This window comes from Typopeltis vanoorti, chromosome 4 (assembly GCF_054136105.1).
Source record: "Typopeltis vanoorti isolate ZY-2024b chromosome 4, IOZ_Tvanoo_1.0, whole genome shotgun sequence".
Classification (NCBI taxonomy): domain Eukaryota; kingdom Metazoa; phylum Arthropoda; class Arachnida; order Uropygi; family Thelyphonidae; genus Typopeltis; species Typopeltis vanoorti.
Window position 1 is genome coordinate 3756925 of NC_143552.1, and position 121896 is coordinate 3878820.

General features: G+C 37.7%; 1 protein-coding gene across 1 annotated transcript; it reads left to right on the plus strand.

Annotated features, from left to right (window-relative positions):
* The first annotated feature begins 50884 nt into the window (after window positions 1-50884).
* Window positions 50885-121367, plus strand: LOC150107079 (uncharacterized). The gene is made up of 4 exons (XM_090391611.1): window positions 50885-52625; window positions 98114-105504; window positions 117365-117493; window positions 120096-121367. Exons 1-4 carry the CDS (start codon window positions 50885-50887, stop codon window positions 120147-120149), a joined length of 9315 nt encoding a protein of 3104 aa, XP_090247737.1. The 3' UTR covers window positions 120150-121367.
* The last annotated feature ends 529 nt before the right edge of the window (window positions 121368-121896 follow it).

A 121896-nucleotide genomic window follows, 5' to 3' on the forward strand; every position in this document is an offset into this window, starting at 1 on the left:
CCTGATCTTACCCCTTGTGACTTCCTCTGGGGATTTCTCGGAGACAGAGTGGAATCAATGAAACACAGCATGTGTGCAACACCAGTCTGACAACTTTAGTTCTGTCTTTGAGCATACTGTGCAAAGGATTCTGTTTGTGACATCCCCGAAAGGGCAGTACATTGAACAGTACAGCCCTTGAATGTTATGGAAGTGGATAAAAATGTGTTATTTATGCTTATGTCACTTTACCTCTTACAATCATCCCTTCATGGTGATTATGGGAACCACTTTTTATATCTCTTGCGCATAACGCACAATGTAGTCCAGCAATTTCGCAACATTTGACTCATAGGATGACGCTCCACAAGCCCTTAACACGTTCATTGCCGATCACGCGTTATCGCGTGGACGTCGCTAACTGAATTAAAACAAAAAAAAATTGGCCATCACACGAAATTCCAATTTTCAGCTTGGCAATGAACGATATCGCGCGATCATGCGATGCGAGTTCTCACCAAACGGCCGATCACGCGCTAGCGCGTGGACGTCGCTAACTAAATAAAAAAATTAAAAAAAAAGATTTGGCCACCACACGAAATTCCAATTTTCAGCTTGGCAATGAAAGTGTTAAACAGGGATACTTTAATTTTGATCACCTTGTATATAAAGTAGTCTAAAAATCGTTTGACATAATCGTCTCATGAGAAGAATTTCTTCAGAAATGAGAGTTCCTTGCATAACCCAGTCTCGTTATTAGTAAGACTGTGAGCTCGCTCTCTTGGTGTTGAGATAATACATAATTTCTGAGATTTAGAATGGTGTGAAGAGACAAGGAGGTTCCTTTTTGTGTGAGCTGGTTTCGTGTAGGTAGATGGGGAGTATGTTTAGTTATTCAGTCGATTTGATCAGTTTTAAATCTCCGAAAGGGAGTGATCCGTTATTCGACTCTAGTTAAACTCGAAACCATATATTAGAGTATTCGTTGTGCAGATGGATGGTTTAAAATTCGAAAAGCGTTGTCGGTAGGGGCGCTAAACTTAAATAAAAAGAATCACGTCGTGAGTTTATTTTCTCGATTTAGACTTAAGTGAATATTCTACCAAACATTTTCCTTGTTTCCATGTAGATGTTCGCAAGAAATGGGGAAAACAGCTATAAAACTTCGCCATGTGTTTATGCCAGTAAGGTTTACATATTCTAATAACACACATTTTTTGCCATCTCTGCCTACTAAAATTTTAAAATGTTATTGCGCATTGATACCGTCTGTAAGGTGGTGGTTAAATAATTTGCAGTTAGCAGAGCGGAAACTCGGCACTCCCTGGTAAACAAATTTTGAATCTGCGAGTTTAGTTTTCAAGTGCCATATCTTATTAAGTAATTATCCAAGAAAACGGCATTGCTGTTTTCTTGGATAATTACTGTTTGATAAATGCCAGTTAACAATTCTCCGAGTTGCATTACAACGACTAATGGCGGTGCTAATCAAGACTTTGAACTATTTCAAAGCGAGTTCGAGCGAGAATAGTGAAATGAGAAACTGAGCTCTGAAATGTAATTGTTGGATATTGAAAAGAAATTGTTTGGTCAGCAGAAATTGTTAACGGAAATGCATTTCAAGATCAGAAAGCAATTTTGTTTTGATATTCTCGATTCAAGAGGCGCCAACAGAGCGAAACAAAGAAGATCAACAGGAGGACTGTGTACGCCTAAGTTGTTCAACCTGTTGAACAGTCACGTGTTAGAAGTCTCCAAAAATCCATTTCAGCGTTACTTACTCTTGGAATGCCTGAATTTATCGATGAATATGCAGCCAACTATTTTTGTTGATGCCGCTGCTGTTAAGTGGAAAGTTTTTGTTGAAAGCGTTGCATAAGCTGCTGGAAACAAACTTTACGTCTTCAAATTTCAGTTGAAACGTGGAATTAAACAGCTACGTTTATGTAGAGAGTTCTCTTTGGAAAGCTCACCTTCGTTAAAATCGTACTCTGATTGGAAAGTGTTCAAAAACTGGAACCGTGTCGCAAGCACGAATTGAAAGTAGCGATGTGGTTTTTGCGGACGAGAATTGATTCGGTTTGGCGTATGCGATTATTAGAAATAATTAATGAGTGGAGGTTCTTTTCTTAATTCCCGTTGGGAGTGTTCTATCCTCCAGCAAATATTTTTTTTCTAATTCATTGACATTACCTCTCTCACAGGTCATGAAGTCGCCTTTTATTCTGGAAGTTTCGACGATAATCTGCTTGCTAACAGGTCATACTCTGAACCGTTTTTTTTTTTTAATATATTCTAATCGCCTGTTCGTTCTCTGTATCTTCGCCGATATTCTCACTTTCCTTTCCGAAGTCTTGATTTTCATCATGATGCTCTTTAAAAGAAATAAAGGGCATGACGAAAATCAAGACTTCTCATGAATGCATGAAATGAAATCCCAGTATTAGGGCATGAAAACCCTCCACTGGCCACCTGCTAACTCCTCCCACCACTACAATGAAAAACTCTTTATAAACACCGGCGTCCTGGTGGGATTCGAACCCAGGATTGTCCATCCAAAGGACAACCATTTAGACTCCGTAATTACGAAAGGAACGCGGTGAATGAGGATGGTAAGCGCGCGGTAATGAAGGTCATCTCGAGCATAATTACGTTTTTATTTTTTTTGTGTACATCATTATAAAACTGCTCTTGAACAATCATTTTAATACTTCTTAAATTTGAATATTTTAACTGGAGATTTGAAAGTATTTTGCATGTACGTAATATACATTTAACCTTATCGTTTCGTACCTGTGTTATTCAGATTTTTTTCCCCAATAAACATCTCCTTTTCAGACAATGAGCAACAATGTATTTGTTGTTCTTTATTCTTATCAGTGATTATGATCGCGCTTGTCGCAAGAAAACAAGGTTTAAGACGGGGGAGGGGGGGGGAATAAGTCTTGCAGCAATATCCGACAACGTGCTCACAGCAACTTACTTTTATATAAACGTTTTATTTGAAACAATAATTGTAAAAATGTAGATAAAGAATCGTATCCAGATACAATAACTCGGTTTGAGGTTTTTATCAATGGTCAAAAGTCATAATGAGTCATTACAAACCTTACAGCAGTCCAAAGGGTGATATTGCGGTAGTGTTTGCACATGAGCAATACTTTTCATTAAGTCGAAGCAATTAATCCCAAGTGCATCCCGGTTCACTTGAATTTTTGTCATCGCACTTTATTGATTGAGTAGTAGTAGTCGCCGGGTGAACAGCGAATGACCACGTTCCACGCATTAGTCACGCATCAGTTAGTTCCAAGGAAATTCTTGGTATCGATACGACTTCGCTCTTTCCACTCAAATTGCAGTTATGTTGGGGGGGGGGAGTTGCTTCATGCATGTTTTGTTCCACTCGCAATCTCGATTCGTCTAATATAATAAAAACTAGCAGGTGGTTTTGCAATAAAACTGATATTTTAATAGCAAGGAAAAGAAAACTAAACGCACGCAACAAACGCGCAAGAGAAGTGAAGCAAATAACATCCGAGATTTTCGATAATGTAAAGAGTATTTCTGTGTGATGAATTCGGGTCTTTTCAGCAAGAGGTAGCCAGCACACAACGCAATACAGAAAGAAAGTGTTTGCGTTTATTTGAGAAAATCTTCCTCAGTTGAAATCCATTTGGGAACACTCATAATACATGGACGGACATGTTGACAATAATTTCGGCAATTAAACACTTTTGAAATCAGCACAAAAACCTCTTTAAATCCCATGTTAAAAAATGTTTTTAGAAAAAGGAGAAAAAGAAATTCGGCTAAGGAAGAAGCAATGCGGATTAAAAATCATAAGTTGTAGCTTTAAGCTTTACTTGAACTACGCATACCAGTCACTGAATTAGAAATTTTTATTTACTATCGTGTTAGAACCTCCTTTCGCCTGAATTACAGCACATACATCAGCATCGATTCCACAAGTTGTTGGATTGCATCTACATCTGTAATATACCAGGAGTTCACCAGACAGTCCTTTAACTGGCTCACATTTGACAAAGAGGACTTTGCTCCCTGACATATTTTGTAACATGTCCCACACATTCTCAATGAGGTTGAGATGCGGGTTTTGTGGTGACCAGGGGAAGAAGGTGGAAGTCGCTGTCATGCTCACTAAACCACTGCTGAAAAATTCTTGCGCGATGGACAGTAGCATTGTCGTCCAGGAAACAACCGTCACCTGCTGGATAAAAAAGTCAACATTCCAAGATGGACTTGATCGGCAACAACTTTCAAATACTTCTTAGAGGGCCCCGACCTTATAGCAGTAGTAAGGATCCGTTCCACACCAAGAGAACATATTCCACACCACAGCAACCTCCAGAACCTTTAGAATCGTGCTACAGTCAAACTCTCTGCCTACCGTAGGTATAGAACAAGATGTACCGTCACTTGTTGGACCACACAACTTCTTTCCACTGTCCAGTCACGGTGTTCCTGACACCACTGTAGACGAATTTTCCGGTTCTTTGCAGAAATCAGTGGTTTCCGTACAGGGATGCGACTGCAAATACCACTTATCATATCAGCCTTCATTAAATGCTTCAGTCAACTGCTGCACACAGGAAGTTCTATTTGTCTGTACAACTCTTTTCATACGACGACGATTTCATTCCTAACAGACTATCCTAACACCACAGTTACGCCTTTTTGACAAGCAGTGTGGGTTATTTTTTCACTGATTAAACACCCGGTATATCTTATCTTTTGAGAAACCAGTCAGCTCTGCTGTTTTCAAAATCGTGGTTTCAGCCAGAAATGGTACCCACAATGAAGTCCTTTATCGAACCCCGAAAGATCCTTTCGTTTTGCCATTGAGATCAACACTATTGGACTACTGACCAGCAGCATTTTTAAATATTGCCTAGAACACATGGTGACGCACGTGACCAAGTATTTTGCATATGCGCTGCATAATTGACGTTTACGCGTACCATCCACTGAAGGTTTCTACTTCAGTGGCTGGCGCGTATCTATCAGAGGACGACCAAACAAGTTCGTCGGATTTAGCTTTTACTACCAAGAACGAACAACCACTAAGAAATATATGGAAGAAGAGCTATTTAAATATGAGCTTTTTTACATGAAATAAATTATTCCATTTGTGTCATTACTGAATTAGAACTTATTCCATATAAAACCAGTATGAGAAATAGCATTCTCAGTAACAGAGATATTACTGGATGCAATTATATTTGAAATAAATTTTACTGCGTGCGCAGAAACGTTGCGCAGCATTTCGAAAGGAGTTATCCCAGAAAAACATTCAGAATTTGCTCCATACTTTAGAAGCATTCCGGAAGAGAGCAGCCGCTGAAGTAGATTGTCGAACAATCGCGAAGAAGGTTCGCCAAACATTCCTACAGCGCACTCATCAGCTGAAAGTGCGTTTCTGGCGCGCACGTGCAGGCACGAAAGCATAACTTGCACATTTTTCAAATGCACGTCAGGCTGATCTGCGTTACAACACGAGAATTGTTGTTGCCGGGAAACGTTTTCTAAAGTAACGCGCTGCAAGTTTTTACCACCACAATACTCAGCAGTGTTCGTTGAGTTTCACGGCATTCCAAAATATCTTCAAAAGGAAGTATTCTTAATAAACATTCAAGGATATATTCAAGTTAATAATCTCGTCTTTTTCCTGTTACTGAGATATTTATGAAAGAGGTTTACCTGCAATCATTCTCATGGGTTTGCTTTATTTTTTCTAAACTTTCCTCCTTGAAAGCATCCATAAATTTTCCATATTTTGCATTAACTGGCTATAAATACTCATTTTGTTCCTCTCTCATACGTCAACTTAGTGTTGGCGTTATTTTACAGTTTAATGGGGCTACTAGAAAGGCCAAGATTTTTCGGCCAAAATGTTTGTATTTCAAAACAGAAATAATGCTATTCAAAATTCCCTCATTCCGACGTTTATCGGATCACTCTTGCAAATAGGGCTCTCGACAGTTTGAGGCCGCACTTCATTCAACTCGAACAGTTGGCCATTGAATGTGCCAGCCACAGTGTGCGACACAGCTGAATGCTGTGTCGGTGATTCTCAGAGGCAGCAAAGGAAAGACTGTAGAGGCCTCCACAAGTATTGCTGCGTGCAAATAAAGTGCAGCTTCATAGCCATGGCAAGGGACGACGCAGTTGTTTCTACAAGTTTCTCACTCGCTGAAAAGTCATTTTTCTTTGTTTGTATCGAACTGTTTTCTCGGGTGAGCTCACGCAAGGAAGTAGGAAGACTGCCTTTTACTGTTGTTCGGCGGTTTCATCGATGGCCAGAATGGAACTACTTGGATCGATATCTCAAGCCATGCACTCGAACTGAATCTGTTGGACATTCAGAAAACACTCACAAACTGAGTGTTTGTTCTGTATTAGTTCGTGACGACCACTGCAGAGCAGAGAGCCGCGGTGTAGCAATTCCCAACGACCGATTTTAAAGAAGAAAAAGATCGAATGATTGCTGCACGCTATAAATCGACAATAAAGGAAGTGTAACAGGGACGTTCTAAACTCGAGGGGGAAGAAATCGAGACGTATAGAGGATGTTCGCATTTAAGGAATGAAAAAGAAAACTTTGCATTGGAGTTTGAACTTCAAAATAATTCAGGAAAGAAGACCTTTTTCGGAATTACTTGGCAGTGGAAGAAACAAAATGTGTATTAGGTGTCTGCAATATGCTGCTACGAAGTACTTCGTTGAGATGGATGACGACGCGAACTGTTTTTGTTAATGGACGCAGACAAAAGGAATTCCCCCACCATTTATTTATAAAATGCGGTTTGGAAGCACTTTAAAATGGCTAGCGTTTGTAAAGTGCATTCACGAGAAGCAACTGACGAACTCTTGAAACATTTTGGTTTACTTCCTGTTTTCATCGGCAGAAGCTTCACTTTCACGGGAATATCCCTTATGCTGCTCCCCATATACGGATTAGAGAAAGTGAGTTTAACCACTGCTGGAACGAAGTCTAGAAGCAATATCTTAGCAAATCCAACCAGGATCACACACACATACGCACTTCCAGACTACGAATGGACAAAACACTTTTCATTATACGTTATAAATTAGTAAGCCGAATGCGAGAAGTGAAACACGTTTCCTCAACATTCGACCCCTGATTGTGCCTTGCAAGGGAACCGTGCTGTCAATGCGATATTTTATTACGGTTTCCATACCTTTCAAAATATGCCTGCGAAAACTCCTAAGATAGAACCGGCCAAGCCAATAAGCAGTCGGAATCGAAGTTTGGCACATGGAACACATAACAGGAAAAAAATAATAATAATAAATGAAATAATAAATAAAATGAAATAATTTTTTTTCAGTTAAAGTAAACAATTGTAGTACAATACAATTTGAGCTCGAACAGAGCTTGTGGAAAGTAGTATAGCTAGTTGTCATACACCTGCTTAAAGCACGACCCGTTGTCATCATTAAAAAAACTCATCTCCTGGACCAAATCGGTGAGTTCTATTCCATTGTGTTCGACGACATCCCGCGTATTTCACATTGAGTACGTCCCATTTTTGTGAATAAACTATAAACTCAGTCGTCAAATCTGTCGTTTTGCAGGAAAACGGGTTGCTTCATTTTGTAAATTAAGAACAAAAAACACTCCGAAGCAAAACTTTTTCTCCTGCGAGGGTCTGTCTTTCCCTTATTGTGTATTTTAGGGTAGGATTTACCTGAAATTTCATTTCTTGTGTTTGATAAGTTGGACGATAAGTCAATTTGGACTAAGCGAATATCCTCATTCGAACGTCATGAAGAGCGAGAGCTTTCGAAATCCATAACGCAACCATGCTGCGTGTAAGCAAGTGAGTTGCGCGCGCAAGAGAGAGAGAGAGAGAGAGGTAATCTGTTAGTATTCCTTAAGGACTTTTCCAAAGAAGAGAGGTGGATGGAGCGGAATAAGAGGATGAGAATGAGAATTCGTGCGATGTTTGCACCTGACAGGCGTATGTTGACCAGCATCTACTCGTGTTTGCCATTTTAAAGGAAAGCGAAGAAAGGACGACAGCACTTTCTTCTAAAAATGTTAAACAAGTGTGTTCTGCGGGTATTTTCAGGGGCAGTGAAGAGTCCATGAAAATTCTTACAGAAAATACTTAATGCCAAAGACTGCGTCCATGATGAGAAAACCATTGGAGGGAGTTTATATGTGTGAGGGAGACTGTCTGTTAAACAGTCTGCCCACTTCGGAATTCCTAGCGAGGTTTCGTATCTCAGAACAGTATTTGGATTTCTAAAGTGTTCGCAGATGTGGAGGCGACAGTTAGTGCTTTCGTACAAAAGAGAACACCAATTTTTTTGAAATATGAAGATGTGGCGTGTATGCCCCAGGAACGACTGGATTCGACCAAGAGAGGTTGATCTTGACTGGAAATAAGAATAGTATTAAAAATATGGGGAAGTGATGTATTATCACTGCCAAAATACGAGGCATTACATTCTTCTCACGCTATTTAAGAATGATGAGGAGATCTGTGATCAGGATATTGGTTTTAGAAACTTGAATCATTTGAGCACTGCAACTTTTCTCGAATGAAGGAGAGGAATGCAGTGTACTCTCGTGAGCAAAACTATAGATATGGTTTGAGGTTAATGAGAAAATATCATTAAAACTATAATTATACGATAAAACAAGTAGCAAAAATAAATAAAACTTGTAGGTATTTAGTCTACTATCACTAAGATTCCAGTTACCAAGCAAACGCGTTTCTTGCTAGAGGTAGGTGAGCGTCATTAAGCGAGATAATATGGTTAACCGTTCTCAGTGTGAAGGATTATCGCACCTTCTAATGGACATGACGGCCAAATTGCACTTCTTATTGATGCTCTTTCGACAAGAGATATGAATCGTATTCAGGTTTTGATGGACATATACTGTATATGCGCTATGCGTCCTGGCCAGTAGGGAGGTAATGAATTTCAGAAAGCGTGTAGACCAAACACGGAGTACTCCTGCATTGAAAGAAAAAAATGAAATGAGCGAATCCATCCACGATGACATGCAAAGAATCACCAGACAGGAACATCCATCTAGCAGCAATCCTGCGTCCAGAAGCAGCAAGTTCATCTGACAAGTAGTCTACAGATATCGCAAAAACTATTGCAAGACGCAGTTTTTCATATGTCGACTCCATTCAGCAGCGTTCTGATCTGGAACCTGCTGGAATGCTCAGTGACTCAGATGTCTGCTGTGTGGAGGGAGGAAGTGGGTTTGGCAGCAGATAATCCTATTGGTGGCAACAAGCAGTTACAGATATAGAAGCCTACCGATTACCCACCAGTCGAAAGTTTTTGCTTGGCTCCGAAGAAATTTGTTTCCAGTGGGTTCATTTTAATGGAAAGATATAAAACACGAAGAAAATGCCGTAAAAATCAAAGACACTGATCGATTGGTTTTCCCCCAAACTTAACCACTAATTTATTCCTGTATACTCACGTACCCAGCTCGATACCTGACACAGCTGTCATTCAGCCGTATAACGGCAGAACGGTTGCTTAACAGCCACTCTGTACTTGTGTAGTTTTAGTTGCCACATTTCCCGTTGGCAACACAATTACTTTGAGCGCTAGCATTTTTGTTGTGCCATCAGCCAGTGCACGGCCATCTACTGCGAAACACGATCGTACGGAACTACTAGAGCAGTCGCTTAATTCACCTCAGGATGTGGGAGGAATAAATCGCGCAACAACAAACCGCTTTTCAAAAGGAAGGTTTAACATTCTGTTCAGCCGCATGTTTATTCAAACTACTTTTCTGCGAAAACAGTGCGTCGTCGGGTCTGCAGTACTGGTGGATGGCCGAGTTATCATTGATGGCAGGTAGGAGTAGACGGTCGCTTACACTCCCCGCTGGATGGGGAGCGGGCAAACACGAACTGGAAATCAGTGGAACGTTGAGTCAACATTATCACGTAGGCGACTGCAATGAGACCATTCTGCAAAAAGGGCAAACGCAGAAAATACGAGAGCGATTTTTAGTTGTATCCCGAAATAAGAGCGGCTCGTCCGCATAGATTTAGCGGCAAACATGCCGCTAAATTAACGATGAGTTATTGTTACGCTGTGTCAGGTTATTGAAAAATTATTCATCCGATTTTACTCCAGGGTGCGTTCATTTTTAACATAAAAATGAACGAAGTCATCTATTTGTTTCCAAGTTATGTTTGTGGCTTCGTTTTCTACCAAAATAATTCTGTGCGATGGCGCAATCATTCCGCGAAACTCTAAGACCGAAGAAAGCTTTCTGCAGATGCGGCACAAACTCGGCAATGATTGCGTTTGCTGCTTCTTATTTGTAGTTGGGTGAACAACCGCAGTAAAGGATTTCAAGTGAAACAATTGTCGCCAAGAGAGATATGAACGCCTTGTTTTGAGAGTCTTCGGAACCAACACGTGTAAAAGCGGTGGCATCGAAGTACTGCTCTGATGACAACGTTTGCATGTCGATTTTAATAAAATAATACCATCCGATCATAACAAATCCGTCCCTTCTGCTTTCATCGTGGCACAGTTTTCAAATATTATCTTTAAATATTTCACAGCTCTCGATAAACACAGTTCGGATGAGTTCGTAATTCCGACACCTTTGAGCCTTATCGTAAGCTAAGTCGGCATAGCTCCAAATCACTTTTTGATCACGGAATTGAACCCACAGCGATTTGGCAAAAACTAGCTCGATCGACACCCACTTTGCAGTTTTCATTGATTTTATACGAATATTAAAACTTACGACATCTTGCTAATGGAGAAAAAAAATCAAACACTGCTCATCACTTCCCTCATTTCTTCTTCTCTTATCCAATGACAAACAAATAACGCTCTTCCTCCAGCTCTTCATTTAATGCAGACACTTAAACTGCCTGCATTAGCAGTAACGACATATACCAGTAAAGCGAAGTCTGGTCGCTAACTGAACTCAAACACTCACGAGCAGGAATTCATGCGAAGGTTAAAAATAAGCATTTAAGATTCAGATGAGCAAATAGCGTTAGTTTGTATTTCAATCTGTCAACAGTCTACAGAAATATGCGATGCCATTTTGTTAGAAAGACTCGCTTTCCATTCCATCTACGTGAATGGAACCTCCGTGAAGAGCATTTCAGCCGACGCAGCCAGCTTCATATGGAGTCGTAGTTTTTTTTTTTTTTTTTTTTTTTTTTTTTTTGCATTCCGCGGAAAAACAGGCATAACACGAGGACAAAATAATGAAAAAACTTTAGTCCATGAGAGAAAGAGACTAATTTCTCTCTTATAGAATATGGGGAAGCGTCTCTGAATGAATGGACGTTGTCACTTTTGCAGCGCGGCGTATTATTCATTCATAGGACGTCACAGCGGGAACATCAGAGAACTATTTCCTTATTATCATTAAGAACTCATGAGAATCCTGGTGTCACAATTTGGTGTCAAGAATTGTGTTTTTCTCTCTCTCTCTCTCTCTCTCTCTCTCTCTCTCCTTACATGTTGCCTTTACAGACACTTTCCTGATGGGTCGGCGTATAACTCCGCTGTACCATCTATTGTATCACCACACCTTGTTCGGAAGTAGTCCTAGCAGCGTGGTATGCGTTTCAGAGGTGAAACCCCGGACAAGACTATGACCTGGGTGCTCACTACACGAACAGCATTTTTCTCACTGCATCACCCCCTTTTTAATTATCTCTTCTCTGCTACCAACCATGAAGAGTAAACAGTCTTAATCCTGTCTTTAAATCATCTCGCAAACACCTAATCAAAAAACATCTCCCACATCCACTCACGTTATACAGACATAAACGATGCACTCCAACAGATGCTTCCTATTTTTAACGAATCCCGACTCGCAGGTACCACAACCATCTTGACTATCTGAGCTACACTCTGCACGATTCGTTCTGCGGAAGTATGCTTTGGCATGAGTACTAAATGTATTCTTCTTATTTGTGTATGTCTTAAGATCTAGAAATAATTCTCTCCGCTTCAACTTTTTTTTTTCTTTTTATCTCTTCATCTCGAATATCTGAACTCCAACTACCCCACAAAATGAGCTTTATTATCTTTGGTAATTTCAATGTGTGCATCGCTGAAGGTGGCTTCCGTTATTCTTCCACTTTGATCTAAGCCTAAAAGGGCTTCCATGATGGCCTACGAACAAACCCGCTTGAATCTGCTTATCCGCCTCCTCCTTCATCCCGAAGCTATGCGTTCCACATTAGCATCAGCAGTCGTTGATTGTAAGAATAACCTCATCCAGAAATTCCCCTCTGACCTCCTGAACGGTTCCGCTAGGCAGTGGTCAAATTATCAGGAAGCGTGTCCGCATCCCTGACGTATACGCGGTTTCTGTTTCAAGAGTGAAATACTAGTAGTTTTCTTTATTTTCTCGGATGCAATGTCCGCCCCCAAGGTCTTTTTTTTAGGGGGGGGGGGGGGTCCGTATTATTTGAAATCTGTTCCCAACTCGGGCCATCACTGCAGCGTCGAAATATCGTTCGCATTCACCGAATTACTGTTTTCGTAGCATTGGTACGCGTGAAGTGCTCGAACTCGCTCATTTCAAGATCCCCTTTTACAGATTATTAAGGGGATTCAATGCCCTAACATTGCTTGAATGTCACTGTGTGGTAGCAAAATGAATAAAGGGATTGGGATGAACCTGTTGAAAGGACGAAAGTTATACGAAAAAACAAATCGACGTCCTTACCGCTACTTGCATTGCAGCCGCAGAAACAAACAAATAAACAAAAACAGAAAATAATGATTAGAAGCGGCTGCATATTTGATTCGACACCCCGCAGAGTCTTAGCGTTGTCGCTGAAGCTTCAACAGGTGCCGCGATAAAAGTAAACGTTCCTTCAACCTTCACAGCAAGACTGTTAAATACTCCGTCACAAGATCACATGACCAGTGCACTCGACGAAGTGCTTGCGATGTCCCCACGCACATCGGAGACGTTCGCGCTAGACCGATTTTTCGCCATTGCCTTGCACGCTCGTCTGCATCGTAACCACTCACACGTTTCGCTGGGTGATTGGTTGGCCGACCGTGACGTCATTATACTTAAACAAACTGTTTCGTCGCCATGCGGATACTCGCAGCGTGCATGTCCACGTGGGAGTACTTTCCAGTCGGGAACTAACACGTTCGGTATCTCTCGCGACCTCGTTCAACGTTTCTATGAGTCGATGATCGATTTCGGCGAAAGGTAGGTGTTGCATCTTTGCCACTTCACTTTTGAGCTGATGTTGAGCACGCACGGAATTCAATATCGCTAAAATCTTTCGGATCTTGTTGCGACTAACTACTCCGCGAGTAATATTTATCTCTTACTGGCACGATAATGCTGATAATTTCTGTTTGTAGACATCGTCGTGCTTCACTGTAATTTCTAAAAATCGAGGTTAATGTGTCTTTCAAGATTCACAACGGCTTGCTCTGATCACATTTCGGCTTCCCTTTACGTCTGCGTATTTCTGCACTAATCACACCAGTTTATCACAAACAAATTTCCGGATCCTGTTTAAAGCACGACGGTAACAGTGTCTGTTGCACAATTTGGTTACTGCTCGTGGCAACAGAAATCGTGACGCAAAATCTGTTTCGCGGCGAAGCAAGGCAGTCTGTTATTTTATTTATTTTTCAGACGGTAGTCATAGCGACAGTAACACAACTTAAGCAGACAACCTCTTTCTTGCACGAGTAAAAGGCACAGAACAGAAATTCGCAAACAAATCTCGAGAGAGTGAGCGTTTTTGATAAAGGTGAAAAAGAAGAAAAAAATTAGAGCATTGCATGTGTAAAGCTACATGACCATGAGTCAGCAAAACAGACGATCATAAAAACGAAAAGAATGAAATGCGCATGTGCGAATCTTAGATGAATTTCATGTGGCAGTTACATTGTGTTTGAGTGCAGTATTAAGGAAATCACTAAATCACTCGGTAATGATTTCCAAGCACTCGCACGCGACAAGATATTCAATAAAAACGAATTTATCTGTTTTTTTTAATATTTTTTTATTTGTATTTTATACTTTGCAATAATATTCGTTTTGGTATTCGTATTCTGCAACACCCACAAAAGTGTGCGTCAACAGTTGTCTAACAAGAGCGTCGATTTTGCTAATTTAACTGAAACTTCAACAGCAAATAAACAAAAATTTGTTTTCACTCATGCACTGGGTTTGTTTAGTATAGTGATAAACAGTGTGGATACCATCATTTCAAAAGCTGAAGAGAATAGAACTTTTAACTATATTATCATCAGCCAGTGTAATGATGACACACATCATTTGCATTACACTTTGTGTACTATTTCATATAATATTCTCTGTGTATTGCACAAGCGCTTCAGTAGCGCAGTTCGAAGAATGACGGGATATTGAGTCCTTTGATTGGACAAGAACTAAGTCCATTATCCTAGTAACGAGAAGAATCTTTATACGGGAATTACAATATTTTTGTAGCTGAAAGTGAGTGAGCCGATGTCATATGGAGGTAGCAGAGTTTTTCTTCCCTGAAACTAGTTTTTAATCCCACATACAGGGAAATCGGCTAGAGTACACACGCAATTTACTGACGAAAAATATTAGTGAACGGTGGGTGACGTTGTTTAGATGATAAACAGTGGAATGGGGTGCTTCCACGATGCGTCCTTTGAGGTGGGCACGTAATAACAGCGATATAATAGTCGACATTTTCCCTTAGGCTTAAGAGTACCAATGAGATAATTCGATGGCTTATGATTTGGCCACTGTCACTGGTGAAGGGCTGAAATAATAACAAGTCGCTTCTTTTTTATTTTTCTGGCATTGTTTTAATTTGTTGGCTAAAATAATAAATAGTATTGATTAACAAATCAACTCGGTTTTTGCTAACTGAACTGGGGGAAAAATGCAAAAATTCATCACGCAGTTAAAACAAAAAAGTAAATATTCATCATATTTAAGTTAAAACAGCAAACTATTCAATATTACTGAGCGTGTAAAATAATTTTCGTTTTAACCTGTGCACATTGATGAGCCTCCGTAATTCAGTAGGTATAGACGAAACCCTTTGGTCGGAAAGACCTGGGTTCGATTCCCGTCCGTGACGTGAGGAATCTTTATCTGCGACGAAAGGTGAGTTAGCCGGTCCATACGGACGTAGAGGGTTTTTCCACCCGGAAACTCGAGTTTTTCGCCCCCACAGAACAGGCAAACCGGCCCCGTGAACACAAACGGATTATAAGGAATACTTAAGAAAGGTCCTTCCCAGCCATAGGTCTGATTCGTCAGCTATGCCGGTCCCAAGCCCGGATAAAAATAGGAGGGCATTGAGTTTGTGCCGTACCTTCCCGTAAGAGAAGGTACGGCACAGACTTGTATCATCATCATACCAAATAAATAAATAAAACGTCGACGATTTCCCATTTTCTCGCATACTTCTCGAGAGGGAGGGATAAACACACTTCCGTTTTTGTGCCTTAAGATTTGCTTCTTAAGTCACTTTTGAATTTTAAGAAAATCGAAGCAGATACTGAATATATTTTTCGCCACCATAAGTGTAGCTACCGTACACATAAGCAGTGTACGGTAGCTACCCTACCGAACTCCGCTACACACGCGAGCTTCTTTTTATTGAAAAAGAAGATGAGCGCAAACTTTGTTAAGCGAGTGCCCCCGACCCAGCCAAACTGTTCTTAATGCATAAACCACGCTGCGAGCTCACGCTCAGTTTTAGCTTGGTCATCATCTGAAGACATTTTATTTCCACGAACCAGCCAGCAACACCCATCATGTTACTGTATATACTTTACTGGCTTTTGTTTCATTGTCTTCTTTAACGTTGATTTTTTTTTTTTTTTTTCAAATCTTTGGTTCATGACTTTAAATTGCAAATCTATAGTCAACTCCAATCATCATCTTCCTTGTTTACTACTTTTATTCGTGTTTTAATTTTTGCTATTCAATGTGCATATTTAAATTCATATAACTGAGCTGCATTCTCAACACCTTTCTCATATTGTGCATTTCAAGTGCAGCTCCAAATATTTTGCCATCCCTACCTTCTAAATCTGCACCACCAGGTTATTTGGTAGAGCAAATTTGCCTTTGCATGGAAACATCATCATTTTACTATTTCCATCATTGTTATTTCAGGAGCAACATGAGACTAAGTTTCGGAGAATTTCTGTAGCGACACCGTATGTTTCGAAGAATGCTCAGTCCCAAAATGTCAAGTGTACAAATCCCCCCACCGCTCTTCCTGTGTGCACCTTGGAAACTCCGAAGACATTTTTAACAGTGACTCGAAGAAGTGTCTTTCGAAACAAAAGTGCAGTAAAGGAAGGGTTATTCAAATGTCGATTAGACATTAAGTCAGTTGACGAGGCCTATTTTGCCTTTCCAAGATGACATTTACGATCGCTACGTAATTTTGCTTTCTCTGGTCTCCCATCCACATCTAGCATTCATGTTGGATGTAGATGGTAGATTCAAGTTGAATTCTGGGCCATAGTGGGATGAAGGGAAAGAGTGAAGCGAAATCGTTTCACTCTTTCCCTTCATCCCAATTCCAATACAAGTCAACGCCTGGCTGACTTGGATTGGAATTGGTCATTCAAAACGGTACTAGCTCGTGCATTCCGTTTTGGCGAACAATATCTTGAATCCTCGTGTGTGGTCGGCACGAATAATCCTGCCAAATAAATTTAAAACCTGCAACCGTTCTTGCTGAAATGGTGTTTTTTCTTTTCATGTTGAAACACTTACGACGGAAATAAGTTTTCACCTGAATCTCTCTCTCTCTTACGAAATTTCAATGGTTATTGAAGTCGAATAATGAAATTATCTTCAAAAGATTTGACATTCTTTTAATCCCTTAAGGTGCTCAAGATTCTCAGTTGTGTTCTGCAAGATTTAAAGCTAAGAGAAACCAAATCTTCCAACCATATATAATTTTCCACCAGAAATTTGTGCGATGTTTTAATTTCGAGAGGAATTAATCTGAAACTGAATATTCCGTTAGAAAAGTGTCTCCGGGGTAAATGTCTAATCCATGAGAACGGATCTGTGCATGTTCTGCAAACGCTGAACGATCGGAGGAAGGAATCACCCCAGTTTTATTCAAATACTGCAGTTGGTTAAGACGAGGATAACTTTAGCCTTCTTCGCAAAGCGACAATTCAAAATATTACAACGTCAAAGGCCAGTGGGTGCAAACTGCAACTGAATGAATTTGCTTTCATACGGACGATGTCCTTTGATTAGAACTGGATTTAGCTTTGAATCCGTCCAGCATAAAAAAAAAAAAAAAAGATCCTTTATCAGGACTATTCGGTTGAAGATGGATTACCCAGCGTTATTCTGAGATTTTTTGCAATATGGCCTGAAGAACACACACACACTTCCACATTCATAACATTGAAAATGATTCTGCTTAGAGGATATGTGATGTGTGCGTGTGTTTTCAAAGACAGAACTTTTTCCGTATTCTTCTCGTAAATGCTCCAATTGCTCAAATATGCAGATTATATTTTGACGCTGATGATAACATACGAAACCCTCCCCTGGATCATCTGCATCTAAGATGCTAAAATGGTCAGGATGTGTTATTAATTCCTATTGATCATGAATAGAACGCTCTGATTGGTGGACGAATTTTATTGCGTAGTTTCAACAACGCATTGTATCAACTGGTTCTTATTCAGCCGTTAGATTAATTCTAAGTGATGGTTTTCAGCCTCTCTTCCACACCTTCATATGAAGTTTAGAAAAACCTACACAAAGCAATGTTCGTTTTAATATCTGATTGCCCCGAAATTTGATCATTATGTGAGATACGTCACGAGGTTGATTTTCTTTTTGCAGTATGCAGGAGCAAAAGGAAGACATTAGTCGTCGACGTCCACACTGTCACCAGAAGTACTGCTTGCTTATCATGCGCTGAACGAGTGACTCTACGAAAATGACCTTAATCTCGGTCTATCCACTTGGTTGAGAAGTTTTCCGTGGTGAAGGACCAAATATGCACTCTACGAAGTCCACTGGTCACAAAAGTAATGATTTTTCAGTTTTTGTAAAGATTGGAAAATATTGCATTTACTCTGAAAGTATATTTTATTTCCTCGTAGTCAATTACGAATTGCAGAATCGGGTATAAAATCGGGTTTTCCGAGCGGATTTGGGCTCAAATCCCACTGTGGATATCTTCATGGTAGATGAATTTCAATGTTCACACTGATGTTCAACACCACCCACCCAGCTTATGAAACTAAAAACAACGTATTTAAGAGGAGGGTTACTGAATTATTTAGCCTTTGACCCACGCTCACACCTGTCGGATTTTTATAGATTCTTTTTAGATTTATAGGTTTCCTTGCGTTGGTATGATTCGTATGTATTGCTCGTTATGTAACCAAGCGTGGGTGGGTGTGCGAGCGCGCGAGTGATGATTTTATTTTACTTTCTTTCCGATATAGAGGCATTTAAATGCTCTTTGTATCGATTTACTAGCAATTGGGACTCCTAGTTTTTAACAAGACTTCACTGCGGAATCGGAAAACAGAACATTCTCATCCGTCTATAAATTTTCGGTTGGTTTTAAGGGAAATCGGCGACTCCGTGCCAATCAGCACTGTACTTTCGAGAGGCTACAGGTTCGTTACGATGATGAACAAGCAACCGACGGTTTTGAGGCCGCTAAATCATGTCTTAATTGAATTTCGCAGCGACAACCTCCGAGTTTCCGATTGTCCTTCGTCCTCCCATTTAACTAAAATTCCCCCCTCTGAGTAAAATTCTACAAAAATGCTGGTGGCGTCCTTCTAATAGCAATAACATAAAAACTATTTACTTACGAATCGTAATAAAGTATTGCATTAATCTGCTGCTGTAGCAGTGCGCTTTATGGTTCTGTGTATTTAGTGGATTAAAGAGTGGAGACGGAGGGTTATAGTGTCTTCCCTCGATGAGTTCTTGGAGGTGTGACGTCATAATAGTAACAATCATAACATACAGCCATTTCTGCATAGAATCGTGTCATCTGCTTGCATAAAATTAATTGTCGCTGTGTTTTTCTGGAGTTTTCGATCCTTCTTTCTTTCGGCATTGGTATGATCTCTAAATTGCGTGTTATATATATTAACAAAAAATATTCTACATCTCTTCTTCGAGGTTTAGTTCGTAGAAACTGATCCAAGTAAGTAAAAAATATTCGAAAATCAATGAGATTATTTTATCCATCTATTACCAGTACTGATTCTCAGTAAGAGTGAACATTTTCATAATGACTGCAAAGTCCATTGTACTATAATTATATATATATTATAAATATGTGCATTGCCTTATAATAACTATATTACTGCAGGTCTCCTGTTTCAATTAGGAATGAAAATTTTTCAAAAAAAAAAAATTAAATAACTGCTCATAGCCTTCACTATAAACAAAATCCGAAAAATCTCATACAAGAAGACAGTGGACTTATATTCAAAACATTGGTGGAAATTAAAAAAAAAATCGGTTTGGCAAAATTAACTTCTTTTCGCTTGATTCTTTTTATGGTATAGAATTTATCTTATTATTTCACTCTTCATTTTGTATTCCAGTAACGCCTAACAAATGAAATGTCTAGTATTATGCCAGAGATCTAAATATTCATATTTCCAACCGGTTTCATATTATTATTATTACCAGTAACTTCCGGGGAGTCATTGAGGGAGGCTACACAAACCCGCAATAGCTGTCAAATCTTCTCTTAAACTCAAAGAAATTATTCCAAACTGGAATATATTTCTTTCGGATAAATCTTCCAATTTCATTCCCAACTTCCACGGACTCGCTCTCTTCCTTTCCTCACCCTTCCTAAAATGAAACGTTTCATCTACTTGTATCCTGTATGATCCCTTCAAAAGTTCGTTTGTTCCTATCATACCCCCTGCTTGTTCCTGTTTGCTAAAGTCCGCACTCCACACCCTCTCTTCATTCACTCTATCCCCATAATCTAAATTCACAATCCTCTTTTGTACCTTTGTACTGAATCTGCATCTCGCCGACAGCCAGTAGATCAACATAGTCCAGGTGAGGTCGTATGAAGAAGAAATATAACTTCCTTTTCCGTGCTAATATTGTAAATTTCCAAATACAAATATTGCAAATACAACCCTTGCTACTTGCACTCCTAGGACTTTAGAGTTTTTTCTGGAATGATCGCCCCCCTCCCCAATGTAATACACCACTGGAAATTGCATCACGCCAAAGTGCATATCTTTACACTTACTAACATTGAACTCTAATCCATTTTCACTTGCCCCAAAATACTGTCCAAATGGTTCTGTAGATGTTACATGTCACTTGTATACCTAATCACCTCGCCCATCTTTGTATCATCAGCAAACAATGTCATTAATTCACAGAATTAATAACGGTGGATCAAGAACTGATCCCTGATACAATACAGGTTACCTTAATTCTTGCAGACTTACATCGCCAATAAACCACTTTTTGATATCTGTCAATCAGCGATTCTGTTATCCAAACCAATATTTTATAAACCAATTCCATATTCTTCAAATGATGCAACAATCTTCCTTGTTGTATTCTGTTAAAAGCCTTAGCAAAATCTAAAATAATCATGGTGAATGCATTCTCCTTGTCTTATTGAGTGGTAGCATTATTATAAAATGTGTGCAAGTTACCCAAACATGACCTTCTCTTAGTAAACCCTTGCTGTTCATTGCAAAGTTTAAATGCTTTATCGGACCATTTCTACATGCGAGCGCTCGCAAGTTTTTCCAAATTTTTACCATAAATGCAAGAGATAGATAGATCGACAGTTATCCACATCAGCGTTTACACCACTCTTTTGCAGTGGGATCATCATACCTTCCTTCCTCTCCTATGGAATCTTGTCTACGATAAGATTCGGATTATACAGCCAGCTTAAAGGAACAGCCGGTTCAGCTGAATACTCTTTTAGCATCTGCACGGATAGCCCATCAGTTCCTATTGCCCAATTCTTATTTATTTATGCAACAATTCTAGTACCTCCTCCTCATATTCCTGAGTTTCTTCCTTCCATGTAAAGGGAGCATTCAGCTCTGGTCTGGACTATACACCAAGTTAAGCAAAGTGGGAATTCATTAATACTGCGGTCTGCACTCAACAGGATTAGGTTTTCGTATTCATTCTTTATTTTATTTGCAGTATAATGATCAAATTCCTTTTGAATGTCTTCAGCTTGCCAGTTTCTTTTCATACTCACACTTGGCTTTCCGTACAACAGTTGTAACTCTTCTGGCCTGCTCTTATAATTTTCAGAACAGATATCATTCTCATACGCATGGTATGCATAAAAGATGGAAGGAGAAACTCAATTCGTTTGTTACGATGTTTCGGGGTACTCTTGGCGTTTATGTTCAGGAATAAGTTACCCGTAGTATACTCACCTATGTAGACTACTTGGTTCAGTTGGAAAAATTTCAGATCTTTATTCGTAGCTAATGCCTCACTTATGCAGATATCCTTGTAGATACGTAATTAATCCGAAGCTCGTGAGCACATAACCATTCTTTCATCACACTTAATTCGTTGCTATGCACTTTCGTATCATTGTCACAGTTACATAGCACAGTTGCGCTTACGTATGGATATTCATCATTCCTCCGGTATAGCAATAATAATCTCTCTAGAGACTCCCGTTACCAAATGCAGGCCTTATATGCACGTAAATCCACTCTTTCACTCCACGCGTCCAAAAATTCGCAATTCTTTGCACACAGGTAATATACTTACGGTTTTTACTTGGCATGATGATTTTACATGACTTACGGCCAGGGCTGGCCCTACCACACAAGCGAACCAACCATCGCTTGGGACGACAAAATATTGGGGTGCGCAGATTGATTTGAAAATATTTGGAAAATTCTGTTGTGTTGGCAGCTATCTGCGTCCCAAAGGTTCCACGCTTGGGGGAAAAAAATACCTTGGCCCTGGCCTGCTTACGGCTACCCTAACTATTAAGGCTTTGATCCATAATGCTTTGCTTTAGATAGTAGTGACGCGGCTTTTGGAATCCTCAAATTAGTTCATGTGCAAGGATGAAAGCAATGATATACAGAGTTTAAATATGCTGTTTAACAGACTAAAAAATAGTTCAGCACTAAATCAACAAATCGTTAACGGCTTCCCAGTTATTCAGTTATTAGCACAGAACTTTTTTCCCCTTTGGCGTTATTTCCCGTGATATATATTAATGTCCTCATGTATTAATGAAATGCAAAGCTAGTTTCCATTAAAAATGGCTTCGCTGATTCTCTCATGAGACCAAATTGTGGATATTCATTTTCCTGCAGAGAATTATTTGCAAGATGTTTTACTTCCGGTTGAAATCTTTGTGATATGCTTATTTATTTCTTTAACCACCAAGTCGACGAAATGAATAAAATATACGACACTACTTTAGGACTTTCCAAGGATAAACCTACTGAAGGTTTTCTGTCTTTTCCCCTGCAAGTGGCTCACTTGGTTTTTAATCCTCCAATGGTAGTGCTGGTTGGTTGTTTCAAATTTACAACCGAAACATCATCTAATCCTAACGAGGTCAATGCATTATGTCCGCACATGCAATTTTTCATCGGAAACTGCCTCTCAATAATTTAACTTTTGCTTTACATTTTCTTTTGTTCGTTATCAAAAAGTATAAAAATGAATTTCGTTTTGGAAGCGTGAGGGAGGGAGGGGGGGTGAATTATATCTACTCTTAAAAAGTGACACATCAGATCATTTCTAGCAATACATTTATTCTTAGTGAAAATATCTGTACTCTTTTTTTTTATATAGTTTTTAAACCCACCGAAGCATTTTAGCAGTTTAGATGCATGGTTTGATTAGCTTTATATATTACGTTACTTAGCATGTTAATGAATTGGTATACTAATATATTAATATATCTGACATATAAATATTCGTATTTAATAAATGAATTCAGGTGGGTAAGCACATAATTAATTTGTTTTTCATTTAAATTACAATGAAGCCTTAGTGACACGGTCATACGAAAAATGATATAACAATCAATTTTACCGACTGACATCGGTCATAAATTGCAGTAAATAAAATACCCTCTGGATTTCTGAGCCTACATTATGTTGAAGTTAAAATAATATGTAAGTATGCTGTCATACGGCATGCAGAGCACAAAATGTGAATATTTCAAAATACAGTTTGTCGTATACGCCCAGTCGCCTTGTATGCTGCCATATAGTTTCGCCATCCAGTAAAGCGACTACGATTTTTTGCAACCAGCTTTGAATTCGCCTCTTTCGGAATTTTCATAAAACCCACTTGCTGCTTCGGCTGGGTCATCTAGCCCAGTGCTTCCCAAATTTATGAATGTAAAGGCGCCCTTTGGAAAAATTAAAATATTTCAGGGTCCCCATCCAAAAAAAATCGTAATACAGACATATTATTATAATATTTATTGTATTTATATTCAATACAAAACATACCCAGCAGATATTATAAAATCAAATGCAAATACATTTTTGCATCTTTTATACACATCTCACATGGCACACTTAGTCTTAAAACATTTTAAATTTGTTTTCATTATTTCACGGCCCCTCAACAAAACTAATGGCTCCCAAGAGGGCCTCGGTCACAGTTGAGAAGCGCTGATCTAGGCTTCCAGATTCCATATTGACAAAAGTTCAGTGTGGCCTGGTGGCTACGATGATGATCACCGACAGCATTGCAGGGCGAGGTACCCAAAGAATCAAGGAATGTAAAACACAGCGCACTTGTTTGAAGGGGTAAACTGCGCCCTACTCTTCTTACAACGAAAGACCACAGGGCAAAATCCTTTTCAACTGACCCAATTAACTCGAATGGGGAAGGGAGTCAATGACATAAAAAGATCCACGTGGATATGACACAATTGTTCTAATTGTATTCGAATGCTAGCGAATAAACTAAGGACTGAATGCAATTCCACACCTGTTGAACTCATCTCTAATCCTTACAGGTGGAGAAACATTAACACCCGCATTTCTTGCAGATGTAGTGTTTCCTAACTTGTAGTCCGTGAACCTGCTTTAGTCCTAAGAAATCCTGCAAACATATATATTTTTTACAAGTTTTCCTGTTTCTTTACTCTGATTTCCTACTCTTTTTTGAAAAAGGACATTTTCAACAAATTATACAATCACTTTCCCAACCCCAAAAAATAAACCCAGTTATATAAATATTTTAGGTCCAGCGGAGGTCCACTTCGCTTGAAGTACAGTGGTGGTGGTGGTGGGGGGGGGGGGACTTAATCTTCACTCTTAAACTGAATTAAGGCAACAGTCATTCGTGCTAGTTACATTTCGTCGTAATGAATTGATAGAATTATATCTCCTTCTGTTTACTCAATTCAATGCCTAGAGAAATATCAATGTTCGTTTTTGACCTGTCTTTTATATATATATATATATATATATATATATATATTAGGATAACCAAGCAATTTTATATGCTTGGTTATTTTAGCTCCTAATCCCAAGTGTGCAAACAATTAAGTTTGCGCCTGAAACAAAGTTCAAGTCTAAAGATGGTACAACACCAGGGCAGCTCATTGTAAAGGTGGTTAAAGCTTTGATCACTATTCTTAGTATTTTCCCATAATGTAAAGCACATCTCACTAGAAGATGTATACTGCAATGCATTATGGGTGGGGGTCACTACCCAGACCGGTTTCGACCTTTTTTGAGGTCTCCTCAGTGAGTAGCTAGACCCTAAATACCAAGGTTTTAGTAATACAAAGCCTTATCAACTTTAATTATATAAGTTGCAACAAGGTGTATTAAGTTTTAATAAAAATCTCTGGAGGAGATATTGATGGGAATAAATTTTTAACTTGGGTATATTGTATATTAGGATAACCAAGCAATTTTATATGCTTGGTTATTTTAGCTCCTAATCCCAAGTGTGCAAAATTAGGAGCTAAAATAACCAAGCATATAAAATTGCTTGGTTATCCTAATATACAATATACCCAAGTTAAAAATTTATTCCCATCAATATCTCCTCCAGAGATTTTTATTAAAACTTAATACACCTTGTTGCAACTTATATAATTAAAGTTGATAAGGCTTTGTATTACTAAAACCTTGGTATTTAGGGTCTAGCTACTCACTGAGGAGACCTCAAAAAAGGTCGAAACCGGTCTGGGTAGTGACCCCCACCCATAATGCATTGCAGTATACATCTTCTAGTGAGATGTGCTTTACATTATGGGAAAATACTAAGAATAGTGATCAAAGCTTTAACCACCTTTACAATGAGCTGCCCTGGTGTTGTACCATCTTTAGACTTGAACTTTGTTTCAGGCGCAAACTTAATTGTTTGCACACTTGGGATTAGGAGCTAAAATAACCAAGCATATAAAATTGCTTGGTTATCCTAATATACAATATACCCAAGTTAAAAATTTATTCCCATATATATATATATATATATATATATATATATATATATATATATATATATATATTTTTTTTTTTTTTTTTTTTTTTTCCCCGAGTCATTCCAGTTTTCGTTCGTGATACTGTTTCAGTGCTATCAAAGAAGGAAGTGTCGACATTACGTATTATTGCAATAACTGCGTTCTTACTCAGTGGAATTTAATAATCTTCAGGATTTACAAAATGCACAAGATGTACTTGCAAGTTAATTTTAGTCAAAGTCCGGATATTTCGATCGGAAAAACTCGGTAAAAAAGTTCAAAACTAGCCGCTCTGGTAGGGTTAGATGGAATTTACTGAATTTTGTAGTTATAATCTCTATTAAGATGTGCTGTTTTGGTTTCATTTGCAATTTTTATTGTACACAAATCACGCAAGATGTTTTGTTTTTGTGCAGATTGCATAAACGCAAAGACGAATCGATGCTTCACAGGAATCCCTAACTATGCTGTAAAGTATTGCGCATGCGTTTCAGAGCAATCTCTTAAAATGCAACAAAATAATTACAACCACAAATTTATGTTCACTTCATACTCAGGTAACAGTGAATTGTCGTTTCGAAGAATTGCCCTTCGATAAACTGTCTTTAGACCAACTCTTTTCGATGAATTTTAATGGAATCATCTTTACTTCGATACAAGTTTAAGTTTCTGCAAGTAGATGAAATCGTCAGTTGGCAAAACGGCTTTGCCAAAATAACCATAACATAGAGACCAGATAATATTAACTATGACGCATGCACGCGCACACACAGAAACGATTCCTGTTACACTTACGGCGACATTTATGCCTTTACACTTGTGGTTTCAACACATCTCATTAGAAGCTTTTGCCACGAAAGGAAATGCGATTGTCTGGCTTAATGTGACACGAAACAACTTTCACGAGGGAATGATGAAACGTGCATTTCCGTTACCTGCCCCGTTGCCATCGCAGCGTTAACATGCCAGTACAGAACGTGGATACTTTAAATAAAAACACAGCCGTGATTATTTTTATTATTTTTTTTTTTTCCCTATTCCGGCGCACACCTCATTTTAGCAACATTACTGAAATTATCGAAGAAAAATGCGTCGGTTTTGTTTTTGCATTCTGTTTCCTTGAAGCACCACCGATCAGCTTTCCCTTTTTTTCATGTCTCGTCGCTTGTTGTATTATTATTATTATTATTATTATTATTATTATTATTATTATTATTATTATTATTATTAGCGCATGGTGATATAACGGCGTGAGGCTCTTTTTACGGGGAAGTACGGCACCATTTCAATCCCCCCCTAATTTTACCCGGGCTCGGGACTTGCATATCTGACGAATTCGCGTGTATGTTCACGGGGCCGGTTTCCCTGCTTGCGAGAGGAAAAACCTCAAATAAACTGGGGAGAAAAACCCTGCTGTCCACCCAAGACCGGCTAACTTGGCTATGTCTGAGAAAGATTCTTAAGCTCCTCACGTCTATTCTTGTAGTTAATAAGCATTACGAATGAAACTGCAGCCCTGAAATATCGTCTGCCAACTGTATGTTCTGAAGCCAGTTTTGTTTTAATGAATGGAAAGCTTCAGTTTAAGAGAATAAAAAAGTCCCCGTCCGTGTAAGACCGGTTAACTCGCCTTGGTTTGAAAAGACCTAAATCATGCGGTGCACTCTACTAGAAAACCTCTTTCCAGCCATGGTGGGTGTCGTAAATGCAGTACGGAATGTTTCGCTGTGTCAATGTTCATAACACTTTAAGACATGTCCTTATCTTTTGATATTTTGTTGCATTTACGTCCACTGTATAATACGCCCACACTTGGTAGAGCTTCGCTTGGCTTTGTGCCAAGAATAGTCGATTCGTGCTGAAGGGGAGAAAGAAATGAAGAATGTACGAATTGGTCGCCAACACACGAAATCACGTGCTTCATAGGTAAAATTTTCCAACTGTTACCCAAGCAAAAGTTACACAAGCAAAACTACAATGATCATAAAAGCGAAGTTAATTTTCCGACGTGTAATAATAAACACTCATCCCACAATACTGATTGATTACCCTATTATCGGAATGGATCCTCCTCCTGTTGGCATGCGCAGAAGTGTCGAAGGGTCTCGTATCTGTGGGCGTACATTAACAGTGGACACAAATGCCCTATTATGGATATCAGCATGCATGTTTAGAAAGATTTTTCGCGCAACACTCTATATGTCAGAACAATACTCTAAGTCATTTTAAATTAACTCCACACAGTTCTATGAGAAGCTGTGCAAGAACAACTGTTCGAAACACGGAAGTAGAACTGAATGAAAGAGGAAGACAGACAACCGGTTGTGTATGTTTGGCGCTGAATACAAGTTATTCGTGTGTTATGAACTTGAGGGAAAGGCAGAAAACGGCAGCAGCTGATTCATTGGAACAGTGCCCATAAAAATATGTGGAGACGAAGCACGAGGCGGAAACAGAACATCTGCGAGTGTGACTGAAGGGAGTCACCAGTTGAGCGGATGGCCCTCTTTTGGATAGCATTATTCATGTTTAGAGAGTTTTTGGCGCAACACTCTACATCTATATAATCACACGTGCACTACAGTAAAAATTAAATTTATTATGCATTTCGTGTTCCATATAGTAAGACATCATCAGTACAAACAGCGAACAACAATAAGGAATTTGAAAAAATAAACAGTAGAGCGCATGCGTTAAATTGGAATCCCTCTACGTATACAGTGTTCGTAGATTAAACTATTTGCTGAAAATAAATGAAATTATATTAGTTTAAAATGTAAGCGATTACAAATTTATTTAATATAGCTGACGATAACAATTCTTCACATTTTTGGACTACAGAGGCAGTCATTACGATTGAAGTAAGGCTTCATCACTTTCTTTGTATAAACGTTCATATTTATATAAGGATCTACGCAGCATCTTGGGGTTTTCTCATTGGATTCTGTGATTGGTGTTTTCAATTCTATGTTGTGCCAGACCAGATTTGTGAGGTTTGATAAGCTGGATGTGGTCTTTTTGTTCAGAGATACATTTATTGACATGTCTTCCTGTTTGTTCATGGTAAGACAAATTGCACGAACATGGTACTTTGTATGTTTTTTTGCTACATTCTTTTAAGTTTCTAAAAAATGCCTTGCCCTTTCGAAGTCCAGATTTGCTGATGGACTTCATGCAGCTTATGGGAAAGCGAAATGCTAGAGTTTTGGTTTAGCCACTTCGTGATTTTTTTTTCCCTTGAATACCTTGGCATACGCCTTAGAGAGCCAAACGCGATTAGACGTAATTTGAACAGTGTCCTTGGGATTTTAGGGAAATGAGGAATGAAGGCCATTCCAGTAAGAATTGTTTCAGTTATTCAGTGGGAATAGATATTTGGATCAGAAGAGCTAAAAGAATTAGTCAGACCAAGAAAAGAAGTAGAAATCACGCCGACTATATTACCACATCACTATAGTACCAATGGGCCTAAGCCTTGTAAGAATGACTGGACGTCCTGCAGAAAAGGAAACTTGGACGAATTTATGGTGGAGATATAAAGACGGAGAGGTCAAGTATTTCTGGAGAGTCAAGAGGACTATTTAGTGTTCTAGTAGGTTGACGGGACATTTGACGAAGCCCTGTTTCAGAGACTCGAAAAATTTTTGGTATTTGAAAAAGACAACCAAGCTTCAAAAACAAATAATAAAAAAAGTCAGAGTTTTTGTCAGAATTTGAAGAGCGATGGAAACAGTAAATAAATGCAACTGAACACGAATAGCAAATCGTGAGGGCAAATCAAGATTTGTCATTCTCTGAAACTGCAGGTTTTTTTTTTTTTTAAAGAAAAGGCGTAGTCTTTTTTAAAGGAATCATGAAGAATATACTTTAGAAAGGTGAGGTGGACTCAGCTAAAAGTTAGTTATCTATTGAATATAATTTATTTGGAAACAATTTTAAAAAAAAATAGACGGGATGGTTAATTAAGTTTTAGAAGTGCACCGTTTTTATTGACTTTTTATAATGCTTCTGTTACACCTCTTGGACCATATGGAGATGAGCCGCTCAAAGAACCAATCGTTATCTAACTTTCGTTAAAGACCAAAGACAATCTGCGTGTCGTTAATGCTTAAATATTTATGTAAATATATCAAGGTGTACACGCATTTAAGTAATTATGGATTTATTGAACCCTGAATCTGTCGCCTAACGGTCTACCACTCAACCAGCATGAATTTTCTCTGAAATACTGAACCAGCGCAGAACCTTTTCTGCAGATCTTTGTTAATATGTTTTGCTCCCTCTTCAAACAAAGTAATGCTTCTACCACTACTGATGACTTTCAGTTTTGTTCCATATCACCGGCGTGAATGCGCATTATAAACTTGGCGCCGAGACTAAAATGTGATTCTAGCCTTAAGACGAAGTTTTTTGAGAGCAGCACATGTGATTCCTTATTAAAATTCCTGCTGCTAAGCTGAGCATGATAGTTCGTGTGGATGCATGCGTTGGTGACTGGCCGGATCACTTTGTTTCGAATGAACGTGACCATTCATCATAATGTACTGCTGTCCGCTGATGAAGAAATGCATTTGTATCCTTGGGCAAAAATTTCTTTTCTAGTATCGATTTTCTTTTTCATACACACTTGATCCGCAATGAATTCGAAATGCATATCTATATCTACAATCTGTCTATCTGTCTATCTATATATTATATATGATAGTGACGTCAACCACTATATCTATATGCATTGTGTGTGTACACACACATTATATTACATTCAGATAGTCTCTAAAGGCGCTTAATGGGGGGGGGGGATAAAGGCGCTTAAGGGGGATAAAAGTTTTGGGTGCTGACGATTGGTTTTTAAACGTGCGGATCATGTTCCTGATATTCCAGGTTATTTTTGTTCACAGGGAAGCCTGGAGTGGCTTGTAATACGTGTATAATGCGCAAAGTCAGTAGCAGTCAGTACTCAAGCAAAGTAACACACTCATATCAGTGTGCTTTGTCTTTGCACGCTCTTTTCTTATTGATCAACGAAGTTTCATCGCTTTTCTCAGTAATTCTCCAATGCAGCCATCCATATTTGGAAAATGCTCGGTTAAATCCAAAGATTTAACTTCAGATATTTGTAGTGTACAGAATGCATCCCAATGGCTGATGCGAGTTTGTAACTGATTCAGGGTCGCTCATACATTTCGAATGATATAACGACGAAAAGCGTAAGCGCCCCCGAGCTTAACTTTCAACAAGTATTATTAATAGTAATAAGAGTATTTTGTGATTATTGCATGAACTTCTGAACTAAACCTATACAACTATTAACTTTTGTATCAAATAGGTTATAAAGTGCTTTACCATAAAGTAATCGAGCATTAAGAATTTCTGTAAAACTCTCACGAGAATTTTTAAAACTCTCATCCGCAATAAACAAATAATTTTGTGAATTTCCTTCCTATCTTTACGAGAAAAAAATATCTTTTGGCAGCTATAGACTTCCGCAACTTTCGTGCAATCACATTTTGATGTGTTTATTCAGGCGCTTGGAAAGGCAGCGCTGACTAGTTTTAAGGTGATTCAAGGTTACACATTGTAAAGTGGTATAATCACCTGTTTTCTTGAGACAACAAAAGCACGGGATGGAGACCCAAGTATTCATGTGTAGGTGAAATAATAGATAATGTGGGGAAATCTTTGAGGGAAAATATTTGTTCCTTAGAGTACAGGTAGCTTCATTTGGTTACAAGTCCATATACGTGTAGCATACAGATGTCCACTATGATAACAGCACGGTCCAACATTGTCACCTCGCTTACCAATTTTCTGTGTTCTACTTTGCTTGATAACATCGGAAGTCAACTTGCAAAATTACGTATTTTAAACTGTAGCCAACATTAAGAATTCAGCACACGAAGGCGCGCTTCAATATATACCATTCATTAAATCGACTCAGCCCATCAGTCTTATGATCGAAATTTGGATATGACTCAGCAGGAGAAAATCATGGGAACTCATCTGACTTCCATGGAATTTAACATGGGAAGTAATCTGGTTCTTATAATGAACAGTAATCGATTTCTTTTTCTTTTCTTTTTTTTTTTTTAAACACTTATCTTCATCTGAAAGTTTCTCTCTGTTGAATCTACTGCTAGAAATATCATTTATTTCTGTCTTTATTTCTTATCCTTTCCTACACAGATGTTTATTTTCGGAATGCTTTTCGCTGTTTCTTTTCCCTTCCTAGCTCCCCAAATTTATGAATAAGCTTTTGTTCGTAACTTGCTCATGCTGTTTATAATCAATCTTTCCAGACAAAAACTCAATAACCGTTGATTTCAAAATGGAAGAAAATGAAAAAATATCTGACATTTCTTCGTATTTGGAGTATATCTCGCCCATTTCGCTCTTCTAATCAACATAATCTACCCTGGTTTTTCCTTTCAGTCTTTTCCGACCGTAGATGACTTTGTAGGCATTGCCCACAAAGTATTCCTGGTGAGATTTTTACAGGGTAGTTCACCGCTTGCTTTTCCCAACACCCCAGTTTTATCAGGGGCTCAGGACCGGCCTATGGCTGGGTCTTACGTATTCCTGACTGTAATCAGTGTGTTCACGGGGTCGGTTTGCCTGATCTGGGGGACGAAAAACTCGAATTTCCGGGTGAAAAAAACCAAAACATCCGCATGAGACCGGTTAACTCACCTTTAGTCGAAAGAGACCAGATAAATGTTTCTCACGTCACTAACGGGAATCGAACCCAGGTCTTTCCGACCTAAGGGCTTCGTCCATACCGACTGAGATACGGCATAATCTACATTTATATAATTTTGGCGAAGAAAAGACAAGAAATATCCACATTTTTTTAATACGCAACAGTAATGAGAGAGGGTTTTCCTTTCTTAAATATTTAAAGTTTCGAAAGTGATCGCAACCTCACGAGAATTATGTCCTCGTACAATACACCAACGATGAACCGGAGCACATTGCAGTATTCGACACTTTTATTAATAAATAAATAATAATCCAAGTTATTCGCTTTGTCACTACAGGTTCTTATAGCCCACGACCCACCAGATATTCTAGCCTTAGTAAACAAATCTTTTGGGGATAACGTGGTTACTCTTGTGCATAAATGCATATATTTTACATATTTCTTCTTCGTCAGGTTTGTTTGGTTACGGAATGAAAAAAAAAAACGTTTTTGGGGTATATACTGCTTTCTTCTGTCTGTTTGTCTTCATTATTTTTTAACTTATGAACTATCATTGTATACTACCATGTCCAAATTTCTGTAGTTTAATAATCGCACTGTCGGTTTTTTTTTTCTTTTTTTTTCTTTTTTCTCTTCACACTTCAGCATTTGGTCCGTTATTCGTTTCGTCATCGAAGAAAAGAAATCACATATCTCGATGTTTAATTGGTTACTTAGTAACCAATATATAACTTAAATCTATTTTTTGCCTGCCCATCCTTATGGTAATATTGCTCGATCCATAATGCTAGACGGCAGAATGATGGTTATAAGTTCGACTAGTCGTAAACTAGTGGAACTTCTGACTCTTTTGCCACTCCATTATGACGCAGGCGGGCAGGTTTCTCTCTCTTCCTCAATAATTCGATCTTTAACCCCACGTCTAAGAAAAATCGACTACAGAACTTTTACTGTTTCGGACAACAATGAGTTTCAGAAATACGAACCACGAAGGCGACAGCTGTCCACCGCACTCTTTCCGATGCTTTTAAAATCATCGATTGTTGTAGCAGGTTCTTTCACTTGTTAGAAAGTAAATTACATTTGACAAGTAATTATATTCTTGTTTTTATTCATTAGCCAAGAGTGAGGAAACGAAGGTTTACGTGTGATGTATCTTCGCAATCCTATAATGAAAAACACACTTCCTTTCGGACGTATATATTGCCATGCATTATGAGAGGGCCACTATCCAGACTAGTTTCGACCTTTATTGACGTCTCATCAGCGTGAGCAACAGACCTGTAGATACCAATAGGGAAATATATAGCAGAAGCTATCTTTCCATATGCAAGTACATACGAGTAAATGGTGACTAAGCAATAGAATGAGATGCTCTTTTCCTACTTTTATTTACTGACGTCGATACCGGTCTAGTGACACTTTCCATAAGGCATGGCAATATATGCGTGCGAAAAGAAGTGCGCTGAGTGTTATTGGATACTAGGAGAATCTGATGCGAAGTCATCTGCGTAGCTCCATGTACAAGTAGGCTATTCGTGCAGTTATTTCACATACAAACGTGTTTGCTCACGCTTAGGTAAAGGATGAAATATATATAACTTCTTTTGAAGAATAATTTAAAATGACTTTATAATCTTGAAATTATGTCTAATTTGAAATCACTGATAGCCATGCGATTGCGATGATGGATGATAAGAGTGGAGACTAGCTGCCTTCGGTAGAGAATAAAAGACGTTACAGGATTGAGTTACTTTATTTGTTTAGTCATTTTCTAAGTAAGGGGAAGTCTCGCTTCTTCCGTTATTAAAAAAATCATTTAGCTATAAATGAAGTTGTAATGTCTGTCTACATATTCATACTGTTTATAAATCGAAACCATACTTCGAGGATAATTGTTAACTTGAATTACATATGCGGCATCCGCTAGTAGATCTAATAAACTCATTACCAAAATTTCCACATGTTTCGCTTTTTGTCCACCAACAGCTTCATTAGGAAGGTAAGAATGCAAAATATTTTAAAGTAATAATGTAGATTATTATCGCGTGCGGCACTTTACAAACGAGCGTGATTGTTGAACAGGGTCTTTACATGATTATTGCTAAACGAATCTGATAGGTTGCATCAAGACGTGTGAAACATTTCCAAATGTGACGAATGCGGCGGCCTTAGATCATACGCAGATTTGTCATGATATTCTCACAGTTTAAGATACCATGCAAACGTAAAATCCTCTTCAAAGGTTTTCGCTTATCTTCCAGACTATCTGCAAGACAGAGAACCACCCCATTCCTCTGAAAATAAAATGAACGGAGTTTTTTTTTTTTTTCTTTCCAAGGAGTTAGTTTTCTATATCGTTTTTAAACAGCACAGACAGGTCAATTCAGGTTTCTCAAGAACCATATTAGTCCTCTCATATGCCACAAAACACTGAACTGTTGAGAGGTTAACGGACATACAAACAAACCGTCAGCTATTTTAGCTGTTTTGAATGTCCTTATTCCTTAACATTTCAGTTGATCAGTCTGCTTGTCAGCATTCATAGAAGATTTTATAGCACAAATCTTTCCGACACTGACTTATGGTTTAACTATTGGCTACCAGCTATCATCTCCTTTCGTCAATTTTTAAGTCGGAAAATTCGAAGAAGAGTTAAAACAGCACTTAGGATGGCGATACGTGGATGATGTTTTTATTGTCCCGAAACATACTTTAAAAGGCGTAAAGGAATTTTGCTGATTTACTCGACCAACTCTCATCCGGAACTTTACTCTAGATACTGAAAAGGATAAAAAACTTTTTAGATATTCTAAATAATAATAACGATAATGATAACTGATGACGAGGAGTACCGTAACAAGTCTATAGGGAAAAAAAACAACTAATACTGGACGATATTTCCACGCCATTCCTTTTCTCAAGAAAATTGAGAATAATTTCGACCTTGAAGAATCCTGCTATAAGAATAATGAAAGATGGAAAAAAAGAAAATCTTGAATTTAATCTTGTATTGCACCGATTCTTTCATAATGGATATTTAGAAAGGTTTACTGAATAAATTAGGCTTCTCTGAGTAATCAACTCGTCCCATTGTAAATGGAAATTATAAAAGCATCTTTTCCTTACCCTACATTAGCAGAGTCTCGAGATATGTATCGCACAGTTTCAAAAATAAGTCAATATTAAACTGCTTTTAATCGCTGATTACGCAAACCTTATAGAATTCTCTAAGTTCACTAAAAGATGGAAATTCTTTCGAAAAACATCCTCTACAAGATTTCAGGCCTGTAGTAAAACCTACAGGCCTACATCCCAATGTCCAAAACTCATACCGGAACGACTAGAAATTTTGAGATCCTTAAAAATAAAAAGAAAACTGGATGAAGTTGAGTATAAAATGAAGAATAAGAGGGGTCTGCTGCACACCTTTTTTCAGAATATCGCAAAATGGAGTGGTCTTCTGCCTTGATCACAGTCTAGAAGACAATCTCTGTTCAAGGACATTTAAGGAGTCCTTCGAAGATGATACAATCACAACACCACAAACAGGAACGAGGGCCGTATTTTATTCATGTCATTTGAAAGTCTCGTACGCTTATGCAACGTGTCAGGTCTCCGTTGCGCCAATAACCATCTAAAGACCTTGAGCAACGACGAACGTTTCACGCTTCATATGGCGCGTGTGACTAATCCACGTTATTATTAATGTTACACATTTCAAAACAACTACTTTTAGTGGCGTTCGGATTATTGTATTGCTGGAACGTTATTTCTAGTACAGTTCTCTTCCTGATGAAGCTGTTAGTTGGCAAACATGCTTCATGTAGAAGTTTCGTTTATTACCATAACAAGCGTACGAGTAAATGAAAATTGCGGTGATTCTGAAATATTGCATTCACATAAAACACTTTGGATTTTCAGGACGGTGTTCAAACACAGCGGAATAACAAAAGATTCACAGACCACTGACAATTGATCGCGAGCTATTTTTTATACACGCACGAAAGGTTGCAAATCGTGTAGCACATCCGTGCCTTGAGTGGTTGGAGATAATGAATAAAAAAAACTTGGGTGAAGTTGAGTATAAAAGGAAGAATAACAGTGAACTGTTATTCACTTTGTCTCAGAATATCGCAAAATGGAGTGGTCCTCTGCCTCGATGACAATCTAGAAGACAATCTATTCAGTTTACCAAAACCATGAGGATAAAACAAGTAAAGGAAAAGAGTGGAATTCGAAGGCTGCTTTATGCACACTCAAGTTGCAATTGTATGAAAGAAGTTAAAAGCACTACATCTGCATAAGAAAATGTAGTATCTATTTATTGCGGTAAACCAAACGCATAACCAGAATAGAAGTGGGCGACGTCAATATCAGTTGTTCCGATTCTCGCCCATCACACCGCTGAAAAGCGAGAAGGCAACTTGTTCATTTCTTGCGTCATGTTGCGGTATCACTTACACATGTTGTGCTTGTTAAAATTCAGTCAGTTAAGCGAATGAACTCGTGACGTGTCTTGTAGTTACAGCGCGTGTGGGACTGCGTTCGAAATGAACTTCGAGAGTAACTGTTGCAGAAATAAAATAAGACGATTGACAGACGGGATGGAACTTGACCTTTCAGTAACCATATAGCCCATCTTCACCCTTGCTAAATGGAGGAAATATTTCTATCCTGACCCGTGTATCCACACATGAAGCGTCTTTATTTAAAGCAGTTAACGAAAATTACGAAAGCACCGATTATTCAGCGATGTCACGGTAGATAACAAGCGGTGCCAAGCGACATTCCGATGGCTAAACAAAATGTGACACGTAACAGGGAGGCAAACGTGGCTTTGCTTTGCAGAAGGGAAGGACCCAAACGCCTTTGGACAGGGGCTTACTCAGGTTTTTCAATGGATATCCCCTTTGAGAAGCCGTCTTAATTTTCACGCGTCTTTAATGATTAAGAAAAATAGTAAAATTATATAATAAATCTAAAATATTAATGTGCAGTTTAAAATTATAAGACGATCCCAGCACCTTCCAGAAATTGCTCGGCAAGATTTTCTGAGAATTCATTCCATAAAACCTACGCCTTTTTTTAGAGCTTTTGGAGATGATCCTTTAGTTTGTTAGTCCTCAGCGTTCATTTATGACTTGTGCATCACCGATCGTGATTGATTGTAGGTTGACATTTTTCTTCATCACTCCACAGTTTCAGCTTTTTCTTTTCAATCTCTTTAAACCTTTTTTTTATCACTATTTACAATAAAATGCCCAAAATCGTAAATAATATTAACAATTTCCCAACAGAGGAGATTTAAAAACAGATTATATTACATACTTTCAGCGTTGATGAGGTTTTCTTTTGCAAACGTAATCGAAAGCCAAAGATAAACTGCGGTTTGGTTGGCCAAATTGACGGCATACCAGCTCTCCAAACACAGGTTGTGGTTTAGAAATCCACTGTAGGTATGGATGTTTGTAAAAGTCTGCTCGGTACGAGCTTGTATAGCTCCTTGAGTTTATAAGGCTTGTCTTAAATTTAAAAAAAAAAACGAAATGACTCCAGACGATCAGTTCCTTAGAGAGATACAATACCTACATGACAGCACTGGACCAACGTCATCCTTCAGCACCATCTCGAAACCAAACTGGGACATCGCCTCCACGAGATTAGGAATGTACCACATGTGAATCCCTTCTAGGAGAACACGAATCCTATACAAATCACTATGCGTTCAGAACCCTTCGTTAGGTGTGTTCCAGTGGCGACTAGTGAAAATTTTAAGGTGGGGGGGGGGGGGGGGGCTGCATATACAAAATAAGAAAAAAGAATTCATTTTTTCCAAATCAGTGACCAATTTATTAATAAGCAAATTTACATATTAGAAAACTGCTTTATTAAAAATATTTCACCCTCACTACGAACACACACTAATAATAAAAGTTTCGTACACATAAATAACGCGCGCAAGCATAAAATTTATCTGTAGCGACTCAGCTCAACGAGCAGTGTCGGTTTCGACATTCTGACACTGACAGTGCATTTCTTTCGTGTAACGATAATTGAGAAAATATAATTCTTTTCATATTTTCAACAGTGACACTCGTCATAATTCAGCCTTGTATTTATAATAAATAAATAATTACATGTTATTTTAACAGAATAAAATAAGATTTACCAAAAATATTTCAACCTCTCCACAAGCACACACCAATAATAAAAGTTTCGTATCTCACAGAAATAAAGCGCTCAAGCATACAATTTATTTGTAGTGAATCTGACACTGCTCAACGAGCAGTGTCAGATTCACTTGTTACGTACAGTGACAAGTGCAAACGAATATCGGCGAGTCTAGCCGGAACTGACCGAACGTGATAATTCCGACACTGCGTTAGATCGCAGTGCATTTGTTTCGTAATCTAAAGCGTTAATCGAACAATTCCAATTATTAACTATTCAATCAATGTCAAAACATAAGCTGTAACCTTTAACATGTATTGCATTTATATAATGTTGTAAGCATTGTTATTATTTATAAGCACAAACAAAATTTAATTTTTTCGTTTTTTCCTTGGGGGTGCTGCAGTGTCGCAGTGCTTATGTACAAGCCGCCACTGGTGTGTTCACTTTTGTATAGTCTGTTCCATTTAACAGGGAGCGGGCCACCACAATTGTGTAATGCCAAAAGTATTGAAAACCTCAAGCACATAAGGTTGAACGATTGCAGGATCTGTTCTATCCAACAGTTTATGGATAATTTCTGTCAAATAATATTACACTACACCTCAAGAAGTTCCAAGATTCGTGGGCGCTATAGTCCCCACCTTAATAATATTTCAAGCAATATGTACAGGGTGTCCCATAAGTTCCTAGATATTTCAATAATTCATAAAAATTAGAAAAATTGGTATGGTAAGTGCGGTTTGCACTAAAGTGAATCGCAAGGAAAGGGATTTTTTTTTATTTGTTATTTATTTATTTATTTTGCAGGGAGAAAAAATTGACTTCAAATTTTCACTGATAGAGGGCGCTATATCGCATGCATTATTTGCAAATAAGTGCAAGTGAGACTTCTATAAAACTCATTATAAATCTGTACTGCTGACAGCTCGTAATGAATACGTGCAAATTCCCAGTCATGAGGGGGGGGGGATGAACAGAATTGTTTTTTTTTTGTGAAAAGAAAAATTTTTTTCTGTGATGCTTACTTTGGTGGATTAGATATTGTTAGTGAAGTTGTCTTACATAAGTGGGGAATCGGTAGAGGGTGTTTTATGAAAGTTTCGAACGCAGAAAAGAATGAAGAAAGGTCAAAGTCCTATCACTCTTGCCAGAATACAATCTCTAATGCAAGGTTTCGAGAAAACTGGAAATTTGTCAGATCGCCCTCGAACATGCAGACCAGTGTTATCCAAAGGACGTACCAGCGTTGTCGTATCACAAAAGAATGCCCTAGCGGCACAATCAACAAGCGGTTTAAACAGTGCACGGGAAGCTGCAAGAATCACAGGCATAGCGAAATGTCACTATTCCGCATCCTTCATGGTGCGTAAGCATCACCACCAATGTAGGCATCGCAGCAAAAACAATTCTGTTCACCGGGAATTTGCACGGATTCATTCCGAACTGTCAGCAGTACGCTCGGCGTTTTACAGAACTCACATTTTCACGTATTTGCAAATGATGCGTGTGATATAGCGCCCTCTATCGGTGAAAATCTGAAGTAACTTTTTCTACCTGCAAAAAAAAAAAAAAAAAATCGCTTTCCTTGCAATTCACTTTAGTGCAAATCGCACTCTAATATACTGATTTTGCTACTAATTTTTATGAATTACTGAAATATTTTGGAACTTATAGAACATTCTGTATATGCACAAATTGCAGTTGATTTTTGAATTCTTCTGCTTATTTTAGAGTAAGACTGAAATATGCTTTCAGAAGAGTTTCGGATCTAGTTGTATGCTTGCAAGTTGTAATTTCTTGGAAATTCTGCTAGAGATATCGTGTTGCACAGGACGGAGAGGGCTACGGGAAAGAAAGGTAAAGGAAAGTGTGTGGTGAGTCAGAATTTTAGTCAGAAATAAAAATTTATTTTAAATGAGTTACTCAAGTTCACAGTTTGAAAAGAGGCAAGCTGGGGTGAACATTGAGCGTGGGATGTCTGTGAGACATTCAGTATTTCAATCGGAATTATTCGGGGCAGTGTTGTGTATGTCTGTAAATTTCATTTATTGTCTGCCCGGTTTGCTTATTTTATATATATATAAAATAAGCAAACCGGAATGAAATTTCTGATTCAGTTTACCGATTTTTCCCTTGTTTGGGATGATTTGGGAAAATTGTTTTGGACCATAGTCATAAAAGTGGAGTTGGGAAACGAAGTTGTAAATTGGTTGCGAGTTTGGGTTTGAAGGAATAAAAGAGCGTTCCGTGTGATTTCAATATCGAGGCAGATGTTTGTATGTCATCGGAAACCGAATCTTATCTTATTTAGTAGCGCAGATTACCTCAGATGTATGGTTTTCTCTGAGAGTGTCTCATCACTATTGTGTGTGTGTTCGCCAGCCGACTTGTATGTTTTATGGAATGAAACAATCCTCCACCTCCATATTTCTAACACCTTTGATTATTGATGTGTCAACATGGCTTTGTCAACAGCAGAGATCAGCAACTCATGAAGCTTTTTTATCTGTGTGAGGAAAGGCGGGGATACGATCGAGTATTTTTTTTTTTTTACTAACAGAATTTATTTCAAAATTTTAATTTTAACAGACTTCAAATGAAGTAATCGGTTTTGGTGTTTAATTGAAAATGCAGTTTTTTAGTAATTTCCCTAGAACGAATGGTGCCATCTCTTTTCAGAATCTGGAGCCAACATAACACAACTGAGCATTGTTTCTGGTGATCTTAAGACGAACATCTGCAATTCCCTTTTAGGTTGGTGTGGTAAATGCATACCACGCATTTGTCTTCCGTATGCATTTGATGCAGGTGAAGTGACAGTACTGGCTGCAGGGATTTTCATAAACTGCAGCATTGGCATCTTTACCAAAATCAGTTGAGTTCTTTGCGTTTAAAGCGTTAATAAGATGGTGCTTGGTTTTTTTTTTTTTTTCAGATCGGTTTTGTGCTTATTCCAATTAAAAATTGCAAAAGAATTCATGTTTTTGTAACTATCGGGGATAATTTTCTCTTCTGGAGTGAAGCAAATGCTTCTATTCTTCCAATTTATAGGCTAAGGGTTCGAATCAAAGTACTTGAAGAAAAGGATTCGCTCTCAGAGAATTGTTGGAACAAATTACTGTTCGAGAAACTTCTGTGGTCCACCTTTAATTCGGGTTACTTCAGGTACACACAATCTTGAATTTTACATTGCGTAAATTCATTATCACAGTGACGTCAAAACAACAGTCTCCTCCCTTCCACCCCCAAGCAATAGTGTGGAATATGCATACTAATATATTATAAAAAGAATGCCATTCAATTAAACAAGAAGGTAGCAAAAGTGGGTGCAACTCGAAAAATAAAGTGACATTATGTACACTCTAATATAAAATTGTTTCCAGTTATAACATCTATCAGGGTATCTGAAAATGAGTTTTTTTCTATGTTAACATAATAATTCCTGAAAGATAGAATGACACATGTGGCCTTACATTTGCTACACGCAATTTTTACAAATACTTACGTTTGCTGCTCTGCTTGCATTGTTCAGTGAAACATAATTATATTATCAATATCTCGTAGCTAATTCTAAACATAAGCATTTGAATAGATAGTGTGAACGTTTAAGATAATCCGTAATGCAGTCTCGCATTCGAAACTCTTTCGGGTGATGAGATAGTTTCAGACTGGAATTTCTTTGAGGGCTACTGAATTATTTGCAATTCGGTAACCCGCAATCTTTACATCGAGTATTGCAAAAGACATTTGCAGAAGAAGAAAATCTTAAAAGTAACAGAAAAAAAATTATTTAAAAATTGTTTATTAGTATAGAAACTGTTCCAGCAGATGGCGCTAATATTTTAACAAAAAGAAACCCTCATTACTTAAAGTTTGAATGCACCAGTTCTATTGAAGGATTTCAGGTCGCTTGCTGTAGTTTGCTCTAAATAACCGTCTCTCCGTAAATCAGCGACGTGGATATGATCGGATGTGAGTACGTGAAAATCATTTGCGCAAACTGACCAGCGGATTTTTCATTAAATCTCACCAAGCAAATGTGCTATTCTGAGGTACACAGGACTGCTCAATTTATTTGCGAAAATATAAACGCAATATTTAAAATACTCATTAGAGAGGTGACATTCATTTCTGAACGCTTAAGAAATATTTTCTTAAAGCATTAACCTTATGCCTTGATATCCTGGATATATATAGAAATATCAATCAATATCAGTAGTTTATTTAATTGTAATTTTTTTACTGATTTATTATAAGTATCAACATTTCTCCATATTCAAAGTGAATCTCTTCTTTCACTAGCGTTATTCCCGCTTCCTATGCAGGGTCCGCGTGTTACTTAGATGCCACTACTTGTTAGTACCACTCCCAACCGACTTGTCGCTTAGTCTGCCGCTGGGAGTTGGGGGAGGATATATTTGTTTGGCTGTAGAGGCGTATGTTCATGGGGCCGGTTTGCCTGCTTGCGGGATGAAAAACGCCAGATAAACTGGTGGAAAAAACCCTACTGCCCGCGCCCAAGATCGGCTAACTTAGCTATGCCTGATGAAGATCCTCAAGTTCCTCACGTCTTCGACGGGAGTCGAACCTGGGACACTCCTTCCCCATACATATTTTTGCGAAGCGCAAAGCCACTAGGCTAACTGCACGGACATCCATATTCAAAGTGAATGCTTTGAAATAAATTGATGTTAATATTTATAATTTGAAAAAAAAAAAAAGATTATTTTGATTAAATAATAAAAAATTAAATCATTGTTCTCCACTATCGTTGGAAATCGGAGGCAGTTGGCATTTTTTTTTTAAATTCTAATTCCATAATGGTTCTCTGTGGGAAAATGCTACTAATAAAAGTTCGGAGGCACTTCGTTCGCTGTTTTTGAAATGTGGCGAACTCTGACACTGCAATCAGTGTAGAGATCCTGTCTAAGCAGGAAAGGGTGGCATATACTAAAGAAAGTTAAATTAATAGCAATGAAATTTTTTTGCAAATTCAAAAAGAATCGTTTACCTTGATTTCGATTAGCTGGATAGGCAAAGCCGAAATTAACTGAAATGCAGAAATGTAAACAATTCTCAGAAATGTAAATGCGAAGGACTCTGCTACACATTTATTGTTTTTGTTACCAGCCTATGGAATCCCACTGTTAGTCAAAGGCCTCTCCCGATTTCCTCCACTCTTTCCTCTCACGGAACGTCCTCATTCAATTGCTTCTTGCTATTCCTCTGATGTCCTTCATCTCTGATCTGACCCTCATTCCCCGTCTTCCTTCGGATCTCCCCCTCTCTCTCTCTCTCTCTCTCTCTCTCTCTCTCTCTCTCTCTCTCTCTCTCAGGGAATCCAGACTGTGGTGAGAGCTGTCCATCTGCCATCTTTCATTCTTGTTAGTTTGCCAGTATTCCTCTCTTTGTTTGGCTTAGCGAATCACGTCACCAACTTTTCAGGTTTTAATTATTTTAGCCTTCATTTCTGTTCTCTTTTGATTATCAGAATAATTATTTTCTTTGCACTTTGACATGCTTCATTTGTATTAAGAACTGTTTGGACACCAACATGAATGTGTAAGGTATAATAGAATTCATGAGCTTCCTTATAAGCAAGAGAGAGATGAACGAGTACCTCCATTCACTTGTCCAATCTGCAGTGACTGTTTCATGCGTTGCTTATTCCTGATTGCGCAGTGATTAGTTTATAATCTCATTTGGTTTGATTTGGTTCATCGAGTCTTCCTTGCTTAATGTTTGAAACAAATTGAAAATAATTCGAAAAAATAAAAATTTTAGACAACAGATATTGACAGTAAAAAGGTAAAGTAAAACAAACAGTAAACCAGATGAACAGAAGAATTTATGCATCTAATTAATATTAAGTTTTACTTTAAATATGACTCATTTGAAAATGGCTTTCCAATTGCACGCATTGAGCGACACGCAATCTGTTTCCGTCTCGTCGTATTTTGCGATACGTACCAGTCTTCAGTGAAATAATTTCAGAAAATTCTCTGGGTGTTTATCTCCCTTTCTAGAAAGTAATATTAAAAAGCAACACATGCTTTTAATTCTCTCTGCATAAAATTTCCTATAGCACTCTAGTTTATTATCGTGTCTCTCGTTGGAGTCCAAAGTTTCATCATAGAAACTAACACTAAGCATTATCCACGCCTTTTTTTTAAATGGTTATCTTATCTACGAAAGTTTCGTGAGAGGATTTATATAGTTTATTAATATTACTATTGTGGATGGGCTAAGCGATTATATAGGAGGGTGGAAATATTGTTCTAGCGATTATATATGGAACTATCTTTAGTCACTCAGGCCTACAGTAAGAAGTTATAGCATCTCATCTAACGATAAAATTCCTTTCTCACCGCATCTTATGATACAATTTCATTTCTCTAAAGACATTCGGAAAAAACATCCATACCCAACGTGGAATTCGAACAGCGTTGGTTTGTTTATTCTGGGGAGCGGATACGCTAACTCGGCCGACCAGGTTGGCAGACCTATTATATCTCTCCTTAAACACACACAGTACCCATCCCACCTCTCCTTCAGCTCACACACTAGGAAAGCACTAAGAACCACTTCCTGCAATCCACTTCATTTGTTCACCATCCTCCAAGAAAAAAAATCAAGTTCTTACGACCTATAATATAAACCTCTATATATAAGTTTATATAATATTATAGTTTATATAATATTATATAAACCTTTTAGTAGCTTAAATATTTCTGCGGTGTCTCTTCTCTTCCGTCTAGTAACCCTTTTGCTACCAACAAACCTTCAATCCATCTCATACTTAGCAGTCTGTACAACTGGCACAATCTTAGACATATTCTCTGAATCCTTTCACAAAATCATCCCCAATTAAACTCAGATGACAAAATCTGTGCAGATGCGGTCGCACTTATTCCTAAAGCAGTGGACTAATTATCAGCCTATATTTTCCTAAATACAAATAGGAACTAATTATTATTAAATCGAATACATAAATTGACATAACCGAGAGTGCGATCGATGTGCCCGTTAACTGTATGTCGCTACGTAAAATTGAAAGCAATTAATAGCTGAATCTGTGGTGGGACAACATTAATAGCCAACATAACCACGTGTCTAATTAAATGCTAGCAAATGATGCGCACGTACTTCTGTACTATCAGATGCGAAGCTGAAGGTTGTGCATCCTCAGGGAATTGCATGCTGTAATAGTCATTTTCCTTCATTAAAGCTGGACGCTCATTAGGTATGCGTTTTATACATTTGGCAACAGCTTATATCTTTTTTTTGTAATTAACCAGTTAAAAATAGTTAAGATTCAGTGGGGTTTAATCTATCTCGAGATAGAAATTAATTGTCGTGTCTCGCCTTGTTTGTCAGCATTATATATGCGCGTACCTGCGCTCTCTAATTATTCGAAGCCTTGGCATTCGAGCAACGCTGGAGGATGTCCTTGTCAAGGTCACTGAATTCTTTTTTGTCCGTTCAATACAAATGACAGTCTTCCCTAATTGCCTAAACGCCGCTGCAGTTGGAATTTGCATGATCATTTATCCGATGCATTTCACATAACATGAAGGTACATCTCAGCTGTGCGTGTGTGCGTGCGTGCGCGTGCAAGCACGCACACCAGATTGAGTAAACCAGACTGAGGGATAAATTTTCCTCTATTTTTTTATCTTATTATTTTTTTTTTCAGATTGAAAATTGATTCGCATAATACAAGTGACAGTATGATGCGATATGGTATTTCAGTGAAACAAATAGCACAAATACAACACTAGTACTTGACAAGTGATAATAAAAAAATTAAAAAAAACCTCATTGGATAAAGAATAAAGAAGAAAAAATAATAATAAAACTCATGTTTATAATAATAATAATAATAATAATAAACTTTAATTTCAGTTACAGTCTGTGTAACCAAAGGCCACAGCATTTTTTGATTAATGTGCAGTAGCTACAATTGTGAACACCAGTGCGGTTTTATCATGCCATTTTATAGATAGATTGCGATCCCCTTAGCTGACATTACACATGCTTAGTCTTATGAGTTAATTTTAAAGTCATTACTGATGAACAATTTGTTCAGTTTCATCCAAATCAACCATGATGTGTTTTTAAAGCTCGAGTGTCAAATCTATCTATCTATATTGAAGTCTTATTGCCCTGAATTTCTCTTAGTGTGGCTTTTCAAATACTTGTTCAAGTGACCAATCATGAAAAAAAAATAAAAAATCAGCTAACGCCTATTTGTTCCCGTACAGGGAGTAGGCGGGGCCGTTTACTCTATCTAACGTGTGTTTACCCTACCAGTGGAAATTGAACTGCCCACTGAGTGGGCAGTTCAATCTCCACTGGTAGCCAATCAGAGAGATAGCTGGCCCAAGGCATTCATTGGTACGCAGTGAAGAAGGCGGCAAGCTAGTGCCGCCATCTCGTGGTCCCTAACCCTAACACAATATTTTTAATGTCTGAAAATAGTGTGGGTTCGATGGTCGATTTTCTTGAGTTTACGGGATCAAAAACCCGAGTTTCCGGAAGAAAAAACCCGCTAGCCCGTGCCAGAGATCGACTAACTCGGAAACCGGTCGAAAAAAGGCTTAGAAAAATTTCCTCTTAGTCGGCGCCTAGATTTGAACCACCAAAACCTTTCTTCGTGAGGTCAAGCGGCGTAGAGTATAAACGCCGCTATCATAAAGTAGGATATAATTTTATAACGCATTTTATTTGTTCACCATAAAAAACTACATAAATAATTAATACAATAAGTAGATTTATTAAATATGATATTATTAAGGGGGAAAATTAAAAATCTCAAAATTATGTTTCTTTCTTAATTTTGGTAAGAGTAAATGAATCGCATTTTTCTACTTCTTCTTCTGTAAAGATGAATTAAGATGAAAGTACTTTTTTATGTTCCACGTGAAACATCCACAGTCTTCACGGTAATCTGCATCTACGTTTCTGCCTTCTAATAATAAAAAAAGTTTTTCTCTCCTTTCCTGCCTTTCTGTAGGACTACAAATAACCACAGAAACCAATATAATAATAATGGTAAAGAGATATATATAAAAACCCAAACATAACTTTAAAAGGTCATTCCACAGAATAAGGGAAGTTTAATCACTGATGATGACGGAAAATGTGAGCAAGAAATCGAAAGAGAATGCAAATAGCCAAAACTGCCTTCTCAAAGCGAAACAAATTCTTACCAAGAGACAACTCAATATAAATGCAAGAATACGACTCTTTAATCGCTGTGTACATTTTTTATTGCTGTACATCTCAGAAACGTGGACTGTCGGAAAAGAAACCTAAAATAACATTGATGGTTCTGGACATGTGGCTACTAAGAAGAATGATGCGGATCAGCTGGATAGAAAAGGTTACAAACAACCAACTACTTGAAAACCCGAACCAAAATAATAAATACTCAATGAAATCATAAAGAGGGAAATGAAATTCTTAGGGCATGTGCTAAGAGGACACGACTGTCCAATGTGATCATTAAAGGAAAACTTTAAGGAAAAAGAGGAAGAGGCTGACAAAGACATCACTATATGAAGGACACTGGAGAGGCAAATGTAACGATCTTCAAAGGATGCACGAGATAAGAATAAGTGGAGGGCCATAGTTGCCAACCTACGTATCGGAGATAGCAGTTGAATGAACGAATGAGTGTGTGGGTCGGTTCATAAAAAATATCAATGAGATTAATTGCCACTTAAAATAATCTCTTAATTAAAAAGTAGTTAGTAGCTTACTATAGTACTTAACTCCAGCCAAGTAATAACTACTCTAATTACTACTAATAACTACGAACTACAAGTAAGCTACTAACTACTCTAATTATTACAAGAATTGATTGGCCAAAATTTGACTTGCTGTGACCTGTGACATAGTTGAATATTATCGCTACGTTAGCATTTTTCCCAACAGTCATCAATAATTTAAATCTCATTGATATTTTTTATGAACTAACTCACACACTCATTCTTTCATTCAACTGCTATCTCTGATACAGATGATGGCAACCATGGTCCTCCACTTATTCTTATCTCGTGCATCCTCTAAAGATCGTTATATTTGCCTCTCCAGTGTTCGGTGTCCTTCATATAGTGATGAAACATAGAAACTAAAATTGCAAAACATGTTTAAAAAATCATTGCCTTTCTTCCTCATCTCCATTTCTACTAATTGCAACTGATTTTAAAATCAGTTGCAATTAGTAGAAATTATCCAATCACAGATAGTTTGCCCAAGCATATCACTGATTTTAATCGGTATCAGAGAAGATCTGGCAAATATTCCGCTATCTCGTGGTCTCTAACGCCATATATTATTGTCTGAAAATATGTGGGTTTTACGGTCGACTTTCTTCAGTTTCCCAGAGAAAAAACTAATTTGCGCATGCCATAGCTCGACTAACTCGGGAATCAGCGGAACAAACGGATACAAAAAGATCCTCTAGTCAGTGACTAGAATTGAACTTAAAAAATCTTTCTTGGCTATCTAGCACTATCCGTGCAAACGCCACTTACACAAGGACACACAGATCTTAATTGTTTCTTTCTTTGTCTACAGCCCCAATCAAGCAAAAATTTGTGTGTGTGTGTGTGTGTGTGTGTGTGTGTGTGTGTGTGTGTGTGTGTGTGTGTGTGTGTGTGTGTGTGTGTGTGTGTGTGTGTGTGTGTGTTGGAAAATATCCTTTGCAGAAGCCTCTATGGATCTTCTACCAATTTGGAATACAGACTGTTCCTCACATTACTCAATCTGTAAAAAATTGGCTCAATCGCAGTCAGGTGCAGAATTACAATATTTTATCCTCTGCAGAAGCCTCTACATGTCAGATGCATCATATCATTCAACCATTATTCAATAATGGTTGAATCATGATTTTTCCTCGGCAATGTTGTGGAGGAAAAAGAAGAAAATAAAATGTTGGGTACATCCTAGAAGGTGCAGCGTTCAACCGATTTCGATAAGTTATTTCGTTTTGTTTTAAGCCCTTCATGTGAAAAATAATCGAAGTACTAAAACATTTTATGTCCAATGATGAGCTATGTACTGAGAAAGCTCGAGTACTTCAAATATGAAGAGTTACGTGGCTGACATTCCAGTCCGAAATTCCAGTAACCGCATAACATCTCTATTAATAAAAATAATCTTAGTAAATTCAGCGAACCCCCTGCAAAACCTCAACACCTAGGCTCAGTTTTTAACAGACTGATTTTTGTAATGAAATCGTAATTTACCACACAAACCTCTACTGAGAATCAGCATTGTCTTATGGATGTCAGCAACGAGAAGGCCTTGAGGAGATAGAATAATGAGATTCATCCTGGAATATAAAACAGAACACTTCTGTTTTTATTCAAATATGGTCGGATTTAATTTCCTGGATGTTGCTTAAAGACGAATGAGACTTTTTTCTATTAGCGTTAAGTCACGTGTGCTTCATACTAATCACAGCTTTTCAGCTGTGTCATTCGTCTTCTTTATTACTTCCTTATTTACCGCGTACTCGACTACACAGTAAAGGAAATTATCTTCTTCTATATAATAATTATCAAACTGCAACAGGATAAAGGATGAAGCAAGCAGTACTACCATCCTCTGCATTTACTCGTTTTTAAAGGCGAACCTCTCGCTGGAAAATATGAGTCGTAGATGGTGTGTTTAGTGTAATTGAAATACTCAAAGTGCAACTATATTTTTCTCTTGTATTTCCATCAGAAGTCTCTAATTTCCATCAAATTGAGCTCTGTTGAAAACAGCGATTCGCTGACAACAGAAACCAAGGCTGTTTTGAACAACTTCTCCACAACGAATGCTACTCGTGTTTGGGGTTCCAAATTTGGGTCCACTAATCTAGAGGGCTCTCTACTAAATGTATTTGTAGTTCTGAGTTTACGAACGCCAGTCTTGATTTCGTTCGCGGGTGGGGGGGGGAGGAATCGAGTTCTAGGACATATTACAGCTATGGGCGAAGAAATGGAAGTAATTTAATTGGCTACATGTTGATTGGCATAATTGAATTCTTTGTTTCTTATTACCATTCAGTGCACAGAAATTTTCCACAACATTTAGCAACAAAGTATTGCACTTACTTTCCTTGGATATATGCATATTTAGTTTTTATAAATAATGATTTTTAATAATTGAATGCATTTCTGTGCCAATATAATATACGCCTACGTTCTCTTTTGACAGGGCACGCGCCTGGTAACAGTGGGGCAACGAATCCTGTGATTGCTCTACCCAGAAGATAAAGTGAAAATGTTTGCTGCCATTCATTGTTTTTCTAATGGCTGTCACGGAGCTTTTGTTCTCATCTCATTTGGTGAGGCTGTTGCCAACTTCTTGCCTCAACTAAACCTTGTTATAAGTAAAGACGCCGTTCTCAATCCCAAGTGAACACCAAGAGGTTCGCTAAACGTGCTGTGAGGATAGGAATCGCTGGGATGTGGTTGAAATATATCGTGTTCGGAATGCATACTCTTAACTGAAATTATCGAGGGAGCATTGCATAGGCATGCCAGAGGAGCGTCAGCTGTCTCACACTGCCATAAATCATGGTGCTAGGAAATCCCAAACTGCCAAAAGACGCGCTTTATCTGTTGGTCATAAAAAGAAGTTGCTGCTCGAGTGTCACAAGAGGAAGCCAGTGGTGGTATTGGAAAGGATATCTCCACAAACCCTTTTTCCTTTAAGGCTGCAGTCCCCGACCACAGGAAGTCAGGAATCGTTACCACCTCCAAGAGATAATGCAAAATTCCTCCCCTCGAAAAGAATTGACCAAAAGTCTTGTCCGTCCAAAAAGTCTCATCAGAAGCATTGGCCGTCGGGGAAAGTGCACAGGAGGAATTCATCTTCGTCGTGCTTAAAAAGGACCAAAAATGGCGGAAATACAGAAAAAACGGAGGTCAAAATAATTTCTGAAGAACGCAAATCTGTAAATATCGACTCGTCGTCAGTAGAAGCTTTGGAGTACCGCGAGCATTGCCTGGAAGACATTACGGGAGAAGTGAGTAATGTTCTAGAGAGGATGAAGAGCTCTCTGGGTGAGCGAATGATGGAGAAGAAGGAGGAGAATCGGGAGAAGAACAGCATTGCCATCATGATTTCAGATGTTCGGGGTAATGCTCTCGATGAATTTCAAATTCCAGACATTCATTCAAAAGCGGAAGTCGTTCTCCTTCCAGAACCACTTTCGTTCTGCAAACAGTCAGCATCCAAGGATTATTTCCGTTCTCCCAAAGTAAAAGGTGTGGTATTTGAAGAAATGAGTCCACCTCCGCAACCAACGATTGTGGAATCAGTGACAACAGTGGATGTTTACAGGACAGACGGAATGATTTCAAAAGAAAGTCTAGCCGAGCTGGAGGCCGAGACCTTCAATAGATACGGCAAAAGTATGGCATCTCTAATTGCAGAAATAACTAAAAGTTCGTTTGACTCTGTAATTTTATCCGAAGTCACTATCGAAGAAGAAAGTCCCCCACAGAATGTTGCTGATTTTCAGCATTGTAAATGTTTTAGTCCCTATTTCTACCCGAAGCGAATAAATGCATTTAATGGTGCACTGAAATCAAAGAAAAAAACGTTTAAAAATTTAAATGTGAATTTTGATAGCAACAGTGAAAAACTTCGGAAAGGATCGGTATGTTACTCGGGAGAACCGAAGAACTTCGAATTGTTTCCTTTTTCTCCAGTTCGTTCAAAACACGCAGATGATAATTTTTTTCAACCGCCCATTTCCAGCGGTCACGTTACCTACCGCCCACAGAAGGATACTTCTAAGAAAAATACCTCGTGGAAGAAGAAGAAGCCAGCGAAATGGAGTAAGTTAGAGAGCCCCACTCAGAAACCAAAAAGTTATAAGAAAAGCAAATGTTCCTCAAAACCATCCATTCTTGGAAAACTAAAGAAGACTTATTCTCGTCAGCTACTTAGGTCTGGCTGCGTGTATTCAACACCGCGTGATTTAAATTCGCACTGCCATCGTCAATTCGACGATCCTCCAGTACTGAAACGCGAAATCGATGATCGATCTCCAGTATCAGAAAGCCCTTCTGATCTTCGCTCTAAGATCGGAGATGTTCTGCAGGACTTCAGACACTCTACAAAGCCACGTGTTTACCACAAAGAGACAGATGTGGGAGAGAACACACAGAGCACAGAGTTGGATTCGACATGCACTGAAGGAAAGGAAAAGCTGAAACCGAAGATTAATTACCTCCATTCTAGTAAACATCATTCCTCAAAGGGCAAAGGTAAGAATTTTACTCACTTTGGTTACATCTTACAGAAAGTCTATTTTATAAAAGTGCCTTTAGTTAGCAATTAGCTTAGCTACCAATATTAATGTGGAGAAAATAAAACAATATTGTGCGATACAAACTTCTCTAAATTAATTGTTTTAAGTTTAATTCTTGGTGCTGGTATAACTCTTGTGGTGACGTATTTCGTTGTATACGTTAGCCTACCAGATGAAACACCGTTATGAGTTCAATCCCAGTGGTCGACTACAGAACTTTTTCTAGGCTTTTTTTTCAGCCAACGATTTAGTCAATCATCGTCGCAAACAAGAAAAATTTCTCTCTTAAACTCGAGTTTATAACACCACATTCAGAAAAAAATTCTAATTATAACCTTTCACTACTTTAAACAATAATGTACGAGTTAGGGTTACGGATGAAGAACGCTAATCTTTTCCATTCTCTCTGGACAAAGTCACAAAATCATCGGTAAAAATGAACTCAACTATTGTTGATGAATAAAGATGGAGACCGGCTGCCCATTGATTTCCAGAAAGAGAGGATTCGATGAGTTCTGCGACTTCCTTCCGTGATACAAATGCATTAGAGGAACTATTTATAACTTCGATTCACAAAACTTCATAACTGCATAATTTTATATGATTGACTTAAATTAAAATTAACTTCAGAGCACTAAAAAGCTGCATTTGGTAAAATGCACCCATTAAATCTGTTTTAATGGGCACGATTAAATCAGAGATTAAGTACACCTGATATAATTCTGCTGTGATTGGGAGAATTCTTTCCCAATTTTGGACATATGGTCATTTTGTACAGTAATGTCAGTTTAGGCTTCATTTGGACAATTTTTGTGGCAAACAAATTTGAAATAACTCTTTTCTCTTTATGGAATTTAATGAAATTTGGTCTTGCCATTCATACGTATTCTACCAACATTCAATGCTGATCGGAATAGTTTTTGATGGCACAATAACTCAAAACGAACAAAAAATGACACGATGTGAATGACAATTGCAATGCATAATAATAAAATGGAATTCAAAGTCTTCCGTTTCACTTACTCCGAAAACGAATGCTTCCACCACCAACAAGAATGATACTGCAACGTGTATCTTGTAATGATTGGCCACAGTCGTTTCCATTCTTGTTTACAGACTCTGAACAAGCATCATACGGTGTATTACTTATTAACTAGCAGACAGAATTGTCGTTTGATTGAGTTCGAGTTTCATGATCTGTGATGACGGCGCATACTGGAAATGATTTGCAAATTCCTTCGGAGTGTTTACAGGAAAGAATATGCCTGGAAGCGAGTCTCTTAACATGTCTTATGTTCATTTACAGAAATAAAATTGTGTGTGTGTGGCGATATTGAACTCAACAAACACTGTCCTGTGGTTTTAATTTCATTTTATTTTTATTTTCCATATCAAAGAAAAATTCTGAAAATGAAGCATCGGAAGCTCCTCCAGAATTAATAATCGTTTTCAAGACAGTGTTCATAATGCAATAAAAATAGAAAATGTTTCTCTTATAGTCGTATATTGTGTAGAAATCGTGCAAAGGAAGTACTGACCTGCACAGACGTATTTCTCAAAGCTGACAATCCTACACGTCAATCTGCAGTTCGGTAATTGGTTGAGCTTTTTCGCACGAAATATTTACAACAACTACGCACTGGAAGGTGACAAACAATCCTGACACACTCACTCCACGGACACTGCTTTAAACCTAATCCTGAGGACAGATATAATCGAACAGCACAAACTACTAATTAACACGCTTCTACGTACTAGAAAAAAATCTGAATATACGCAAATTATTTATTGACAGAACTTGTATGCAAGCATTGCAAATTGGTGTCATATCAACACGTCGCACTCAAACTGAAGATGAATATGAAGTTAGATTAGTTCACTCGATATCGATGACTCTCTTTAGTTGGATAAACGTAGGTTCAAATTCCGTTTAGGGCTCGAAGAACATTTTAAAAGGCCTTTTTAACGAAAGGTGAGTTAGCTTATTTTACAGAGGCGGCAGGATTTCCCCCCCCCCCCTGCCGTCATTACAAGACAAATGCACGCGATGATAGACGAATACCTGATCTCACAGCCAGACTTGCTTCTTGTCAGGATTTCAGCGAAAATATCAGTGTACAGAATAGAAGATGGAAGAAAAACAAAATCAGAAATGAAGCCATTAGAAAATGACAACACCACGTTTTCACAGAAAATATCGATGAAAGTTGCAATGTTCAGAATGGCTGCAGAATTCCACATAATGATGACGGGTTTTATCCCGAAGGAACCTCGATATATCAGGAAATAAGCATTAAGATGGTATTCTGTAGTTCCATCAAATTTACTGGAAGTGGATCTTTGAAGGAACATCACGTTCTCTCACATTCCAAAAATGCCCAGTTAGATCGATGTCTGGTTGCTGTTAAAGGGAGTTCCCAATCCTATAAGGCCAAGTTCTTCTTACCGTTCCTGGATGACGACGCATACGTTGCGTGTTATCCCGCCGGAAGCATTCATCGTATACAGAATAAGTGGTCAACACAAATGGATGTACTTTGTCGTCCATGGTGGGCATGTAACGTTCGCTAATCTGCTATCAGGAATGCAAGTAAATTTCCCTTGCACAATAACTCGACTATCGTCACTACTTTGTACTCGAATGACCTAGCATGGCTGTGCATCTTCCTTCCACTCGAACCTGATTTCCTCATACCTTGTGATCATTCCCCGGTTCTCTATTTCATTATCCAATTCAAAAAGGTTGTTCCTTTTTCGCTGATTGATTAATTATGACGAAAAAACGTTTAAGGTCATTGTCTTAAATAATGACTAAGCGATCAGTCGGTTTGTCCAAAGTTGCTGACGCGGTTATATCCACTTGAACGTAAAGAAAAACACTGAGAAGTGAAGTCGAGACCTGCGTTTTCCGCCAAGATAAAATGGGAGCTTTTCGGTTTTACATTTGGGAAAGGGGCTCAGGGCCACGCAGTAAATTGCTTTTGAAATTTAGCAAAATGTGCGTATTTGAGATTTAATCCAAAATCCAGTAATCAGACGGAACGTTCCATCAGCGCCACTACTGGTTGCGCAGTTGTGAAAGGAACTGACCGAAAAATTAATCTCCGAGGAAAGATTGTCCGAGTGGATAGCATACTCCTGTCCAACCAACAGGGTCGTGGGTTCGAATTCCGTCGGGCAGGGATATTTGTGAAAGTCTGCTCTGGACGAGCTTGTATAGCTCTTTGAGTTTATAAGGTCCGTCTTGAGTAAAATAAAACAAACAAAACAAAAAAAAAAACTCAATGAAATGCGTGCTACTTGAAGTAGCACCCGAGAATTTTCTTATCGAATGATGAGAAATTTTCTATTTCTCATCATTCGCAGCAATGATGAATGCAATTTTCAAAGTCAGTGTTTTATTTATTTATTTTTTTCAACTAAAACGAAACGTGCAAACAAAACATGCTGTGATGACTTTCAGTTAGTCAGCAGATTCCGAAACTTGGCTGAAACTGTGTTGCGTGCGATGACGAGAGTTCGCTTGCATTTAACGCTGAATTTACCATACGACAGAAGTTGTATGGTAAACAACTTCTGTTAGTTGGCGAACAACAGGAAGAATTATTGTCCCTTTTGGCTTACGTGAGAGACAAATATTTCGTTTCGTCCAGTCTGCTGTGGATACAGAAGACGACCTGCTTGTTCTGCAGAGAAATGAGGTCGGTAAATCAACGTATTAATAACCGCGCTGACACTTTTCAACGCAGGATCACACGGAATGAGGTCTGGAACACCATCATGTGTGGAGCCTAACTATAGAAAAATCAGCGTACAACACATGATTAGAGTTTACAATCGTCTTTCTGTAGGAAGTTGGAAAACATTTTCAGATTCTGATGAACGTACTTCGTGAACTGTTAGCGTTTGTATGAACAGAGGTGAAATTTCGCACTTTTGAAAGCAACTACGAAATGTTCCTCTATGAAAATCTAATGATTTGTATTTCATTATTTATAGAAATGTATTAATAATTCTTTTTCGAAGTATTTCACTTAATCAAATCTGATCCACTCATATGAAAGAATGTTCATAATGCTGATGTAAACCAAATGCTGCAAAGCGTCAATGAATTAGTGTTTCTAAAGTTATCTTCATTTTTTTCATTGTAATTTATGAGTAAGCGATTTAAATGCTTTGCTAAAGAATATACATCTCTTATGAAATTTGTAATTTATAATTTAACGTCATTGTTTGCGAAATTATACAGTTCAAACGATTTCTGTTAACTCATTATATGGAATTCTTGAACTTACCGAAATCCCGAAAGTGGGATGGATTTATTATCGCTTCCTTAACGATAATTTTGTTGTTCACGTTAGTTAGACCCATGAAACTCATGAATAAAGAATCCCGCAAGCGCACTCTGAGTGAATCAGACGACTGCGAGTTGAATTACAAGAGAATAGCGCAAGATCTTCCCCATTTTAACTGGCTGGAAACGAAATTAAAACATTATCAAGAAGAACCGACAGCACGTGCTAATGGCCAAAGATTATCCGTGAGCGACTCCTTGCGACGAGCAGATGAAGGAAGGAAATACTACAGAAAAAATGTAAGAATTATTTTGAATTTCTTCGGAAACCAATTAGTAATTATGAAATCCACTGTGACAAAACAGACCACTAAATTAAGTAAAATGTTCGTTTGTGCTTTTTTTTTATTAAGTTTATTGTTCAGTGACAACACAGGTTGTATGATATTTTTTATGAATTTGATTTTAAAACCAGGGTATGAAACAGATGCACTTCCCTCTGAATGTTATGGATATTCATAAACAGTAATATAGCAATCTCTCGCTTTACACGATTAACGTATCCAATGCAAATCGATTATAATAACCGATGGAGAAAAAAAAAGCGTAACTCATCCATAGGCTTTCAAAATCTTCATTAATTTTTAAAAACATTCCTTTTTACTGTTTTTACTGCCAATAAACTATTAAAAGATATTAAAATATGTTCAAAAAAAATTATGAGAAATATTTGAACACGTACTTTGCACTGACTTCTGTTTCTTTTTCTATGTGTACATCTCGTGGAAAAGCCAACATCCCTAAAGTCATTCTTTTATCCATCTTCAATGATACTTTTAATATAAAAGTGTTTATAATAAGGCAACACACACACAATTTAATGGTGACTTGAACCATGTTTACTACGCTCATAGTACGCATGTACACTATGTATATACGTTAACGCTCGGTTATGAAATCGGGTGTCATTTGAAATTATAAAGCAACTCAGTAAACACCGTGAAAAAACAGCAATGTTAAAAGTGAAATGAATCCATTCAGCAATAATCCCTAATGATAAAAAAAAATGTAAATATAATTTGTGAATTAAAATGAACTGCAGATTGAAATATAAATGTAAATAACAAAATGCAGAAAAATTATCTATTTGTATAAAAATTATTCCACAACCAATATCGTTAAAAGGAAAATTATCTCTCTCTTAATACATTAAATGAATCATTGTAAATATGTGTGTGAAAAAAATTGTAAAATACAGTGTCAGTATTATTTATGTATTATAAATAAGATATTTACTTGAAAATAATTTTAATTATTGAATATTTGTAGCGAACAAAAACGTAATAGTAAAACTTCAATTATATATTTGCAAATGTCCTGTATATGTGAAGAGGATCATAAAATTTGTCAAAAAACTTCTTTGAATTATTATTATTATTAAATAACTCGAATGAGCCGCTGTAGCTCAGTCGTTACAGACGAAGTCCTTTGGTCGGAAAGCCCTGGTTTGATTCCCGTCCGCGACGTGAGGAATCTTTATCTCTATAGACCAAAGGTCAGTTAAACGGTCTCGTACGGAGGTAGGCGGTTTTTTCACCCGGAAACTCGTATTTTTCGTCCCCTAGACCAGGCAAACTGGTCCCGTGAACACGAGCCTCTACAGACATAGGACACACCTGGAGTCATACAGTAGGGCCAACCACCTTATCCTCGAGACGGTCGCGGTTGTAAGAATAAGAAACCTCGCAACCGTAAAAGGTAGAAGAGGATTAAGAAAGAAAGAAAGAAATAACATGAAATCAGATATTGCCTTTGAGATGTTCCATATCGTTAAGACAAGTGATCAATATTAATTCTGAAAATAAAATTTACCAAAAACATTTAAACTAGTCTGCCGTATATTGAAAACGTAAAAATGCACCTCCCAACATGAAAGGGACATAATATACTGCACTTTTTTATTTTTATTTTTTTATGAATCGGTAATATATATATATATATATATATATATATATATACATATATATATATATATATATATATATATATATATATTTACAGTTTATTTTGATTTACAATTTGCATTGTCAGTTGCTTTTGGATTTAGATAGGAGTCCTGAATGCATTCGTTTCACTTTTTCACAATGCTATTTTCAAATCGAAAATAATACTTGTTTGTTTGTTTGGGTGGCATTTCTGCTTTCTTCCTCGAAGCTTCAGCAGAGCTTATCTGAGGAAGATAATAGATGGCGGTGCTTTTGTGGTTTTTTCCATACCCGTCGCAATCCAGGTGTAGATTTAATTGTTTATATGTATGTGCTTGGTCACATAATATATATATGTATGTATCTACAGTATATGGTTTTTCCGGTTAAAGTATAGAGGCGAGTACACGCGCCCATGGACTACCACTATTTGCGCACGGTTTAACTTTTTGCAAGGGGGAGGTGGATTTAGATATGGCGTGTTTGTGTTCTTGTAATGGTGTTTGAGAGGGGGTTTGTTATTAGTTTGTGTGTGTGGGTGTGGGTGGGTAACAATTATATAGCGCTTGTTTCAGCTCTCTGTTGGTCCCTAAGTTTCTGTCATCGAATGTCAGTTTGTTTATCATGTCAGGTATGTAGAAGTTTCGGGTGGCTTTTCTGTAGTGGTTACTGTACTTACATGTTGTGTAGTTTGTTGACTGTGGTCTTGTTATGTGATATGTTGTTCAGCTTACTCTGTAGGTTGGACTGAAGTAGTGTATTATCAAGATTGTGTAGTGGCATAAGTGTTTACCTTAAATATTTTGTAATCAGTCCTTTCTGCCCATATAAGTGTGGTCTGTTCCCAGAATATTAGTTGTAACATTTTATTTTGCAACGATTGTAATCGATTAAGTTTGAGGTCTGGGCAGAATGCATATGATGTAATTGCATATATTGAAATGTTTGTCACATAGTGCTTTATAAATTAGTATTTATGTGCGTGTCAGAGCAATGTCTTTTAATCGATATAGTTTGCTTGCTATTGTCCTGTCCTCTGTCTGTTGTGTAGATAATTTGTATGGCTATTCTAACTTTGATCAGCATCGAAGTGAAGTCCGAGATAACGTGTTTTGTTTTCACCTATGTGATGGTTGTGATTTTTGGATCAGAGCTTTGTGTATAAGCTAATAGATGTCGGGGAGTAAGATATTTAGTTTTCATGGATAGGGTCTGGGAATTTTTTAATATCATTAGCTTTGTTTTTTTTTTCAGGATTTATATATATGCCATTTTCAGTTAGCCAGTTAGTGATTTGATTGATGTTGTGATGCATATTTGTGTAAGCGATATTTGTCTACAATAGTTTAATTTTGCAGTTCTAATCTGTGTTGTTATTAGAATGTCGTGTGTGTATATGTTAAACAGAATGGGAGATGGAATAGCTCCTTGTGGTACTCCACAAGGTACTGTGATGTGCTTTCTGTTTTTCATGTATGTTTTGAACCACTGAAGTAGATGACCTCCAATTCCGATATGTGTTGGCTTGTTCAACAAGGATTTGTGTGTTAGTGTGTCAAACGCTTTTTTTAGGTCAAATAAAAACGGCTAATACTATTCTGTTTTTATCTAATGTAGTGTTTATTAGATCTGTGAAATCTTGAAGGAGTGTTGATGTTCCTTTATTTTTTTGAAAGCCATATTGTGTTTTGTGGATTATTTGGAATTTTTCAATGTATGCGAGAGTTCGCAATACACAATGCTCTCATGATTTGATTGATTACAATGTGGCGATGGGTTTGTAATTACTTATAACGTTTCTTTTTCCATGTTTATGTATGGAAATGATTAATTACGTCTTTAGTGTTCATGTATGTATCTCGTTTTGAAGATTTTATTTAACAGTTTTAGTATAACTGGACATAGATTAGTTGAATGTTTTTTAATGTATTTTTGTGTGATTCCGTCTATTCTTGGTCCTTTATTAGAGGACCAGGAATAGACGGAACCACATGTGGAACCACATTGACTGGGTTGCTCGTGGTCCTAGTGGAGAATGTTTTTTGTGTGTGGAGAGTACTTTATGGAGAGTTCGCGAAGTGCTGATTAAAGTTGTTTGCCAACTGTTTGAGGGATTTGGGGTCGCAAGCAAAGCTGTTTATTGTTTCTGAGGCAGTGGTTTTGTGTGTATTGTGCAGCATTTCGTTAATCAGGTGCCAGGTTTCCTCTATGTCGTTCTGAGCTGTTGTTAATTTGTTTCTATAATAGTTTATCTTTGCCGTTCTAATCTGTGTTGTTATTAGATTCCGTTTTCTTTTATATTCAGCTTGTAAAGCGGTATTGCTAGGTGACTTCTTAAGTTGTTTCCGTAGGGCATCTTTTCTTTGTATGTCTATTAGTATGTTGTCTGTTATCCATGGGTTCTGTCTGGTTTGGGATCGTATTTTGATTTTTGTTAATGCTTTGTTGTATATTTTATTCATTGTAAGTTTAAGATTATTATATATAGCGTCAGTTATGTAATAATAATAATAATAATAATAATAATAATAATAATAATAGCAGCAGCAGTAGCAGCAGCAGCAGCTCGTGAAACTTTGGTTTCTATGCCTAATGACTGCATCTTACACAGGTGATACCACGTAATTTCTGCAACTGGAAATTTTAAAAAGTATGTTAGGACAAATTTATTTAGTTATATACTTTCTTTGGAGCTGCACTACTAAAAGTTTTGTTTTGCTTCTTGCGTGTATACGGTATAGTGTCTGTGGAAGGGAAGGTGTTTTTCATTCTAGTTGTCACCAATTACACTAACTGTCGCTAAATATAGCACATTCAGTATATTCTAATTGTCTCTACTGTATTTATTGATACTATAAAGCTACGTCTCATTCGCACCATCCTGAAACGGGCCGTGTTAAATGAATTTTGAGTCCATGTTAAATAAACTGCGATATCAATTATAACCGAAAAAGTGTGTTATTCGAAATGGTGTAAAGTGAGGATTCCTGTAGATGAAAATCACGACTTTTTCTTTGAATGTAAGACATAAAAATTATATATTAGCACTACATTTTGCGCTGCAAGTCTTAAACATTTGTAATAACAGTAGTTTGTTCCTATTTTGTTCTCTTATACCTAAGTATTAAAACTGTCAATCTGAAAAAGGTCCGTTATGCGAAGTGCTGCTGTTGATCATCAAACTCCTCCACGCATAAGTTAACAGGATGTCATGGTTGTGATCTAAAATGAAGGCGAGGCATCGGCGAACATAAATTAGATACATCTAATCCGAAGTTCTCTAAAAATTATCCTTATGAAGCAATTTCATTTTCTTTTGTACAGGGAAATGCAATTAGTAGTACGCTGTCTGCTATATTTGTCTTGCAGCTACACGAACAAGAAGAAACATAAGCAAAATACAAACAATGGAAATTAAAGTTTCGAAGAAAATGGAGGGAAAACAAGAAAAAAGTGGACAAGAAATATTCTCCCTTAGGACATTAGGAACTAGAAAACTGGACACATAATGAAACCGAATTCAAAAAGAATACAGGAGAACGTATGAAATTAAAACTGAGGGGAAAGGCCAAGAAAAAGGTGGAAAGACCACATAAGATTTAGCAGGGAAAAAAAAGGCAGAAATACACGTGAGCTGAAACAGTCTTTGTGAAGAAAGAATATGAGAAGATATTCATGGTGAGGTTTGATTAGTCTGACCTTACACAGCTGCTTAGGTATGCGAATTCTACTTTTACGAGAGTGTAACACTTCAAACCCGATATTGTAGTTGACTATTTGGAACGAGTTAACTTCTTTAATGCTTGAAACTAGCATTTCAGAACAACACATTCGAAGTGAAATCTGAACCAATATTTTCGCAACGAATTAACAACACTGCAGATACAGCGTCATTTTCTCAATGAAATGCAAACAGTCTTGTGCTTCAAAATATTGCTACAAGGCATAAAAAATGCATTATCATCTTTCCATTTTTAGAATAAGAATTCAGCAACATGCAATATTTCATCATTCTTTCCATAAGGTGAGGAGTGTGAGAAATTCTTTCTTTTGATTCATGAAGAATGCTTAAACCACACTGCATTTTCCTTTATCATTTTTGTCGTTTTTTTTTAATTATGGGTAGTAAAATATGGCAACAGGTGATCAAACTGAACTGACTTTGTTTTCATGTCCTGTGGCGATCAGTTGCATAAGAAAATGACATTACTTTGATTATCGACCAGATAACAAAATTCGCGTACACAAAATGTGTGTTCAACCTCCTACAGTAAATCTTTTGACTCCATGGAAGTCTGATAATAATAATAATAGTATTTTTTTTATTGATCTCTCAAATGTTTACATATATACAATTATAATCTTGAGTAACATTCAGTATATTATTTTACAAGGTTCAGCACTAAGTGGTACATATAATGAAATTTCAATAATAATGATGATAACGTAGTTTTTTTTTTGCTGTCTTTTAAAATAACAATCACAGTAATAATTTACAATTATATAGTTCAGAGTTACACAAGTTATATAATATTACATGCAGTTTACTATTTTTTTTTCAAAGTTTGAGAAAGAGTGATTATAACAGTATTTACACATATGCAATTAAAATATTATATTTCCTATTTCTCTAATAATAGAAAATATTATATTTCCTCTTATTAAAAAAAATACATGTATTTTTAATTATAAAGAATAGTTTATTACATTATTTTTTCATGTTATATAGTAATATTATATTAATGATATTATCACATAATGATCAGTATCTTCTTTATTGTTTTATATACTTTACTGACTGTTTTGTAACATTTCTGCATTTGATTATAAGGATTACTTGTAGATGAGTGAGGCGAGTTAATCCCGCCTACTTCGAAGCTTGGGTCAGCTTTTATGAAGAGAGTGGGATTAGCCTTCACTATTTGTGTTGTTGCTACTGTTTATGCATGGGATGTAAGCATTGGATGCTGGTGATTTGTGATGTGTATATTAGTGTTAATGGTGTATTAACTTTGTTGGTATATTTTCCATATTTCGTTTTTTAATGTTCTGTAGTTATCTATGTGTTTTAAATTTCTTGGTAGGTTGTTGAGTTGCGTGGGTATCTGATGTGATCTCACAAAAGAACCGTTTGAGTTGTTGAAGGGTGTAGGGATGTAGAGAGTTGTTGTAGGTCGTGTTATACGATATGCGTCTCGGTTGTTTCGATTGGTGATGTAGAAGTAATTCCTTGTTAATGTCATGTAGTGTTTCAGGTTTTTAATGCTCAGGATTCTGTGTGTCGCCATGTGCTGCTCGGATATTGATTGTTGCGTGTAAGGTGTCCAATTCACGGTTGACACAATTTTCCTGTGTAATGTTTCTAATTTTGTTAGGTGGTTGTTTGATGTGTTTGCATAGACTGTTATATCGTATCTGGGTAGGGATTCGCAGATACCGTGATATAGGAGTTTTTTTATGTTGGATGGAATAATGTCTTTTACTTGGAAGAGTTTTGCTGCGATGATCCGGAGTTTGGTATGTAGGTAGTCTATATGTTTTGTCCATTTAAGGTGACAATCTATATAGAGACCAAGGTATTTTGCATGTGTTATAGGTTTGATTTCGGGACATTGGCAGGCATTTTTGTTGGTAATGCAGCGGTATGGGTGACAGTGTGTATCGATAGTGGTGCGGGGCGCATGATTCTTGGGTTGTGTATTATCAGCATCTGTGTTTTGGTGCCGTTGATTAGAATTGCTTTTTGGTAGAAGTATGTTGTGATTTCATTTAGATCTTGTTGTGCTTTGCAGAGAGCCGTGTTGATGTCTGTGTGGATTGCTAGTAGTGCGGTGTCATCTGCGTACTGAAATATTTGACTTCTTATGGCCAGGTTATGAACATCGTTAATGTATATGTTGAAATGAGTGGGTGATAATATGGCATCTTGAGGAACACCGCGTTTTATTTGTATGTGACATGTACCTATTTTTGTTACTTGTGTTCTATTTGAGAGATAGTTCCTGAACCATGTATGCAGTGTTCCTCTTATACCTATTGAGTGTAGTTTGGTGAGTAGTATGTCATGTTCAAATGTATCAAATGCTTTGGTTAAGTCAAGCAGTATAAGAACGCGTACTTGTTTTTGTCGAGAGCTTTGTTTATTGAGTCGGCGATGTCTTCTAATAAAGTGATGGTGCTTTTTGTTTTCTGGAAGCCGTATTGGTTTTGTGAGATGATGTTGTACTTCTGTAAATAGTTCTGTAGTCTGGTGTGCGTTTTTTTTTCTAGAATTTTTGAGATGACTGGTATGGTAGCTATTGGTCTGTAGTTCTGAGTATCGTTTCTTTTACCGCGTTTATATACTGGTGTAAGTATTGCAGTTTTTAGTTGTTGTGGAATAATGCCTGTGTCGAATATTATGTTCACAAGTCTCAAAAGTATTGGATTTATTTGTTCAAAGTGTGTTATAAGGTCTGTGAGTATTATTTTGTCTATTCCTGCAGTGGTCTTCGTTTTTACTTGTAGGAGTGCTTCTTTCAGTTCCTGTTTTGTTACGGGTGGAAAATACATCGTTTGCTGTTGACTTTGTGTCGGTAGTTTTTTGTTCATCGTTGGTAGTTTGTCTTTTTTGAGTTGCGTGATATTGTTTGTGAAGGCATGGTTGAATGAGTCTGCTAGTTCCTCTTGGTTTGTGTTCTGACCGAAGCTTTTTGCAATAAAATCTTGTGCTGAACTTTTCTTTTTTCGAGTTACTAATTCGTTGAGTGTTTGCTTCATGTTGTCGTTATATTCCATGAATTTTTGGAAGTAGTAGTGTCTTTTTGCCAGAATTTGTGTTGTTAGTTGATTTCATGTATTTTTGTATAAGGTTTGTAAATATGTGTTACTGGGTGACTTTTTGAGTTTTTTCCATAGATTTTCTTTTACAGTAATACTGTTTAGTATGTTGTAATTTATCCATGGATTGTTGTCTGTTTGTCGCCTCGTTTGCGCAGGCTTTGTTGCTTTTTTTTTTTTTTTGTATATTTTTGTGAACTTTAGTTGAAAATTCTCGTATAATGTTACAGGATCATTTATTTTAAGTAGGCAATTCCAGTCTTTATTTTTTACTTGGTTATCGACAATGCTCTTTAGTATGATCGAGTTTTGCCGACTTTTGTGGTGGTATAAAGCGGGGGTAGGTAACGTAATAAAACAAAGTTGAGACAAAGTAATGATCGGCAATTTTGACATTAATTACTGATGATGTATATGTATGGATAGGAGCCCGTATGTTGATATGATCAATGGATGATTGTGTTAGTGAGTTATTGAGTATTTCTTCTCTTGTTGGGGAGTGAATGGTAGGGTTTATGTTGTACTGACTTAGTATATCAATATATGTGTTAGTGGTTGAAGAAGCGTGGTCAAGCGTATTTATGTTAATGTCTCCTATTAGGATGAGCCTGCGTGTTGTACGGGATTCGATGCCGCTTAGCCATGCTTCTAACTCATGAAGAAAGCTGAGTGGATTATTATCTGGGGATCTGTATATTATGTTTATTATGTATTTGATACTGTTGTGGCTATTTGTGATTTCCAAAATTAGTGTTTCCGTATGTTCAAAATGAGTTTTTGTTTCAGTCACATTGTATTTTCTTTGATAAGTGCCACGATGCCACCTCCTCTTTTGTTTGGCCTACATAAGTTGTAGGTTTGGTGATTATTTATGTTGTATGTGTAAATTTCTGTTGCAACTTCGGTCAGTATTAGCGCATCTATGTTTATCATGGTGTAGTTGAGCTGTGTTGTCAATGTAAGCCTTGTTTTTTTATACTTCTTATATTTGTGTGTACGATGGTGAAGTTGGTATTGGTGGAAATGTTGTCTGGCCATTTCTTCAAAGAGTCAAAGACCTTGAAGTTTATATTGGACTGGATATGTTCTCCTGTGTTTGAGATCTCCATTATATAGTTTTTAATTGATTTCTAATCTTGTTCTTAAGGATGTGAAGAGTTAGTGTATTATATTGGTAGTCTGTGTAAGTCGGATTTACTTGTAATTATATGAACTTGAGTGTTTTCATTCTTTCTCATAAATATCTGTGAATCCTTAGTCCACGGGAACTTGTTGTTTCTCTGTTTTTGTTTTTCTTGCTTGGTATAAAAGATTTTTGAAGTATGGAGTCCAGTGTTCCGTTATATAGATTGGTGTTGGGAGTTTCTTGTCAGTTAGGATCATTGTTGTCGGCCTTGTTTTCTTGCTTGCTGCAAGAATGGAGTCTCTCTGTGATAATAATAATAATTTACACTTAGAGGTCCAGTTTGCATTTCCTCCAATTAGAGAAGATATGCGTTTGTGGCTGCAATGCTTTCCACTACGGCAGAGTCCGTTTGTGGAAACAGGCTACATCGCGCGATGGTGAGGCTGACTTGACCGTGAGAGGCTGTAAATTGACAGCCCTTTAATAGCTCAATTTTTGGATAGGATATTTCTTCCAAAATCAGACCAAGTCTTTGCTAGTGGTAAGTTGTCCTACTTCGAGGTCTCATATTTTGTGATCAATTTACAAAACGTGTCGTAGTGAGTTTACAGTTTGAATGTGCCCAGTTGTACCTTATATTTCTCGTTTCTTCGAGTTTAGTACTAGCCCATTTCCTACCTATAAAGCCCCATGTACACTCAGTGGACAAAACGTTAGAGATAGTACTGATGGCAAGTTGACACTGGCATTCCCCGCGCAGAATGAAACGTACCCAAACCAAACGTAGACGGTAAATAGGCAGACATTGGGGATTCCCAACAGTTTATCGCAATTGACGAACATGGATAAATGTGATGATCTCAGCCACTTTGCTTGTAGACGTATTATCGGCGCAAGACAGATGGGTCATTTTATCGCCCAAGTGGTAAGAACCGTAGAGTTCTCTAGGGCAACCGTATCAAGGGTCTACAGGCGAACGGACGTACCAGCGCCCAGCGAACAAGTGGATGACTGGTATCGACATAGACCCGCGCTCCTATACACTAACCGGTGGGCAACGGCGGCATAATCCAGTTTCAAAGTCGGAAGTTCAAGCAGCGTCAGCGAGCAAACGTTACGGCGTAATTTGCATACCATGGTGTACTGCAGGGGTGTTCAACGCATGGCCCGCCGGCCATTATGAAAAAATAACTACTTAACATTAAAACGCGATTAAATAAAAAATAATTTCAATGAATCCCGTGGGGCACTAAGCTATATTGCGGTATTTAGAATTGTAAGATGCTTTCCAGATTCACAAGGAACGCTGTGCATTTGATACTTTACATAAAATCCTATAAAAATAAATAATGGATACACATGCGTCTTCAGCCATCTATCAGCGCCAAGAGGTACTTAAGTACTAGTACTAACGTCGCAGGTAGATGGCTGAAGCAGTAGTTCGTTAGAGTACGCTGTCTATTGCCTTCCAGATACATCTCGAAGATTCTCGATACTTCGTTATTTTCATATAAATACAAGAGGATCTCATCCACAGTCAGTCAGTCGTGAACAGTGTGAGATTCGTGCATAAGCGCACGCAGGTTTGTCTTCAGCCATAGCTCATTGTGGTTTTATATTGCCAGAGTTTTTTCATTAGTGTGAGACATATTCAGTGGATAATAACCGTTACACGGCCATTTTGGATCATTTTTTGGCTTCACCTTCCATCACTATGGCGTCTAGGAGTCTTCTTCTTCTTCTGCAGCTTCTCCCACTTAAGTGGGGTCACTGTTGATAATGAGTCTCCTCCACGCCTTTCTGTCTTGGGCTGTCACCACATCCAAGTTCTTCATCCTCAAGTCCTCTTCTACCAGCTCCTTCCATCCCTTCTTTGGCTGCCCACGCTTCCGCCTTCCTTGCACATTGATCTGCATGACCCTTCTTCCCACATATTCGTCCTCCCTCCTCATCACATGACCAAACCATCTCAACCTTGCCTCCTGTATTTTCGCTCTTAAATTCGTAACTTTCACTGTTCCCCTGACATAGTCTTTCTCAGACGATCCTTTCTGGTCACACCGCACATCCACCTAAGCATTCTCATCTCTGCTACTTCCATCCTGCTGATATTATTTTTCCTCAGGGCTACAGTTTCTATACCATATGTCATAGCTGGCCTCACTACTGTCCTATAGATTTTGCCTTTCAGATTGATCGGCACCCTCTTATCGCATAACACTCCAGCCATCTCCCTCTAGTTCCTCCCAACCCGCTTGTATCCTGCATCCCACTTCCTTCTCAGCTCCTCCATCTTCTTCCACCGTTGAACCTAAGTATCTAAAGTCTCTCACCTTTCTGATGACATTTCCTTCCAGCTCCAGATCTGTCTCCTGTCTGCCGCCCACTGTTCAACACATATACTCTGTCTTACTTCTGCTTAGTCTCATACCTCTCTCTTCCATTACTTTTCTCCACCTTTCCAGTTGAGTTCCCGCTTCTTCTCTTGAATCTGCACACAGCAAGATGTCATCTGCATACAACATTGTCCAAGGCGCATCTTCTCTCACCTCCTCTGTTACCACCTCCATCACAATAATAAACAGAAACGGACTTAATGCTGACCCTTGATGCAAGCCAACTGTTACTTGAAAACTTTCTGTCTGTCCCAGACAGGTCCGAACACTTGTCTTCACATTTCTGTACATTTCCCGCACCAACCTGACATATTTCTCCGGAACCTTCTACTCCCTCAGACACCTCCAGACTTCTTGCCTTGGCACTCTATCGTATGCTTTCTCCAGATCAATAAATGCCAGATGTAGCTCCCATTGTTTCTCTTGAAACTTTTCCATCATCTGCCATAACCCAAAGATAGCATCTGTTGTTGATCTACCAGGCATGAAGCCAAATTGTTCCTTTGCAATCTCCACCTCCTTCATCAATCTCCCATCAAGAACCCTTTCTAGGATTTTCATTGTGTGGGACATCAACTTTATTCCTCTGTAATTTTTACAGTCTTGTGCATCCCCTTTACCCTTGTAGATGGGGACAAGAGTACGCTCCCTCCATTCCTCGGGTATATTTTTCTGTTGGCAAACTTTCATGAACAGGTCCCACAGCAAGTCAATTCCCTCTTCTCCCAGTGCCTTCCATGCCTCCACTGGAATTCTGTCGAGCCCACCGATTTTCCATTCCTCATCCTCTTCATGGCCTCTATCACTTCCACTCTACTGATGTTCTGCACCATCCCCTCCGAAGGCTGCCCATTTCCTCTGTGAGTCCTTGCATTTTCCTCATTCAAAAGTCCCTCAAAGTATATTCTCCATCTGTTTCTTATGTCCACATCCCTCCATAATACTCTTCTTTCAGCGTCTTTGAACTGCCTCACATGTAAGATGTCCTTTGCTGCTTTATTTCTACATTTCGCTAGGTGGTAAATTTTTCTCTGTCCTTTCTTTGTTTTTAATTGACTATACAGATCTTGATATGCCATGGCCTTCGCCTGTGCCACAACTCTCTTGGCTTCTTGCTTTCTCTCTCTGTACACCTCTCTGTCCTCTTCCCCTCTTGACTCATCCCACTTCTGCTTTGCCTTCCTCTTAGCTGTCACTGCCACTTGTACATTATTATTCCACCACCAACCCTCCTTCTCTCTAAGCTTTCCAGATGTCTCACCAAGCACCTCGATTGCACAGCTCAGGATTACTTTTGAATTATGTTTCCACCAATCTTGTACACTTTCCAGTCCATCCGAAATCCTCTCTAACACCCTCTCCCTAAAACGATTCCTCACACTCTCCTCTTTTAAGCGAAACCACTTAATTGTCTTCATCCCATGGCATCCAGAGGTTCTTGTCTTCGATCTTATTTTAAAGTCTGCATACAGCAGTCGGTATTGCTGTGCTACTTGATCTGTTGGAATTACTTTACAATTTGTCACAACCTTAAGATGTTTTTTCTAGTCAAAATGTAGTCAATTTGTGAACTGTTGTTACCACTCCTAAATGTTATCAAATGTTCTTCCCTCTTGTAGAAAAACGAGTTCACAATTGCCAGATCAAACACTACTGCACAGTCCACAACCCTCTCTCCTTCCTGGTTCATCATTCCCACTCCGTGGCCACCATGCACCCTTTCACAGTCTCTATTCTGTCTTCCTATGTGTCCGTTCAAGTCTCCTCCGACAATCATCATCTCATTTTCTTCCAATTCCCTCATTTCTTCATCTAACACGTTCCAGAACTCATCTTTCTCCTCTGCTGTACAACCAACTTCCGGGGCATATACACATAATACGACCACCTGCTCTTCTCCAAGATCCAATTTCATTCACATGATCCTGTCGTTCCTTCTACCCACTTCCAGTACTTCACCCTTCATTCTGCCACACACCACAATTCCTACACCATTTCTTCCCTCGTTATTCGCTCCAGAGTAGAACAATTTATACCCATCTCCCAGTTCCTTTGCCTTTCTCCCCTTCCACCTTGTTTCCTGCACATATCAAATGTCCAACTTCCTCTTCCTCATCATGTCTTCCACCTCTCTTCCCCTTCCAGTCATGCTTCCAACATTCTGTGTTCCCACTCGCAACATCCTCTCCACCTGCTGGGCTCGCTTCTTTAACCGCACCCGCCCTTGATGCGGTAGTCCTCGTCCACTTCTCGCAGCTGTAGGGCGATGTGGCTGCGCGTCGCTTAAGGGATACGCCCTAGCCCTTATATCATTTTCTCTTTGACTCATATCATAGTTTGAGCTGGCATTGAAGTTTTCCGACCGGATGCCTTTCCTGACATCTACCCTCACATTTTCCGGGCTTGGGACCGGCACCTATTGAGGTTAGCTTGCCTCCTTCGGTGGCTGCATAAGACGAAATGATTTAGCAAGATAGGAAAGAAGTACTATGGCTTCTAGGAGTAAAAAGCGTAAATCAAGTGATACTGGTCGGGCATCGGTTCCCGGAACTCTACGGGAACCAACGCCCTTATAAATATACCACTGTTGACAGCTCTTCATCGGGCATTGCACCTCATCTTGGCTATGGCCTCATGCTATCGACACCACGCTTGGTACAACTGATTACGAACTTGATCAGACCATACGACTCTGGTTCATTCTGCAGAGGTCCAGTTTTGATGTCCTGCTGAAACAAATAATCAGCTGCAGGATGCAAGAAAGTCATGAAAGTGTGTAGTGCTGGCTGATCACTACACACTTTCATGACTTTCTTGCATCCTGCAGCCGATTATTTGTTTCAGCAGGACAATGCCCTGCACCACCGGGCCACAACTACCTAGGCATGGCTCGAGGAACATTCATCTGACCATCCAATGGCCCAAGGTACCTGGATTTAAATCCGATCGAAGCTCTCCGTAATGCATTTGAGTGAGACATCAGATCCATGTATCCGAGAACGACATATAAGGAACAGTTGCAGACATTGCTGTACCAGGCATGGCTGGAATTACCTCTGGCATTTGGTGGATCAATGCCTCGGAGAGTACAGGCTGTTATTCATGCTAGAGGAGGACTGACACGCTATTAGGTAGGTATTTCTAATGTTTTGTCCGCTGAGTGTACTACTGCTTCCTAAAACTCATAACACAACCGTTACAAGAATATTTGAAATTACACATTTAAACTGTTCTTTTTCGCTGTGGAATATTCTGTTCTCATTTCATTGTTTCTCCTACACAGCTGGATGATGAAAGTTACTCAACCATCGCCAATGATGGCAATCATTCCGAAAATCGTGCCTTGGAAAAAACGGTGAGCCGAAAACCGGAGAACAAATCGCGATTTACGGATCCTGTAAGCCTGGAGAACAAATTATTTCTTCTACGTAAAAAATCGTAAGTCTGAATATCAGTGTCCTCCGCCAATCAATTTCTTTTTTTTTCTACATTTCTCATCAACTGGCTTAAGAATTGCATTAAATAATAACGCCCTCTATAGTAATAAAATCATTAAGCAGTTTTTATTTAATATCAAATTGATTTTTCTTTTACATTTGGTATTATATAATAGTTTATCTCTATTTATGTACATTGATATTTTTCTATATAGGGATTGTTCATATTGCTACTTCTAATAACAATATGAACGAGGTCGCGCGGTTGTCGCCGCGCAGCCTCGCCATTAGTTGAGCTACTTCACCGCGAACAAAGAGACTGTGAAATGACGACGCGGACGGAGCGCGTTTTTCGTCCCTATTAATTAAATTACTTATCATTAGTCCCGATTAAACGCTATTTAATTGTATTTTATAGTTTCGTGAAAAAAGAAAACCAAAAAACGAAACACCGAGGTTTTCGAGAGTTTTTTTAGGAGATCCTGCATTTAGCTTTCGTCACTCACCATTTGGGAAACGCTGCCTTAGAACATCTATGGGATTACGACCATCGAAAGATTCGGCATTTGGATTCTTCAACCCGAAACCTTGTACATCGACGGAAAACAATCCTGACGATGTCCATATCTTGCAATATTAGATTACGATTTTCAGTTTAGTAGCGCAAGGGTTACTAAAATCATGTTGCGCCACTTCATGCCACAGCAATACGCAATAAGGTAATAAACACACAAAAAATACATAAAACGATAGCATAAACTGGAATGAAATTGTTACTTTTGTTAAAAGCCACAATTTCTTATATACACTATCTAAGTTTATATATATATATGTGTGTATTCAAGATACAATGTAATTTTATATGAACTTGGTTTTTAATCCTATTTCCCAAGAATTATATATATATATATATATACACACACACACACTTTGATTTTTTTTTTCAGTTCACAATGATTTGGGTTTTTGTTTGTTTAGTGTTTTGGTTTTAGTTCACTATTTTGGTTGAGTGCTGCATGTTTTAACTGCCTCTACAATGTTGATTAATAGTGGCGTGCATTTTTAATACAATAAACAAGTTGACAACAAGAAAGAGTTCAAAAATATGTACTTTTTCTCTGCACACACCCATGACTCAAGGACAAATTGGCAATAAGTGTGGTGTTCGTTTGAGTACTGTTAATGCGAGTTTAAAGAGGTTTAGGGCGACAGTACATTTTCTACTGGCAGAAAAGAAAAACTACACTAACTCAAGATCGTTTACTAGTTAGGAAAAACAAAAGAAATGAAATCCAAGATTGTCTGCTGTAGACTTAAATATAGACTTATCAGCTATTGGGATTAATGTTTCTAACATGACAGCCCGTCGGAGATTGCTGGAAGCAGGGAGGACTGTTCACAGACCAAAAAATAAACAACTGTTAACGAAGGCTATGCAGAAAACGAGGCTCCAGTGGGCATAATTGTACAAAGACTGGACTGTTGAGAAGTGAAAGAAGGTCATATTGGTAGCGGACTAATAACCGGGCTGTCATGTTAGAAACATTAATCCCAATAGCTGATAAGTCTATATTTAAGTCTACAGCAGACAATCTTGGATTTCATTTCTTTTGTTTTTCCTAACTAGTAAACGATCTTGAGTTAGTGTAGTTTTTCTTTTTTTTCCCTATGTTAGCAAATCAGGGGCCAGAGAAAACCTCTCCACCCAACTTCAACAAGCTCCTAAGCACCCAACTAAAAAGATGTCCTAGGGCTGCTTTACAGATGACGGTCCAGGATCACTTGTGCCTGTTGACGGTATGATGAAATGCGATAATACACGAAAATACTGGATCAAAGAACCCATTTTCCCACAGGATCTCGCTCCGTGCCACAATTCAAAAAAAGAAAAAAAAAAGTGAGAGTTCCTCAAAAGTCACAACATCCCATTGCTTCAGTGGTCAGGGTAACTTTTTAGGCATTAATCCAACAAAACATTTGTGTAAAAAAAGAGACTCGGAAAATTAAATTGTAATACAAAGGATAACAAAGGATACAGTCCATTATAAAATTATGGTTACGAGATGCAGAAATAAGAAAAATGTTTTCACACTGGTAGTATCCATGCCTAAGAGAATTATTATATTAGGAACAGAGGAGCATGTATAAATTATTAGGTAAAGTTGCAGTTTAAATTTTGTACTTATTTTTTTGCAAGATTAAAATTTTTCTTTAAAATGTGTGTTCGGATTAATTTGTTTACTACGGTATGTTATATCTTTTTATTCTAAAATGGCGACTGCCCTTATTTACCAAATGAGGACAGCTGATTAAAAAGTGAATGACGGTTATTAGTCCGCTACCACAGAATTCCCACATTGGAATATCATCATCCCTCAGTAGGAAGGAATGTGTAAGATGACTATGACCTATGCGTTGCTTAAAGAGAACAACTTCCTCTTTATTCCCTGTGCAGACTAGACTTCCATAATTTGATTTCAGGCTTGATTTGATAGAGCTTGTTGGCTTCGGTTCCATGATGACCGCCACTGGGATTATAGTTTCTGTCTCATGATCTACCTGTCATCGGTGTTTCGGACAAACATATGGTGAGAGCTTGAGAAATGAGCTGACCTGGTTGTAGGTATCTGCAGTATCGTTTCCTTTAATCCCAACGTGGCTTAGAATCCAATAGAAGCGCACGTCGAAATGAAGTTTCCATAACTGAGAGAGCATGCTATATTCGAGATAGGCCTGGGTGTTTCTACAGTTCTAGACTTCTTATTGCCTGCAGGAAACTCCTTAAATCTGTAGTTATATAACGCACCTTTGGTACTGATGCAATCATAGATTGTTTAGTGCAAGCCCGATTGCATACAGCTGAGCAGGAAAGGTGCTACATTCTAGAGCGATCTGAGCAGATATTGTTCTTTCTGGAAAGAAAACAGAAAATCCCATTAGAGTTTCTGATTTTGAAACTGTTAAGTGTAAACAGGCACAAAATCAGAGTACTCGCTTGAAAGAACGGCTTGTAGACAACAGAAAGACTGAAACTTTTCGATAGCATGTTGAAAAGAACGCTTCATTGTGGTATATATGAATACCATAGCGAAAGTATACTGGATGGAGTCCGTGCAGTAATGTTTACCCTAATATCTTGAGATTCTAAGAGTACTTTGCTTTTATTCGGAAACTAGAGGACCATATGGAAGTCTGATGAGTGTTGCACAGATCCTCGCACCGTGAGAAAAATTACTTGCCACATAGGATGCTCTGTAAGGATTTCACTTTGATAGCGTATAGTACCGACAGCTGTTGATGTCGGAGCTATCTGTGCTTGACCGTTGATAGGGTTCAACCATTGCAGAATACACACACACTCTCTCTCTCTCTCTCTCTCTCTCTCTCTCTCTCTCTCTCTCTCTCTCTCTCTCTCTCTCTCCTGCAGCAGCATAAACTTGGGATTCAATAAAATTTCAATCTAATCAGTGCATGAAGCAAATGACGTCTGTCATCATCCATCACACCCTCCCTCTTTACTGCATTTTAATATCGCATGGCACCTTAACTTCCACCTCTCACATCAGACTCTGTCAACATCATGCATACTGAATTTCACCATGATATGAGTGCCACCTGGAGTGCCGATTGGGGAATAACAGTGTGGTTATAATGTGGATGAAAACGACATTTCCACACGCTTGTGGAAATGTATTTTCATGCATAGCGCTAGACCACCAGAAGAGAGTTCTAATTTTCCTCTAGTCGCCGAATAGAGAAAAATTTTCTCTGCATTTCTCCGACCAGTTCCTAAGTTACTCGATCTCTGGCATTGGCACGCAGATTTTTTTTTTCTCTCGGAAAATCGGATTTTTCATTCCGTAAACTCAAGAAATCTACCGTAGATCACACACTATTTCAAGCAATAGTATACTGTAGTGTGGGTTACATGCCACCAGATAGCGACACTTGTCTACCTCTCTTCATCGGATACCATTTATACTTAATTATACTCTTCGGTCAGCTATCTTCGATTAGTTACTGGTGTAAATTGTACTTTCCTTCAGTCTCCAAATATTAGAGTTAAAACGGGCTCGCCTACTCCAGATAGGGATAAATGGCATTGGTGGATTTATTTTACTTATTTACCTCACTTATTTTAGACAACCCAACTGTAGGTTGGTAAGAACTTGAAATGCTCTTTATAGAATATTTTAATAGAATGATCGATAGAATCCCAAGCGGAGAGTTACTAAGAACAGCATTGACTACAGAGGTAATCACAACACACTCTTCTTTTGATGAAATTAAAATAAAAAAATAATAATAATAATAAAATTCAAAAAAAAAAACCTTTGTTTCTTTAAGCAATCTTTGTATTTGCTTGGCTAATGCGAAAAAAAAATCGTTCATTTTTATCCGTTCTTGACCAACTCGTCTGTTAATTGACAAATTCATCTGTTACCTAGGGGCTTTAAAAATATATCTTCTTGCTGTATGATTTTAACCCTCCGCTTCCGCCTAGTCTGAGACCGGACGCACTATCGAGTCTGCCAATTATGTCAGCAAATTGAGAAATGAAACAATTATTATACAATGAAACCTATGGAGAAGTCATGACTAAATAAACACACCTAATAACCACAGTAATAAGTTTTAATAAGTAAATATTTCATCCAAGTATCAAAGGACATCGTCAGTACAGTTAATTCAAACAATACTAAGAATAACATACAGTTATGGCGCATGATTACAATGGAATCCCAATATAGGTGCAGTAGCGTGTTATAGAATTAAATTAAAATATAACTGGAAAACAAATTACATCAAAATAAGATAACATATATAAAGAAATTATTTTACACAATTTTGTATGACAATTTCCGATACTTTAGGAATAGCAAGAACGTCATTACGGTTTAGATTTGGTCTGTGGAGCAGGGCTTCAGCACTTTCTTTATATAAACCTTCGTTTTGTATAAAGATCTATGTAAAAGTTTCGTATTTTCCCAATGGATCCTATGGTTTGGATTTTCAATACCGTGTTGAGCGAGGCCAGATTTCTGCGGTTTGATAAGACAGATATGTCTTGATGTTTCGATATACGTTTCTGAACGGATCTACCTGTCTGTCCATAGTAAGACGATTTACAGGAGCATGGAACCTTGTACACGCCAGGTAGCATCAGAGGTGACAGTTTGTCTTTAGGAGAAGGTACGAAGTTATAGATCTGGTTGATGGGTTTGTATTTCTTCGTAATTTTTGAAAGACGTTCGGTATGACATAAGGTAAGGGAATCCTATGGGCTTGTTCTTGTCTACGTTGATGTGTGGGGAAGTGACTGATGATTTTTTGAGTAGTTTTAAAATTTGGCTACGCTATTTCGATGACGTCTTTGCTGTCTGGGGTCATTCCGAACAAGAATTATACCTGTTTCTAGATAAAATAAACCTTCTTCACCCAAAAATCAAATTTACGCTAGAAAAATAATCTCCACAGGGCATCTCCTTTCTGGATTTACACATCCAAAGAATAGAAGATAGTTCCATCTTCACTTCTGTCTATCGCAAGTCAGCATTTTCAGGTCGCTACATTCGCAATTCTTCTGCTCATCATCCATCTCAAAAATTTGGCATCATTAAATCATTAGTAACCAGAGCACACACACATTCTGTTCCTCTGAAGAATCTCTGAACCAAGAATTGGAAATAATCAAAAATACAGCCATACTAATGGATACAATCTTAAAACAACTCAAAAATCATCATCACTTCCCCACACATCATCATAGACAAGAACGATTCCCATACCTTATGTGAAAAGCATCTCCGAACGTCTTTCAAAAATTATGAAGAAATACAAACTTGCTACTACCTACAAACCCATCAACCAAATCTCTTATGGTTAAGCTCTCACCTCTGATGCTACCTGGCGTGTACGAGGTTCCATGCTCCTGTAAATTGTCCTACTATGGGCAGACAGGTAAGTCTGTTCAGAAACGTATTTCGGAACATCAAGACCACATCTGTCTTATCAAACCACAGAAATCTGGCCTCGCCCAACACGGTGTTGAAAACCGAAACCATAGGATCCATTGAGAAAAGACCAAAATTTTACATAGATCTTTATATAAACATGAACGTTTATATAAAGAAAATGCTGAAGCCCTGCTCCACAGACGAAATCTAAACTGTAATGACGTTCTTACTATTCCTAAAGTCTGGGAAATTGTCATACAAAAATTTGATAAATAATTTCTTTATATATGTTATCTTATTTTAATGTAATTTTTTTCAGTTATATTTTAATTTAATTCTATAACACGCTACTTCACCCATATTGGGATTCCATTGTAATTATGCGCCCTAACTGTATGTTATTCCTAGTATTGTTTGAATTAACCGTACTGACGATGTCCTAAGATACTTAGGATGAAATATTTACTTATTACTGTGGTTATTACGTGAGTTTTTTTATTAGTGTCGGTATGAATTGCATCCTGGATCAGATACTCTTGGGTATTTTTGGACTCACTCTCTTCTTTTGTGAAGAAAGCGTTTCTGGGAAAACATATCGCTTTGATTTCTTTCTGAAAAATCGAAGACACGTGTCTTCCTCGAAAAAAGCCGCTTTTGCAAACCACTTCAGTTTTGGATCTAAAATATTCAAAATTGAAAGTCTTAATATCGTAGATATTAAGATAGGACAAAGTGTCGTTTTGCTTTCTGGTTAACGTTAATTTTTTTTTTCATTTTCCTAGAAATGAGCATTCAGATCTCTATGAAAACAAGTTCTATCAAGACAGTCAGAGTGAAGAAATCTGATCTTCAACCACTTAAAACCTTTCGGTCAGTTTGTTGCATTGTTATCTGTTGCGAACATGTATTGTATATTGCGAAATGCTCACAATAGATGAATTTCGTGCGCATTTGACAGATGAGATTTCTTAAGTTTACTTCAATGCAACTAATACTTTAATATTAATATACAAATGATACTTTATCGTAAGGCCATATAACAGCACCCCTTACTCTAGTTCCAGGAATCCTAAACTTCCTCAACCGAGGGATACGCTTTATTAGAGAACTCAGAAATAACACAAAAACATGGATGCAGTACTGGTTATAATAATCAGGAAAGCCTGTTCTAGGGATCTAGCATGGAACTTTCTTAAGCCATTTCAAACTTCCAGTAAGTGGTCAGGTGGTCTCACACTGGTAATAAAATTCATCTCCCACTTAAAAATAATCACAAATATCCATGATTATGGAATAATTTGAACCTGTTGCCTGATGGATGGAGAGAGTGGTTATTAACCACTCTGCCAAGCGGACTGGATTAGCCTTTAAAAAACAGATGTGCAGCGATGTATTGCAGATGCATGTAGCAGCGCACACGTCGATTCAGTTGGCTGTCTCTTCAAAAGCTACTAAACGGATCCATTCGAATATCCATTGCAGTTATATTCATTACTGGAGGAAACATAAATGTGATTTAACTAACTACGGTGAGAGAGAGATCAGCTGACAAAATATTATGGTTTCCTTCTTCTTTGATCAAAAAACTTGTTGCAGGTTTAAAGAACCATGAATATCTATAACGTCGTTGAATAAAATCTAGAAATTATGGCATGGTTACCAGGGGATTATAGATTGTGAAGATAGGATTATAAAGATGTTAGCGACATCCATTTGTGCAGTAGTTCACGACATCATGGCTTTAGACTAATACAATTCAAGAAGAGTGATTCAAATATTTCGATTATCCTCGTGGTGACATGCAACGCGCTAGAAGGGTAGAAGAAAGACCTCATAGGTTCAAAACCAATAAAACCTAGAAAACGTTCTCCTGGTCGATGACTTTCTAGAAAGTAGAGAAACTTTTTTCCAAGCGCTCAATCTTCTTTTTAACCCATTCAGAATTAACCCATGCCTGAATTAGCTAAACTTTCACCTAGGTTTATTTTTATTTAAGACGTCTCGAACACCGAGTTTTAATCCATTAATTGAGAAGAAAAGAACTATTATAGTTTTATACAACATTACTAGTTCGAATAATTTTCGTGTATGTACGAAGGCTAGAAATCTTTCAGAGATAAAGAAACTGCGTTAGAGACCGCAGTCTACTCCCATTGTAGAATAAAATGCATAGCTGATTTTATTTTATGGGTATTTATTACTTACCTTTCTTTATTTCTGTTATCCTCTCCTTCCCTAACGGGATGCACATTTTAGTGTGGTGAGGAAGCGAACTTAGGGCACAGCTAGCTATGCTGGAGAACTGCAAGTTTCTGTTGTTAACCCTTACCAATAGAAACTTGCAGTTCTCCAGTGTAGTCGGCTTTGCCTTAAGTTCGCCTCCACACCACACTAAAATCCTCCCTCGATAGACAGGAAGAAGTGATCCCGTCGGCATGTACGCTGCTTGAAAAGAAGTCAGTGGATTTCTTTTCAAGCAGTGTAAGGAACAAACAGCCAAGGCACCCACCTAAATAACACGTGGGACCTCTTTTCTTTGTTATGACTGTAGCACTCCTACAGGACATGCTTTCCAGAAGCGTACGATAGCGATAAATGGGAATTTGGGACTATTCTTCCTTCAGGCATGTAAGCTACCCCCACCCCCAAAGTCCTGCTATGCTGTCTCACCGTGGCGGGGGTGGCCCTGGGCGGGATGGGTGAAACACGTCGGGAGTATCATTACTCCTGGTAGGGCCTCCCAAGGCGTGAAGACCATCCCACTATGCCCAGCTAAATGCTAGCAGGCGAAGAGACAGAAGAGGAAATTGGCGCCATCTGTCTTAATTTACTGCCCATTAGACATTCATGGCGAAATATTTAACAGAGCATACCATGCCGGCTCGGACTTCGCCCGGTTCAACATGGTCTGCGTTGCCATTTCGTACCAGCTCCAGGGGTGGCAATGAGGAGTTAGCGACTGGCGCTACCACCACCACCACTATCGCTGACAAAAATAATGAAAAAACTGGATCCAGATTCAGAGTCCGCAACCATTTAATGACCGGAACTTGGAATATTAGGACTCCACTACAATCAGGTCAACTCAAATTACTACAGCACGAACTAAAAAGATATGAATGGACTGTTATGGGACTTTGTGAAATTCGATGGCCCAAAACAGGAGAGCTAACAGCAGATGAAGGACATTTACTTCTTTACTCTGGAAGTGATTGCAGCTGAAAAGAAGGTGTCGGGTTTTTGATACACAAATCATCACGAAATTCTGTCATGGATTTCAATCCTATCAATAGCAGAATTGCTTTAGTCCGCCTGAGAGGAAAACCACTCATTATCACCATCATACAGGTCTATGTCCCAACCACAGGCCACGAGGACTCCGAACTAGAGGAGTTTTATGGTCAGCTTAATGCAACAATCACTGGAGCGAATAGAAAAGATCTTTTGATTGTACACGGCGATTGGAATAACAAAATTGGAACAGTCATCGGTAAGAATTTTCTCCTGTTTGTCGGACCGTATGGCTGTGGGGGAGACAAACGGAACAGGTTTTTAATTGATCAGTTTTGCCTCACAAAATGAACTCACCATTACCAACACGCTATTTCCCCATAAGATGGAAGGTTTATGGGAAAAGGGTAGGTCCATGATGGTAAAACATACAACCAAATTGACTTTATCCTTGTAAGTACAAAATTTAAAAACTCCATCAACCTCGCAAGAACCAGATCATTTCCTGGAGCCGACATTGGCAGCGATCACAATATGGTCATCACAACTGTGAGTATGAAAATTAGGGAAATATTATCTACAAAATCAACTCGTCAAAGATATAATATAGAAAAATTAAAAGACCCCCATTTGGATTGGACGATGTGGTATTGGATGATCGGCGAGTCAAAGTGAGTGAAATTACCGAGACTATGGGCATTTCAAAAGAACATGTAGGATATATTTTCCATGAAGAATTGCAAATGAAAAAGCTTTGCGCCAGATGGGTGCTGTTTGCTCACAGCAGATCAAAAACGTACTCTCATGAAAATCTCTGAAGGGTGCTTGGAACGTTTTAACAACAATAAAACTGATTTTGTGCGTCGATTTATTACTATGAATGAGACTTGGATTCACCATTACACACCAGAATCCAAACAGCAGTCAAAAAAGTGGACAGAAGCCGGTTGTTCAGCGCCAAGGAAGAGAAAGTTGATTCCATCAGCAGGAAAAGTCATGGCATCGGTGTTTTAGGATGCTAAAAGCATTTCATTTATTAATTATCTTGAAAAGGGTAAAACAATAGCCGTGGAATATTATTCCGATCTTTTAACCGGACTAGACGAAAAAATTCATTGAAAAATATCCGGTTTGCAGAAGAAAAAAAATGATCTTTTATCAGGGCAATGCACCTGCCACAAAGGAATTTTAGCAATGGCAAAATTAAGGGGTCTGCACTATTAATTGTTGGAACATCCACCCTATTCCCCATATTTGGCTCCTTTTTACTTCTATCTCTTCCCAAAACTAAAACTCTTCCTCGCTGGTCAGCGTTTTTCTTCGAATCAAGAGGTGATTGCAGCTGGAGAGGAGTATTTTTCAGATCTTACTGAGAACCACTACAGTGACTGGATAATGGAGCAGGAGCATCGCTGGAATAAATGTATTAATTTTAAAGGAGATTATATTGAAAAATAAAAATAATTTTGAAATTATAAATTCGTTTTTCATTGTTAGGCCGAGAACCTTTCAGACCACCCTCGTAGTTACAGGGATTGAATGTGATTGATTTAGTATATTCAAGGAAGACAGACTAGAAATGATTGGTGGGGTATTGCTGCTGATAGCAGATGAAGTGCAGCCAACAAAAGTAGGAGTCATTTTTTTGGGGGGTAGATGGTTCTTTTAAGTCAATCGGTAATATTTTATTAATAAGTTGTCGTTTTTTAAATAGCAAAAAACAATAATAATCTTACTGGGCTTCGAGGATAGTTCCAATTTTTAACACCATAATACAAAAGTTTCATTGCTAAGTACTTTGTTTTTGTTACAGTAAGTAGAATCGATACATGTAATTATCACTAATAGTATTAATAATAGTTTTCTAAAAGTAAATAGTTATCTGATCTTCGTAATTCATACGTACTATTACAATTTATACGTTGCACACATGTGCAAGCAAATACTGTTATATTCATATGCTATTTTAAAACCATCATCCTTATCATCATCATCATCTTGGATACACTATGTTATATATACAACTAAGATCTAGTTACATTCTTTATTCCTGCGGCGGTTTCTGTGGTTAAGAAATTCAATACAATTATTCCGGTTTTGTGACCACACGCTTATTAAAGAAAACTGTTTTTAAAACTAAACAAGTACTAAAAACAACACCAGACAAGTTTCATTAGTCGTCAGACTTCAGGGGTAAAGAGAACTAAAAGTTTAAAGCACAAACTACTAGAAATTACGAAAATTAGTTCATTTGTTGGTATTGTGAACATCTAAACAGTTCGTTAAAAAACCGAATAACAGATCTATACAACCGTTAATGCGTGTTAGCTGGAGACAATGCTATTGTTGTCGCGTTCTGTGGTTCACGCTCACTCTGTCCGAGGTCTAAAATTGGTAAATTTTTGATAAACGATGACCAGACTTGATTTAAAATCAGACCTTGTTTTTTTTGCATTACGTAGTAATTTTAATCATATTTGAGGTCTTTGGATTTTCTTGTGAAACAATTCTTATCTATATAGAACATGTTTGTTCTATCCCAGAGTACATCATGGTTGTTGAAATGTGAGGTTGTGTGAAATGCCAATCCCGATTTTTATTCTCTCTTAGTTTGTACGTCCTTTTGATGTTTGCTCATGCGGATTTCTCCCTATCTCCCCGTCTGGCCCACATAGCAGATGCCACAGGAACAGTGAATATTATAAACCCCTGGTTGTTTCATTGGGTGACGTGAAAGTTTCGGAGGAATGAAGAGATCTGGATATTTTTTCAATTGGCAGGAAAGTCACTTTTATGTTGTATTTGTAGTGAAGTTTGACAAATTTATTTGTTACATTCTTGATATAAGGAAGGATGACTGCGTTCTTGAAATCTTGTTTATTTAAGTTTCTTTTCGGTGCTGCATTGAGAATTTTCTTAATTAACTTAGTAACAAAAGCAGACAAAGGCAATGCAACAGTGATTTTAAACTCAGAAGATTATAACAATAAAATGAAAAGCCTTCTTGAAGATTACTATACCTACACAGCAATAGACGGAAACCCCCACTTGGCGAACTCACAACAAAACCAATGAACTTATCAAGAATATACCAAATTTGTCTGAGAAACACGAAAGAAATCTACAATCCAAACACCACTAGTGCCTATAATATATGGAGTCCCTAAAATTCATTTTAAAAAAATACCACTAAGACCGATAGTCGACGGAAAGGACTCTTCTACCTCAAATCTGGCAAAACACCTTACAAACTTGATTTTACCTCATATAGGAAAAACACCATCGTTCATTAAGAACAGCACAAACTTCATAGAAAAGGTAAAAGATATACACTTAGATCCTTCAGACATATTAGCGAATTCAGTTGTAGTCAGCCTTTTCACAAAGATTCCAAGAAATGAAACAGTAAACATCCAAGAAAATCTCTTCCCACCGGACATTGTACAGCTCAACAAACGTTGCATAAAAAAAACACGTTCTTCCTTTACCAAGACAAACTCTGGGAATAAAAAGAAGGACTAGCAATGGGTTCATCCCTCTTACCAGGTCTAGGAAACCTCTACATAGAAAATTTTGAAAATAATGCTTTACAAAACTGGCACAAAAAACCAAAAATATGTCTCCGCTATGTGGACGATATCTTCATCATTTGGCCAGGAACACTAGAACTGACTATGTTTCAAGACTATCTTAATAACTTACATCCTAACATAAATTTCACTCTGGAACTAGAAGAAAATAAAAAAACTTCCTTTCCTAGACATCCTTATAGAAATAAATGAAAGAAAAACAACAAACACAAGAAGATTTCTGCACGGTACTTCACATCACCACCCTAAGCAAAAAATATGCCTAATAAAAACCTTAAGGGATAAAGCATACAACATCCCCAGTACAGAAGAAATACAATACTTAGCACAGATCCTACAACTGAATGGTTTCAATACTAAGCTAATTAAGAAAATTCTCAATATGGCATCTACAAGAAACTTACATTCCAACTTTTAATTTTACAAAATTCAGCACTAAGTGCTGCATATTTGTTCATTTTCTACATTGAATTTCAAGTAAATTTTAAATAATACTTTTTAGCGTCTATATTATGTATTTACAACACAAGTTCTTCTAATATTAACACTGAAAATAATACAGACTTTTTTGTATAATGTAATATAACAAATATATTACATTATATTATAATGTAATGTAACTAATATAATATTTTTACTGATCTCGAAAATATTTACATATATACAATAATCGTCCTAAGTGACATTCCAGCATGTTATTTTATGAAGTACAGCAGCTAAGTGCTGCCGATTATGGTTTATTTTCCACATTAGATTTCTATAAAAACATCAAAAAATTCAACAATTTTTATTAGTAAAATTATGATTATATATTATGCGTTTACAAAATTATATCGTTCTGTTTTTGTTTTTTTAACAATGAATTTCATAGAAATTTTCCTTTTTTTTGTATAATGTATTGATAATAGATACTATAGCTGGTAATTTATAGTTGAGGTTTAATAAGATTACATTTTTTTACAGTAACAATACAATTAATTTTACAGTAACAGTTGCAATAATAATAAATTATATATATTTACAATTTTTGCCATAGTGTATTTAAGCGCTGTACCTACAGCACTTAAATGTAATAAATGGATTTTTTTTTCTTTGTGTTGATCTCGGTCAAGATGTAATGTCTCGGCGTGCATCCTCGAAGCTTTTTAGTAAGCTTATCCGAGGATGGCACCGGTTAGTTATTGTTTATTGGTTTGATTGCTGTGTTGGCAGTGGCTGATGGTTGATAGGTCTGATATTCACTACAGCCATAGGATGAGAAATTCATTCGCACGCACGCACACGTCATGACGCGTCACTGAACTGGAAAGCCTGAACTAATATTGTGTTTCATTAAGTTTGTAAGGTGTGTAGGGTGGGTATTACTTGTTTATAGTATGCCCTTATGGCTCTTTTCAGGCTGTTGTAGTTTGTGAAGTCCGTGTATTCAAAAGGTAGTAGTATGCAAAGTAATGCAAAGCTGCATAGTGAAATAAGTGTTTTGCTGTTATTGCTATAATTATATAAAGTCGGTATTGTCTCTTCCCAAAAGATCAGTTTTATCATTTTGTACTGTAATGATATTAATCTATTTAGTTTGTAGTGTGCACAGAACGCATACGTTGTTGTTATAGCGTATCTTAGTATAGTTTGGCATAGTCTTTTTTGGCATCCTTTGCATGGTTCACAGATAATTCATCCGGTAAAATTCATCGAGAGGAAAATTCATCGCGCGAACTGGTGATCGCGGAAAAACTTCGCTGAAAATGTCATTCGCTAGAAAATATATTAAAAATATAGAAAAGTATATGAAAAGTAAATGCAGTGCAAGACAAATTTCACAAAATGTAATTTTATTATGTATCTGTGTATTAGTCCTCGCGGTTAGCTGAGTGGCTGGTTGCTTCGCAACCATATGCCCGAGAAAGGAGTGTCCTGGGTTCGATTCTCGTCGCTGACGTGAGGAGCTTAGAATCTTTCTCAGACATAGCCAAGTTAACCGGTCATGAGCGAGTACTGCAGACTTTTCTCCCAGTTTATCTGGGATGTTTCCTATCGCAAGCAGGCAAACCGGCCTTGAGAACATATCGCTTCTACAGACATAGGATGCACTGGGAGGCATACGGCTAGCCACCCTATCCTCGTATAACAGTTAGTTATAAGTCATAGAAATTCTCTACATCGTAAAGACAAAAGAGCGAAAGATCTATTTATTATTTATTTAGATTTTAATTAGATTTTCATAATATTATATATATATATATATATATATATATATATAATTATATTAAAGATTATATACTGAATAATTATATTAAAGAAAATGATAATAAAATTACGTAAATGCTATCATAATGATGTAAATCAGCATTATCTAAATTGTCATCTGCGGCTGCAATACTATCTTTACCTTTTCCTCCAATGCTAGTATTTTCAGACGAAGAAATTCATCTCTCACCTAATAACAATTACAAACCTCCATCCCTATTGCGAGTTTGAATCCACAGCTCATTGGTGGGAGAGGGTACGCTGTTTAGTCGGTTGTTCATCATAATGGTTTATTTACAATTTACAATTTGTATAGGGAAACGAAATAAATAAATAGGAATAAGAAAAAATTAATTATTATATGTAGTTTTCCAGGCATCTCTGTTTTGAGCCAGTTGAGTAATTCTCATAGAGAGAGAGAGAGAGAGAGAGAGAGAGAGAGAGAGAGAGAGAGAGAGAGAGAGAGAGAGAGAAAGAGAGTATCTGTGCTGATAAGGTAGTTAATAAAATGCCAGAATTGTTTAGTTCGTCTTCCTCTCCGTCTTTGTCCATTTGAGGGGGGAATAAAAATTCGTCCCCCCCTTCTAAAAAAATTACGAATATGATCCTTCCAAGAGTAACCGAGTAACAGGTTGTATTAAAGCTATTAATGCTTTATATTGCTTTTTCGGTGGAACCGTCCCATGTTTCTCCACGATACAAGAAGATAGTCTGAGAGGTTGATTTGCAAAGCCTAATTTTTGTTTCCAAAAGGTAATGACGGGCAATTTCGATATATTTCTTAGAGTCATGTGTTGACTGGAGTTTGTATTTTCTTAATAATGTCATTTACACTATATTTGAGCCTAAGTATTGCAGGTCTACTTTTTTCTAAAGGTGGGTTGTGTTCTGTAATGATGGAACCTTGTTCTATATTTGTATTTTAGTTTTATTTCATTTAATTGTCAGTCCAAATATTTTTGCAGCTTGGCATAGTTTGTCAAAGTGTTGTTGCGCCTTGGCTAAAGATGAGTCTATTAATAATACATCGTCTACATAGCTGAGATTGTTAGCCGGTCCGCTCCCACCGATAATATTGTCGGTGGGAGCAGAGATGTTTTTCATTATTAAAGGTCGTATTTTTTCCATTTGTTTCCACTTTATGCTATTTGTCGCTACATATAATACATAGACTCTAATTGTTTCAGTGCTGTATGTGCTTAGTGATACAATAAAGATTTTTTTTCTTGCATCTGTCGTCTGTTCAGGTTGTTTATCACTATACAAGGACATTTTCATTGCATTCTTCGAAAGAATAGGTGATGAGTAAAAATCTGTTTATTTCTGCAAATAAAAATGACTCCTGTGTTTTATGGAAAACACATCTATCGCGTTAAATGAAATATTTCCATATTTTATTATTACGAAATATTTTATTTATTTTTGTTTAAGTTATTCTTCCTATGTTGTATTGAAATGTTAATAAAATTATATTTGATATCAATTTTGTTAGATTTTTGTTTTTATTATACACACACACATACATACATACACATAATCTACCAATAATTGTCCGGACACCCCTGTTATTTGAAGTTATGGAGCATTTCAGGTTTGTTAATAACATGAAAACTGGTGTACAGATAGTAGGAAGCAGTACTTCCTCACTGCAGTTGAATACATGTAATATGGCAACATGACGTGACTTCGTGAGAGGTGTCATCGTGGGCTGTCACATTGGTAGCATGTCCATACGTATCATTGCCGCTCAACTAGAGCATCCGAATTCAACGTTGGCGATGTGATCAACAAATGGAGACGTTCTCGCACTAGTGTCGGAAAATACCCAGGGCGGCCGCCGAAAATTACTGACAAGAACAGGACGGCGGTAAAACCGGTGGCAATCAAAAACCGGCTCCAATCGACCATCTGGGATGAGCTAGCTCCAGAGAGCCAGTAACACTATGGTGAGCTCTAGTACTGTACGAAAAGAACTCCATTTACTGGGTTCCACGGAAGATCAGCGGCATATAAGCCAAATATCACAACAACAAACAAAGTGACTCGCCTGGCCTGGTACAAAGAGCGTGTGAAATTGGACAATTGACTAGTGGAAAACGGTATCCTGGAGAGATGAATCAAGGTTCACCTGTTTCCAGTCTGATGGAAGGGTGTGGGTGTGTAGGCAGCGAGGTGAACTCTCGTTACCACAGTGTATTGTACCCACAGTAAAGGGGTACAACACACTTTGGTGTGTGGAGGTGTAATGGTGTAGGGTGCATTCAGGTGCGTTTTGAGTGGGACTACTGGTCGTTGTCCGTGGTTCCATTAAGGCAGCTCATTACCTTGATATTCTGGATAATCAGGTGTTGCCTACACTGTGGAGTTTTTATGGATGACAATGCCCCATTCCACAAAGCTGCAGCTGTTATGAAATTTATGAAGCGATGGGTGTTAAACGATTTCACTGGCCTGAGCAGAGTCCTAACCTTAATCCCATCGAACACCTATGGGAAGAATTAGAGAGGCGATTGAGGTCCAGAGCAGTACGTTCTTTACCTGTCGCCGAACTCAGTGCTGCTTTGATGGAGGAATGGACATAAATTCCGCCTGATGTCTCCTGTACATTGGTGTAAAGCCTCCCTCAAAGGGTGATGAGGTGATCAAAGCCAAAGGTGGACATACGAATATTACATATTAGGGTTCGCCTACTGGTATCAACTTTAAATTACTAACGTGTCCGGACAATTATTGGTAGATAGTGTATATATAAATTTGTATACGTGTACCTCGTCGCAATGTGAAATGTATTTTTTATCGTAGGTTGAAGCTAGAAAATTTTGACAAACAATGGTATAGATGAAGCCCTCTGATTGGAAATACCCGAATTCGAATCCCATCAGTTACGCAGCGAAACTTTATCAAGGCTTTCAACTGAAGGTGATTTAGTCAGTTTCATACGAAGATGACATGTTTCTTCCTCCTGGAAACTCGGATTTATATTCGGCAAACAGGCAAACCTCCAGAAGCATAAAATATTAACCCACGATGGATGCTGTAGAAGAATATCAAGTCAGCTGTATTAATGGCTAAAACTCTTAATCAAGAGAATTGACTCGTCTCTGACGGACGAGAATTGCATGAATTGGATGGGAATTTATATAGGACTGAACAATGCATTGACTTTCTCTTTTTATATTATGAAATCAAAGTATTAAAGTAATATGCACGTCTAAAACATGTTTACAAAGAAAATTGCATATTTGTAATTTAAAAAAAAAAACTGTGTCTTTCACAAATGTAAATTTGTGAACGAATATATGTTTATATTTGTGAACGAATATAATAATCTGAAAACTCGAAAGCTTGAGATGAATCCGTACCTCAGCTGAAGAGATGAAAGAAGACGAATCCATTTCTGGCATTTTCGCTTAGTTTTTTTTTTCTAAAAGGGTCATCTTCACAAATTCATATGCAGGCACATGAAACGAATTAAATATTAATTTAATGTATTCCCTAATTAATTAAACTTTTAATTATTAATTTTATTCGTAATATTTTAATATGTCAATAATTTTAATTAAACTGGTTTACCTGTTGCAGGAAATATAAAGAACAAAAACATTTCTCATCGAAAAGCCTCAAGGAGAAACTGAAATCCCCTCATACAGACGGACATGCAAGTGAGTGTTGTTTAGTTAGAACCAGAAGAAATGCACTTATCATATAAAACCTTACTTTTTTCGAGTAAATAAAAGGTTATACTTGATTTTAGCGGGGAAGAAAGAAAGATTTTTCATATAAAGCGAGAAAACGGTAGCAGAATATTCTGTGCAAAGTTTAATGATGTTGGCATGTACAAAAATTATCGAATACTCACAAGCGCATCTGTATTTAATAACTAAGGTTATTTAATAACTTATTTAATAGTTATTTAATAACTAAGGTTATTAAATACAGATAAGTTTTATCATTACCAAAAATAGTTTTAAAAATCTTGCTTATAAAAAAAAAAGTGAGCCAGTTACTCAGCAAGCTGGACATTGGTTGCCCTTTTATGGTATTGCTTGAATTTCAGAATGTTTAGTAATACGGGTCGTCTTGGGCAAGAAAAGCATAAGAAACACAACCGCCCTGCTTAATGAAGACCGGAAGTTTGGTTCCATGTTTGGTTTATAAAGTTGGATTTCCAAATAGCCCTGACCCCATCCACGGAACTAATATTAGTGTTGTTGACTGTAGGTTTACAACTTTTCCTGGTGGATTTGCATTAAAAAAAATAATAATAATACGTCTGATAATTAGACCCTTTTATAGTGTAGCCAACTTCCTCACCATTTAATTAATAAACGATTTTTATTTTTTTAAAATCTAATAATGAAATTGATAGCGCATTCGATGATTGGTCGAAATCATTTGAACGATGCGACATGCAGGGAGCGTCTCCGACATTTTCTTTCTTCACTCTCCTTTAACTATCTTTTGCTAACCTTTCCTCTTCCATTCTTTTTAAATTACCACCTCCGATTACCTCTGTTCGCATATTCTTGAATGCTAAAATAAATTAGATTCATGCATAATATATTCATTCGTGATATGATGGCATTGAGGCAGTCTGTTCATCCCCTTCTTCTCAGAACTCCCATATCTTTGGTATCTATTCTTCGATCAACTTTTTATTTCTAACCTAGCTGTCAGATCCACAAGTTAAAATTAGTTTGAACATTGTCTTGTGTACCGATAATTTAGTGTTTTGACTAACCTCTCACTTATTGCACATAAATTTATTCAACTGGCCCACAATCATACCAACTCTCCTTATTCTGTTTTCGTATTTAATTTGCCATCATCACTAAACATTGTGATGAATAGCTAATATGTTTTACTTGTTTGTATTGTTCTATGGTTTTCTACCGAGAATTTGGGTTGAAGGTTTTCATGTTCCTGTCTATTTCATAGCTTTTTTCTTCTTATTTTGCCTATTTTAATGCCAACCTTTTTAGATCAGTTATTCGTTTAGTTAAGGAACCCTGCAGATTTGAACTCGATTTATTTAAGAGTATGCATAAAGTAATGAGCGGAGATTAACCTCCAATTTGATATCGGGTTAAATGCCACTTCCCTTTGTAACGTTATCCATACATATGATGAATGAGAGTGGACATAACCTTGTCTTATACCACATTTTGCATGAACACATGTTCTTGTACTTTCTTCAATTCTAAACTACAACTTAGATGTATCGTTTGAATCGCATAATTGCAGCGTTATGAAGCTCTTTTCACTTGGCACATTGTGATATTCCTTTTCCAGATCTTCATACCTCAAATTCCCATGATTTCTCAACGATTTGTCTTAAAGTAAAAATCTGATTCTGACAACCTTTATTTGGCCTGAGCTAATATTGTTCAAGTATCGTTTCCACGGTTTTTCTTTACGTACTCTGAAGTACTCTTGGGTAAATTCCTCTAATTCTCACGTTCGGTTTTATTTCCTTTTTATAGATGAGATCTATGACAGTTCTACGCCAGTCATCCGGAATTCGACCTTCTGAACGGAGTAATGTAGCCACTGTAGCTATCCTTATTATTCTAATATTACACCATTATCATTGGAATTTTTCATGAATATACTTATAGTTAATTGTATTTACAGTTTGTTATAATTCAGTTTTGATTTTTCTACATTTTCTCCAATCATTCCCGTTTCTGGATTTAATTTTGTCTCAGATTCTGCTTTCTCTTTTGTAACATTTCTTTGGCTTGCTACGGAACTAACGGAGATAAGCACTATTATCTCCACTATAAGCACTTCACTTTATTTTCTTATTGAATTTTATTTTCTCATTTTTTTTATATTCTCATCTTGTGATGATAACGAATTTATTACGAAAATTTAAACGTACACGATCCTCATCATCACACGATCCACACACACACACACACACACACACACACACACACACACACACACACACACACACACACACACACACACACACACACGTATTAAATAAGCCTTTGAGAAAGAACTACTGCTAAATAGAATAGTTCGCAAAGTGGTGCTCCGTTGGATTCCAATCTTGTTCCTTAAATAGCTTCTGTAAGTATTTTTACAAAATGCTTACAGAGCCTTTTATTATTATTTAAAATTCTATTAGAAAGAGATTTTTAAGCGTTAATAATTAGTATAACATGAGCCATATTGCAAAAATGAAACCAACCATGATAACACAGATAAATTCAAAGAATATGCTTCTTCTTCTTCCCTCATTAGATGTAATATCTGTTACAACCAAGACTTCATCTTCTTTAATGTATCTTTTAATCTTTTTCTAGGTCTTCCTGTTCTTCTCTTATTCTTTGGTTTCCAAATATAAACTTGTTTTATTATTCTGTCTTTACTTCTTCTTTCCACATGTTCCATCCATTTTATTCTTCGGGTTGATACCCAACTGTTTATTGCTTGTATTTCACGTTGTGTTCTTATATCTGTGTTTTTTATTTTATCTAGCCTAGTTTTATTTACTATTTTTCATAATATATTCACTTCATCTGCGTTTAACATTTGTCTTGTTTTCCTACTGTCTGGTCTCGTTTGTGCAATATCTTTGCACAAACGAGTTTACTGCTTGATAAATTCCGATTTTTGTAAGATGTTTATTTTTTCATATTGTTTCATTCAGACATCCTGATATTCTTGCAGCTTTTGCAACTTGTGCTCTGACTTCTAGATGTGGCCTTCCTTCCCAGTTCCATTGTATACTTAAAGAATTGTAATCTGTTATTTGTTCGATAATAGTACTTTCCAGTTCTAATTTGCATCTTTGTGGTTCTTGTGATATTGTCATACATTTTGTTTTAATTTTTGATATCTTCATATTATATAATTTTGCTGCATTATTAAATGTATGTAGTAATATTTGTAGCTGAGTTTCGTTTTCTGTAATTAATAGTATATCATCTGCATAATATATGATTCTTATTATTCTATTATTTATTTCCGCTCCTGTATTTTTTTTACTTTTTGTATTATTTCATCCATTATCATAATTGAATATTGTTGGACTTAAAGAGTCTCCTTTTCTGATGCCTGATATTACTAATTTGTATATCTTTACTTATTTTCCCTTGTGTTTTATTATACAGCTATTATTATCATATATTTCTATAATTGTTTGTATTTTTCTGATACTTTTCTTCTGTGCAATATTTCTATTACATCTTGAATTAATATTCTGCCAAATGCTTTTTCCAGATCTATGAAGCATAGAAATAATTTCTTATTGTTTTCTCTATCTAATTATGTTGCATCTTACTGATCTGTCGTCTTTGAAACCTTGTTGTTCATCTAGTGGATTAATTTTCTTTGTTGTTTTATTATTTAGGATTCTTGTACTACTTTTAATGAGGTATTTAATAAATTTATCCCTCTATAATTTTCTATTTTTTTTATTTCATTTTTTAAATATTGGTATTATTATACTTTTTTCCCATTCTATCGGAATCTATTTTGTATTTATTATTTGAGTGTATAGCATATTTCAACTCTGAATTATAATTTCTTTACCATTTTTAATAATTCATTATTGATATTATCTAAACCTGTGATTTCCTATTTTTCAATTTTTAATTGCATTTTCAAATTCTCTTATTTCAATTTTCGTTTCGGTTGTATTTATTATTTTCTTTTTCATTTGTTTGTTTACCTAGTTCTACATTTATTTCAACTGTTTGGTTATAAAGGTTTTTAAAATATTTTTTTCTAATTCCTCTGTTTCTACTGGGATATATTCTTCTTCTTCCTTCTTTTGTCTATTAATAAATCTCCATATTTGTTTCTGTATACTATCGAAATCATATTCAAGTTCTTTTGTATATGATTCCCGAAATTTATTTTTACTTTCTATTTTCTTTTGATTAACTTTATTTCTTGTTACTTTGTATTCGTTCCAATTACCCGTTGTTTTCATTTCTAGATATTTTTGATATTTTTCTTTCTTTTCTGTTGTTAATATTTTTATTTCTTCATTAAACCATGGACTCCATCTTCTTGATTTTGTTATTCTTTTTTTTTACCCCTAATACTTCTGTTTCTATTTCAGTTAGATTTGTTTTAAAAATCTTCCAATTATCTTTTACATGTTGTTCGCTGCTTTATGGGTTATCGTGGAACTTTTGTTTTAATCTATTGTAGTATAATGTTTTTATGCCTTCTTCTTTTAATAATTCCACTTTAAATTTTATTTCGGCATTGTGTTGATTTCCTTACATTTTAATTTCACCCATTTCTTGTAAAGTCTTAGTTTATATATTAACAAGTTATGATCACTTCCAATTTATGTTGATTTTAACACTCTAACATCTTCCATTTCTGATGGGTGTATTACTTTATTACATATAATATAGTCTATTATTGATTTCTGTCCTCTTGTGTTTCCAAAAGTTATTTTGTGTGAAAAATGTATTCATTATTTTTAACTTATTATTTGCACAGAATTGCATCAATGTTTCTCCATCATTGTTTATTGTTTCTTCATTAAATCTTTTCATAATTCCATTTATTGGTATATTCCCTATTCTTGTATTTAAGTCTCCCATTATAAATAAATTTTCATTTGGTTTTATTTATTGTACGATTTGTTGTAGGGCCTCATATGTTATTCTTCTGTTATTTTCTTTTCTTCCTTCTTCTGGGGCATATACTGTAATTATATTTATTTTATCTCTATCTGCTTTTATCCTAATTATTATTCTTTCCTTTATATATTTATATTCTTCTTTATTTTCATTTAACTCTTTATGTATTACTATTCCTACTCCGACTTCAACGCTATTTTTTTACTCCATTGTATAAAAATATATGGTCTTGTATATTCATTGTTCCATTTCCATTTTTTTTTTGTTTCTGTTGTGCTGCATATTTTAATGTTTCTTTTGGCTATTTCTTGTATAAGTTCTTCCTCTTTTCCATTAATCGCCCTTACATTCCATGTTGCTAGTTTTATTATTCCGTATCATTTTCTTTTCCTTTTCTGTTTCCGATCGATATCGAGTTTTTCCATCCGATTCATGTTTGTCTTGGTTAGAGAATATGCAAATGAGATTAACATTCTAACTTCTTATACGTTACAATGCTCGTATAAGAAGTTAGACTGCTTTAGCCTTGACCGATCGTACAAAATTCGATCAAGGCTAAAAGGAGGACATGGGTTCTGCTGGTGAATTACTGGATTAAATACGCATGTACAAATTATTCCCATTGTCGCATCTTCTGTAGAGCAGTCGATGTCTACGATCACCTTTGTTTGGAAAGACTTTGATTAGAATATTGTCTCTTACGGGGAATCTTTTGGAAACGGCTTTCAACTTAGTTAGTATCACACATCTCATGAGTGAGTGATGAATTTTTCATCCCTGCAAAAAAAAAAAAAAAAAAAAAAAAAAAAAAGATTGGTGTGAAGAGCACTCGCAGTTACCAGCTTTAATACACTGGCGCGGTAGCCATAATTGCTTCTGCCGTAATTCCAAAGAAACAACACAACTCAATATCACATTCAGTTGTAATTTGATTAACTTTTCCAGCAGAATATTATTCCTTTTGAGAAACTGTTGTCAAGTGTCGAATACCAACATGAGCGTTCTTTTAGACCAAACTAGCACATTGTTTACTTTTATGATTAGGGTTGTTAGTTGCATCTGAACATCGACGGAAACGTATTCGTTTAATATTCAGATCTCACCATGGATACAGGTAGAGGGAGGGAGCTTTCTGCATAGGTATAATGTTATTCACTCCTGCGCAATAAACAAATATTAGTACATGAAACTACAAAGAATTCTAAAGTCCGTATTACATAGAACTACAAGCTTTCTGCAGCATAACGTGCAATCTTGATGTCCTGGGACTGCAAACAGAGTCCAAGTTAGGAACGTATTTCATGCAATAATATTAGCGCCTCACTAGTTCATTCGGTATTGACGATACTGTTAAGGGGACGAACCGCCTCAACTTCTGTCTTGAACGCAAAGCACATTTTTCATAAGGCATTTGATCTGAAATGAATTAGCCGATCTCATAGAGAAATAGAATGATTCGCCCTACAGGATTTTTCACACACAAACCCAGCCCCAGAACAATATGCATTGTTCTTCCAAATATTATTGAAGTTTTATAAATCCTTTGCACTTTCTTGCACGAACATTCTGTTGGATTGGCGTGTACAGTATGAATAATTTAATCCGTTAAATGGATTTCACCAACGACACCTTCTTGGCTCGTCATCGGATAGTACAATAGTCCTTATTGCACTTATTGCTAACACTTGACACAAGGGAAAATTCTCTCACTCACTCACTCCTCTCTGTTTGAATTCTTTTCCAGGCCAACGTGGAGGAAGCAAACATTCACTGAAGAAAAATGATCTTACGAGTTTAAAGAAACCAAATCATTTCAAGGAGAAAGAAATTCCAGAATACCTGCCTGACTTAATTCCCATGATCAATACCAGTTCCTCCTCGATATCATCCTTTAGTTCTAGACCAGCTCTTAAATCCAGTAATAAGAAACATCGTAAACTTTCTGTGGATCACCAGAGTGATTTTCTATCCAACAACAAAAAAGAAATAAAAGCAAGTTCTCAGCCACCCAGTGAAAATCCGCTGAGCAGCCAAATCGATTCCAAAAATAACTTCCTTGATAAGTATGAGCCAGGGAAGTTAAAGCTTCGATTCTACACAAGAAACAACGACGGTGACGATATTTTCTACCATTGCGATGGCAGCGAGAAGAAGATGTTTCCCACCAAACCCCGACAGCGGGACACATTCGAGAAACCCCGGTACCCGAAGATCTCGCAGAATGCAGACAGTCCACCAGATGGCAACATCTCTAATTGCTCGAAACCGGAATCAAAAACTTCAACGACGGTGAATAAACTCAGAGAACGTTCTAGAAGCCAAAGCACGCCGTCATCCAGAACTGCATCAAGTGAACCTATTGTTCCTCCAGGCTTCTTAAATTTGCCAAGCAGCGGTGTCATCGATAAACGTGGCTCTCCTGGGGAAACGTTTTGTGACAGTGAAACCTCACATGTTCGTCCTTCAGTGAAAAGGCATATCAGCAGTGGGGCTAGAGTTAACCCGAATGTGCTTTCCTCTCCTAAATCAAACTGCAGCAGAAACGATTCTTCTTCTGTCTCTGTAGTAAACGACAGCACTGATGGGAAGTGTTCTGCGAAGTGCACCAACCTCAAGCAACCTCAAGAGCCAACGCTAAACGGCCGAGACACGAATTCTTTTAACTCTATTAAATCGTGCAGCGATCAAAATCTGATGTCTCTCGAGTCTACAAATAACAGTCATGCTGAAACTGATGCTCTTAATTCCGAAAAGAAAGATAGATCGCATGCCTTTCCTCGTACCTCTGTAAACAGCGATTTCAGTCCCAACGTAGATTCTACCTTTTCCTGGAGTGACAGTTGGCATCAAAGAAAATCTGGCTTTGGTAGGAACTCGAAAAAAACTCCGTCTGTTTCTCTGAATAATGGTAGCCATCCTGTATGTCCTCCTAATAGCACGCAAAATAATAATAATAATAATAATGAAAGTCAACCTTTGCTTAGCACTGAAACAAAAAGTAAGCAATTCCCGAATTCTGTCAGTACTTCGAAGAGTGGAGCAACTAGCAATAATCAAGAAGGAATTTCTGAAAACGTAACTAATGAACGTATGAATGGCCCCACCAAAGCGAAAAACAGCATTCACGCGACATATGCAGGTGATCTTGTGAACAACAGCAATCCCGATAACCATTCTCCAACACGTCTCCAGAAAAGCACCCGTCACAGTCCGAATTCTTCTCCAAGTACTGATATCGTTGACAAAAGTGCTCGTTTTCCTTCAACCGCCAACAAAAAGGATGCCTTTCATCCTCGACTAAACACCATTTCTGGCAGTCAAAGCTTTTGTTCAAATGTGATTAAATTTACTGGCAGTAAAAGTGATACTCCTCGCACCCCTAATCCCAGCAGCTGCACAAGTGAACGCTTATTTCTAAATAAATGCGGTAAGAGCCAAAGCGTCGTGCCTTCTGTTCATCCAAATAAGTATAAAGTGCAGTCAGCAGAAAGAATAACCGTTGAAAACAGAACGCTTCCTAAAATTCTTCCCCGCATCTCCCAAACACACTCTCCTCTTAGGGACATTGCAGACAACACCAAGAACTACGACACTAGCAGTCGGGAAACGACTTCACCAGTCAATGCCGAGAAAGTAGTCCCGTTTCCTTTAAGTGAAAGAAAATGCAGAATTATTCCTTTCCCGATGTTTGCAAAATGCCTTTCAAATGCAAGTGACGATCGATTTACAAAATGCATTCCGCTGACTGAAAGTGAAGGATCGTCTAAGAAACTAAATCTGCTAGCAGAGAGCATCGATGGCAAACGCAGTCCCTCTTCGAGGGTTGATAATATCAGCAGCGAAGTTATCTCGCTTTCTCGCGATGCACATTTGAATCTTCATCCTGTTCCTTCCCAGCGGGACCCAAATGTAAAATCTTCGCTTTTTCCAGCAGCACGCTTCGGAAGTACTGTTCGGCCATCCACGCCGCTAAACACCAAAGGAAATGTCGATCGTGTTTCTGCACTAGACAGCACTGCTGAAAAAAATATTTCTTCTCTGGAGGGTGAGAGGAGCAGTTACAGTGCGAACAATAACGAAAGCGTAACTGATCTTGTTTCACTTGAGAATAACGGCGAAAAACGAGATTCCTCACCTCTATCTCAAAATATTCCCGAATCAGATTCCACCCCAAATGAAGGTAGCAATCCCAAGTCTAAACGTGAATGCAGCGAAAACAATTCTCGTCAGATTATTTCTTCAAAACTGCAAGAGTGCTGTTTAAGCCCATCCTCGAGTGTTTCAGAAAAACAGCAGAGCGAATCTCTTGTGGCGAAAATAAAAGCACACAGAATCATCATTCCTGATGTATTATCGAAGACTACTACAAACATCAGTGTCACGCCTTTGGCAAAGATCAGTTCGGAGAAAAGTATGGAACTACCTACAGAAAAAGAACGTGTAAACGATCTTATTTCACCATCAAAGTCAGAGGCTACCACCAAGAAATCTCTGCCTTTGGTCACTCGACAAGAGAATACGTTTTCAATGAACGTGGGTGATCGCCAAGCTGAAAGTTGCTCCGCTCGAGGAATATCCACCATCCGTGCGACTTTGAGTTCTCCGAAAGAAGAAATCGGTATCCATATCGGGATGCCTTGTTTGTCTCCAAACATTGGAGAAAAATATGATCCTTTTGTAGTAGAAAATAATGTCACTAATGCAACATCTCTTACTGTTGAACAAAATAACGATCCCAAGCTTGACGGCAATCGTAGTAATTCCGCTGAAAAAGAAGACGAAAGCAAACCACACCGTAAAGAAAGCAAAATTTCTTCTAAAGATGACAACGATTCCTCAAAATCGTATTTTTCTCCGAGTGAATTCAACAGTAACAGTGATAATACTGCCCCTGACTTGATTTGCTTCTCACCTACCATAACGGAAGAACAGAACAAAAACATTGCACCTGCGGATCTATGCAACGGAGGGCAGAATGATGCATCCCCAGTAAAGAATAACCTTGATGATGCTCAAGAAAACTGCACGGTTTCCGTGACAAATTCTGGAGAACAAGAGGATGCCTGTAAAGATCTTTCAATTTTAATAAGGGAAACCTTTTCTTCCAGTCCACTTAGCGCAGTTGTTCACCTTGAAGACGAGGAAACCGTTAAAAGAACGGTGCTTACAGATTGGAACAAGGAAGCTGATGTAGTTTGCCCTCCTTCTTTATCTCAGGAGAATTTGAAGGTAAATTCTACTTCTGCTATCGCAAGCAACCATCACCGTTTCGATACATCTGGGAGTCACCTGAAAGAGGACAGTAATCTTCCGATAACAAACAGATGTTCAGAGAGTACCACTTGGAATTGTGAAGATGGTATCAATTCGCTTACACTCCCCTCAGTTCCATTCCCAGTGAACGAAAGTACGCCCACTATTACTCAAGATACCGAAGTGGTTAATGCATCTTACCTTGAAAACGAAGATGGCCGTTATGGCACTCGTTCGGCATTAGTTTTAGGAAACAGCCAAATTACTGGTTCGCCTGCAGCTGAGTGTAAAAACGTATCGGATACTCTCTGGAATCCGAAGATCTGCAGTTCCCTTGTTATGGAAGTTCATCCTCAGTCGAGATGCGATCGTAGTAACAATACCATGCCCGCTGTTGAGAGCACCAGTACTGTCGAAACAAAGCTTTGCAAACAGGCATCGTTGTTTACCGATGTGATTATTTCCGATAATGTTCCAAAGAGCCAACATTCAGCATCATCTTCTTCGAATGAAAGCCACTTTACGAGCTTTTCGCTGTCGGCACAGAGTAAAAACTGCGATCCATCTCCTGTGAACTGCGGCAAATGTAAACTCAAGATCTACTCCTCATCTCTGGTTGGGGACTGCGAAAGGAATGTTTATTCATCAGAGAAGAAACGTAGCGCACTTGTGATACCTCCTAATAAAGAAGATCACATTCCAGTACCTTCGGGGAATGTCAATACATGCGTAGTGTGTCCCTTAAACGTCATTCCGAGTATGAAGTCAAGCACGCCTTCCATTTCTGTCACTGACGAGAACACTATCTCGTCAGCCATGGTACTTGCGAGTGCGCCTAAAGTTAATGTGCCTTCTATTTTGGAGAGCAGTGATGACAAACGTATACTTTTGCCTGCATCTAATCAAGAGAAATTCAGCACATCTTCAACTTCTCCTACACAATCTGCAAGAGCTCCTAATTGCATTTCTCAATCTGATTCCACTCTGGTTCGAGATGTAAGTAATAAAACTTCTGCTAATTATGGCAGTGTTGATTCTGTTGTTGACACTGGTCCTGAAATAACGAAGGAAGAAATTACGTCTTTTCCCAATGGTGTCATAAAAGTGTGTTATTTTAATCAAAGTAGTTCTGTCATTTCTCGTGCTGTTTCAAACCAAATATCTGCAAGTGTGAAGTCTGCATGTGGCAACCTAATTTCCTTTCCTTATCCAATAGAAACTAGTAAAGATTTAAATCCCAATGTCGATAATAAAGTCTGCAATCTCTCAGAAAATGAAAATCTTAATGGACTAAATTCAGAAACAGAAGGAAACGCGCAGCTAGAAGCCGAAAGTGCCAAATCGGAATCTTTCATACAATCCGTGGATAGGAAAAAGCAAACACGTCTAGATGCAGAGTTCCATGTTAAAAAGAGCTCCGTTTATGCACCTCGCAATTGTTTTATTTCTGAAGCAGAATCTTCTCTAAGCATGGAATCGCAGACCAAAGCTGCAGACTCACTCTCCGATGTGAAGTCTTCCCAGCGAACAAACCACATGCAACAAGCTAATTCTAAAGGCTCTGACAATGAATCCGATAATGGAGAAGTTATTTGCATCACGCCCCGTTTGTCTTCTGCGAAGTGTACCGATAGTGCATCTCCTAGTCAGGTGCCCGCTCTAGAACCGTTGGGTTACACAGAGTGCCAAGTGAGCGGTTCCAAAAGCATTTCGTATTCCAAGTGTCCGAACCCAGAAGAGCTCATTGTTGAAGGAAAGCAGAACGGCAGTGACTACCAACAAGATGTGGTGCAGAAGAGCGATAAACAGGTCGTGGAATGCGCCACTGCTCTTGTGAGAGAGACACCAAACAAAGAGGAAACAGCTCAAACCAGCAATTTTACGGATTATTATCCAACGTCGACCCTTTCCGTATTATCGGATGCCATCCCTAATGTTGTCGATGACATTAACTCACCCGATGGAGATGATGGGGTGATAAGCAACGTCACTAAATGCACTTCAAATGATGCTGATATTATAGAGGTCGTAGAATGTACGAAGCGTAAGGAAAAAACAAGTGCCAAGAGTCATTTAAGCGTTCCAGAGCACATATTAAGGAGGCTCGCTATCAAAAACATTTTTAGCACTCAATCAGGTTCGCAGCTGAAGAAAATTGAAAGCAGTACGAACACTTCATATCGTGAAGCACATGTAACATATCCTACGACTAACACCACCCAAAAGGCGTACCAAACGCCTATGGAAACAACGGAAACAGTAGAAAATGTTAACTGTTGTGATGCAGGTGCACCCTGCTGTAAGAGTGTCGAACGGCAAGAAAATCTCGACAGCAGTTTCCCTCGAGGGGTAAGCCCCAATAAATCGAATACAAACTACTTCAACACAGCTGAGAGAAATCCAAACAGCAATTCGTCTGCGAGGTTCTACAACGTTCCTTCTGCCTATATTTCCGACATGGAAAATATCGCAAACCCGGTAGAGACAAGCGAGAGAATTCCTCCAGGATTCAGTCCCCAGAGGGTATGGAAGAAGGAAACTGTGTCGCCGTCTCATAACCAGGGTGCGGTGAACTATGCTCCCATGCAGTCATCGGGCAGTGAGCTGGAAACCGACGTCAAGTTTCCTCTTTTAAATAACGGAACCGAAGAGAAGACGGCATACGAGCGAAGGAAGAATGGTCTTCAGTACAATCAGGGATATGCGTATTCTCGCCTCTCGTCGCCTGGATGGAAAGATGAAATAGAGAAGCGGAAAAGAGAAATTCTCTACTTGGATCACTTGGCTCAAAAGAGAGAAATGGAGTTCCAGAATCTCATTAAACTCTGGAGATCTAAACTGAAGCTCTTGAAGATTTTGAAAATTCGCTACCCCCACCTGATAAAACCAGCCATCAGTAGCAAAAACGCCTTTAAATCGCCGCCCATTCCCGCCACTGAAGCAACGGAAGCGTACGCTGAAAACAAACTAGTCCCGAACACTAATCCAAAAACGGTCTTGTCTGCGAACAGCTCTGTGATATCGACGTTCGCTCCCGTCCACCCTCTCGCAACTCCTTCAAGTGCGAACGGAAGCTTTTGCTCATTCTTAGCAACAGAGGTCGCTTCATCCACATCGCAACCGTCCTCTGTTTCGGAAGATGTGTCAACTACGCAGTACAAAGCTTTCTTTTCCAGTCCGCCATCACAATATCAAACGGCTTCATCACACGCAACTCCGGTGAACGTGTTTGCTCAAAATCCTGTGATATATCCGACCATCACGACAACCACTACGACCTCTCGAAGTTACGCCAAGGCTTTCAACGCATCTCATTTCCGCAGTCAGGTTAGAAGTAGTGATTCTAGACGGATCCAGCCCGTTAATCCGATCCCAATTGCCCCACGACCAGCCCCCAACGAAACTCTGTACGGTGCTCAAGTTAGTAAGCCAGTAGTCTCGATCCCCGAATCTGAAAATTTCCCTTCGGTGTCGTTGAACCGATCTCTGGTCAATGTGTATCAAGGAATTGCCACCACCACCACCGCCTCCCCTGTTCAAGTGGCCTATCCTTTGTACATAACGTCTCTCCCTGCCGCTGCGTCTTCTCTTCCCGGAAATAATTCTCTGACGAGCGACAACTCCCAGCCTGCAGTGAGGACAACTGCCACTACCACGTGTAATCAAGATACGGCCATGACAGTTTTGATTGGAACTGAGACGAAACCCGCAGTCCTCTATCCTACCTACATTTCTAGTAATCCCATCCAAGTCGCCCTCGCCCCTCCCGTGGCAGGAATCATTTCCAAGTTTCCCACGCAAACTAATGTGCCCAACTATCCAGTACAGTGCAACCCGAAACAGCCGATTCCCGCCTTGCCGTCTGCCTCTTCAGACGCACAGGTAAGTGATTCCGCTTAAAATATTGCTTCTGATTTCTAAAAACTTCACTTGCTCTAACGAGAACCGATATTTATTTTTTGTTTTATAAAATAAATCTCCATGTAGACCTTAAAATAATTAAACGCCGTTCCAACTACTTGCATGCAAATATTTCACTGTAGGAATTCGTCTACATTAGTATCAAACAACCACACATCACAGAATGCATCGGGGCATATTTGTAGCGTTCGTTACGGTTAAGGAACCAATTTCAAATTCTGCCATGCGCGTTCCACTGGGATTCTGGGTTGTCTACGAAACTACTTTGTTCCCTGACACAGAATATGACATCACTCGAAAACTACGCGTTGATGCGAAGAAGCCGTGGCAATTTCACAGAGCAAAATTGAATTTCTCAGCTTTCAAAGAGGGAACGCCTAAACCCATTTTAAAAATCTTAAGAATGTATGAAGTCACTTCGATAAATTGCTCATTATAAATATCTAATTATTGATTTTTCTTATGATTTCAAAATACCGAAATATGCATACTCATCTTCTTTCAGGTACTACACCAAATTTTGTCATTACGACAAGATTACCCAAATTAAATTATTGGATTACCTAACGTTTTATAGAAATAGGACCAACTCCATATTGACAAACTGTCACTTGTGTCCGTTTTCCTGCTGCTGTTTTTTACTCCCCATAAGAGTAACTCACCCCTCGGTTCGGTAACCGTCATGAAAACAGTGACAATTTATTCCAGTCGAAGAACGTGAGTCGATTTTTCCTACTGAGCTACGGAGGTTCATTTCGAAATTTGATAACGCTTCGTGAGCTAATATCTGAGTGTACTCTTAATGCAGTGCATGTTATCAATGAGGGAGCAAGAGTGAATGGGCACCACTTTCCAGACAAGCTGTGGGTCCATGTTTTTCCAAATACATTCATTTGAAAACGACAGAAGAACGTGAATGTAGGCACATAATGCCTTGATGCGGAAGAGAATCGCGTGTTTTTAATTCCTATGGATTTCAGGTTACATTGATTTGTAAGCCAATTCAGAATCACCAGAAATATAAGTGTAAGTTCGCAAATTAAAGAGAAAAAGTAATCGTTTTAGAATGGAGCTGCAGCTAAAATGGAGAAAATGTTTTATGGCCACATTCTTTGCAATTTCAGCAATCTTTCAACCGAATAGAGTAGAATCTTAACGAATATTCCAAGAAATCAATTTAGCCAGCTTTGGTTCTCGGTTCTTGCGAGTAAATTCATGAGCAGTGAATCCACTCCATAAGAAGTACAAAATGGTCTCATCATGGATTGAAAAAGTAATGCATTCTTTACACGCACGATGGCAACTCTGAATTCGTATTCTCTTGCTCAAAATTAGCGATTCGAAATATTTTCACCTCTTTATTTACGTTTTCTCATTATTTTCCTGAGGATCGGTGAGGTCAACAATGAGAAAACGTAAATAAAGAGGTAAAATATGGCTAACGAATACAAGTAAAATGCTGAAGAATGTGAGCAAAGTAGGAGCCCACTGGTCTCTCTGAGTATCCTTTCAAAAGCATTTACATGTATTCAGATGCCTTTAATTGGTTCTGTTAATTCTAAATAGGCGAAGGCTACAAGGAAGAATAGACTTCCTTGTAGCCATGTACCCATTTTTCTTTTGGTGGTGTTGATCAGTTTTTAGTCTTTCTTTTTCGAACACTTGCATGAGTGACGAACTTGAACTTGGAAAACGAAAATTGTGGATGTCAGGAAGAATTTCATTTAACTGAAGGCAGTTTTATTTTAAAATAGGGGCTTCAGAATATGAAACGTTTAATGCAGAATATTCAATTACATTTATATAATTAAAAAAATACAGTGGCGGCTCGTAAGAATTCGTAGTGGCTGTAGCAATAAATAAAAGTAAAAAAAAATCAATATGGATTGAAAAAATTATACCATTAATAAAACTAAAATATAAGAACATTTAACAATATTTAACAGAATTCTTCTCTTCGTTCATTTCTACAAAGATATAAATTAAATGCCAGAATTAAATAGAAAAACTGCTATAATTGGATCCATGAACCCAAATCAGTAACTCCATTTTCACAATTGAAGGCTCACCGGTTGTGAAATCAGTGCCGCTCACAGCGAAGTTCTTTGGTCCATTATAACGAAAATGTTATTATTCAAAAATGTTCGTACGTAAGATATTTCAAATATTGAAGAAATGGCCTTCGTTTCTGCAGTCATATTGTGTATTTAGGAAACGTTTATTTTATTTTATTTTTTATTTGAACTGCTCCCTGAAAACATCTGCAAGTACTCGTCATTGTATTAGCTGCATCACAATGTTTTCAAAATCAGCATTTTGACCTGCACTCCCTTGTCGTCTTTTCATTTGCATCATATATTACTGACATCGCATTCAAGTATGGAAGCTTTTTCATCAGATTATCATCTTCTACGGAATTACGCAAAAAAAAAAAAAAACTACGCGAAAGGAGTGATTAATGTTCAAAACTATGGCGAATGCAGCCATTTGATTCACATTTCAGCTAAACTAGTTTGAGCTTTTTCTTTTTTCTTTTTCACGGTAATAAGTGAACCGCAGAATGCATGAAAAAAGTGGGAAATTTTTCTTTTTCTTTTTCCCACTTGGTCACAAGACTGCTAACTGGGAAAGTCACATGTGTATCTTCCACTATTAGTAATTTTCCCAAAGGAAAGAATGCCACGTGGGAAATTTAATTCCTGTTTTTGGATATAATAAGATCATAACGACAACACGTTATACAAGTTCTTCTTACAAAGTAATATAAAGTATTAACGTAACTGTTTGATTGCCGAGCTCTCTGAAATCACGCGATATTTATCCTTCAATGCCGCTTATTTTTCCACTACATCATTTTCAAGGTCGAATATTCCGTACCTGCTTTACCAGCTACGGAAGAATTCCTCCTTGTAGAGTTTGGTTTCGTCACAAATATCCAGTCATGTAGGTGCTGCGACTTAAAATCCAGCCTTTCCGTATTGAAATTTAAGCAAAGTTGAGGATTATTATTAGTAGTGGTAATGTTCTAAGAAAGTGCGATAACAGCCCATGCATTCTATAGTAGAAAATAGCAAAACTATTTTTCTGTGATTAAAGAAAGACGTTGTCCTGTCCTCTCCTCATTCAAAATGCAACATCAGAACACAAGATACGTGTAGAGAAACGCCTGTACCACTGCTGAGTGATGTGAAAACGTCGCTAACTGCAGAACAACTAGAATACATATCAAACCACATTCAAACTGGAAAACGCAAATACAGTGATCACTGTGACAAAGTCATCGCAATTTCTCTTATATTCCTAGCATAATAAATAAACTACTATTTGCTAACAGACGCTTCCCTTCCTGTGGAGAACTAAAATGAAAATTGCTGACATTACCACGAAAGAGAAGGTTGCATCTTGTACGTCTGATCAAATAGCTATCACAATACTCAGTCACCATTTTCCTAGCTATAAGTGAGCACATTTATAACTAGTGTGTGCGATTTTAATCTAGGGAACATGAGCAGTTAGATAAATATCAAGCGTATTGCGGATACATTATCAGAATTACAGAACCGTAATGATCATCCTCTGATAAGATAACAAAATCTTCGGAGAGACAAAAACATGAACCAGATAATGTATAATGTGAAACTTCCGAAAGCATTGTAAGCAGTAGTTGCTATCCCTTGTGTACGAGCTGCTATAGGAATCAGCTCTGCCGACAGCTGGCAAGCTGAGAGGCTACGGTTTTATAACGTAGTGTTTTAGTGTTTCTTTCTCCAAGTGAAATGGCTGATTTTAAGCAACGTAGAATCGGCATCAAATTTTGCTTTAACCTCAAAAAATGTGCTGCAGAATGTTCAAGGAAGTGCTTGGAAGTCGCCAAATTCATTGCGTCTGCAAGAAGAAAAAAAAAAACGTTTCAAGTTCGCAGTAATATCAAGTCACCGTTCGTTTTGTTTTGTGTTTTTTAATTTAATGTTGAAATTCGATATATCGTTCTTCAATCTTACTCTTTCCCTCCTCTTTTACCTTCGATGTCGAGGATTTTCTACATTTAATCGCTGCCTTACTGAGAATAAGGTGGTTAGCCCTATCCTCACGGTGTGTCTTATGTCTATAGATGCGTGTGTTCATGGGCCTGTTTGCCTATTCTGGTGGACGAAAAACCCTAGTTTCTGGGTGAAACCCACCACTACCCCATGTGAAACCAGCTAATTCATCTTTAGTCGAAAGAGACCAGATAAAGGTGCCTCACGTCTTGGACAGGAATCGAACCCAGGTCTCTCTGACCAAAGGGCTTCGTCTATATTGACTGAGCTACGGAGGCTTATCTTCCTTTATTATCTCTAAAAAATATATCTTCCTTTAATGTTACTTAAAACATTCATTGAACGTATAAAAAGGTACGATCGCATAAAATAATACTACAGTGTTATATTAAATATTATCATTAATCATGAAAAGAAAACTTCTGAAGTAGAACACGAAGACTTGATTCCTTACTATTTTATTTTTATATATTTTCGTGTTTTTATACAGTCCGGGAACTCTATTCTGGATTCCAAACGTTGAACTTTTGCAAGTCACTTTAGTCTTCCAATTGGTAAGGCAGTGATCCCACACGGGTAATGAAATTCATCTCCCACTAAAATACAGTCAGAAACATTCATGGCCACTGCGGGATTCGAACCCATAGCCTGTTAGTTGGAAAGACGATACACTAACTACTCGGCCCACAAGGCCAGCCAATGATTCTTTACGCTGTTATTAAACAGCGTAAAATAAAATAAATAATAAAATAATAAATTAAAAATAAAAGAGCGTAAAGAAGACCTCTTCGTAGACAGCCTTCCTGAAACTGCTTCAACTGAATATGTAAAGAGTCCAATTATTTTTAAACCAGCAACTGACACCCTCCTCAGGAGCAGAAGATATCTTAGACTGGTTATAAGATCCCAAAAGGGAAAGGCAAGGCTTGGCATGAACTACAAACAAATTCACAGAACACAAATTCATGAAGGACAGCACTTAAAAAAAAAGTAGGAGAAAAGGTTACCAAGAATCTTAGCTCATCCCACAGCAACATCCCAGTCTTTGATGGAAAGAGTGGGAGTATTTAATTAATACTATTGACCTGTTCTACTGAATAAACGTCATGTACTCTTAAAAATGACAGAAAAGTCAAAACTCGTTTCAAGAAGGGTAAACAGCTTGCCATCTTAAAATAAATATCAATCATATCGAAAAAAGAGTGAAATTGCATTAAACATATTTGAGCACACACACTATTGTATAAAGCAAATAAATAAGAACACGTAGAATATATGCGCATTGAAATAAATTCTACCGACTCCACCAAATTTAAATAAATCTTCTCGTGCAATTTGCGTCAGCAAAATGCTTCATAGCAACATATAACAAAAATATAATGGAAGCAACTGAATTGCGACACTGCTTAGTACTTAGACCTATTCGTAAATGACCTCACAGCGTATAACTTCATGCGGCATAATGGAAGAAATAGCAGGAAATACAATCGTTTATTCTTATTTTGATCACGTCAACCTGAAGTATTAACGATTCGCAACTCTGCATGGATGCAGAGTTGCGAATCGTTAGCACTTCAGCGCGTATTGAACGATATATCCTAAAACGCACTGAGTCTATTGAACAGTTTCACAAAATCATAAACGAAGGTAATAAAAGAATTTTTCTAAGAAAGAATTAGAAACATCTACTGAACCCAGATTTCAGGGGCAGTTCGTTAATATTCTGTAAACTGACCTGAAACTCGCACTTGATAAAATATATAAAAAAACCACAAAGAAAATTAAAATGCAAAATTGTTCGGAATCCAGGAATAGCCAAAGCATACTATGCCCTTGGACGATCGTCCAAGGGCACGTTTCTTCAACATTGCAATAAAAACGACCATTTGATAACTGTAGGTGACTTTAAACAGTATTAAGTGACGAAGACGGAAGAAAAACGAAACAACTTCAGATTACAAACTAACAACGAAAACTACGCATACAAACTCACTTCGACATTAATCTTAAAACTAGCTTGTTTATTGAAAACGCTATTAATCAAAATATTGATAGTTACTTGGCTTTTCATATTTGATGTCTCTTATTGGGCACTATCTGGTTACTCCCGTGCCTCATGGAGAGGGAAATCTCTGACAGAAGTAGTGGAGGGGGGGGGGGAATCGCAGATGTCCTTCCCACACAGAATTAATAAGACAATCACAAACATTCATGCCCGGGGGGGGGGGGGATTCAGACCCGCTGCCAGTTGGATGTAAACCAGGTTGTCCATAAGGTTAATGATATTCAAAACCTACCGACTTAACCAATCGAAATTGAGTATCATAAAATTTGCATTTGTCTCCAATGCACGCAAAACCATCTCTAGTAAAACAGCAACCACCAGGAAAAACAATAGAAGAAAAATAACAGAAACAAATACCCGGATAACAACAATCAAAGCTAGATTAAACGACTTGGATCCTGCGTATATGAAAATACTAATATGCATCGCCATACGTTACAGCATCTTAAGATATGATAGAATGTAGTGAAATAAGCTAAGTATATAAGCGAAGAGATAAACAGACAAAACCTGCGCAATTTTTATTAGTTTCAAAACTCTTCTTCTTCTTCTGGCATCTGTCTCTTCCAGATTCGCTGTACTTTCCATCTTTCAAGTACGCTTCCTCTTAATCTTTTCCTTTTTCGATATCTGTCCATCCTATATAAATACTCGTTCCATTTCTATCTACATTCCTTAATCTTTTCATTTAAACTATAAATGCTTAGCTCTCTTCTGGTGCCTTCATTTTTATATGGTTTAATTTTGTGCACCCTTTAATTGTTCTTTAAAATCTCACCTCTGCTACCTGCATTTCACTTAGATCTTTCTTTTCTACAGTTCTGAACTATACAATATTTTCAAAACTTTCGAGTATATATTATCAAGAAGAAAGGAAAACAGAACAAAGTGAAATATATTACAATGATTTATAAAAGCTGATGAGACATTGCAATAAAAGCGATTATTTGGTAACTGTAGATGACTTTAATGCTAGAGTGGGGAACCAAAGTGTACCACAGATTGCAGGAAAATACAGAAAACAATAAATGATGCGTCTAACTACCGACCTATCAGTATCTTTGGCGTGGTAGTGAAGATTTTAGAGAAGTTAGTAAGAACTCGCATACAGAAATGGGTAGACAAGCATTCTATACTCTGTAGGGAACAGAGTTTAGAAAATTCTGTTCCCTGCAGTTTGGGTTTACTAAAGGAAGGTCATGTTTTAGCAATTTGCTCATATTTTATAACAATGTTACTGCCGAGTTGGATAAAGGAAATGGATACACTATGATAATGTTGGATTTTTCTAAGGCATTTGATAGGATACCACACGAAAGGCTGTTGCATGAAATTGAGAAAATGGGATTGGAATATGAACTCTTGACTTGGATCAGGGGATGGTTGACAGACAGACAGATATCAAAAAGTGGTATACAGTGGATGTGAATCTGTCAGATTTAAGGTGCCAGTGGTGTACGAATTCAGTATTTGGGCCAGTATTGTTCAATCTATACATTAATGACATCAGGCAGGATCTAACATCAGATGTGCAATTGTTTGCCGAAGATGCGAAGATAGGCAGGGCAATCAGGGATGCTACTGATATTCAGCATTACAAAATGATTTGAATATCAGTTGTGTAAAGTTATGCACTTTGGCGTGATTAGAGTTCCAGCGGCATATGATATTAGCGGAGTTATGTTACAAGGCAAGTGATCTTGGCGTATTGGTGGATAGGAATTTAAAGTTCAAAGGTCACATAGCAAAAAGTTTCAAATACAACTCAGAGGATAATTACGATGCTGAATTGAACCTTGACATGTAAGGATAAGGAAGTCATTTTGCCTCTTTGATAAGAGGCAAACACCTGGATTATTGTGCGTTGATTTGGTCTCCCGGATTTCAAAGGGAATAAAGAAGCTGTGGAAAGGATGCAAAGAAGAGTTACAAAGATTATATCCGGATTATGGGATCTAGATTATGAGGACAGATTGCGAGTATGTGGATTACAGACTCTGGTTAACAGGAAAAATAGGGGGTAATGTATAGTTTGTCCTTAGGGGTAGTGAGTGTATCTAGTGTGAATGAACAATAATAATAATAATTAAATCAAAATGGCAATATACGTATAGACGAAGCCTTTGGTCGGAAAGACCTGGGTTCGATTCTAGTCAGTGACGTGAGGAACCTTTATCTAGTCTCTTTCGATTCAAGGCGAGTTAACCGGTCTCATACGGAGGTAAGGGGATGTTTGTTTACTCCGAAACTTGAGTTTTCGTCCCACAGAACAGGCAAACCAGCCCCGTGAACACACATGGATTACAGTCATGAATACGACCCAACCATATGTCTGTCCTGAGCCCGGAAAAAATTGGGCAATTGGGGAAAGCAACGGTGAACTACCCTCTAAAAATCTCACCAGGAATACTTTGTGGGCAATGCCTACAAAGTCACCTACGGTCGGAAACGACTGAAAGGGAAAATCAGATGGCAATAGACTGAATGATTTTTAATCATTTTATAAATTAAAAATCATGAACACCTTTTACCCAAAAAAAAGAAATATATATATATATTAATATACTTGGACTACGTAGAAGTAATAGACTACAAAAGATTATCTTTATAATATATAGAAAATGGTATATATATTGTTGCAATTAGGATTGACTCTGGATGTATACATTTATGAGATTAAAATTTAACTGACCGAGAAATTTAACCCGAGAAAGTATAACAAAAACCTTTAATAAATCACAACTAGTTTCATCGGTATTCCGACTTCTTCAGGTGAGTAAGAAATAACATAAGACTCATAAAAATAACAAGGTAAAAAACATGGACTTTCTATCTTAATAAAAAGAAACAGAATAGTAACAGTCATATTTGAATAGGTGACCGCGTGCTACTGTTGCCATGAGTAGAATGTCTGTGACAGCTAATTTTAGAGCGCCAGTATTTGATTACCGCGCTATGGGAATCAGGCAAATTGTAGCTTAGATTGTTGTTCAAATGTGAAGGGTCCAGAACTATTTCTTTTGATTCTATAATACGTCTTTCAAATTCATCCTTACACATATATAAATTGGTTGTGTGGTCCCAATCAACTTGGTGTTGCCGTTCGCTCTTACCCCCAAACTATCTAGGATTATGAAGAAATTCAACATAAAGACCGACTATACTACTCTGCCAAAACTTCGTTCTTTTCTGAGTCGACCAAAACACAACCAGCTGCATTTTCCTGGTGTTTATAAGTTATGTGCGACTGTGGTAAACCTTATTTTGACCAGACAGATAAATCTGTTTCACTTCGTCTTGAGGAACATAGACGTGACATCTCATACAGTAGAACACGAGCGAGCGCCCTTTCCAGTCATGTTCTCTTCTCCGCAAACTCCAACCTCGAAGAACGGCCACACCAAGTTGATTGGGACGGCACAACCAATTTATATATGTGTAAGGATGAATTTGAAAGACGAATTGTAGAATCAAAAGAAACAGTTCTGGACCCTTCACGCTTGAACAACAATCTGAGCTACAATTTGCCTGATTCCCATAGCGCAGTAATCCAATACTGGCGCTCTAAAATTAGCTGTCACACACATTCAACTCATGCCAACGGTAGCACGCGGTCACCTATTCAAATATGACTGTTACTATTCTGTTTCTTTTTATTAAGATAGAAAGTCCATGTTTTTTACCTTGTTATTTTTATGAGTCTTATGTTATTTCTTACTCACCTGAAGAAGTCGGAATACCGATGAAACTAGTTGTGATTTATTAAAGGTTTTTGTTATACTTTCTCAGGTTCCTGTCCGTTAAATTTTAATCTTATATATATATATATATACATACCATTTTCTGAAAATCGCAAAAACAGCAATACAGCAAGGTTGAAATCATGAAAGTCACGAGAATCTAATGGAAAGGAAAAAGGGTGAAAAGAAATACAATCTTGCCTACTCCAAGAGAAATCTACATCAAAACTGACTGCAAAATCACATTCCTGTGTCTTCTAACATAAATGATGAATGAATAAACGTGAGAAAAAAATGAATCAAACAGCAAAAGAAGTTCTGACAAAAACAAAAATAAAATGGGGGGAAATAATAATTTGGAATCATGAAATGATAGAGCTATGAGGGGAGGAGGGGGGGGAATTGCAAGTTATCCTTGCAAAAACAAACATCAGAAACACTAAAAGCTTACAGAACGAAAAGAAATATTGCAAAAAAAGCTGTAATACAGATCACCGAAATTCTTGGGATAGATCCATGCTGAAGATTATAAACATTGTCATCAAAACATCGCTAATCAATTAATTAAACATTTGAATAAATAGAAAAGATGTAGCATAAATTTCAGCAGTCTTAAAGGAAGAATTGATACATTGTTGCAAAAAGACTACGATACAATGCATTCCTTATTAAATAAAGATGAAATAGTAAATGTAAATAATATGCTAACAGACTTACTGGAGATGGTGGAACTTGAAGCTTTATCTGCTACAAAATCATAAAAAAATCGGCAGGAATAGATGTAATTTCACCACCGTTAATTAAGTATAGTGATATCTCTTACGAAGTACGATTTCCGAATCTGTTAAATATGAGTTGAATTATCTGCAATATACTTGAAGAATGCAAAAAGGCTAAAAAAAGACCGGTTTTATAAGAATCGATAAAAATCGAAAAAATCGAGAATCATAGAAAACATGAGAAACAGACTCACTTGCCATTTATAGATTAAGAAAATATATTGAAATATATAGATTTCTTAATCTATAAAGTTAACCGACAAAACGTTTACTGCTGAGAAAACAATTTTAATACATGACTTCCGCACGAGCCTTAGAGATAAAGGAGACGAAATTACCTTTAATGCTTTTAAAGGAAATTAGCTTTACATTTTTTTAAAGGTTACATTTTAAAGGTACTTTCGTAAAATCATTAAAACGTCCATCGCTTTTACTTTTCCCCTTAATAAGGAGGTATCTAGTAATCTATGTGGTTGCTAGATACCTCCTTAATCTAGCAACCTAAGCTATGTGGCTTGAATCTTGTTCACTGTTTTGTTCCCATATATGCAGTATAAGTGTTTTTATTTGGTTGAAATTCCCAGCCGAAATTTAAGAAGGAAATTGAGTTCAACGCAGTTATTGTCCTAATACTAACGGGGCTGCAGTACTGTATTTTAAAAAAAAAAAGTATTTATAAGCTTTTATTAAATTAAGGGGATATTAGGTCCCACATTGTTTTAAAACCGAATAAGAAACTCAAAGATTGGAATCAGAGAGTTTCATGCCGAATATAGTATAAAAAACTATAAAAGTATCGGCGAATACTAGCGTGAGCTGAATGCAAGTAGTCCTAGAACGTAGTACAAACACGGGCAACTAGTTGCAAAGATGGGGAAAGTTCTGAACGAATTGCCCGTGTTTGTACTACGTTCTAGGACTACTTGCATTCAGCTCACGCTAGTATTCGCCGATACTTTTATAGTTTTTTATACTATATTCGGCATGAAACGCTCTGATTCCAATCTTTGAGTTTCTTATTCGGTTTTAAAACAATGTGGGACCTAATATCCCCTTAATTTAATTGATGATTATATCGCCGAAATGAAGCCTGTTGGCTCTTTATATTTAAGTATTTATAAGCTGATTTTCGAGATAAATGTCCAATCTTTCATGTTGGTTCTTTATTTTATATATTTTTTTCTTCTTCTTCGGCAGATCCCCAAGCCAAGAATACAACAGAGAGACAACCCTACCATCATCCATTACTGCAGCGTCTGCACCAGGAATGCCATTTATGTTTGCTCAAACTGTAAAAGGGACTGGTATTGCAGTCGGGAGTGTCAGGTAACGAAATATCCTTAGTTTTCTTGTCAGTAAGATATTGTTGCGTCCCTTTATTGTAATCAGGGCTCGGAGCGCACCAACAGAACCTCGTTACGGTTCGTCACTTGCCTCAATAACGCTCAATAATGTTCTCACAAAAGCTGGTAAAAAGCATAACTACGCGATTATGTAGGACGAGATTATATGAAGGTCTGTCGAGGTCCGATTAGAAAAGAACCATTCAAAAATCTTTGGGTGTTTCTCTGTGTAAACCGATAATAGGGGGGGGGGGTCTGTATCAACAAGCTGATCACATGTGAAACAGTTCATTTCTCCCGATGTTGAAACAAAAGCATCTTAAAATATCAAAACAGCTTTCATTGTGTAAAGTACCGTGAGAAATACTATACCTTTTGAAATACGGTATTCGAAATTCTTACAGAGATTTGTCTTCTTTTGAATTTGGGTTTCCACGAACGATTTAACGAAATATAACGTGAAGTTATTTGTTCGTGGCAGTGCGTAGAAGAATGATTCGAAATATTCAATAATCTATTTAGGGTACAATTTGGTCGTCTTTTCAATCGGACCATCCAGTAAAATTAGGAGGGGGGGGGTTAAATATTTGCATACAAGTAAGGAGATGTTAAAGAAAATCATAAAAGAAAAGTTCGTGTTTTTAAAAATGCATTTTGGTATGATGACACCATGTTTTGGCAATATGCACTCTACATGATTTTGTTTTGCCTAATATTTTACAATTAAAATGGTCCAATGAGAGAACCGCAAAATTTATTAGCGATCCTCAATACTAAAGTTCTTAATCGCCATGAAGATTATGTAGATTATTATGAGATAAAGTTGTTATCGTAATGGATTAGGACAACAATTTATCTCATAAGGCCGGATTCGACAACGAAAACACTGCAGCGTGCGCTACTGACCAAATACACATCGAGCTGCTTTTAACTCTTAACGTATAATAGAGGTCGACATGTTCAAAGATAAAAATTTGTTTGTCGATATTTTCATTATTTGGGAAAACAATTTTGATGTCTGCGAGGAATTTACAGAGTACTATACCTTTGCCGGGACGTCAGGTCAAAAGTTAAAGAGCATTTACGAAATGACTTGCGAACGATTTTATTTTATTATTATTTTTTGAACGATTATATTTTGGAATCGTATTTAGCCGATAAAAATGACCCGATAGTAACCTAAACTGTGCTGAGAAGATAAATATTTCACCACGTGTGTGGAATATTTCATTTCATTGGTCAGTTCCATCGGTAGTCGTATTTTTTTTGAAAAAAGTCTAATGAGTTCGATTTCTGTAAGCTGCAACAGACTAACTGTTTTGCCATAATTTCGAGTCTTTTAGCCAAATTTTGCGCATGTAAACGGCCGATTAAAACGATAATGAAACGGCCTGACAGTCTTTATATGAATTCGAAACGCCGAATATCAACAAGATCATCCAACCAATTCTTGAAGAATAACTGTTGCGAATGTACGTGCAAACAGAGAATTCGAATCCGAACAGGTGCTTGAACATATTGGCGAAGGGAAAATGGGAAGGTGCCTTCTGCAGGACGCATTCAGCACTAGATGGCCGAGTGAATCAGTAGTTTCATCTTCGCACTTTTCTTTTTAAATCAGGGAAAGTAAGTGGAAAGAAAAACTCACACAAATACTAAGAAAACAGGAGACAAGACTGGCTGCACTTTAGCGGCTGCCTGTTTTTCTTAGCGCCATAACCTTTGCTGAAATTTCAGAGCAGCATTGAAATTTTCAACATTTACAACGATGATGTCAAACATGCAGTCCCTCACACTCTTTACCGAGAATCCCTCGATTGTTATCGTCTACCTTTTCGAATTTCTATGACACTGAATGGTGGCGAATGTCTTCACGCTCAAAAGTATTTCATCGTCCAGTGTGACATGACCCTTGCTCTCGCAGCCCTTGGAGCCCTACAGTGACTTGACAAAGGTCCATTTTTTTAGTGTAGGTCCTCGCACTACCAAATCTTTAGTAATGTTGCAAAAGTACGATAGGTTTACGAACTTCGGAGTGGGGAAAAATGCATCTGTAAAGAAACATAATTGAGGAAATCCTTGAGCACATTATAAAGGGAAAGAATAAGATTGAAATCCTGTGATCTATAGGAAAAAATACTGTCTGGGAGTAAAAAATAAACAAATGAACCACGGCGCACGATGAACGTCATTGGTCCGCAGAGATGTTAGAATTTCTTTACTTGACTTTGCTGATGCAACGACTACTTAATTTTCTTTTGTGATTTTTGTATTTCGCTTTGGTACCCGACAGGACAAATTTTTCGTTGCGTAATAATTACCATTCCGAGCCCTTAGCAAATATTTAAAAACAAATGAATAAAAGTATAAATATAAGTCTTTGAAATGAAACCAGTGACATACACTGGACAGTGAAACACATTTGTCACCGGGAGAGAAAGAGAGAGAGAGAGGAGTTCTGGCCACTAATTCTGAGTATTCGGACGAATGAGTGAGCGTCAAATGACAGGAATTTCTGAGAGTAAATTTTAATGAAATTGATTTGTTGTGTTATTCATATTTTGACCTGTTTTTCTTATTTGCAGCAAAAGAACTGGATTCGGCATGCGGGTATTTGCCAAGACATGAAGACTACGTGACTGACCGACCAATCTACGAACAAACTTCGCCTTCACTTGTCAAGTGTATCAGGAGAAGAAAAAGAAGGGGAAAAAACGCTAGTGCCGTTCCCCAGATCGACGTCTGTGATAATGAGAGCGTTTGCACCCCGAAGAAAGCTTCATTGTAGTGAACTTAGTGAGGCATTCGTTGGCGGAGTTCCGGCGGATGAAAGAAGACCGGAAAGCTGAAAAGCAGTCTGTGATACACGCGTCGTTCGAAGACACCATCGCTATTTCTTGTTGTGATCGATATTTTTCTTGAGCGATCTATTTTTTTAAGGTCCAGACTGGTTTTGCGTCGCAGTTTATCCTGCGTGAGAATTCTGTTGCCATAGCAAACACGAAAGAACAGCTTTAACGCTACTCCGGCATCGAAGGAAGTACGACTTCATTCGATCAAGGTCTCGATCGAATCAAACCAGAACTCTCACCAAGTGCCATCACCAGAACGATTCTAGTCACGCGATCGCTCCAGGAAGTAGACGCGCCGCTCTCTGCGGTTTAGTAATTTTCGGAACAGCAATTGAAATTGAAATTTTAGAAATTATCTTCGAAATAGACAAGAGATTGAGATATGCTGTCCACACGCAGTTTGGGACAGCGAAGGCATTCGCGTCGGCGGAGGTGATCGACGAGATGCATAAACTCCAGGTCGTTGTCCTCGGTTATTTATTAATTGCAACGTGCATTAAAGTTGGGTTCAACTGCAGACACGTGATTTGCTATTTAAATGAGCTCATTTGCAGAGATGGATGACGATAATTGAATGGTTGCTGATCGCCCAGTTCGCTACGACTTAAATGAGTTCATTCTTGGGTAACTCTTTGTTTCAGTCATCTCAACAGCAAAAACACTCCTAGTATGTTCAGTTGGTTCGTTGTTTTCGCTTAAAATTGTTCTAGTCATTGCGGATGTGGCGAAAACTCGGTTAAAACCCTTTCGAGGCCCGCTGCGAAATCGGCGCCTCTCATCTCTAGCAAACTGCTTGGCGTTCAGGCGGCTGGTGGATGCACTCCCTCGCCGTCAACAGCCAGGAGTGTGTTCAGATTGTTTCGGCTGGCTATGAAAAACGTCATTATCATGTGACTTTATGTTTTCTACACGATAACTTATATATTTATAATAACTACGGAGAAGGCGTTAACTTCAAAAAAACGCTGCTTTCTGAAAATGTATAATAAACCGTTGTGAACGTGCTGGTGTCGTGTTTTAATCACAACAATGGACAGTATCTTAATGTGTCATCAGAAAAACAATTTGCCTATCGCTCTGTTCTAAATATAATAATCGAAAACATACGTTGTGTAAGGGTTCTTGTCAAAGGAAAGTGTTAAGATGGATTATTCCATCAAGCACAGGATTATTCCGAATTATCTGTTCTCTAAGAAACATTTGTTACCAGTCCGCGCGGTTAGCCTAGTAGCCATGCGCTTCGCAACCATATGCCTGGGGAAGGAGTGTCCTAGGTTCGATTCCCGTCGACGACGTGAGGAGCTGAAGGATCTTCCTCAGCCATAGCCAAGTTAGCCGGTCTTGGGCGTGAACAGCAGGGTTTTTCCCCCAGTATATCCTGGGGTTTTTCATCCCGCAAACAGGCAAACCCTTCCCGTGAACACACAGGCTACAGTCAGAGGATATAGTACTTAATCCCTCATCAGGAAGGCTGAACCAGTCCTAAGGGGCGGTTGAGGAACGGGGAACCCCACGCGAATAAATAAAAAAAAAT

Excerpts from the sequence above, each read along its gene's own strand:
- LOC150107079 (XM_090391611.1), top strand. The coding sequence starts at position 50,885 with ATGCCAGAGGAGCGTCAGCTGTCTCACACTGCCATAAATCATGGTGCT. Across the intron at positions 52,626-98,113 it reads TCATTCCTCAAAGGGCAAAG|GCCAACGTGGAGGAAGCAAA; the intron begins GTAAGAATTTTA and ends ATTCTTTTCCAG. Across the intron at positions 105,505-117,364 it reads CTGCCTCTTCAGACGCACAG|ATCCCCAAGCCAAGAATACA; the intron begins GTAAGTGATTCC and ends CTTCTTCGGCAG.